Raw genomic sequence first — 121,896 nt, 5'->3', positions numbered from 1 at the left:
CTTTGTCATAATAGGCATATCTGTCTCTTGCTAGAAAAGCATCATTAGTTCCTCCTTGCCTTGTATGGAAGTAATGGAAGAATGTACAAATAATAATGATGAAGATTATTAACTTGTCCCACTTTTTATTATGAAAGTCAGAAAATCTATGGCTGCATCTAAAGAGTATATTGCTAATCAATTAATCTGTTGATTATTTCTTTGAATAATCACATTAAATATATATATATTTTAATAAAATCAATTAATTGTAATCCATAAAAAAAGTGTTGTTCAACATATTACTTATTGTTGTCCTTCAAAGATGTCCAGTTGGAAAGCTATAGTGACTGAACCTGTGTACAGTAAGCAGTGAATGCATTATGCAAAAAATAGAACAAACATAAAAATTCTAAACCAAAAAACAGCTGATGGGTTACATTTAAAATCACTAAATTAAAAATACTACATGTTAACTCGTACAAGGAACAGACACATTCACTCATCTGAAGGTAACTGTGTTACATGCATACTCCATTCTGCTCTCATAAAAAGATGAATACTTCTTCCATGTAGAATTTTAAGCATACATTTATTTTTTAACAAGCAATGTTTTAGACAAATGTGTGTTTTATCCAGAATTATTGTGCTTCATCTGTGTGGCACACATGCACTGGTTGACATTATACCCTGAGGAAAATTTGTCTCAAATTCATTAAAGGGCATCCTAACTGTTAAAGCCTATGGAATGGCAAGCTACTTTAAACTACAATATATACTTTTGTTTGAAATTCTTTATATAAAGCTTTTTTGTGTGTGTTTAGGACAAGTTGGATCGAGCACTCTGTGTCCTCTGCTGCGTTTTTTCCAAAGAAATGCGTTATTCCCTTCTGCTAAGTGACGTGACTGATAAATGTTTCTGCATATAATGCATGATCAGTCGATTAAGATGTGAATTTGTGTTGATTATTTCTATTATCGATTATCAATGATTTTATCAATTAGTTGTTGCAGCCCTGTTATATAAACTTTCAGAGTATATACTTATATTTCATATATAGTATACTTACATATATATATATATATATATATATATATATATATATATATATATATATATATATATATATATATATATACACGGAAAGTGTGATAAGAAGGCTAGCCAGGGGTCTTTGGACCATTCTGAGACCCTTTTTGTAGCCCCGGGGGACTACAGAGACTCTTGCAGCTAAGGCCATTAGCAATTAGCATGGATATCTTATGAGGGAAAAGGTTCAGAAATGACCCTCAGAGTCAGAGGGGCTCGAGTGCTTTTTCTTGTTTCTCCTCCTGTGTGGCCGAGAGGGAGTAAGGCGATCCCAAACACACACACTGACACGAGCACACACTCCCCAGGCCCCTTCACATATGCTCTTTGGCATGAAGAACTGTGCTGGGAGTCCCTGTTTCATTAGTGTAATTAACTGTGAAAGAGAGACTGGGGAGAAAAAGAGAGGGCGAGAGAAGGTGGGACTTTGAGATAGATGCTATGACTTTACACGGTTTGTAGTATGATACTATTTTCTTTTGAGAAAAAAATGACAAAAGGATACCATTATAAAATATTGCACAAAAACAATAACAACCGTTTAAAATGAAATTTTAAAACTAAAAGATTAAATGTAAAATCACTATTGTTCCAAAGTTTGGTAAGAGTTTGTAAAAAATATATATTTTCTTTTGCTCACCATGGCCTTATTTATTTGATCAAAAGTAAAAAATATATATTTTTTAATATATGTTAAAATGTAATTTTTTTCTGTAATGGTAAAGCCTCTCCTCCAGGCTTCAGTGTCAAATGATCCTTTAGAAATCATTCCAATATGCTGATTTGTTTTTTTAAAAGAAACATTTCTTATTACTATCAATGTTGAAAACAGTTGTGCTGCTTAATATTTATATGGAAACATTGATGCATTTTTTACAGTATACTTTCAAAAATAGAAAGTTGTAAAAAAATACAAGATGAGCAACCACTAACCTTTCAGACCTTAGGCTGATGATACACTTTCTGAGCAATGTTGCCATCAACGGGCAATCAGGTGAGACACAGGGCCCACAACCGATCTAAAGTATCAAAGTATTTGTTAATTCTCAAGTTGCCCCGTGCATCATCGTCTTAGCACCTAAATAGCAACACTCTGGCATCCTAAAATCGTGGTGAAAACAAGCATTTCCTTCTTTCTTTTTATTGTAAATGTTCCTTCTGTTTTATTGTAACCTCTCTTCTCTAACAGCCAATGGTGAAAATTACATTGTATTGCATCCTCTCAGCAATCCCACCCCCGCCCAACACACACACTCTCCCTCGGCCTCTCACAGCTCTCATTCAGTCAACAGACTGTAAAGAATAAATAATAAAAAAGTATTGATTATTTTGATGACTTCACAATTCAATTAGGTATTAATTTTGCCCTCCACTGGACCTATCAGGCAGCTCAAAGGGGAAAGAAGGGATGGGAGGAGGGAAGGATGGATGTTATGCCTTAAATGAATGCAGCGTTAGAAGCTCCCTCGTTCAGCACTGTTCCGAGATAGAGGGGTGCACTGATACATCGGTGAGTCACTTGTGCTTAAGTGCACTGAGAAAAACTCCAGGAAAGTGATCACAAGAGACATTGTTGCAAAGCATATGAGTATTGACCAAGCGGGCTGCACCGCGAATGGCAGCTTAAACTATTCCTATTGATTAACATTTTCATAGATTATCATGTGTCATATCAAACTTTCATACACTCCATCTGATAAGCACATTAACAGAGGCCCCACTGGCTGCCATTCATCGACCACCCCAAGGAGGAAGAGAAGTGGGGCAGAATTAAGTGGGTCAGAAATCCTGTGACGGGGCTTGATCCAATTGGATCACGTAGCCCCCATTTCAGACTCATGTGCAGAAATTACTCTCTAAATAAGAGAGCATAAAAAGAGAAAAGGAGCTTTTTTGCCCTCCATATGTCTACACATTTGTTTGCGTGTCTCGCCATCAGAAGGGGTGGGGGAGGTACTTCTGAAGCACACAAGAGAGAGAGAGAGAGTAGAGGTGACATCTCGAGCAAGTCTCCAGAGGCAATCCCAGGCTCGCACCAGCAGTGCTCACTTGATGTATCTGCATTACCCACACTGGTTTTGGGGCTTTGTGACAAGCATGCACTGACTGATCTCACCAGCACTCTGGCATGCTCTAACTGCTCGTGGATTTTAGCAAAGTTACATTTTTGGAGCATAAAAATTCTGATATTTTTCTCTTTAATCTGGAATAACCCTACTGGTAAGTTTCTTGTTGTATAACTTTTGCTTGTTTCTATGATGAACTGAAAATTCAATGATGAACTGCCTTTTAGCATTATTGACACACTATTTTCCTATTTAATGCTGTTCAGTTGCTTTGTCACAATCTGTATTGTTAAAAGCGCTATATAAATAAAGTTGACGACTTAATTACTTAGTTAACTTTATTGTACTTAAATCATACAGAAAGTGTTAGTAATATTTTTTTGAAAAACTCTATATTAAATACTTAAAAAAACGCTTTAACTAAAACGATCATGCTGATCATTCTTCTGATTCTGTCCTTTATTGTTTAATTTAAAGCAATTTATTTGAAGCATTAATTCTTATAGAAAGAAGCATATGCACTTCATTGAGAATGTAATGGCCCACTTAATTCAACTTTAATTAGCATATTCTCTCAATATTAACACTGAATGTCCTCATCTAATCAGATATGATGACCCAAAGAGCAGTTTCATGATTGTTTTAGTTCAAGTATTAATGCATATACATATATATGCATTATTACATATAAATGTGTCACATTTGTCAAGCAAAAATAATTGTTTTGTTTAAATTAACAAAAGTTTTTGCATTTAACAGTAATTGTAAATGTGACACATTTATATGTAACTTAAGTGTTCTATTTTAGTGCTGATGGCTCTTGGTGATACTCATAAAAATGAGTCATTTGACAAGTGGAGCATTTTTAACCAAACTCTTTTCAAATTTCTGCCATCCACGAGGGCTCTTCAGCACTACAACCAGCAACAACAGCCATCAGAAAATAGAGACACAGAGAGAGAGAGAGAGCAAACGCTAACATAGAGAGTGTTAGAAGAGTTGGTGAGTTTCAGAAAGCAGAGAGAGAGATAGAAAGCGAGCAAATGAGCATACATGTGTGTGCATGAGACACACAAAGAGTGAACCTGTGCGCACCAAAGCTAACATCACTTATTTTGCCTCCCCCACCACCCCATTGTCCACCCGACCTGGTCCTTCCTCCGCTCGCCTCCAGGATCCGATGATCACAGGGCAGCTGAGCAAACCGCTGCTCCCCCTGCGTGCCGATATGGACGCCTGCGAGCTGCGGGATGACGACAGAGCGGCCAGCCCAGACAGCGAGCTCAACGAGGAGCCCTTGCTGCTGTCAGCTGACACAGACTCGGAGGAGAAGATGTATGGTGAGTCCAGCCTTCATTGTCCTCATTATTGTACATGACACCCGGGGTCATGAACTGGGGAACCTAACACCGGAGAGCATGAGTTTGTTTGTTTGTTTTTGCAAAATGCTGTGGTAAAAAAAAAGTGCTGGATCAGAGCAGGAAAATATGTGGTTCACGTGTAGGTGGATCTGGGGTAGTGAAGTTGGAGATTGAAGGTATTTGTGCCTCTTCTCTTACTTTAAATGCCGAGTGACCTCAAAATATGTCCCTATGAATGCAGTATTTACATACATATAAAGTTTAACAGTCTGAAAAGTCAAATCCATTAAATTTAAATTGTGGAAAGCTTGTGGAGGAAGTGTCCTTTTCCTGTGATACTGGTGGGGTGCAGCCATGCGGTATGTGGGGACCAGTTTTTTTTTTTTTTTTTGGTGTTCATAAAGCAGAAAAATGTGACAGAATCTGGGGAAAATAGGCAACAAGAGACATATAATGTACACACACACACACACACACACACTCGCACACACACTCATCTGTCATACAGGTTGACATTTCTTCACATTTGAGATCTCCTTGGCTTAGGCTGAAGATAAAATGAGAGAAAGTGAAGAGACCTGAGGGAGAGGAATGTGATTGTTGTGGCTCCACGGCCTCACAAGGAGTTAAAATCTAAGCAGACTGAATTGTACATTCTTGATGAAGAGCAACATATACCCTGAATCTCTTTAAAAGACTCTTGATGTCGTAGTTATGATAATAAAACAACACAGTCAATATTATTATCATTATCATTATTAGCATTATTTATTTGTATTATTTTTTATTTATCATTCAGATTTCTTCTTCTTCTTCTTAAATACTTTTTTCAAATTACGTTATGTTTAAGTTGTTCTATGCATTTATGAATGTGTGTGTGTGTGTGTGTGTAATTTTATATTGATGTTGATTATTATAATATTATACTAATGTTGAATATTATGATTATAATATATTCTAATTATATCATTAATATTCCAGAATGCTAGATGAAGTTTAATTGAAAAAAAAAACTGAGCATACTTTATCGAATTTTGGCATATTTGATAAGTGCTGGCACAAAATATATTTAAAAATCTTAAAATGCTGGATTTAATTAACATCCTAAAATAGTGTTCTTGCATGTTGTGTTAAAATTTGAGGTTCCTTGCAGTCAGAATGATTGCTCTGACCTTGTTTATCAGGAATAAAGCCTAGAAATCCTTAAACTGCTCAGCAGTGATAGCATGTGAAAAGACAAGTTTCAGACCATTTGGATTCAGCATGCATTGATGGACTATTTGCTGTGGTTGTCAAATTTGCAACATTAATGATATACTTTAAGATTTGTGAAACTTTGCCGCTGGCTTCTTTCAGACAGAATTTAATTTTTCAATTTGAATAGAAGTCAGAAACACATAAACCATGTGTCAGAAACAGCCTGCAATTTTCTCAGCTCAGATTCCTGCTAATGAGTTTATAGACTCCAAACTTAAATTTATTTTTCACCTGCATTTTATTTCCTATAGTAACACACACTGCATAAGATTTTTATAACTTTTTGTTTTTTCTAGCATGTCCTTTTCTGCTCTATAATCTTCTACCTTCTAAAAGAAACCCCATTTTATGTTGTTCTTTTATTTTATGTGCATAATACTGAATTCAGAACAGTTTATTCTTATTGAAGAATCGTCTTTTTATGACAGAACATAGAAACACACATTGTGTGCCAACATGCACACAACACACCAAAATTACATTAGTAAAAGACAGCCATCATGTTCTCAGAGATGCAGTACAATATTTTAAATAAATGTTAAATAGTGCATCATGTGCATGCATAAAAAGGAGTGATAAGAATAACTTATTTATTGAAAATCAAGCCTAATAAAGTGACCTTCTCTCTTAAATGCTTTAGAAGTGTTTGCACTCAGCTTTGAATGTTTTCTGCTGTTATATGCAATTCATCACATTCATATTTCTGAAGCTTATTATATTTCACTAGATACGGAAAGAAGTCAGACAGTCAGGCTTGATTCTGTGCTTCAGGTTTGATATTCAGTAGCTGTGACTGCATCTTCCTCTTGTCTGTGTTCATAGTTTCACTGATCCCCGTAGGGAGCTTTTCTATCGCTCTCTATGTTAGAACTAACAGCATTACATTAATGCTAAAAGATTTCGATCCCCTGCCATCTACCTAATCATAATAAACTTATAATGCTATCAGAGGGCTTTTTTATAACTACATTAAAATCCAAACAATTCATTTTTTTATAAATGCATGAAATATACATGCTTTTATTCACTGCATTATAGAATATTACCATTGTGTATGATAATACAGAATTATACAATTTTCCAATTCATTACATTATTGTATTAAACACAAGTCTAAATGATTAACATATATTTTTTAAAGGTCATAATGATGAATTATGAAGCATTATTGCTGATTCATATTGTTTTTTCATTCTATAATAACCTTGCTTTGGATTAATTGACTCAGGTACTCCATCCTCACTACAGTCCGGTTTGAGATATCACTGAAGCTATGTTACATTAGACATTAAAAGAACAGAATAAAGAGTATTGCTTGGTGTTTTGAGATGAATTATACATCAAACATCAGCTACCCTCCTTATGTACAGCAAACACACATAACAAGAGTGCATGTGTGTGTTTATGAGGAGCGCATAGTTTAGAACTCTGTTGACTGAATTTTTGGAGAGAATGGATTTGGGAGCGAGACTGCGGTGTTGGCTGTCACCACGGTGATGGTGTGTCACGTCTTTTTGCTGATTTGATTTTGGGAGTTGGGTTGGGGGGGGGGGGGGGGGGTGTTGGCAAGCGGGCCATTTGTGTCTGATCCCCGTCCGAATCAGTCTGTCAGGCTCTGATCAGTCTTGTGGTTCCCGCTGTCAGTCTGATGAATTTTTTAGAATATCCCAAGGCAAGAAAAGCCCAGTTACTGTTTCATAATGCCAATGTTACAATTTTCTTTAATAAGCATCAAACCTGCTTTTGTTTGCTTGTTGCTTTTTCTCTTTATGCTTATCTTTACAGCTCATTGTCTATCTGTCAATCTGTTCTTTTTGTAAAATCGCACTTTTATGCACGCTTATACAAAGACAAAATGCACGCACACACATTTTGGATGTAGGCACATTCTTTTTCAGAATTCCCTTTTTTATCGAATCAATACATTTCAAATTTTTTAGCATGTGGGCAGACTATATTTAACATTATTAAAAAACAAGATTGGTCTTTCTTTTTAAGCCCACCAAATGGAGCATCCCTGCTCTTTTCTTGCCATGTGAGAGCTACAGCAGCTATGGGCCGTGGGCAGCGCCAGGGGGCTGCTCCGAGCAAACGGGGCATGGCTGAATCTGTCCTTGGGCACAGGTGCCCATCAGAGAAATGTCTGAAAGGTCATTGATCTTTGGTTACAGAAAGAATTGAGAATGAAATATGTGAAAAAACAGGAATAAGAAGTGCATATTATGATATTTTGTATTTTTCTTTTTATTTGAACTTTGTTGTAGGCTACTTATTAAATGTTTCTTGTTAAACTTCGCCATCAAATATATATGTATGTGTCTGTGTGTGTGAGTGCATATTTGTTAAAGATGTAGCTTTAGAAAATATTTTATTATAAATAATGAAAGCAGACACAACTGAAATAATTAAAATCATATAAATACATTAAAATATGAAATTATTTAAAATTAATTAGAATAAAATAATTATTTGTCAAATATTTAACTCTATTTGACATCAAATGCTATTATTTATATATATATAATAACCAATATTTGAAATAATTACAATCATTAAAAATACATTAAAATAAATCAGTTAATTAGAATCAATCTGAACCATATTGTGTGTTTTAAGTTAAAAATGCACCAAACTTGATGCATTTACAGTACTTGGTCCATTTAGTTTAAACTTAGTGCATTTATATTATCTGCATCATATATATATCTTGTTGGGCCGTGAAGCCAAAAGATGTCCCATGAAACTAGGGGTAGCGGGATTCGTATGCTTTGCTACTTGACACCGCTCGCACTCATATATATATGTTAGGGTGGCAAGTTAACATGTAATTATCGCATTAATGCATTAATTGATTAACACTGATAATTATTTTATTGCCCGCTAACGCAGTTTTTTTATATTATGAAAGTCCGTTGCTCACTGGCTGTGAATACACTTACAGACTAATCTTGGGTCACAGGAGGGGATGTTCCCAATCAAATTATTCTGTCCACAGTTATTTTTTACAGAAAAGAATGCAACAAGCTTGTAATAACGTCTTCATAAATGGGAAATAGGAAGTTTCTGGTAGCACGGGAAGAAGCGCTCTCGCTCAGCACAGTGGAGTGCATTGTTTTGTTAACTTTGTGGTTTATTATTCTGAGTCGTATGGGATGCAGTAACAAATGGTCCTTTCACAATATATTGCTTTACAGATCTATCGCTTTTGCCATTTAGAAATATTCACGCAATCATGCTGCATGTATCAGAAGATCTGTGCTCTGGCATGGTTAGTGCTCTGATCTATATATAAGTGAACTACGGGCTTGCACACCTCTTCCAACCAAGCCAGGGACTGCTAAACGGAGCGATCACACTAGGCAAACCAACCAGGCTATGGGGTTTAAGATTGTCTAGTGTGAGCACACCCTAATTATTCTCCCGCATTCCGCACACACGAGTCTCTACCCGCCCTTCAAGAGTTTTCCTGCGCCGCACTCTGCTGTGATGGGTCCCGCGATCGTGCTGGTCTCTAATAGGAAGATGCCTGTTATAATGTTACATGTAAAAAGTGCACAAGTCAGTTAGAATTTATTGAAGCATCGAAAATACATTTTGGTCCAAAAATAACAAAAATTACGACTTTATTCCCAATAACAAATATAACATGTCAGCAGCGTCATACGTCAGCAGCGTCACAATGCTGAATAAAGTCGTAATTTAAATTATATTTTTGATGCTTCAATAAATTCTAACTGACCCTCTGATGTCACATGGACTACTTTGATGATGTTTTTATTACCTTTCTGAACATGGACAGTATACCATACACACAGTTTCAATTAAGGGACAGAAAGCTCTCGGACTAAATCTAAAATATCTTAGACTATGTTCCGATGATGAACGAAGGTCTCACGGGTTTGGAACGGCATGAGGGTGAGTTATTAAAGACATAATTTTAATATTTGGGTAAACTAACCCTTTAAGCTAACTGAGACTTGTTTTAGCATTTGTATATCATTGCTCTTTTGTTGATTTTGTTTGGTTCCATTGTCCTTATTTGTAAGTCCCTTTGGAGAAAAAAATGTGTCTGCTAAATGACTAAATGTAAATGTAAATGTATATTCTAAATGCTTACAATCTCAATTTAAAGTTTTATATTGAACATTCAAGAGGCAGTGTTTATACTGAAGTGATTTCTTTTTTACGACTAGGCATTGTTTGATTAAATCATATTCTGCTGCCCTCAAAGGAGGTTCTGTTCGTTTAAATGTCACAGAAGTGCAATACATATTTCTACCGACTCGATTGATTCTCGACAAATTGATCCACGGCATTGAGTAAGCTTTTGCATTCCCTGTTTGAAAAGATCTGACCAAGAGGATGGGGACATTAAAAGACTTCTTTTCATCTCTTTCTTAGGCTGATTTTCAACACCTACTGAGTGTAGGTGATGATAACAAGAACGTCTCCTAAATGTTTTTCATCAAAGAATCACTTGTGCATGTATGGACAAATGTTTAGTCTAATTTCCACAAAAACGCAAAAGGCCGGCCTTGACATTTGCTTTCAAAAGTTGAAGGGGATGTGGAGGGGGGCGTAGGTGGGGTGAGTATGAAGGGCCGCAGAGAGAGAAAATGAAAAATATGATGGACCTCTCTTTGTACGCGGATAGAACATTCTGTGGGTTCTTTCAGTCTTTAGGGAAAGATGTTAACTCTTTGTCGAAGCTCCCAAAGAAAACATGACCAGAGTTTGTTGCGAGGACAATGGAGAGAGGGAAATATATAGATCGAACATTTTTTTTTATGTGGTAGAGTAGATTTAAACTGAATGCCACTGAATTTCCTTGGAAGTAAGCTTTATTGTTTACTTTTAAAAGGTGCTGATGAAAGAAAAGTGCTTTAGAAATATCTTTGAATTCTAATATATATATTTATGCATATCTTGTTTTACATTGAAACATACTCACACAAACAATGTACTTAAAAAAAAAAAAAAAATATATATATATATATATATATATATATAAGACCCAACTGCTTTTATTCAAAAAAGGACTTAAAAAACATTGACCAATTCATCAGCTGTGCTCTGGTTGGGTTTATGATAAAAGAGGCTGATTAATTCTCAGCCGCCTGTTTATACTGTCTGCTTTAAACCTTTTTTTGTGTCATTCGGAACAAGATTATGACAAAATTTAAGGCCGTCAACTTCAGAATAACATATTTCTCCTTCATCTTCCTCTCACTCTCAACTCCCAGTGTTTTTCAACCTCCCCCACCTTTTAAAAAGCTAATTTCTCCAGGTTTCACTCCAGCTATCACATGCAAATATCCCCGACAACCCCGTCCCTATTTATTGTCAGGTATATTAGCTGCAAAAGCAGTGGTTAGGAGGCCAAACTGCTGTTTTTTTCACTCTTACTCACAGAATAGGTGATGTGTTGTGTGTGTATGTACAGTGGCTGTCTACTCTTTTCTTAGAGACCCGCCTCCTCTCCAGCATCCCAAGACAAGATAATAAGGCACTCGGAGGCACAATCCGGCATTATATTCAGCCACCAAAGCCTCGTCTCTTGTCAGTTTGCATTTTATTCGGGCCCAGGATGTGACGCTTCTATCATCAGCCTGTCAGGAGGAGAGGACCAGAGAGAGACAGGGCCACTCATTTCATACACTTAACGTCCACGCCAAATGGCCAGCACTTATACCGATTCCGCCGAAATGGAGGACACGTTCCAGCCCAGGCATCACCTTCAGCTGAGAGAACGGGGAAAAAAGTCGTGAAATGATAAAAGAAATGTGTATTGATTTGTGTAATTGACGGAGAGTTTGAGAGGAAAATGTATCTGTTGTAGACAAGAGAAGAGGGAGAAGGTTTATGACTCAATGCACTGTTCTTTAAGAGGAGAACGTACCATTCAAGTGGAACACGCACATTTTTGAGTCAGAAAATTTTATTTTGAGCTAAGAAGATGTGTTTTGACAATCAACTGTCATTCTAAGTAATGCAGAGCATCTAAAAGTCTTGTCACCTTCATTTTTATAGTGCTTTATACGGTTCGGTTTTTAGTGTAAATTCGGTGTTTAGTGTAATAGTTTAATTGTTCCGCTCCATTCAGTTCAGTTCAATAACTGTGTAAAGTAAATCTATTATGAAACAAGTGAAATTTTAGGTATAAGCAGCTCTACAGAAGGCATGTTTCACCTCAAGTCAGTTCAACATTGATTCAATTCAGTTCAGGAACAGTGTAGATGCTGCAGAATTAATCAATCAAATTTGATTCAGCTATAAAGCAGATCTAAAGAAGACAATAGTTTTTTAATGGCTAGCCACAAGCAAAACACATTAGTTGCTTGTTCTGGTCCTTTTCGACCTCGTTTGTGCACATATATGTGCACGCACACGCACATTAGCCTGTTATACTCCCTCAAAGGCCCTCCAAATAAGAAAAACACACACACTTTATATTTGTGAAATCAGCTTAGCTGAAAATAGGGAGGAGGGGGTTTGGTGCTAATGCAAAAGGGCCTTGATGTGCCTCACTCAGGTTAAGTAATAAAGTGACACAGACACAGTCTTTTAAATGAGGCTGGCCCTCTTTAAATAGAGCGCACTAGCCCCGAGTGCCTCTCCTCAGGAGTTATATCTCATTATAGGGCAGGCTCAGGCCTTTAGTTGGGTGCTTTGAGCTGGGATCTGCCCCCATCTCCCTAATGCATGCCTACCAAGCATGTGTAATCCACTCGCTAATGCGTCTGTACCGCCAGCGGCTGCAGATAAGATGCTATTCAAGCAGTGAATGGGGGTTGCAGGGGTTGGGCAGGAGCAGTCCAGGGTCCACTTTTGTTTTAGAAATATGCTGCGGGTAGGGTCAGAGAGGACAGAAGAAATTAATTGGCACTTCCATCTTAAGTTTGGAATGGATGGAGGAAGACATTTTCAGCTCAATAGTACAGAGGGCTGTTTTTGAAGATATTTTGGGTTGTTCCGCAAGAATTCACTGATTGAAGTGAATGTTTCTTGTGTCGTGCTCAAAGTTAATTTCCAAACTCCCTTGCAGTGTCTTATGTTAACAGTTTGTGAGCCTAGTTAAGTGAATTTTTTGGGCGTTGTTCATATTTCACATATGTGACCCTGGACCACAAAACCAGATTTAAGTTGCTGTTTAAGTTATGATTTAAGTAGCAATAGCTAAAAATACATTGTATGGGTCAAAATTTTTATTTTTATTTTATGGCAAATATCATTAGAATATTAAGTAAAAATCATGTTCCATGAAGATATTTTGTAAATTTCCTACTGTAAATAAATATAAATATATTTTTGATTAGTAATATGCATTGTTAAGAACTTTATTTGGACAGCTCTAAAGGTGAATTTCCTCAATATTTAGATTTTTTATTTTTTGCACCCTCAGATTCCAGAATTGTCAGTAATTGTGCCTCCTTTGGTCAACCAGCTTCATCAGCAGTAATAAGGATTTATTTTACCCGATTTTTTTTGTCCAGTTAAAACTAATAGTATAATTTTTTTTTTTTTTTTTTTTTACATGCCCTGTCAATATTTTCAATACTTGATCAGAAAGACAAGGTTGTTGCTGGTTATGCTGTTCCACTGGCACCAAAACCAGTTTTGAATCTTACTCAGACCACCATGTAGCTTTCCATTCAAATATTTGGGGTCTGTAAGTCATTTATGTTCATCAAGGCTGTATCTATTAAAAAAGGCTGTAAAATGTTTATATTATTATTTAAAATGAACAGTGTTATTTAAATTATTTAAAATTTAAAATTCTAAAAATGTAATTTATTCATGTGATGCAAAGCTGAACTTTCAGCGTCATTACTCCAGTCTTCAATGTCACATGAACCTTCAGAAATCGTTTTAATATGTTGATTTTGAGCTCAAAAATTATTTCTTGTTATTATCATTGTTGAAAACACCTATGCTACTTAATATTTTTGTGGAAACTGTAATCATTTTTTTTTGATGAAAAGAGAGTTTTAAAGAACAGTATTTATTTGAAATATTAACCATTTGTAGCATACATGACTTCACTGTCACTTTTGATCAATTTAATTTGCTTTTAATTAGCATCCTCTCTGAATACATGCATGAATTTCTTAAAAAAAAAAAGAACAAATATCTTACTGACCCTAATTTTAACAGTAGTGCTCGCATATTTCCCATCATTTATTGACAAAAAACAGGAAGAAGTTATTCAAAGAAAATAACACTTCTTTTATTATTCTGAATGTAAAAAGAATGCAGTATTTACAAACAGTTACCTGCTCTCCACTGAGGTATGGATGAATGTTGTATCACAAACATTCCCAAAACAAATTCTCCACCACTCTGCATGTTGCTTCCATAGCATGGGATAATTGAAGGCGTCAACTAATCATACGGGTAGAGAGGGTGGTCATCACTGGATGAAAAATGACAATCTTGTGTTTGTCTGGTGAGATACAAGGCACAGTGCATAGCTGGTAACTAGAGTCTGGATGTCCTTCACAGACCCTTTATTATTTATGATGGAGTCTCTTTGAGCACTGAACAGTACTAATACATAACCCCCTGTTCTTCTGCCTTATACCGTCCCTTTGAAACCAAAGATTGAGGAGATGAGAGCCAGGAATGACTGTGCGCGTATATCAGGGGGTAGAAGAAAGTGAGTGTTTGCGTCCGGCAATCCACAGAAGTTATAATGTATTTTTTTTTTTATGTATTTTTTCCTGTTATATTTAAAGATGTGGAACAGAAACAGTTCTAGAGCTTCAAAGCTCCAGACTTTCCCTGCAACCTTCATTTTGTGCTTAGACAGGTTGCAGGATGACCTTGCGTGTATGGGGGAGTTGGAGAGATTCGCCACGCTCGCGCTCCGATTGCTTGTGTTTATGATGATGTCTCTTGATGCTGCCGAGTGACCTGGGAGAGAATGAGATGAGAGACCCATGTGTAGATGCCGAAATAAACATGAGGGGAGGAAGTGTGAGACTGTAAAAGGCAATTGAAGTTTACGATATTGGGTTTTTTCATAATCTTGCTAAACATAAAAACATTTTTTAGGTGTTCCATTGTGATAAAGAAATACACTGCCTTACTCTCTTGTGTATTTAAAGGATTAGTTCACCAAAATTAAATAAAAATAATACGAATATAATTTATTTGAAATATACATGTTTTAATCTAAATTTGTATGATATGTCAAGATGCTTTAAGTCTGTTGTATTTGTATGTAGACACTTGCGCAGTGAGGGATGTCTGCATTACGGAGAGGGATGGATGGCCTTAGGGTCAGTGGGCGATGTGCTGGCCATGACATGTGGGCATCTGGCGTGTTGCTAACACCATCCACAGAGCTCTTGCTGTCACCCCACAGGCTCCTCTAAACCCTGCTTGTATTTCTACACATTATAAACACTGACAGAAATGACATGTTTACATAAGTTACATGGACAACTAATATTTGAACTGTCCTAAGTAGTATGAGGATACAGACATTTTGAGGTTGCAAGCAAATTACATATTTGTAAAAGGAACAGTGTGGAAGAATATATTCAGACTGTAATGCAAATAATAATCTTTTTATTGCATTTTTTATATTTTAGATATTTATATTTTAGAAAACGAAATATGAACAAAATATGCAATTTTGTTCTTGTTGTGGTCTTTTTTCTACTGCTTTGCTAGTTCGCAAGCTGTGACTTTTGCACTTTAAAGAAAAGCGAACATGCTGTAAGAATACAGTCTACATTTGAGAGTGCAAGATGAGCTTTTACTTCCAAGTACAAAGACTTTTACAGCTTTACAGCGTGAAGGATTCTACTCTGACAAGTTAAACATAATGCGAAAAATGTCCCTCATTTTCTTGTCCTGACTGTGAGCAGATAGCTGTTAATATCCTTATTCACAAAAAGTCAGAAAGCGCAGGTTAAATTGCCACATGAGAGCCAAATAGAACACGTATAGAAAAAGAGAACGGGATGCACTCATATCGACGCCTCAAAAAAACTGCAAAATAAGGAGAGACCTTTCGCCAAAGACGGACAATGTTGGAGGTCAGTAGGCTGAATCCTATTTGCCACAAATATGCTTAAGGTAATTTAGGAAGAGCTCGGCTTCAGTGAAAAGCATGGCGACCCTGGCATTTTTCTGTCTTCGCTCTAAAAGGGTTTGATTTTCTTCAGGCAGAGTTGGCCTCAGATCCTGGCCTTGCAGATGGGCCTAAAAGGATGAGGAGTTATGTGGATGGATCTTTGTCTCTTTCAACCCTGCGGTAATCGAGTTGACATTGCCTGAGGATGAGAGGGAGGAAAGGCTTCTTCAACAGATGTGGTCGTTTGGGTGTTAATGTTCAGATCACGCAAAATCAACACCATGTCCTTCTTTTTTTCAGGTCTTTCTTTTGCCTTTTTTATCCTTCCTTTCTCAAAGATGGGTTCTGTGAGTTTCTCTCACTCTTTTAATAGCATAAATGCCCTTTCCACTGCCCCCTGCTTTAATTCTTTTTTTCTCCCTTTTCTCTCCTTTTGTCTTCACTTCGGTTTCTCCCCCTTCTAGAGTTCTCAGCTACATTGATCCATCCCAGTGTTTTTTATTTTTTAGCTTTTATTTTATATTTTATATAAATAATGTCTCTCTGCTGCTGGGAATCAGAAGCTTGCTCTTATTGAGTTTTTGGTAAAAGACCACCTTCCTGTTTCATTAAGAGTTCAACATCTTTTCAGAGTCTTTATGTCCACAGGGAGGTTTAGAATAAGAAGCAGTGTACTTTGACATGTCATACAGATTCATGGGGCTTTAGATGAACCCATTTACTGTTAGTTATTTACACTGGTTAAAGTTGTATCTTGTAGAAATATATTTGGATTGCCCTGCATGTCAATCAGGAGGGTATGAAAAATGCGCTCTCTCTCTCTCACACACACACACACATTTTTTTTTTAGGGATACTTGGTAACAGTTCTGGTCAATACAGATAAGCTGATAATTATTGTCACAAAGTAGCTGATAACCGTTAATGGTTTATAATGGAATTCTACATAATATTTTCCAAATAAATTAAATACAAAATAAAATGCTTAAGTTATTTAAAATGCTACAAGGCAAGCGAATTTACTTACTGCAACATTAGAATGTACACAGTATAAAAAAAAAGTATTTAATAATTAAGTAACAATATTTTTTTGCATTCCTAATTTTTGTAAACTATACATGGATTACACTCACTCAATAAGGTCAAATCATGCAGGCTGCTCCTGTTTGAAATAATTATTTCTTACATAATAGTTAATTACATTTTGTGTGTGTGTGTGTGTGTGTGTGTGTGCAGTATTCAGCGTTTTCCACGCAGTATGCAGTAAGCAATCGACTGGTATTCCATTCCAGACATCACTGTCTGTTTCCCTGGTTTCAGCCGCCACATTAACAAAATCAGTAACCCCACAATTTGAACACAATTGGTTGATTATTGACAGGATTTAGGACTGTGTTAAATGTGACCTGTCAGTCATGTGGTGAGGGTTTTAAACTTTAAACTCTCTGTAGCGCCAATACAATCTATTGTCTTCCATGGGCTTTAACTTTGATTGATCCTGTTGTCAACAATACATCAGCGGTACTTAAAAATTAAAGTGTGTTATGTGCCCGAAGCAAAATTATGAATCAAATAATACACTCTGTGCCAGAACAGTTAAATGTTTTTCAAAGAGGTCACTGCATCAGGCTTAATGATTTTTATTCACAGTGGCTTCAATTTTAGTCATAATTTAGATCAGAATGGGAAAGATCAATACACCACTAAACATGTCTTTCAGTTGGATTGGTTAGATCAACAGATGATGCAGATAATATCATTCACTCAACACATTTATGGCCTGTTTCAGTTCACTGTGCCTTTTATATGGCACAAAAGCAAATGGCACACTTACCGAGTGCTTTGTAATTCAAATTGGATTAACTGCATGATAGTGAATGAGATGATAAATAGATGAAAGCTCACAAAGCGGACACACACGTGCTGGGTTGTTCAAGATCAGGTTTGGGGGTCTGTCGATTCTGAATAGCCTGAAATAGCATCTCTCACCATCACTCAAGTTATGACATAATGTATTTCCTTTTGAAAGTATTAAAACTGCTCTTTTATGGAAGGAACAATGTATTATAAATGTCTGCGGGGGCGAATGCCAACCTCTAAATGAGCCCTCGACATTTAGACAAGCAATTCTGCACTTTAAAGAGATGACAACAATTACACTGGTCTGGGTAATTTTGCAGACGCTTTCCTTGGCGGAGGGGGGACACTCGGCATTGAAATTAGAGCATGGTAGACCCACTGCAATGGGCTGATCAATCATACATATTTACCGCTCAAGTAATCAAAGGAACAGAAGTTGTTTAATTGATTCATTTGTTTGTATGGTATATTTATAATAAGTCATATTTACGCTATTGTTTAAAAGTTTGGGGTCAGTCAGTTTTTTTTAATTGAATAGATGTTTTTTTATTATTATTATTCAGCAAGGATGCATTAATCAAAAGTGACAGTAAAGGCCTTTTTATTATGCTATTAAAAAGATTTATATGTCGAAAACATGGTATTCTTTTAAACTTTCTATTCATCAAAGAATATTTATATTCATCTCTGTTTCCACAAAAATGTTAAACAGCACAGCTGTTTTCCACATTGATAATAATAATAAGAAGTTATTTCTGAGCAACAAATCAGCATATTAGAATGATTTCTGAAGAATTATGTGACACCAAATACTGGACTTTGAACTATTAAAGAATCCAAAACAAAACAAAACAAAAAAATACTTATTGATAGCAATAAGTAATGTTTCTTGAGCAGTAAATTAGCATATTAGAATAATTTCTGAAGGGTCATGTGACTCTGAAGACTGGAGTAATTACTGTAAAAATTTAGCTTTGCCATCACAGGAATAAATTACGTTTCAAAATGTATTACAATAGAAAACCGTTATTTTAAATTGTAATAATATTAAGCAATATTACTGCTTTTGCTGTTTTTGTTATCAAATAAATGCTGATAAATTCAAACAAATGTTGCTGTTTATTTGAATGTAATTCATTAACTGGCTCCTCATGTTTTAGGTATGGATGTCCAGTTACATTAACATTACTTTTATGTGTATTCATTTAGCAGACACTTTTATCCAAATGCCTACCAAGGTTGATTTACAGACTGTGTTAAATAACTAAGAGTTAAGACACTCCTAATCACCCTTCTTTTATAAAATATACAGGATGCACATAACATCTCATAAGACCTTTCAGAGGTCTCTGTCTGAGCCCTGTGTTGAAGAGGTTTTTATAAGAAATAAAAAAAGCAGTTGAACTCTGACCTCTTGGTGTCTTAGCCACTTCATCAGAGCTGGCACATACAGACTCAGTAGGTGAGGTTCTCTCTCTCTTGCTATCAGTCTGGGTCTCTGTTGTGTTTAACCTACCGTAGATAGGGCCACACTGAGGAGATTACAAATGAGACACTGTCTGACCAGCGCAGAGAAACATGGCCTGTTAGCGCCCGCCGCATGCTGTGCGGGAGGATAGACGAATGTTTCAAAATATTCTCAATTATCAACACCTTTATAAATTAGTGAGAGAGGCTGAGTATCCATGATGGACCTCAGCAGTTTGATAAGTGGTTTCTTTGGGATGCCGTGTACTGTAAGTCTGTCAGCCTTGAGAAGCGAGTTTATCGAAACACCCTCAGGCTTTAAACCCAAGCAATAACTAGTACTAGCAGTTCGGCTGCTAGTACATGGCATTTAGTTTGGTTAAGGAGAACAATCTATACCAGGAAAAATTATCCTTGGCTAGAGTGTGCATCAGTACTTTAGTCATACAATATCTTCAGCGCTCGAAGGGTAATCCACTTAAAGCACTGGCTGTTTTAATAAACAGGTCATAAGAACAATGGGATTGGGTAATGGGAGTGAATCGCTGTTGATAATCCCCCGTCCACCACTCCTCCTTCTGCTTTTTAATTTTGTTGCATGGAGGGGAAAAAAACAAAGTGAAACCCCCTTGAGATGAGGGGCCTGTACATTAATTCATTATTGATCCCCCTTTTCACAACCCATTCAACTAAAATGTTTTAACTTTACTATTATTTGCAAAGGGAACAAGCATTCCCTACTCAACCAATGAAAGACACCGAAAGACACGCTTTGCTGCTTTACTTATAGATGTGATATTTTATTCACAACTCGCCAAGTTAAACCAGCATTATTTATATATGATATTGTCATGTGCTCTGTCAATGTGATGCTCCTCATCAATTATACAGCGTAGCAACTCCTTTGATTAGACGTGGGATCGGCTTTGTTTTTCATTTTTGATATTGAGCTCGTGAACATATGATAATGGGGTCTGACATGGGAGATTTTCCTCTGATGTTTGTAATTTGCCAAACTTTGAGACAAGCGCGTCGTCGCAGCATCATTAGTGCTGTCGCTCATCTCGAACATCAAAAGGAGACAAAAGAGCCCTGTGATAATATGTGATCATCCCACAATTACAAAAAAACTGGTGATAATACAAAACATCTTGTTTTTGTCACATTTTTGCTTTATTAATCTCTGATTTGACGCTCATAATGCTGAACAGACAATGCAATACATCCAAAACTAAGTATGATTATTGTGTGTGCATTAAAATAAGAATCCCTTTCCTGTCCCTTTAATTTGTTTGTTTTGTTTGGACTGTCTTTTTGGTTTTGACCTTGCTGTATTCGACTACGATTTGGATTATCCTTATTAAAATACCAGCTATTGGATCTCTCGCTCTCCCTGTGTCTTTCTGGGTACACGAATCGTCACAGAAGGACTCCATCCTTGACAGAGATCCAGCGGTATGTCTATTCCAATGTCCTCTCCAGCCACCAAGCGGGAGAGGAATGGCTTTGAGGGTACTCGCCTGGTCGTGTTCCGTGGGACCAGGGGAGGTCGCTCAGGAGTGAGTGGGCGAGAGGAGGTCCGACATCACTCTCCCATATGGCCCACCGGAGACCCTGAGTTCGGTTGGGAACCGCCGTCTCACTAGTGTGGACGGAGAGGGGAAAGGAGGCGCAAGTCTGCCGAGCCAGCGTCACTGCACAAGATGGCCACCAGTCCAGTGCCGCTGCACAAGATGGCCACCACCACAGCGCCGCTGCGCAGAATGGCCGCCGACCCAGCACCATTGCACAGAATGGCCGCCAACCCAGCACCACGAGACAAGATGGAAGCCAACCCAACACCACAGCACAAGATGGCCGCCAGCTCAGCGCCACGAGGCAAGATGGCCGTCAGCCAAGCGCCACGAGGCAAGATGGACGCCAGCACAGTGCCACAGCACAAAGTGGTCACCAGCCCAGCGCCATGGTGCAAGATGGCTGCCAGCTCAGCGCCAACGCCCAAGATGGCCGCTGAGACGTTTTTGGATTATTTCTCCATGCTGTCAAAGATCCTAGAGATTCCCAAGACTGTTCACGTCACGTCTGCTGAGCCAGCACCACAGTACAAGATGGCCACCAATCCAGCGCCACTGCACAAGATGGCCACCAGCCCGGAGCCACTGCAGAGGATGGCAGCTACAGTGGGCTTTCCTGAGTTGAGTCATGTGCCCGTTGACCCTCCAGAGTTGAGTCAGGTTCCGGTTGGCCGTCCAGAGTTGAGTCAGGTTCCGGTTGACCCTCCAGAGTTGAGTCAGGTTCCGGTTGACCCTCCAGAGTTGAGTCAGGTTCCAGTGGACCATCCTGAGTTGAGTCAGGTTCCAGTGGACCATCCTGAGTCGAGTCACGTTCCAGTTGATCCTCCAGAATCAAGTCAGATTCCTGTTGACCTTCCAGAGTCGAATCAGGTGCCCGTTGACTTTCCAGAGTCGAGTCAGGTGTTCATGGACCCTCCAGAGTCGAGTCAGGTGCTCATGGACCATCCAGAGTCGAGTCAGGTTCCGGTTGACCGTCCAGAGTTGAGTCAGGTTCCGGTTGACCCTCCAGAGTTGAGTCAGGTTCTGGTTGACCCTCCAGAGTTGAGTCAGGTTCCAGTGGACCATCCTGAGTCGAGTCAGGTTCCTGTTGACCATCCTGAGTCGAGTCACGTTCCAGTTGATCCTCCAGAATCAAGTCAGATTCCTGTTGACCTTCCAGAGTCGAATCAGGTGCCCGTTGACTTTCCAGAGTCGAGTCAGGTGCTCATGGACCCTCCAGAGTCGAGTCAGGTGCTCATGGACCCTCCAGAGTCGAGTCAGGTGATCATGGACCCTCCAGAGTCGAGTCAGGTGCTCATGGACCCTCCAGAGTCGAGTCAGGTGCTCATGGACCCTGCAGAGTCAGGGTTAGTCACCGCTGACCTTCCAGAGTCAGGGTTAATCACCGTCGACCTTCCAGAGTCAGGGTTGGTCACCGTTGACCTTCCAGAGTCGGGGCTAGTTCCTGTTAACCTTCCAGAGTCGAGTCAGATGCCCGTTGAATTTCCAGAGTTCAGTCAGGTTTCGGTTGACCCTCCAGAGTCAAGTCAGGTGCTCGTGGACCCTCCAGAGTCGAGTCAGGTGCTCATGGACCCTTTCAGAGTCAGGGTTAGTCACCGCTGACCTTCCAGAGTCAGGGTTAGTCACCGTCGACTTTCCAGAGTCAGTCACTGTTGACCTTCCAGAGTCGAGTCAGGTGCTCGTGGACCCTCCTGAGTCGAGTCAGGTGCTCAGGAACTCTCCAGAGTCAGGGTTAGTCACCGTTGACCTGCCAGAGTCAGGGTTAGTCACCTTTGACCTTCCAGAAACAGGGCTAGTCACCGTGGACCCTCCAGAGTTAAGCCAATTCCCTGGTGATCTTCAAGGACAGAGTCAAGTCACTGGTGATCTTCAAGGACAGAGTCAAGTCACTGGTGACCTTTAAGGATAAAGTCAAGTCACTGGTGACCTTCAAGGACAGAGTCAAGTCACTGGTGACCTTCAAGGACAGAGTCAAGTCACTGGTGACCTTCAAGGACAGAGTCAAGTCACTGGTGATCTTCAAGGACAGAGTCAAGTCACTGGTGATCTTCAAGGACAGAGTCAAGTCACTGGTGATCTTCAAGGACAGAGTCAAGTCACCGGGGTTCTTCATGGGAGAATTCAAGTCACCAATAGTCTTCATGAGCAGAGTCAAGTCAGCACCGATCTTCTGGAATCCAGTATAAACACCATGGGATTACCAGAGTTTCGTCACTTCTCTGTGGAAATACCCGAGCCTCTCCACGGCTCTGATGAACTACCAGAGTCTCTCCTCGCCTCTGCGGAACTTCCAGAGACTCATCAAGTCTCAGTCGAACTCTCTGAGCATCCGACTGTTCCTGTTGTGGCCACGGAGGCTACCCCTAACATGTTCTTGTTCTATGTTTCAGACTTGCCCAACCAGACTCGTCCTCCTGCTGGTCCGGCCTCACAGTTGTGGTGGTCTTCTGCTCCGCCCTGGGGACTTTCTGCCTCTTCCACAAGGATGGGGTGGTCTTCTGCTCCGCCCTGGGGGGCTTCGGTCTCAACCACAAGGATGTGGTGGTCTTCTGTTCCGCCCTGGGAGGCATCCGTCCCGACCACACGGACGTGGTGGTCTTCTGCTCCGCCCTGGGGGGAGTCCGTCCCGACCGCATGGTGGTGGTGGTCTTCGGCTCCGCCCTGGGGGGTTTTGGCCTCGACCACAAGGAAGTGGTGGTCTTCCGCTCCGCCCTAGGGGGTTTCCGCCCTGACTACACGGTTGTGGTGGTGTTCTGTTCCGCCCTGGGGGGCATTCGTCCCGACCACACGGAGGTGGTGGACTTCTGCTCCGCCCTGGGGGGCTTCCGCTCTGACCACATGGTTGTGGTGGTCTTCTGCTCCGCCCTGGGGGGCTTCCGCCCTGACTACATGGTTGTGGTGGTCTTCTGCTCCGCCCTGGTGGGCGCCACGTGATGTCCTTCATGGACTTATGTTTTTGTGTTTTTTTTTTTTTTCTGTCTGTCTTCCTCCTATGGACCTGGCCCTCCATCCCTCCCCCTTATCCTCCGCCGGTCCACCTTCCTCCTGGGTTTCTAGTCTGTGTCTGTCGTTCCGTTTCCCTCTAAGGACCTGGCCCTCCGTCCCTCCCCCAGATCCTCCGCCGGTCCATCACCCTCCTGGACTCCTTGTTTTGTGTTGCACTTCTCTTGTCTCTGTTTCCCCATTTTACCTGGTTGTCTTGTCTCTGTTTTACCATTTTATCTGGCCCTCCGTCCCTCCCCCTAGTCCTCCGCCGCTCCACCTCCCTCCTGGTCTCTTTGTCTGTTTGGTTTTCCCTTGGGTTCGGGTGGAGCATCTGGCAGCTGCTCCGTGGAGGAGGGGGTAATGTCACACTGTCTAGTCTCTGTTTCCCTGGGTGTCCACTAGTGGGCTCACTTCCCCTTAGGCACTTCACAGTAGGCACTAGAATTCCTCTAGTCTGGTCCTGTCTTCACAGTAATTGCACTCCGGTTAATTGCACCAGGTGCAGTCACTTGATTGTCATTAGCCTCCTTATAAATACCTGTCTTTCCCTGTTGTTTGTATGGAGTCCTTACCCTTCGTGTGTCCAACTTTCTCGTCCCCCGAGATTCTGCCTGTCTGCTCGTCCTCCGAGTCATCTTGCATTCCGAGTTTCCCTTTCCTGTCCCTTTCATTTGTTTGTTTTGTTTGGACTGTCTTTTTGGTTTTGACCTTGCTGTATTTGACTACGATTTGGATTTTCCTTATTAAAATACCATTTATTGGATCTCTCGCTCTCCCTGTGTCTTTCTGGGTACATGTATTGTCACACAGTGTATGTATAAATTAGCGTGAATGCATAGAATGAAATCAAATTTGTACAATAGAGACATTATTAAACAAGTGCATGCAATTTCTTTTAATTAAAAATCCATTTAGTTAAATACATTTAATTTTAAAATAACTTAATTATTAATATATCTATTATAATATAATTAAATTGACTTAATTTTATTTGTATTTAAATGATTATTGATTTAAGAAGCTTAACATTAAAGCAATAATTCTCAATCTCACTCATAATCCAACAAAAGAACACGCTGTTTTAGAACTACTATTACAAGTCTTAGAACTACAAGTCTAAACTACATCATTTCATATTTGAGATAAAACACATTTATTACTGACTTTACTTCTCTGGAACAATTTTCCTCTCGAGCAAGATTTATGTTTGTGTAGGCTTTCGGAGGGAACCAGAACGAACTAATCATAAGCTTGTGGTGTTTAAAAGCACCACCGCTAACCAAACAATGGTGGGTTTAGGCGTTCCTCAGGTGAGCGGTCACCAGCAGATGTTCTTCATAAGTGTGCTGGGGAGCTTGATTACAGACTTTTATTAGGTTTGATCGGTGTATGTGCGGAAGATTAGGGCCAGGGAGACAGGTCTTTACCCTCCAGTGATCTCTGGAATAATGAGGATATGTTACCATGGTGATTCTCAGAGAAGCCTCTGTCATTCTGAGGAACCATTTAAAGTCAGTTGCTTTGTTTTTTCTTTGGCCAATAGACATGCCTTTCAAAGCAGCATTAACCAGCTGAGACCTTGCCTGATCTTTTTCTGAATGGTTAAATAGATGTTAATGGAATGAGCTATATGAGTTAATTATAGACGATGAAAAATTTGAATGATACTATATTCAAGTCAGTGTGATGACACGATATACATAGTAGTACTGTATATATACAAGTATATATACATACATATTGTCATGGGTCTGCCACTTCGTAGAAGCGAGGAAAGAGGAGAATGTGGAATAAACTTAAAACAAGCAGTCTTTAATAATCAAAACAAAGGTGTACACAGGGCAGTCAGGAACTCCAACGTAGAACATGACGACATTCAATACCAGAAAAAGAAACTTAGAAATGGACTGACATTAAAGGTCCTATGACATGAAAATTTCACTTTCTGAGGTTTTTTAACATTAATATGACTTCCCCTAGCATGTATGTGGTCCCCAAGTTTCAAAAAATTTTAATCTATGTAAATCGAGATTTTGCTATCTTTCTCTGCCTTTGAGAAAATGGAAGCTCAAACGGGCTGATCTGGAATCTCCTCTTTGTGACGTTGTAAAGAGAAATGTTACCTCCCCTTTCTCTGCTTTGCCCACCCAAATATTTACATATAATTCAGTCACAATGTCAGCACAGGCATTACAAACAGACTTTTATGATATGGATTCGACAGCACCGCCACAAACAGTGAGTAACAGTGTTCATTAATGCCTGATCTGTGATCAGTGATTTCTGATGTGTAGCTAATTATTCAACTTTACACAGACTTTCTTTCTAAATCGTTTAATACTGTTTATGCATCAGTGAATCAAGCCAGTGACTAAACGATCAACTTCACGTTGTTTCTCTTAGTAGCATGAAACAAATCTGTTATTTAAATTGTGATTTAACTACAGAGAGCGATCAAAGAACGCTCCCTTTTTTTCGGAGCTGTCACACATCGCGAGTATATCTGCACACTTGCCCAAACTGCCGTTACAATGATTGACGCTGTTATGCTGCACAACAAAGCTCTTACTGTATTCATGTGTTTGCTGTTAGTTGTGGTAAAAGCATTTTGTGAGAGAAAACGTGTTGCGATAAACAGACTCTGTCTATTCAATGCTCATCACTGCATCCTTTCATGTGATGGGAAAAGATCGAAAAAATAATTATATAATCAACAAATCCACGATTCGTTAATCTCGACAGCTGTAGTATATATATATATATATATTTATATTTGAGAGGGGTCCACATGTAATAGAGCATCACAGTCTCGACCACAGCCCGAGAGAGCTCTGGTGCCGGAAGTAAATTTCCCATTCATTTCTCCCATTGACTTTCGGAAAAATCCGTATCTAAAGAGTTTTAGAGCATGTGTGAGGATAACCAGCTACGGCTGAACTCATAAGCATATAACATATCATTTCGAGTGAAAAAAAATTAAGAGAAAATCCAAAAAAAGTCAAAGGTACAAGACTGTGTACATATTTTCATTTCGAGCGCAGAAACTACTCATCCCATAAACCACCGCGCCTCATTGAATTCGATTGAAGCCACAAACGCGAACGAGCCTTTTCTTGAGCGACTTCCAAATCTGATGATGGCCGCTCGCGCGAACTTTTTCCTCCAGTGAATTTTATTTTATATAGTGAATGTAGTGAATTTACAATCGTGTAAATAAATAGTGTTTTATATAGGTATTGTGTATTGATTTTTATATTTATCATCGTGTATTTTATATATTGTGTGCGTGTGTGGAAGTTGTTAACAATAACGTCAGCAACACGGTGCAGTGCTTTGTACCTGACTGCAATCACCGCTCAGTCGTCAACACATGTCGTTGCCATTACACAAATGTTCAGTAAATGCACAAAAAGCTATGCCTAGGCTAAATATTGTTTTGACAGTGGCATTATAAAATGCTTGATATGACTCATACCATATGAAGGCTACAGTAGCCTAGCTAAGTTACCAACCTCCCTGCAAAACTCTCATGGCAGCCAAGGAGATCATGATTGCACTGATAAGTCTACCGTGCAAAAACGCAACACTGGTTTCGCGGGGTTTAACCAGACGGTTACACGAGCTCCAACAATCAGATGCATCACTGTGGGATTGTGGGACTGTTCAGGATTGTGGGTAATGAAGTACTTAGCCAAGACATCGCGAATAAAAGGCATTTATATCAAAACAAGGTTAGTGCCCCATGATCCTTTTGCATTTATATGAGCATATACTATCGCTTAGTACAGCCGTAGCTGGTTTTAAGTCTACCATGTATGGTTACGTTTTTATGGCTTATACCCCAAATGTCAATGCAGAAATTGCATTGAATTTTTACTTTTGGCACCAGCTGTGGGCGGGACTGTGATGCTCTATACGCATTTCAAATGCAAAGATGTCAGCCAATCACAACAGTTGTCGTTTACTCGGAGTCTCACAGCAGACACGCCCCTTCAAACAGAGCATTCAAGCCAGAGGGCTAATATCAGGATATAAAAAATGCTTTTTATTTCTAAATTTTAAATGTAAAAATCATACTAACAATATAAGTACACCTAAGGAAACATTAAAAAGCATTTAAAGAAAAGGAAATAATCCATGTCATGGGACCTTTAAATACACAGGACTGGGACTGGACAGCTGGGACTAAAGAACATAATCAGGACAGGAACAGGAAGGGAAACAAATAAGGGCATAGTAGCACATGGGGAGCAAAACGCATAGAACATGTGACATTAATCCCCCCTCCCGAAAGTCGCGTCCCGCACCATAGCAATTCCACCAGGAAAAACAATTTGCCTGCTTCCTTTACAAGGTCAAGGTTGTTGATTTGCTCTTACTATTTAAACTCAGAAAGGATCTGTGATTTTCTCCAACAAGTTGGAGACACTCTTTTTACATTTTCTAGATTTCCTTTTCACACATGGCTTTTCTAGTTCAGTGTGTGCGCAAGTCAGGTGTTTAGTATTTGTGCTGAAGCACAGTATCTCATGTCAGCCCTGTGTGCATGTTTGTATGTGTGTTTAAATGTGTACATGTAGACAGATCAGCAGAGAACTCTGGCATTTAAATTGATGTGTGGTTTGAGTCACTGAATTAAGGATACGCTGTGATGTGTGTTTAACAGAGAATACATGGTGTGCAGACTCTTTTATTGGAAAACGTTCTACTACAGCAGTTACAGAGCACCCTACTGAGGGCTCACTGTCGTCACAGCATGATACTGTCTCTGAGTGTTTGTGTATGTAGTTAAGGAATGGGGAAATGGAGGAATTTGTTGAAAATTATTTTGTTATTCTTCAAGAATGGACAAATAATCTATCTTTTGCTCTTTATCTGTCTCTCTCAGGTGGTCGAGTTGGCTCAGTTCAGTCTGATGCCAGCAACAGTCCCACAGAACATGCTCATATGGGCCTATCTCACCCCACCTTCCCTGTAGGACCACAGGTGAGAACACACACATTTTCTCCTAACACAGTTTCATTAATATCAACATAAAATGTCATTCACAACACATTTCACATCTGAATGTGACATAGGTTTGATTTGATCCATTAGCAACTTACAAGATCATGCAAAGTGGCCGTTACATACTAGAATGGAGCCAGACTGAATGCGAGTTTGCAAAATTTGCTAACATTATTTTCAACAGCATAGTGGAAAGTCATGGCTTAATGGTTAGGGAGTTTGACTCCTAACCCTAAGGTTGTGGGTTCAATTCTCGGGCTAGCAATACCATGACTTGCCTTGAGCAAGGTACCGAACCCCCAACTGCTCCCCAGGCGCCGCAGCATAAATGGCTGCCCACTGCTCCGGGTGTGTGTTCACTGCTATGTGTGCGCACTTTGGATCGGTTAAATGCAGAGCATGAATTCTGAGTATGGGTCACCATACTTGGCTGTGACCTGCCCGACTAACTAAAACTAGCATTGCTACTAACTTAATATTTTTAGTAGTGTAGCAGTAGCTCAGAAATAATGTAGCTAGCGTACGTAGTTACAGTCTACTTTTCACAAAATCGGAAATCAGAAAGAACTTTTCTGGCAAGTTTGTTTACACACACTATGAATTTATGTAGGTGCAAACATAGTGCAGACGTACATATAAATTTTATTTAACACTTTTAATAAATTCGATAATTAATAAATTAGATATATAATAGATACAAAATAAACAATAACATTTAAATATAATACTATTTTGTATTAAAAATATAGGTAAGAAAATATACCTGTAGACAGACAAAATTGTACAAATAGCACAAATAGTGTAACACAACCTGACATTAAAGGGTCGACAGATATATGTCACCAAAGCCAGTATATTGGCTAATATTTGTAATTTTTTCGGCTGATAAGTGTCAAAAGTTGGACTTTAATTTAGACAGCACCAAAACCTTTTATTTTGACAGTGCTGAGAATGCATTGCAGTGCCTAAGCACATACACAAATGAACTCCTATTCTCTGTCTTCATCAGTTTGCTCTCTGTGATTAATACATTTTAGACAAAACAGTTAAACAAAGACACTATAAGCGCTGTATGAAAAAGTAGCATTTACCATTAAGAACAGCTTAACTTTTAGTTTATTTCTTGCACATATCATCTCGGTTAAGTATGGTAACCCTCGTTCCTTGAAGGAGGGAATGGAGACGCCATACCATACATAACCGAGACATTCCCTTTCAGTCGGTCACTCTCGACGCCACATCGGTGACCGACGAATATGGGATCCCTATCAAAGCGCCATGGGTGCTGCCCCTTCCAGTGCCCTGTGTGAGCCGCCTGCGCCCCTATTAGGTGTAGGCCGGGGCTCAGAACAAGTAGCTCCACTCACCGTTGTCAAAGCACTACCTCACTGGGTGAGATTGGATAACACTGGGAAAACGTACCCGGTCTGCTTGGAACTGGGACGCTGCGGAAGCCCCATCCTTCCCGAAGCAGGTCTCGGAGGCAAATACACATATAGCATCCATTTAGGAGTATACAGAGAAATTTGAGGTGATTAAAAACCCTCTTGGGAAGGCAGAAGTCTGCCGGGGAAACACGGGCTCTAAGGCTATACCATGGACTATACACATAAGAGTACTGCTAAGGTCTCAATATGGAACCCACCCTTCCATGGTTCTCACAGATACATCTTGAAGGCTTGGCGCCGGACGTTCCGCCGCGTCCAGCTGCTTAGGGTGATGGAGGATCTCAACAGGGTCTACAGTACGTACACTTTGGGGCAGTTTAAGCAAGCCGACACTAACCGGGGTCTCTCAGTGCCATTACCCATTTGAGGTGAGAACACAGGAGGATACCGGCTCTACACGCAGGCTATAGAACCTAGCGAATGTGTTAGGGGTCGCCCAGCCCGCAGCTCTACAAATATATGTCAGCGAGGCGCCACGAGCCAGCGCCCAGGACGATGCAACACTTCTAGTTGAGTGAGCTCGCAACCTGAATGGGCAGGGCACATCCTGAGCCTGATAAGCCAGGGTTATGGCATCCACAATCCAGTGGGCCATCCTTTGCTTAGAGAAGGCACTCCCCTTCTGCCGGCCTCCGTAATAGACAAAGAGCTGGTCTGAGGTCCTTAAGCTTTGTGTCCGGTCTACGTAGCACCTTAATGCTCGGACGGGACAAAGCAAAGCCAGGGCTGGGTCTGCCTCCTCCAGGGGCAGCGCTTGCAGGTTCACCACTTGGTCTTTGAAGGGTGTAGTGGGAACCTTGGGCACATAGCCAGGCCGGGGCCTCAGGATTACCTGGGAGTCAGCCGGCCCAAACTCTAGGCACGAATCGTCGACCGAAAATGAATGAAAGAAACTTTAGCTCAACTAAATGCAAAGGCTCGAATGGGCCCTGCTGTAGTGATTTAAGCACTACTGTAGAGACAGGTCCAAAGAGGGTATACAGGGGGGCTGGGAAGGATTTAACCTCCTGGCCCCTCTAAGGAACCTGACGATGAGGTCATGCTTACCCAAAGACTTCCCATTCACGGGGTCATGGTACGCAGCAATAGCAGCAACCTGGACTTTGAGGGTGGAGGGAGAGGGTCCCGTCCAGGGACCAGTTATGGAGTTTCCAAAGGTCTGGACGCGGGGGCCAAATGGTGCCCCATCTCTGAGTCAGTAGATCCTTCTTCAGAGGAATTGGCCAAGGAGGGGCTGTCGCAAGGAGCACTTATTTGGGGAACGAGGTCCGCATGGTCCAATACGGCGCTACTAGCAAGACTTGATCCTCGTCCTCCCGGACTTAGCACAGTGTCTGTGCGAGAAGGCTCACTGGGGGAAACGCATACTTGCGTAGGTCCCGCAGCCAGCTGTGTGCCAGTGCATCCATGCCGAGAGTTCCCTCGGTCAGGAATTAGAACAACTGGCAGTGAGAGGTCTCTGGAGAAGCAAACAGGTCTACCTGAGCGGCTCCGAACCGCCTCCAAATCAGCTGGACCGTCATGGGATGGAGTCGCCATTCTCTCAGGAGCATTGCTCGAGACAGCTCGTCGGCTGTACGATTGAGCAGGCCTAGAATGTGTATGGCACGAAGTGACCTCAGAACCTTCTGACTCCAAAGGAGGAGGTGGCGGGCAAGTTGCCACATGCGACTAGAGCGCAGAACACCTTGTCGGTTGATGTACGCAACGGTCACAGTGTTGTCCATTCGGACCAGCACATGCTTGTCTCGTAAGAGACCTTTGAGACGGTTCAAGGCAAGGTGCGCTGCTATCAACTCTAGGCAATTGATGTGCCACTGCAGCTGCGGGCCCGTCCAAAGCCCTGAGGCTGCATGCCCGTTGTACGTGGCCCCCCAGCTGGTGGTGGATGCATCCGTGTAAACCACTGCATGCCTGGAGATCTGCTCTAGGGGCACCCCTGCCAAGAGAAATGCAAGATCTGACCACGGAGGGAGGGTTTGGCGACAGGCTGGTGTAACTTGGACCCGGTGAGTGCCGCACTTCCACTTCCAAAGCCAGTGCTGGAGCAGTCTCATATGAAATAGGCCGAGCGGTGTAAGTAAGAGACTGTGCTAGTATCAGCCAATCGTCTAAGTAGTTGAGAATGCGAACACCCTGCTCTCTGAGAGGAACGAGAGCTGTCTCCGTGACTTTCGTGAAGACACGGGGAGACCGGGACAGCCCGAAGGGCAGGACCTTGTACTGATATGCCAGTCCTTCGAACGCAAACCGCAGAAAAGTGCTCTGGTGCTCTGCTCGCAAGGTCAGTGGTAGTGCAGCGTGAAGTGTGCAATCCACTCGACACATGAACGACTGCCGCTGAAGCGCCGTCCCGCCAACACACAAAGCTTCAGAGAGCATGCTAAACTCGTAGTCCACAGCAGACACAGTTGAGCAGAGCGATACTAACGCTCGGCTCCGAAGCGAAAAGCTAGTATGCATTGCACCTGCTGCCCTCTTATACTCACGCAGTGATCAGCGGCAGCTGGATGCAATAATTGCATGCCAATGTGCACTGGCTCGTTTAGTTTATACTCGAAGTAGATTGGTCTATCGAAGCGATATCCCATATTCGTCGGTCACCGACGTGGCGTCGAGAGTGACCGACTGAAAGGGAACTATGGCTTCTAAAATCTTGAAATATATGGTGTCAAAGAACACTTTTATACTGTGTTCTTGTCTTAAATGTACTTGAAAAATCTCAATCCCATTAATGAAATCTGTGTGGGAAAATCTCAGATTTTTCTTTTTCTGCAGAATAAAGAATAAAGAAAGTTATACATGTTTGGAATGACATGATGGTGATAAGGGGTGAACTTCCTTTTAAAAAAAGTAATAAAAGATAGATTTTTTTGACTTTCAGATGACTTCAAGGAGCCTAACATCCAACTTGACACCCAACTAATGCCCCAGTAAAGCAAATACTTTTAGAAAATCAGCTGTGTTCTTTTTTTAGGATGAATAGAACAAACAAGCTCAAGAGATGGAGAATGATCATTGTCTTTTGCCACATCCAGCTCAACATGCCACAGCGATGTCCAAGCTCTTGTCTTCTCGTTCCCCTGAGCTCTGACTTAATAGATGAACCCTGTCAGGACAGTCCCAAAGAAACAAACACTTTTCAGCCACACTGCTCTCTTCCTGTGCCATCGCAAATTCCCTTGTCTATGGATCGATATGTTTTGATGGATTCTCACTCTAGAGACGGATATTGTGTGCACTGCCATTATGGAACTGGATCAGTAAGATTGCAGTTAGCCCTACATGGGTCCGACTCTTTCCTGTGCCTCTGGCTTCATTCGCACAAACTGCTATAAGACCGTATACGAGTAATCTTTCAGTGTTTCATCTACTGGGCCGCTCCCTCTGTTCTTCTTATTAGAAAGAGGAATGGATTGGGTGGTGGGTTAGGAAAAGGAAAGGGTAATTGAATCCCAAAAGCCAGATCAAGAAGGTGCAGCGTGTTGCTTATAGGCCAAAGGTTCTTTGGGACATGTACAGGACAGTATGTTCAGTATTGATTGTATTAATATTTTTAGCGATTTGTCTCTTTTAAAATGGCCATTTTACTATTTTAAAAACGTGGAATTTAATAATGAAGAATAATTACATTTCACAGATTTATTCCAAGGTTTTCCATGGTATTGTTTGCAGTATCTTGAAGTACCATTTAAATTATGGAATGATAATATAGTAATCATTCTGTATGATCATGGTAAAATTTTTGTATTGGCACATTGTGGCATATTTGTGATAAATACACTAACAGTTTGGACAACTGTTTTTAACTGTTTTTAATATATATATCAAAAACGGTTATATATATCAAAAACAGTTGTCCAAACGGTTAGTGTATTTATCAAAAATATGCCATAATATCTTTGAAAACTGTATTTGGTGTATGTAAATGGACATTTAGGGGCAGCGAGGTGGTAGCATGATTTAAACATCCCAAGTGTATTTTGAGTAAGGAGTTCAGCCATTTTAAAGTGTGTTTTGATCCTGGGGGATCCCATTTCACAGACACGCTGGGGTTCAGATCAGTTTGTCAGCTGCCTTGTCGCTTAGAAAGAGGGCTGATGGGAAAATGGTGTGAGCTATTAATGAACCTAACACAAAAAAGAAAGAAAGATGAAGCGGTTTTCATGCTGAGTCAAGGAGTATATGTCCCTCCCATGATTCCTGACACAGACATTCTGCTGGACACAGCACAGTAGTTTGTACTCCTTGGCAGAAGCCCATGAAAATTAGAACAATTGAAGTTGTATTTTATCACAGTTAGATTCTTTGTATACAGGAGTTTTTGTGGATGCATTGTGGAAGTCAATTCTCATTATGTTCTCACAGGTGTCTGAGAAGTGGCAACAGGTGTAATTCACATCACATCACATTAACTATGAACATGTTCCACTACTGTTTGATGACTAGAAACTCTCAGAAAAATAAATAAATAAAATAATGACATAAAAGTTGTGGGACATGTTTTGTACTTTACTCAAAAATTTGCGAAAAAGCACTTTCTACCAAAGAGCCTATGAATTAACATAGAGATAACTTCATATTAAATGACAATCGTTTAATACTCTTTAATTTCATTAATACTTAATGAACTTACATCATTCTAAATAGACTTGTCTGTAGTTTATAAAGTTTCTCTCAAGTTTTCAGTAATTCATCTTCATACTGCTGGAAGCTGTTCCTAGAGTCCTATAATAAACAACATGTAAAATGCAGGTCTTAGATATTCTCCTTAATTTAACCCTTCATTTATAGATTGAAACTGTCTGTGCCATAAATATAATATCCTGTTATATTTGCCTAACCCCCTGGGGTCGATACATCAGTTTGTCAAAGTTATGACAAAGCCTGAGCTCAGTATACACACTAATGTTCAAAGATTTCAAGCATCTTGTGGACACAGAGGCAAAGCAGGCAGTGGCATTCACTTTGAGATCGAGATGAGATGCTGGCAGACAATCTTTGATTTTGTGCCTCAAATAAACGCCATCACACACACACACACACACACACACACACACACACACACACACACACACACACACACACACACACACACACACACACACACACACACACACACCACACACACACACACACACACACACTTAAAACAGCAAGATTAAGCATATGTCACAAAGCTTTGTCAGAAGAGTCTTTGTTGTCATCCTTTGAGTGGTTAATTGATTTTTTTCCCATTTTTTGCATTCTTTTTATGTCAGTGTTGGGAATAAAAATGACAAATGACATCTCTCAGTATGTTCCATAAGGTTTTCATGTTTTATTAATTGTTTTTTACAAGTTCCTTTTGTCTGTTTGTTTTCCATTTAGATGGAAGAAGAATATTTAATGTTCTTTATGCTGATTATCATTTGATTCAAAATGTTTGTTGTAAATGAAATGTTAAAGCAATGAGTATTTTTAAAAAATACTAAAGCATTTTGTCTTATCATACAGAAATCAAATGCACCAGTGAAATACTTTCAGTTCATATGTTTCTAGAACATCCCATCCTGAAAAAAACAGAACAAAACTAATTCTGAATAATTCCACTTAATATCTTTTATTGTCGTTCTGTGCTTTTTTCTTTGTATTCATAAATTACAAACAGTGCTGCATGCCAGAAATTACAAAACTGCTTCAATCAGCAATATATTCTATGGAAGTATATGTTTCTATAATATTCTACTTAAAGTAGCATATAATTCAACTACTTAAAGTAGCCCCAAATTCAAATTCTGTTGTTGTTTGCTCAGTGTCATGTTGGTCAAAACCCATATAACTTCCATTCAGCTGTTAAGCTTGCTCTTATCTATACAACTTAAGAGTCAGGGACAAAACAATAAACAAAAAATAAATAAAATAAAAATAAAAATGTAAACTTCCTGTTTGTTCTCTCCTTCAGTCTCTGCTGGTTGCTCAGCAGCTGGCGTCAGCGGTTAGTGGAGTGATGTCCGGAGGAGCTCCTGGTCTGAACCAGCCCATTTTGATCCCCTTTAATGCTGGTGGGCATCTGGGTGGGCAGCAGGGCCTGGTTCTCTCTCTGCCCACTGCTGCCAACATACAGGGCCTGGTGGCAGCCGCTGCTGCTGGGGGCATCATGACGCTCCCTCTACAGAATCTGCAAGGTATGAATCCATATTGTTACAGTGAAAAAAAATTGGTGTAGAAACAATTTTAACACACAAAAAAAACTGAAATAGAATTTTCTTGTAAAAAGTTCTTTAGAAATCTTTGTACTATTTACAACTAAGAAAAACAAACACTTTTTACAGTGTAGTGTATCAGTATCAATTTCTCTTTTTTCTCAGAATTTTAGAGAATGTAAACTCTAATAATTTTTTTATTTGTATTATTAATATATGTTAATATGGTATTGTCTAAGTAATTGAGTTTTACTGTTATTCTTACTTTAATTCTGACATCTGTAAATATGCGTACATATAATGTATGAGGACTGTAGAGAGCATGAAAACAAAGCCAAAACCTGGACATTTTAGGCAATTTAGAAATCCCAGCCAGCACATGTCCCGGAAAGAGGTTGGTCACCCTATTATAATTTGAGAATTATATAAATAATGTTAATATGGCCTTGTCTAGGTTGTGGTCTTTTTACTTGAACTCCGCTTTCTGGCAAAGTTTAAATCTCGGGTCATACACATTATCATCATTGTTGTTGTTTTTTTATATTTAAATCTATAAACTAAAAGAAATAGTAGTTATAAATTGTGTTCAAAGCACCATCATATCTTTTAAAGACAAAAAAAAACGATAAATTGTAAAAGCATTCTTTATTATACAACATTCAGTCTTCAACAGTTTGTTGTGTTTTTGGGACTTGTGAAAGTGGTGCCATCTCATAGTAGCATCACCCCATCTAAACAGCATGAGTTTTAAGACGTACCTACAGAAAGTGCTCGAAAAAGGACAGGAGGATCAGAGCGATATAGACGGGGAAAGTAGTTCACATTCATTACAGGTCAGCGTTTTGCAACGAAGCGCAAAAGCACTTTAAGGCTTTTTCTTCTTTCAGTAGGAGTATTCACTAGCATGCTTGTGTCTTCTCCTCTTTACCTCTGTCTCTCCCCCTCCTCTTTGCTTCCGTCCACGAGTCCATACTTCTCCTCTTTTAAACTTTAATGCACGAATGTTCTCTTTTGATCATAGTTGTAAATGGTTTTCATTTTAATGTTTAAAACATTGTCTCTTTTATACCATTAGATTGAGGGGTGGAAGGGGGAAACCGTCGGTCATAAATCTTAGATGAGGTGCCTTCTCTAATGCCTAACTAAAAAAATAGGTTATAAATTTGAGTGCATATAAAATAGCACGTTTTCCTTTTTCAGCGGAGGAGGAGGAGGAGGCCAAAGATTAAAATAATGCATGGTAGGAAACAGGTTGTCTCGAAGAGATGGATGGACGGATGGCTAGTGGGATGAAGTCTCTAATGGACACAAACATGCATAAATAACAACACGCATCAAAGCAAGTCTAGGCTTTTAATAAACACTCACATGGGCTAAATAAATATAAAAAATTCCAAGAATTCCCTCAGTCACGTTATATATATATTCATAAAAAAATATTGTATATATAAATTGTTTAATATTTATAATGTTGCACAGAATGAGGACAAACCAAATAGTAGGACATTATGACATTGACCATTTTTGTTAACATAAAAAAAAAATAATAAAAAAAAAAATTGTGAGAAAAAAGTTGAACTGCTTTGAATTAAATTGTTATTCAGTTTATATAATTTATAGTAAAGACTAAAACTGGGCTGACACTTTTCAGGCCACTATCCTGAGATTTTAATGGAATAATTCCCCAAGAAATGATTCATGTTGTTCCAAACTTCTATGACTTTCTTCCATGAAACATTTTGAAAAAAAAACAAAAAAACATTTTTTTTTTACCTCCTTACTGTTAAAGTCAGTAGGGTCCAATGTTGTTTGGATCTAAACATTCTTCATATTATCTTCTATGTTCCACAGAAGAAAAAAAGTCATACAGGTTTGGAACAGTGAGTTAATTTTTGGGTGAACTGTCCCTTTAAATACTTCTTGCACTCAAATTGTGAACATTGACATAAAAAAATACCCAGTGATAAACTAGTGTGACTTTTTCTGATTAGGCCTCTCAGTTTTAGATTCAGAACCTGAGGGATTCTTTAAGGGTGTAGTGTCACGGGTGCCAAATGACATTAAATGATTTGACTGTGTCTGGTCTCCCTACAGCCAGTCACACAGTCCCACAATCCCCCAATCCTATCCCATCATCCTCTCGATTGATGGAGAGCTGCTGGCACAGTACTTCTGCCAGACAGTCTTAGTTGAGCAGTGAGCTCAGCCCTGCAGTCCTGATTAATCACAACCTGGAGAGATCTCCACCTCAAGCACCAAAAAACACACATAGATCAGTGCTTGTGTTCTAATTAACTAGATCAAAGACTAAGCTCTGTTTAAAGAAAGTGAAGGAGATGGGCCACTTTCATAATAAATTAATAGAAAAGTCACACTAATGAAGAACAAACAAGACCTACTAGATTGTGTCAGGGCGAGAATTCAATTCAAATATGTGAAAATATAAAATGAAATGATAATACGATAAAAATAAATGTACTAAAAATTCATTTATGAGTTAATTCCACCATTTGAACCATTATTAGAGCAAGATATCAATAATTTGTCCAATATTGACATAAGAGTCCCAATGACATCATGAATAAAGTTATATATTGGTAAAATAAGGTTTTTAATAACTAATGTTAACAAAGATTAATGAATACTGTAGCAAATATATTGATTATATATATTTAGCTCGAAACGTATTCTTGTGTGAAGTCCATTATTAAATTGTTTTGCATTTTTAGAGCTTATGGTGTACCGACTTTTGCTTGTTTTTATTATTTTCTTTTTGAGCACCCAATTTTGAGCATTTTTTGCTGTTGATGTGCGTGCCTTGTTTCCGTCTTTATTAGTTGTCTCTGATAGTTCACCAAAAATGAAAATTCATTCATTATTTACTCAACCTAACGTAGTTCCAAACTTGTAGGATTTATGTGCAACTTATTTTTTTAAACTATATAATGGAAGTCATCTTTTTTTGTGTGTGTTCTGCAGAAGAAAACATGTCATACAGATTTAGAGTGACATAAGTCTAAAGTAAGTAAATGATGACATAATTTTTATATTTGGTTGAAATAACCCTTTAATGTGAAAACGAAAATTAGGAGATGTCTGTGCCTCGCTGTGACCGTCCACGTGAGTGTGCAGAGAAGAAGGCTCAGTGGTGCACATGCAAACCCGCCACTGTGTCTCTGCACTGATGAATGGTCGTCACTGCGATGGGGCAGCTTCATGAAGTTTGGCACGGACGTCTAAATAAAAGCCTACGCTTGCGTTACTCTGTGCTCATTTTAAACCCTGGCGCCACTGTAGCTTGTTATTTTGTCAGGAAGATTAATGTCTGGACATGTCAAGTAAAGAAAGTGAATTCCCTCTTGAACACTATGTGTACGATTCCAACTGTAACTTGAATAGAATAAGAATCAGCCTCATATAGACTGTAAACATGGTGTTAGGAATGGAATTGATATATATATATATATATATATATATATATATATATATATATATATATATATATATTGTATGCTTAGAAAAAAGTTTGGATTGGAAATTATAATGTGAATATATATAAAGGAGGGTGGTGTTTCAAGAAAACGTAGCAAAATGAAAGTGTATTTGCTTGACACTGTGACATTTCTTTATGCCACAAATAACATCTTTTGATTTCATTTGACTTGATATGAGACTTAATGATATGATTTCGCTGCTTTGAAAATTACAAATCCCTCTGTTGTGCATTCCTACCAAATTCTGTCTCATAACAAACCAAATGACAGAATGTGCTTCTCCTTATATCAAAGCATCTTTCAATAAGCTGCAGAACGAAAATAACATCTACGTGGTTGCTCATCAGCTCAGAAAGCCTCAAAACAAGCCTTTCGCAAAAAACATAAGGGTAACCCTCAGATCTGTCTTTTCATGACCTATGAAAAGGCTTTTTGGAAACATCCTTGTAATACACCATATTTTGCCTAAAGAGATGTAAAGCAAATGAAAGATCAGTGCTACATTGTCAGCCTACATTGAGTTAATGCAGAACAAATGTATACTTGGCCTCTTTCATATTCATATTGTAAGCTGCCTGATCCGAGCACATCAGAACGTGCAGCGTAGCGTGTACCGGGGTAAGAAACAGTGCGCGAGAGTGTGTGTTCCCTTTGCAGGAAACATAAAACGGTACTCAGGGATGAGGAGTAATTGCCTGAGTCTCTCCGCGCTCGTAGGCTAATGAGGAACCATGTTGGCTCTAATCACAACACTGCTCCTCTGTCTCAATGAAAGAGCAGTTGTAGTCTCACAGGAATCCCTCTCCTGTCAGACCGGGGCATCGCTTTAGACTGAGTACTGACACAGACGGGGAACTTGACGCTGCTAACTCACTATAGTTTAGCTAAAAGTAGCCAAGTCAAAGAGAAACTCGAAGCCTGAAGGGTGATAAAGTTGCACACAGGAAAAAGACAAAAGAAAGCTTATAATTTGTTAGCGATATGTTTCTGACTAAAGTAACAAGAACTGTTACTCTTGTCGTATTAAAAAAGACAGGGGAAAGTTAATTTGAGAGACTTTCATTTAGATGAAAGCTTCTATGGCTACAAAAAGTTCAAAAAGAAGAATACCCCTAGAGTCTGCGAGAGCAGGGGTGCAAGAAGACTCACAGACTGACCTCCCGGTAATGACCCTTGGAATGGACCTGACATCGAATAAAGGAAGTGGCCAGACTCTTGAGAAATTAGCAGTTGGACATGTTCTTCAGACTTGCGTGTGTGGATGGGCGAAAGTAACATCAACCCATGGTCTTAAGGTACATCAAGGACGGAAGAAATGCCTGAAAACCACCAATACAGGGCCCCGCATTGACCGGATTCTGTCAAGAAGAAGGTTAAGTCAGTCGGATGAGAATCAGCGGCAGGAAGAAACCCATAGTCCGCAGAGAATCAGCACCCCTGGGAAAGAGGAGGAAACTTCAGGCAGAACCACCAGTCCAAGACAACAACCAGCCCACCGCAAAAAAGAAAACATGCAAGGACGTAAGCCGTTGGTGAAATGGCCGAAGTCTAACAGCAAGGAGTGGGAAACCATTAACACAGAATTAAGCCTTATCCTAAGTAATATCAAAGGATCAGCCGAGAAGAAGCTGGAGAAGATGGGCGACCTTATCTACAGCTACGGCGAGGAGAAATGTGGAGTGAAGGAGAAAGTCCGAAAGAAAGACATGCTTCCCGCCCCTAAATCCCGTCGGCTGCAAGAAATCCAACAACTTGTGAAAGAGAGGCGACGGCTAAGAAAGTTGTGGAAAAAGGCAACAGTAGAAGAAAGGGAAGGTATCAACTGCCTTCAAAAGGATCTAAAGCACAGGCTGTCAAAACTCCGCCGAGCTGAAAGCCTACGTATGTGCCGGAACAAGAAAGAGAAAGCCAGAACCGATTTCTATAAAGACCCTTTTAAATTTGTGAAAGGCATATTCACAAAGGAGAATAGTGGATCCCTGAAAACATCAAAAGACCAGGTTGAAGAGCATCTGAGAACCATCTATACTGATGATAAAAAAGATGAACCGATCAGTGTCCCCATTGACATCCCTCCAATATCACCACCACAACATCAGTTTGATATCAGCCCTCCCAAGCTGAATGAGGTGAAACAAGCAGTAAAAAAGGCAAGATCGGCATCTGCACCAGGCCCTAACGGTGTACCGTATAGTGTCTACAAGAACGCTCCAGATGTCTTGAAAATCCTGTGGAAAAGCATGAAAGTGGCGTGGGACAAGCAAATCATCCCGAAAGCCTGGCGAAGAGCTGGAGGGGTGTTCATCCCAAAAGAAAAGAACTCAACCACCATCGAACAGTTCCGCCAGATAAACCTTCTGAACATTGAAGGCAAAATATTTTTCAGTGTGTTGGCACAACGACTGACACAGTACTTAAAACAGAACCACTTCATTGACACATCAATCCAAAAGGCTGGCATTCCAGGCTTTTCTGGATGCCTTGAACACAACAGCGTCATATGGCAGCAAATCCAGACTGCAAAGAAAGAAGGGAAAGATCTCCACGTCTTGTTCCTTGATCTGGCTAATGCCTATGGTTCAGTCCCTCATTCATTTTTGTGGGCTGCCTTTGATTTCTTCCAGGTGCCGACCACAATCACAAATCTAGTAAAACACTACTTCCAGGATTTACAGTTTTGCCTTACAACATCAGGCTTCACCACAAGTTGGCAACCGCTGGAGGTAGGCATCATGGCGGGTTGCACCATCTCCCCATTGGCCTTCACTATGGCAATGGAGATCATTATTAGAGCCTCGAAATGGGTCGTGGGAGGAGAACGACTACAATGTAACCAGAGGTTACCACCAATTCGAGCCTATATGGACGATCTAACAACACTCACAACAACTGTCCCCTGCACCAAGAGATTGCTGGAGAAACTTCATATAAATATAACATGGGCAAGGATGAAGTTAAAACCCAGTAAGTGCAGAAGTATCTCCATCGTGAAAGGCCAAATCACAGACCAAAGATTTTATGTCGGCGGAACACCTGTCCCAACTGTCTCAGAAATGCCTGTAAAGAGCTTGGGGAGATGGTATGATGCAAAGCTCAAACACACCAAGCAGTTTGAACAACTAAAAAAATGATACCAGCATGTACATGGAGCGCATCAACAAGACCTTGTTGCCAGGAAAACTCAAGTTATGGTGCTTTCAGTTTGGCATACTCCCAAGACTCTTGTGGCCATTAACGGTGTATGAGATCCCCATCACCAAGGTTGAAAAGTTAGAGCGGCTGATAAGCACACAGCTGAAACAGTGGCTCGGAATTCCACGTTGTTTAAGTTCCGTCGGACTTTATGGACATGGCAAGTTGGAGTTACCAATCACAGGGCTCGTGGAAGAGTTCAAATGCACCAAAGCAAGGCTCGTCATGACCCTAACTGAATCTGAGGATGCAATCATTCGAACAGCGCCCCCCCGGGTAGTAGCGGGAAGGAAGTGGATTCCATCAGAAGCTGTTCAGAGTGCAAAGTCTGCGCTTCACTTCAGAGATGTGGTTGGACAAGTTCAGCATGGGAGGGCAGGGTTCGGACTCATCCCAAAAACTCCTCTGTGGCATAAAGCAACATCAGTGCAGAAGAGACAGCTAGTGGTAGAAGAAGTCAGGAGACAGGAGGAGGGAGAGCGACATGCCAAAGCCGTCTCAATGGCCAAGCAAGGGAGATGGACCAACTGGGAGTGTCTGGAGAAAAGAAAGATCAGCTGGCGTGACATCTGGCAGATGGAGGGAGCACGGCTGAGTTTTGTCATCAGATCTACATACGACCTACTACCCTCCCCCCAAAATCTGAAAGAGTGGTATGGAGAAGATCCCACCTGTTCCCTGTGTCAAGTACCTGCATCCCTAAGGCACATTCTATCAGGGTGCACTACAAGTCTCACCCAAGGGCGCTATACTTGGCGGCATAACCAAGTACTCAGAGAGCTGGCATCAATACTGGATCAGAAGCAAACCACCACAAACAATCTCCCACAAACATCGGCAGGACAGGTCAATTTCACAAATTTTGTACCAGCTGGCCAGCATCAAGAGTATAGAACAACACCTAAGGATGCAAGCATCCTGCAGTCAGCGCGGGATTGGAAATTGGAAGTGGACCTTGATAAGAAGCTTGTGTTTCCCCCAGAAATAGCGGCTACAACACTCCGGCCAGACATGGTCCTGTGGTCTCCAACAACAAAGCTGGCATATGTTGTGGAATTAACAGTACCATGGGAAGAGGGGGTTGAAGAGGCCTATGAGAGGAAAAAGAACAAATATTCCGACCTGGCAGCTGAAGCATCCCAGAATGGCTGGAAGACCAGCATCTTCCCAGTAGAGGTGGGCTGCAGGGGATTTGTTGCCACTTCTGCCACCAGTTTGCTGAGAAAATTAGGGGTGAAGGGTCGCTCTCTCCAACAGGCCATCAAGTCCATGTCAAGTGCTGCCGAAAAAAGCAGTAACTGGCTCTGGATTAAACGTAAGGACCCCAACTGGGCAGCAAGGTAGAGACAGATGGTATGCGGTCAGGCTTAGGCTTAGGGAGAAGGGCGCCCCTGCCAGCAGAGCCCACCAGGAATATGGAGGGTATGGCATGGAGGGGGGTGTACCTGGGACGCTGGGTACACCGTTGAGCCTTCTGGAGACGTTGTGGGCCTCAATCAACGAAACGTCGATGAAGCAGGGTGCCCACCTGATGACCCCAATGACATACCTTACCCTCCTTTTCGCCACTCCACACCGATTGCTACTATCAAGAGTTTCCTACTAAAGGGATTGAAACATCTAGTTCTATTAGCTATACCAATACTTACTAAAGAAAAGTTATCTTTACAGCAATAGATACCTCTCTAGAGAATGTGGGTTTACAAACTCTGACAAGATGATAAAAAACTGCTTTAACTAGAGGATTGAAATTAAATTAAATTAAAAATCTTCTTAAAAAAAGTACAAAACATATATCTGTTAACACCTCAGTTTTTATTTTATTATATGACCCCTGAAGACACTTTAAAGGCACTTGAAGCTCCATTTACAGTAAGTGGTAATTGAGTGAACTGTCCGTGGTGCTGAACTGCACTTGTTTATTCACTATGTAGATAGACATAACAACAGTGATATTCCATTACAAGGTAAAGGTAGATAATAATAATAATAATAATAATAATAATAATAATAATAATAATAATAATAATAATAATAATCAAATAATCAAATTAATTAATTAAAATCAAATTAAGAAAAAAGTTTGAGACTGGTCCAATTTGTAAAATTTTTGTCTTATGTTTAAGGCGAGACACCGCAGGTGAATAGGGTAGAAAAATAACTAATAGTTATCACCTTACTTACCCAGTTGATTGATTACATTGATTATTGCAACAAAAAAAAAAGTTTTCTAAAATGTTATGTTTGAATATGCAAATGAGTCATTATTTAGTCAAGTCAAGTCACCTTTATTTATATAGCGCTTTAAACAAAATACATTGCGTCAAAGCAAATGAACAACATTCATTAGGAAAACAGTGTGTCAATAATGCAAAATGACAGTTAAAGGCAGTTCATCACTGAATTCAGTGATGTCATCTCTGTTCAGTTTAAATAGTGTCTGTGCATTTATTTGCAATCAAGTCAACGATATCGCTGTAGATGAAGTGACCCCAACTAAGCAAGCCAGAGGCGACAGCGGCAGGGAACCGAAACTCCATCGGTGACAGAATGGAGAAAAAAACCTTGAGAGAAACCAGGCTCAGTTGGGGAGCCAGTTCTCCTCTGACCAGACGAAACCAGTAGTTCAATTCCAGGCTGCAGCAAAGTCAGATTGTGCAGAAGAATCATCTATTTCCTGTGGTCTTGTCCTGGTGCTCCTCTGAGACAAGGTCTTTACAGGGCATCTGTATCTGGGGCTCTAGTTGTCCTGGTCTCCGCTGTCTTTCGGGGCAGTAGAGGTCCTTTCTAGGTGCTGATCCACCATCTGGTCTGGATACGTACTGGATCCGGGTGACTGCAGTGACCCCCTGATCTGGATACAGACTGGATCTGGTGGCTATGGTGACCTCGGAATAAGAGAGAAACAGACAAATATTAGCGTAGATGCCATTCTTCTAATGATGTAGCAAGTACATAGGGTGTTATGGGAAGTGTTCCCGGTTTAATGAAATATGCACTTATTTGCATAAACGTCTAGTGCAGAAACCTGAACACTGGATGAAGTCAGTTTCCAAAGGTTTTTTTTTAATTTTTTTATTTTTTTTTTTTTAGTCAAATGTTTTTACAGAGGGAATTCTCTGTATCTTTTTTTGTCACTCCATAATTCAGAAAATACTTTGAACAGCCAGAAAACAATATATTTTCCCAATTTTGGGGGAATAAAATGTTGTATATAATCAAGAAAAATATACATGAACAAATCCCTCTGTAAAAACCTTCAGAATATAGACAGGATAAATATGTAAAGTTTGGTGTGTGTAAATGCTGCTGAAGTGGAGATGTATGGCTCAGTGTTGGAGAAAAAGTTTCTCATTTTGAGAAAACGTCCTTTAGAAATATGCATTGTAATTGAAATCTTTTGACACAAACGGATATAGTGTTATAAAAGAAACACTTAACAGTGTATTTTGGATGTTTTCCTTCCACTAGTTTGAAAAAGCACTTTATGAAAATCCAAAAAACCCCAAAACAGTGTTTTTGCCTGCAGTGTCTCACCTTAATTGGTCATGCTCACCAAGGCTTTATTTGATCAAAAAATTACAGCAAAAACTGTAATGTTTTGAAATATTATTACGATCTAAAATAATATTTATTGTTTAAATATATTTGAAACTGTAATTTATTTCTGTGATGTCCAAGCTGAATTTCAGCAGCTATTGCTCCAGTCTTCAATACCATATGATCCTTCAGAAATCATTCTGCTGCTTAAGAAACATTTATTTATTCACTTTTTTTTTCAGGATAAAAATTAATAGAAAGTTTTTCATAAAATTGTTCAGGATTAATGGAAAGTTCAAGAGCATTTATTTGAAACCAAGTCTTTTGTAACATTATAAAAGTCTTTACTGTCACTTTTAATCAATTCAATACATCCTTCTTTAATTAAAGTATTAATTTCTTAGAGAGAGAGAGAGAGAGAGAGAGAGAGAGAGAGAGAAACATGTTGACTCCAAACTTACATTAGTGTAGCTATTTACACAGAGACAGATCCATCCATAACTTAGCAAGTTCATATATCTACAACAGTAATTCAACCACTAAAAGGACTATTTAAATAATTATATCTCAAACTAAATTTTTGTATGCTGAAATTGTTAACAAAAATGTAAGCTATACATTTTTGCTTTTAAACACTTTTGAATGTTGTGTCCTATTATAACTGTATTGCTGCAGACATGTTCTTCAGGTTGTAAAACTGGCAAAAATCAAGTCAAAATGATTGTCTGTGGTAATCAACAGCATGCCACTGATGCTCTCCATGGAGCTTAAACCTTTATTATAAAAACTGACATTATCTCTCTATCTCTTAGTTTAACTTAAAATACACTATTACCAGCATGACTTCCACATTGTCCTTTAATGTTTTTAATGTTTTAAGTTTGAGGCAGTTGTAAGATGATTCATAGGGAGAGAGTCATATTAAATAAAAAAGAGTGATACAATTGCTGGCACCATCATTTCAAAGCTAATGTGACTAGCTATGCACTAGCAGCACCTGCACACAGACTTGCTGTGGTAATTTGATTGATTTGTTGTGACAGCAGCCAAATAATTGAGAGTGAGAGGTGGTGTGAGTGTGAGTGTGTGTGTGTATGTTTTAGGGGGGTTACACCACATGTTCTCCAGGAAGAGACAAAGATTCTCATCTGCCGTTCACTTTGGATATTGTTCAGTTTTCTTTTCCTTCCCACTGAGTGTGATGCTGGGTGACTGAATGTGACAGTGGCTTAGCCACAAAAATAACACAAATCACAATCTACACATACGCAGTGAGGTTGGCCCACACATATCCAGGTGCTCAAACAGAAAGCACCTCACGTCACAAACATTAGACATCATTACACAAAGTGCAAATACATTTTACCAACATCACACTCAAATGAAGCATATGCACACAAGAAAAGTTAGCGTGCTATATACTGTATGTACAAATTGTTTAGTATTTATTTTTTTTTTTTTATTCTGCTTTTTTTTCCATTTATTTTTTTCTGGATTCATTTTTTTTTTCTTAAAATTTTTCTCGACTCCTTTTTAATAGTTAAATTCTATTTATCAAAAAGCATGTCTAATTAATTAAAATCATGAAACTTTTCATTTTCACATCAATTTATTAAAAGTTTAACAAAAAATAACATGTTTAGGGCCCAATGAAATGTTTTTTTTTCCTCACCATATTTTTTATTGTTACCAAATTCTGTTTTTTAGCATGTCTAATTATTTGAACTTACTTTATTATTGTTTTTTTTTCTTAAAGTAGCCTTATGTTTTTTTCCCTCAGAAAATCTGTGTTGTGTATTAAAATTTTTCTGGTCATCAAATGAAGGCTTAAAACATTTATTTAATTTATCTTTTAATTATTGAAAATTATATATTTAAATCATATATCATATTTAAATCGACTTTTGCGGCGATTTTTACTTAAATGTAACATCCTACTTTTGATTAATTCATTGAAAATTTGACAAATTCCATGACATTCCGCGTTAAAATGTGAAATGTGATTTCTGTTTTTATGACTGGATTCCATGATTCAATTAATATAATCATTTTAATTATTCTTAGTTATTAAAATAATTAATTATTACATTTATTAACTCTAAGCCTACTAAACACAATGAGACCTAACTGCATGAGTTGTGCACATGAAATGTTAAAAGAGCACGGAGTGTCCTTCGGGTGTCAAGTAAAATCGAGCTGTTAATGTTTGACATATTGGTGGCGTTTGTCATCTTGAAATGGCTTCACCAGCTGCCTGTCCTGCCACATGCTGATCTGTCCTGCATGACTGGTGGCATTGTCACTCTGTTTAAACTGTGAAAAGAGGAAAAATCCCCGTCCTCTGAGAAAAAAAGAGAGGAAGAGCAATGGAGGGGGGTGTGAAGAAAGATTGGAAAAGACATTAATAATGGTAATCGGATAAGGCTCTGTCCGTTTAAATCGAGGAGGCCACATTGCTGTGGCCCTCCTGTGGTAAAACCAAAAGAGACACACAACAAGACCCGGGATGCAGAGCAGTCCACATATACAGTATGCCTCTGTGATTCTGCTGGGATTTAGCCTCCCTCCACTCATCCATTTTCGATACATATTTTATGGTAATTGCATCAGTCTACAAATAATTGGAAAGCGCCAGTAATGTTTTTTAAAAGAGTGAACTGGCACTTTTCTCTCCCGATGAAGAACTGGTGCACGGAGGCCTGAAATAACTTAAGCCTCTCAAACTGGCATTAAATTAAACCTATCGTTTAGAGCGCGTTCACCGCGCCTCCTCCTAAACCCTGGCAGAGAAAACGGCTAAGACTACAGCTCTCTGGAAGTAGAACATCTGAAGCAAAGCCACGTGTTTGTGATGGTGGAGTCCAGCCCTGTGCCCATGTTCACTCAGATATGTAATGAAAGAGTAGGAGGCTGTTGGGGTAAGGGATATACATACATCCTGCAAACTGCTCAGGACACAGACATGGGATTAAAAAAGAAAAGCTATAAAATAATGATGGAAGGAGATGGAGGAGGAAGGAGAAACATAAGAAGTTTGGGAAATATTGGAATGAGAAATTCTATGAAAAAAGTGTGTTTCATAATCCAAAGAAGTCGGCAAAACTAGATTTATACATTTGGATATAGATGTTTTTCTGTGTGAAAGTCTACTATGGATGCCTGGATGGTTGACAGTGTGTTGATAATGAGTGGTGTTTAGAATGCTACTATGCATCTTCTGGGTGTTTTTTGATTTATGAAATTTACATTAAAAAATAAATTTGAATGCTAATTAAAATTAAAATTACAGTTGTCCCTCAGTTGTTCCCACCATAACATTTTTAATAAAAATAGCCTACTGGTTTTTCCAAGAAGACTAGTGTCGGTTAAGAGCTTGAAATGAAATATAAGACGTGATAAATCAAGACAAATATTGTTATTTAACAGAATATTGTGTGTCAATTTCAATCAATCTATAATTTAGTCAAAAGAAAACACAGAAAACTTTTAAATGCATCATTTGAGATTTGGTGTGGTGAGAATTTTCATTACTTACAGAAATCAAAAATGTTAAAGTTTGTCCTACGATGTAAGTATGTACACTGTTAGAATTATTATTATTTTTGTATTAAAATAAACTAACTGAATTTAAAAGCTAAAAAGTGAAATAAAAATGCAAACTGCAATTATATTTCATATCTATATATTTTCCCCTCAACATCTATTTTTTTATTGAAGAACATGCAGTTCTTGAAATTTCTGGAAGCACACATTTAATTGTGTTAGTTAATTTAATATATGTGCCAGTTTGTGATAATAAAGTTTGAAAACAAGCTATGTCATAATTACAGCAGAAATTTCAAGAAGAAATTTTAGACTGTACCAGTGTGGGTACTTGGAAAAGTAACAGCACATCTCTCCTCACAATTTATGCGCTGAAGTCTAATACATAGGGTACACTAGGGTTTGGTTAACCAGATAGGATGGGTTCTGAAGCCCTTGTTTAACTACTTAAAGCACAGCCATTTAGCACAGAGGTACTATTTTCTTGTAATTTTCGGCACCTTGTCTCCTATCTTATTAAAATCCTTACATAGACTTCTGAGACAGATTTCATAGGCCTTCTTTTGTCAAGCTCTGGAAATAGAAATTGATTAGTGATTTACATGGCCATTGAGAGAAGCATGAACTGATGATATATTTTAAATGAAATATTAGAGTCAGAGCAAGCAGAAGGCGAAAGACAGATGGTAATCTGTAGGGACTGTTATTCCTGTCTGGAAGAACCGGGTAGCGTTTTTATATTTATCTGGGTTCTGCACGACTCGTAATACTAATGGTAATTTCACGGGAGTGAAACGGAATGAAAATGGGGTTATCACACTCCACTGACAATGTGCGATTGTGCTCTGTCACAGGACTTCATAAACCATATTTCATTCTTTTGTATGTTTGTGTGTGTGAAGTGCATGTGTGTGTAATGCGACTTATGGCTGGAACTCCCCTACAATTTACTGTAAGAACTCAAGGTTTTAGCTGAAACAATTAGACTCAGAGCGAGAACAAAACGTGTTTGCATGACCATATAGAGCTTGTTGTGACCTATATATCTTCTTGTGAGAAAATGGTATTTTATGAAAAATATGGTAATGAGGCTTCTTAATGGACGAAAACAATGAATGTTTGGGCCTTTTGAGTGGCAAACATCGCTTTTATTTAATTTCAACTGAAAAATCAACCTGGATTTCACCCTCTGCGGAAAGCACAAGTTTTCAAGAAAGTCTTTTTTGCTCTGGCTATATATGGCTTAAAAGAAGAAACCTTTTGTCGATAAAGTACAGTGAAAACTTCCAAATGAAAACCAGTGTATTGAATGACCAAAACGATGAAAAGCAACCTTGCAGCTTATCATTGCTGACTTACAACGGAATCAATAATAAACCTACACAAATCTGGCTTCGTCATTATGATTGTGCCATTCAATATCTAAACAATCAGCTTATCAATACACATCACAGAGCATTTTAATACAAGTGCTATAACTTTCTTTTCCTCTTTTGCTTAAGCTTCTGTAGGTACATTAACAATTCAATCCATATAAACCTCGCAAACATATTTTAATAAGGATCACCATTCAAGCCGATAGTGAGTGACACATGATAAGTGTTTCATTTGTGATGTCATATCAGATGAAAAGCCTATGAGAGGGTCCAGAATTTGACCCCTCGGTCGGGTGAAGGTCTATAGCTCAGATAACGCTGCTTGCCCTCCTCTCTCGGAAACACAAGATGCTGTGGTGATTTTTGACATGACAGATGGTGCTGAAACCAAGCCTTTTTGGAAGCGACAGACAGGCTAAAAGCTATCTGCGGTTTCTAATTGCCATCTCAAGGCATAATTACCTTAATTAATAGATGTGCTTTCTGGGGAAGGGCTTCAGATTCAAGGGTCTTCTGTAAGTGTTAAGGGGCCCTAAAAGGCCTCAGAGGAAGGCAGGGTGGAGTGTAATGGTCCCTGAGGGCTCCTTGCTGTAAACACAGCAGGCGCATCAGGGTTGGATCATGTAGCTGGTAAGTAGACCACAGACGTGAGAGAAGAGGAGATATCATCACATTAAACTCCTACACCTTTCACAAACAGGGCCGAATGTTGGAGACCGCTAGAAGAGGAGAGGAGGGGCTGAGGGTTAGTTATTTTGCCCTCAAACATGGAACTTTTCACCCTCTTTTTTTTCTTACCAATTTATTTCTGAAGTCTTTTGGTTTCTGTTGTTCATTGTCCTTCTGTCATTGTTGGTTTTCTTTTGTATTCTCTGTATTTTTTCTCTTAAAAAGGTTTTTACAGTATTCAGAATTGTGATATTGTCAATTTTATTTTGTTATCACAGAACAGAATTACCATAGATACAGAATTTTAGAATTTCCATTTAGAATTTCCAGGCCTGAAAAAGTAAATAATACTCAAAAAATTCACATACATTATTAAAATTCTAAATCATGGACATTTCTTTAAACAGCAATTTATATATATATATATATATATTTATTTGGCAAAAAAATGAGTCCAGTTTTATAAAAAAATGTCTATCTATATATATAATAGTTTTTTTTTTTTAAATCACAATTTTTTTTTTTTTAAGGCAGTGATGTAAATGTTGAAGAACTATATTTTCTTTTGAAAATTCTCATTTGAGATATTAAATATTATGATAATGTGCTCTTGTTCTTATATTCTCAGAGGAAATGATGACCTTCACTGATAGAAAGTCCAAAAGAGCAGTGTCCACATAATGTGTGCACAGCCTGTGTGCATTACAGTATTTCATCATGATAAATCTCCCCTCTCTGAGCCCTACGTCAGATATTAGCCATGGCAAGTTCTATTTGCTTTCCTGGCCTGGGCAGTTAATGTTTAAAAAAATTGGAAAAAGAAACAATGTCCATCAGCTAACATGCTTCCACACATCTCAGACCATATTTCTTTCCTCTCCTTCCCTCCTTGTTAGTCTTTCCCTCCACCTTTTTTCTTCAATGATTTCCACCCCCTTCTTCTTCCTCCTTCTCCTCCTCCTACCCATCACGCCCGTTGTCGGAGTCCTGCACAAGCGAGAGACATGCACGTGTACGTCTGGGTCGCATACATTTGCTCTGATGATGTATTGTCCTGCTGAGGTGTTTCATTTACTGTGGCTGGCCTCTGCTGAACCTGTTGCTAGTCACTGAGCACGATAAGCGCATAAGTAGAACGCCACTTCATTCATCATGTATCGCTCAGACCACTCAAATACCTCATAGGCCATGCAGGAGAGAAACTACTAAACCAGCAGAAAGGATCACGGTGCTTTTCTCAAAAAGCTGAAGTCGTATTAAACACCATGTGAGAGTTTTTTTTTTCTACAAAGAACTGTGCAAGAAAGTAGGCTGTTCAGTATATGTCAGGGAAAACCAAAAAATAAAATAAAAAATGCATTGAACAACGTACACAAATTTGTACGTATTTGATATTTTGGGATAATTATTTTTTTTTTTGCCATATTGGGTTTTATTAAAGTGCACAAGCGTTGTCATGTCACTTAGAGCTCTACTTTTAACAGACCCGCTGCCCGCGGGCATGACGATCCTCTCACCTTCATTCAGTAGCACGCAATAGTGTTTACATGCTCCGCGAGACAAGCTAAAGGAATAATTAAAGAGGTAAAATATAGTGGAATAAGGATTTAGGGCAAATCCTATTGTTTAAAGCTGTTTCATTCCACTGAAACACGTCTTTTCTTTTACACACTTTCTTGGAGGCCTGGTTTACACCCCAAATTGTTTTTTTGGTTACATGCTTACACATTCCGTCTTGTGTTTTCAAAGGCCAAAGCAAAGCACAGTGCAGGCAGCGAACAACAAAGACCTTATGATGTACACGCATTGTCTTTAAATCCCTTCATTTTGACGGCGCTGCCTGCGCAGCATTGCGCTTATCAACTTAAGGGATGCAGCTGCGGGCAGAACAACACTGAAAAAAGAGTTTTAATAGCAGGCGGAACAGGCGTGTAATCCTCAAATCTGCCTTTTCTAAAAACATTTCTTCATTTCTAATACGGACAGAATTGCTATCGAAATCAGACTTTAAATGAGGCTGCCGCTGTAATATGATGTGGATGGGCCAATTCTGTACCTTTCCTCAATTTAAAAGTGCCTCCTCATTCCCCCCTCATGCTTTTACTGTCAGTCAAAGAGCACTCTTTCTCCCTGGCGCATCAGGGCCCGGCGGTATTGATTTTTCCACCAACTGAAACCACCTCGTCAGCATAAATTTTGCATTAGACACTAGGGGACAGGACCTCAGGAACTCAGGCAGACAGGTATTGGTGAAAGACGATGATGGTGAGCACAGGTAATATTAGTGTATTAAAGTAGGTAGTGTCTGCAAAAAAAAAACTACTCTTAGCATATTTAAAAAGATATACTTAACTGAATGTAATGTTTTGTAGTGTACACGTAATTGCATGTAATTTCCAATTAATTAAAAATTTATTATAGTTTAAATGTCTAGTAAATGAATTCCTTTAAATCCCAGCAGTGCCCATCGCAGTAATGGACTTTGATCAGACATGCGTGTCAGACGGGGAGCTTTGTGGTCAGCGCTTTAAACATTTAGGGCCTCTCAACTGCAGTCTCAACTCTTTTCCATTTAGCACCATCTGATCCCAATCCAAATTGCTGATAGGGAATCATGTAATAATGTCTGAGCTCCACTGTAAGCACTGGAGATGCAGTCTGTTAAAAATAGGACAGATTTGTATTTTATTGTTATATTTTCTTTGTTATTTGTTTAATTTTTCTTTTCTTCAGGAAACTTTTTAAGTATGTTTGTTTAAAGTATGATTTTTATTTATTTAAAAAACATACAGTAGAAACTAAATATCATACATTTTATGAGAGTATATATATATATATATATATATATATATATATATATATATATATGTCATGTCACCGGGCTGATCTGTCTGTTTTTCCCTATAGTGTGTGTGGTTGTTTACACTTACCATGTGCTTCTGTGTCACCGTGGTGCCCGTCTCAGCCCTCTTGTTTCATTATTATCTTGTTATTGGTCACCATCACCTGCTGTGCATCATGTTAATCACTCCTTCTCTATTTAGTCTCCTCTTGTGTGCTGTCTGTTGTCAGATCGTCGTGTTGTTCTCGTTCATGTCTCAACCTTGTCCACATTTCTTGTTTAGCCTGCACAGAGATCGTGCGCGTTTTGTTTTTCATCCTTTAGTTTTGTTTTTTCCCTCTTCCTCCTGCTTTCAGGCTGCGCTACTCTTCAGCCTTCCATGCTGACGATCACCGATCGCTGTCACTCCTCTTCTTCGCCGCGCTGCCGTGCGCCACCAGTTCCCTGCCTCCCTGACAGTTTATCTGGGCATCAGTGGATTTCCAAGTGGAATTCGTCCAGGAGGCTCTTTTGGATCTGCTCCAGACTGCCCTGTTCCTGGATAGTTTTTGTTTGTTTATTTTTATTTTTTCTGTCCTTTGAAATTAAAGACCATCTAATAAACTGACCTTTTTGAGCACCTGCAACTGAGTCCCAGTCTCGCCTTAATAGAACGATCTGACCACCATGGACTCAGCAGGTGCAGATCCCCTAAGATCAGCCGTCACCCAGCAGAGCATTCTCTTGGGCCAGCATGCCTCTCAGCTAAAATCCACGACCCAGGAGGTTGAGTTCCTTAATGCCCAGTTGTCAGAGCTGACTGCCCAGCTCCAGGAACTTCGAAGACAGACATCTGCCAAATCGGAGGACCCCACTAGCCTTTCCTCTACCCGTCATGACCCTGAGCCTCATGCCAACAACCCACCTCCCTATGATGGGAACCCTAACTCCTGCAGAGCCTTCCTGTCTCAGTGCTCCCTAGTCTTTGCCCTCCAGCCCCGCCGGTATGCCCAGGAAGAGACTAAGGTGGCTTATGTCTTAACCCTCCTCACAGGCAGGGCCCGTGAATGGGGAACTTCAGTGTGGGAGGCCCGGGCTTCCTTTTGTGCTTCTTTTGAGGACTTTCGACAGGAGATGGTCAAGTTATTTAGTCATTCTGCTCGGGGTGATGAGGCAGCAACCTCAGCTGGCACGGCTACGGCAAGGAGGCCGTTCAGTGATAGAGTTTGCCTTGAATTCAAGACCTTAGCAGCGGCCTGTGACTGGAATGAGGGGTCTTGCAGAGTTGTGTTCCGTGCTGGACTAGATGAGGAGATCCAAGACAAGATCGCCACCCAGGAGCTTCCACGCAGTTTTGATGATCTGGTCGACCTGGCCCTCCATGTAGAGAGCCGCCTTCTCCTTCGTCACCAACAATTGACTGCTCGCACTTCTTGGAGGGTGGGAGAAATGACCAGCGACTCCACCCCGGTCCTGCCTCTGCCATCTCCTGCTGACCCTGAACCTATGCAGGTGGGACGTCTGCATCTCACTCCTCAGCAGAAGCAAGAGAGACTCACCCGGGGCTTATGTTTCTACTGTGGGAGGGCCGGACAGTTCATCGGAAAATGCCCGCTAAAAGCCAGGGCCCATCAGTAGCCAGGGGGATTCCGGTGGGCACATCTCCTCTTAATTTCCCCCACTCTTCCCGCACACTTCTTCCTGTGGGTGTCCAGTTTGGAGGTTCCAGTCACTCCTGTTCGGCCCTGGTGGATTCTGGGGCTGGTGGTAGTTTCATGGACACGGCACTGGCCAAGCAGTGGGGAATTCCTGCCATTCCCCTCTATCTCTGTTCGGTCTCTTGATGATTCCCCTATTAACACCATCACTCACCTCACCCCTCCTGTAAGTCTTATCGTTTCGGGCAATCGCCATGAGATAACCGAGCTGTACCTTCTTGAATCCCTGAGTGCCCCCGTGGTTCTGGGACACCCGTGGTTGGTGCAGCATGGCCCTCATGTGGATTGGGACAGAAACTCAGTTTTGTCTTGGAAGCAGTCTTGTCTTGAGTCTTGTTTGGGTTCTGCCTCTTTTCCTGGTGCTGTGTTTCCTGTTGTGCAGGTTGATGATGCTGATCTGTCCGGGGTGCCGGAGGAGTACTGCAATCTGCGGCAGGTCTTCAGCAAGTCCCGGGCTGTGTCCCTGCCTCCTCACCGGCCTTATGATTGTGCCATCAACCTCCTCCCAGGCACTTCTCCGCCCAGGGGTCGGTTATATTCCCTGTCTGGTCCAGAAAGAGAGGCTATGGACAAATATATTCGTGAGTCCCTTGATGCCGGTCTCATCCATCCCTCCTCGTCTCCTGCTGGCGCAGGATTTTTCTTTGTTAAGAAGAAGGATGGCTCCTTGCGCCCTTGTATTGATTATAGAGGTTTGAATGACAGTACCATTAAGAATAGGTACCACCTGCCCGTAATGTCATCTGCCTTTGAACTTTTGCAGGGAGCAAGGGTCTTCAGTAAGTTGGACCCCCGTAATGCTTATCACCTGGTTCGGATTCGAGAGGGGGATGAGTGGAAGACAGCATTCATCACTCCTTCGGGACACAATGAGAACCGGGTGCTACCCTTTGGCCTGACAAATGCCCCAGCTGTCTTCCAGGCCCTGGTTAATGACGTGTTGCGAGACATGGTTAACAAGTTTGTCTTTGTGTACCTTGATGACATTCTTATTTTTTCTCCTTCACTTCAGGTACACACCCAACATGTGCGCCAGGTGCTACAATGGCTGCTGGAGAACCAGCTATATGTTAAAGCTGAGAAGTGCGTTTTCCACTCCAAGTCAGTTCCCTTCCTGGGCTATATCATTTCGGCGGAGGGAATCAAAGCAGATCCCGCTAAGGTAAGGGCCGTAGCCGAGTGGCCACATCCAGACTCACGCAAGGCACTGCAGCGGTTTTTGGGATTTGCCAACTTCTACAGGCGCTTCGTCAGAAACTTTAGTCAGGTTGCTGCACCCTTGACAGCTCTTACCTCCACTAAGGTACCGTTTAGGTGGAATTTGAAGGCTCAGGAGGCCTTTAATGACCTAAAGTCCCGATTCAATTCTGCTCCTGTTCTTTCGTTTCCAGACTCTGAAAGTCAGTTTATTGTGGAGGTGGATGCTTCTGAGATTGGAGTAGGTGCGGTCCTTTCTCAGAGGTCCCCCAGAGATGGGAAGGTACATCCCTGTGCCTACTACTCTCACTGCCTGAGGCCAGCAGAACGGAATTATGACGTAGGGAACCGGGAGCTGTTGGCGGTCAGACTGGCCTTGGGTGAGTGGCGTCACTGGTTGGAGGGGTCAGCGCAGCCCTTCTTGGTTTGGACGGACCATAAGAATTTGGAATACGTCCATTTAGCAAAGAGGGTGAGGCAGGCCCGATGGGCACTCTTCTTTGTCCGGTTCAACTTCTCTCTCTCGTATCGCCCAGGCTCCAAAAATTTAAAACCGGATGCCCTCTCCCGTCTTTACAGGGATACTAAGAGAACCGGTGCATCAACTGAAACCATTATCCCTAGAGAAATTGTGGTGGGGTCCTTCTCCTGGGATGTGGAGAGGAGAGTGCTGGAAGCCATACGAGAGAGAGAGATGCCAAGGGGTTGCCCAGAGGGTAGACTTTTCATGCCGGCTGTGCTGCGCCCTGAAGTCCTCCGGTGGGGGCATTCATCCAAGTTAGTCTGTCATACTGGGGTTCGGAAATCTCTGGCTGCCATCCGCCAGCGATTTTGGTGGCCATCCATGGCCCAGGACGTCAGGCAGTTTGTGTTTGCCTGCCCAATTTGCACCCAGAACAAGAGATCTAATCAGCCTCCTGTTGGTCTGCTACACCCCTTACCCATCCCCTCCCGCCCCTGGTCACACATAGCCCTTGACTTTGTCACTGGTCTTCCACCATCGAGGGGTAACACCTTAGTATTGACGGTGGTTGATTACTTCTCTAAGGCAGCCCATTTCATCCCCCTTCCCAAACTGCCTTCAGCTAAGGAGACAGCTCAAGTGGTGGTTGACCACATCTTCAGGATTCATGGCCTTCCGGTGGACGTGGTTTCTGATAGGGGGCCACGGTTTGTGTCCTGATTCTGGAAGGAGTTCTGTCAACAGATCGGGGCCTCTACGAGTCTGTCGTCAGGTTTTCACCCTCAGACCAATGGGCACTCCGAGCGGGCAAACCAGGTTCTGGAACAAGCTCTCCGCTGCCTGACGTCCCATAATCCGAGTTCTTGGAGCCAACAGTTATCCTGGATTGAATATGCCCATAACTCCTTGCCAGTGGCGGCCACAGGTATGTCTCCATTCCAGTGCTCCATTGGTTTTCAACCTCCTATGTTCCCCTCACAGAAGCCCGATGCTGCTGTTGCATCTGCCTTAGCCTTCGTCCGCAGGTGTCGCCGCACCAGACGAACCAAAGCAGCAGCTGACCGTCACCGTATTCCTGCTCCCCGCTACGTATGTGGTCAGAGAGTATGGCTGTCAACCAAGGACCTTCCTCTCCGGGTGGCTTCTCGCAAGTTAGCCCCTAGGTTCATGGGGCCATATCAGATCACCAAGGTATTGAGTCCGGTGGCGGTAAAGCTCAAGTTACCTCCCATACTTGGTCGGGTACACCCAGTCTTTCATGTTTCTCAGGTCAAGCCTGTGTTTCATTCTCGCCTTAACTCATCTGCTACTAACACTCCCCCTCCCCGTCTAGTGGATGGTTCCCCAGCCTTCACTGTCAGGAGGTTGCTGGATGTCAGACGTCAAGGTCGGGGGTTTCAGTATCTGGTGGACTGGGAGGGATATGGTCTGGATGAGAGGAGTTGGGTCCCGGCTCGGGATACTCTGTATCGGTCGCTGATCGAGGACTTCAACCGGCAGCGTGGTGGTTCCTTCCCTGGAGCGCCAGGGGGCGCTCCTGGGGAGGGGGGTAATGTCACGTCCCCGGGCTGATCTGTCTGTCTTTCCCTATAGTGTGTGTGGTTGTTTACACTTACCATGTGCTTCTGTGTCACCATGGTGCCCGTCTCCGCCCTCTTGTTTCATTATTATCTTGTTATTGGTCACCATCACCTGCTCTGCATCATGTTAATCACTCCTTCTCTATTTAGTCTCCTCTTGTGTGCTGTCTGTTGTCAGATCGTCGTGTAGTTCTCGTTCATGTCTCAACCTTGTCCACATCTCTCGTTTAGCCTGCACAGAGATTATGCCCGTTTTTGTTTTTCATCCTTTAGTTTTGTTTTTTCCCTCTTCCTCCTGCTTTCAGGCAGCGCTACTCTCCAACCTTCCGTGCTCATGATCACCGATCGCTGTCACTCCTCTTCTTCGCCGCGCCGCAGCACGCCACCAGTTCCCCGCCTCCCTGTCAGTTTATCTGGGCATTGCATCAGTGGATTTCCAAGTGGAATTCGTCCAGGAGGCTCTTTTGGATCTGCTCCAGACTGCCCTGTTCCTGCATAGTTTTTGTTTGTTTATTTTTATTTTTTCTGTCCTTTGAAATTAAAGACCATCTAATAAACTGACCTTTTTGAGCACCTGCAACTGAGTCCGAGTCTCGCCTTAACATATATATATATATATATATATATATATATATATATATATATAATTTCATTTTATTTCAAATTTTTCATAATTTAAACCTTTTTTTCGAAAACATAAAAAAACCTTATTGAATATGTATATTCATAAAGCCCAATTATACAAAATCTCTAATAATTGTTTTGCATGTTAGTTTCAAACATGTAGTTCAAAATAGCTCAACATTTTTGGTATTATATATTATTTCTAAAGTGGCCTGCATCATTACAATTTTGTAAAGTGTACTATTTTTAGTATCAGTCACTTTGTCAGGTCTTAATATGTCACTTAAGACAAAAATATGCATGCACATAACAGATTTTGCATTTTAATGGTCAGTTAATCTGCCTGTTACACTCTATGATCAATATTTCCTAAAATCTAACTAATTTTACACACAGATCAGTCTCAGACACACGTTGTTGTGTTCTTCAGGTGGACATCCCCAGAGGAAGGGGTGTTATATGGGGCAGACAGACAGCATAAGGTACTGATGAGACAGTTGGATACTCTGCTCTGCCCCGCCTCTTTGATACTAGAAACAAAAATAGTGCAATCACCCTGTAGGTTCTTGATGACCTCTGCGCTGACCTCTGACAATCAGATGTTCCATGCTTCACACACCCCCAAACACACACACACACACACACACACACACTTACTCACATCAAACACAGGACAGGTGATTTTTACACTGTTTGGTGCACACACGTTCACAGGGTCACTGAGGTGAGGGGAATGAGCTTCTGTTAAGCAGAGGCATCTCTGTGATCTGTACTGGAGAATTCTGTTTGCTGCTACTTTGCTTGAGTTCAGGTTGGTCTCAGGAAGAAGGAAGAAAGAAAAGAGGTACTAAATTTGAGTGGCTTCAGGTGCAGGGAGGCAAAACAGAGCATCCATTCTTCAGGCGGGTCACAGAACCTGTCAGGACGGGCCTCGGCTTCATTTGTGTGCCCACTGAGAAGGCTGTCAGGTATTATTTCATAACTATGAACTTCTGAAGGTCGGACAGGCTTTATATGTCTCCTATTTAATTTTGCTTATGGAGTAAAAATGAATGAAATAGTCTGGTAATCTACAAATCTCTCTATAAAAGAGAAAAAGAAAACCACACTGTTTTTAGTAAACATGTAGTTGCTTTGTCCAAAGGAAGTGCATTTATTATTTATTTTTATTATATTGACATATGAGCCATGCTAGCAGAGTGCTGGAGTATGTTGTGATTTAGTAGTTACTTTATGAAAAAAAAATATTATTAATAATATTTAAAATAAAATAATAATTTAGTTAATATTAATATTATAATATAATATAATTTATATAGATATTGTACTAAATAAAAAAGGATGTGGAAGAACACACTGAAGCATTTTTTTCTTTCTGCAGTAATATAATTTTTTATTTAAAAGTTTCACACGCACACAAAGAAAATACATGGAACAAAATATAATGTACATTACTTTGGGATCAGTAAGATTTTGTAATGCTTTTGAAATAGACTCTTACACTCACCAAGTCTGCATTCAGTAAAAACAGTAATGTACAGTTTTATATATATATATATATATAAATTTATTTTATTTTTTTTTAACTGGGATGGTGCCACCCTGGGAGTTGGTTTCCTAGGCAAACTGCGTACTCTGCATATAGAGAGCGGCGGTACTGATCAGAGGTGACATATATGCCATTTTCATTCATTTATTTTAGGTCTAAACATGCTGTCTTAACATGTCCTGTTGTCCATATGACAACTGCCTTGCATCTTGAATTTTTTTTCATTCTATATGAATGCTTGAAATAAATCTGCTTTATCCACAATGGGAAGCTGGTGTGGTACATTTTCAGTGTAGCTGAATAGAACAATGCTATTGTTGCTATTTTTTTTTACATGTGTTTCCACTATGCAAGAAAGAAAGAAAGTTTTTTTTTTCTTTTTCTTTTTCTGTAAAGTCAAGATAGCAGTTGAAAGTGCACTGGACGTGACATGAGAATGTACAAAAGATCCAGGCCAGAAACCAAATTCACACCGTCATGCGTTATGTTACCATTATTCAGGTGGTTATAGAGGATGACTTTTATCTTACCATGCTAAAGCATCGTCTTCTGTCCATGTCCTTGTGTTCTCTTCACATAAACACTCCAATGACTTAAACACAGCATTCCTGCTCTGTATTTGTGCATTTAATGTGTTTCAATGTATTCAGAACTTTGCAGCTTTGTCATTGCTCTCGCACCTGATTCTTTAACTCAAGGTATGCATCGTAGAAGCGCACACAAACTCCTCTTTCCAACGCAATGAGACTGGGTCGCTTTAAAGGAGAATGGAAGGTTAGAAATGTTTCGTAACGAGATGAAAGAGTTTATAAAGCACTCGCTCTCAACCAGTTTTACCTGCAGTGCTGCCCATACTGTATAATAGGCCCACATGGGGCTTCTCTACATTCCTTTTCCCCTCTCTCTCTCTCTCTTTTCCCCCTTCTCTCTCTCTATTTGTTTTCCTTTTCTTTATATTCTTTTGTTGTTCTGCCTCTTTTTCCCGTCTCACATCTGCTGTGGGAGGAGACCCTCCCATCACCTTTGATCTTCCCCTTGGTTTCGATAATATTTTTGACAGGATTCAGGCTTTCTCTTTTCTTCGTCCTTTTTTTCTGTCCTCCTATTCTTTTTCACTTATTCTCTACTTGTAGCAGCTCGCTTGGCTACCTCTATAGTCATTGCGATTGAGCACCACATATATACACCCTGTCAAGGCCTGCGAGACATCTTGCCCCAACATTTCAAGTGTGAATTGGACTCTTGGAATTTTCCCGGCGCAGATAATATATATAATTCATGCTGGGGTGTGAGAGTGGTGTCAATGTGTCAGGAAGTTGAAGAAATGTAAAAGTGGGCTGTTTACTGGTCGAGAGACACACTCTTTTTTCTTTTCTTTTTTTTTCTTTTCCTTGGAGTAGGGGAGAGAGAGCTTGTGGTTCATCAAAACCTCGCCTGCCTGTCTGGTTGTGATGCACGGGGAGCCACACTAATCAAAGACTTGTCAGCACCAATGTATCTTCGTAGTTATCTTCTAGAAAAAATAATGTCCTGGTTTCAATTATTCATCTGCATCAATTAATGATGGTCACTTCTTGTCAAGTACACTGTGCACAAACACATGTTTGACGATACATTATGATTCTCGCTTTGTAGCTGAGCATCGATCCATTGTTCAAATATTTTGTGATTTATTTTTGGAATGCATACTTGGCACCAATGTCAAAAACCTGATGTCAGTAAACGTCTAAGGTTACGTATGTAACCATGGTTCCCTTTCAGTCGGTCACGTTCTATGTTACATCAGAAAGAGACTGACGAATGGGGATCTCGCCCGAGAGCCTAATCACCTTTGAGTGGTAACAAAATGAGCCAATGATACAAAGAGTACCTTGGTCGGCGGAATTTGCATTCGCACATTCGCGAGCAACTCTCACTCAAGCTTTCGCTTCAGAGCCGAGCACATTGCTTCATTTTGCTACATTTTAAAGATGTAATTTCGCCAGTGTGTTTCTGGGTGCGGTTGATATATCACTCCTCGTGACGGCCACGATCGCTGTGTCACTTGTCTGGTCTTTCAGCATGCTGAGACTGCGTATGTGGATGACTCATGTTCTCATTGCGGGGACGTGACCATCTCTGCATTAATATCGAGACTCGATTACCTTAAAAGGTATAGAGTCCCCTCTGCCACACCCCGTTGTAGCTTCTCTTCTCGTAAGAGGGCTACTTCGGCTGGTGGCCAGGGTGATCTGATGGTTACCGTGTGGGCTTCCTCGGCGAGCCAGCCTCCTCGGGGCACACCCCCCTCACAAACGCCGAAGCTGGTTGAGTTTCCGGATGAGTTTGCTGGACCCTTTTGCTGAAACCTTTCTGGTGTTTCCTCCGCCTTCACTGCCCTTGATGGCGGAGCAGCCAAGGGGTATGCTGGGATTCCCCCAGTGGAGCTTTCTGTTGCGATGCAACTGTTTCCTCAGAGCACATCCGCATGGCGTGGTGGTCCCAAGCTTCCCTCCAAGGCCTGTAAGTTCTCATCCCTTGTGGCCAAGGCTTACAGAGCTGTGGGTCAGGCCACTCTTCAAGTCTACCAGGCCAAGCTGCTCAAAAAGCTGCACAGGGGCAGTGCTGACCCAGGGGTTTTGCAGGAGGCATGCACCGCTACCGACCTCGCTCTCCGGGCGACAAAGGTTACTGCGCACTCCTTAGTTCAGGTGATGTCCACTTTGGTGGTCCAGGAGTTCCACCTATGGCTGAACCTGGCAGACATGAGGGAGTGTGATCGGACTCAGCTCCTCAACTCCCCAGTCTCCCAGGCGGGCCCTTTTCGGCGACGCGGTAGAGAATTTGTTCCCTGACTCCTCTCAGGGAACGAGGTGTCCTTATCCTCAACTACATCGATGACTTGCTGATTCTAGCTCACTCTCGAGCGCGGTTGTGCGAGCACAGGGATCTGGTGCTCAGATACCTCACCCATCTGGGTCTTCGGGTCAACTGGGAAAAGAGCAAACTCTCCCCTGTGCAAAGGGTCTCTTTTCTCGGTATGGAAATAGACTCATCGCCATGCTCGCGCAGCTTCTGAACGAGCACGCGCAGTCACTGCTGAATTGCCTGAGACATTTCGAGGTCCAGAGAGCGGTTCTAAAGAAACTGTTTCAGAGGCTCCTGGGGCATATGGCATCCGCAGCTGAAGTCATACTGCTCGGGTTGCTTCAGCACTAGGGTTGGGTACCGAAACCCGGTACCAATATGGCACCGGTACCTATGGAACCGGTATGTACTGAACCGAATCAGCACGCAGACTTCGGTGTCTCATTTTGGTGCCTCTTAAATGCCTGAGCAATCGATTGAAATATTTGTCTTGATTCTCTGAAATGTACACACAAAGCATAGGCTTTTTAAGCGGGGCTTCATAAACTGTACACAAATTCGCAATTGCCTCAGAGGCAGTCCTCTTAAATGTCATATAAAAACGGCGGCAGATCTGTCTTCTCTCCATCTTTAAGCATGCTCTTCAATCCACAGACCGCGCAGAGCAGTGCGAGCGGAATCAAACACAAACAGAGGACACGAGGTGTGTGTTTATCGATAGATTGTTAGAATATCTGTATCTGTGCAGTTCTTTGTCATAAATACAGTTTACAAAAGGTCACGAGGGAGCAATCGGTTTCTCATCTACTGTAAAGTTTTTGCTCCGTTCACCGCTGCTCACACCACAGCTGTTTCCTCCAGCGACAATCGAGCCCTTAACACATATGAACGTATACTTTAATTATACACATTTAAATATACTTCATCTAATTATATGTACTTTATGCATACACTATTGTGCAAAAGTTAGTCTTTTAGTTAGTCTTTTAGTTAGTCTGTTTTCAGACTGTATGTGCATTCAACAATCTCACTAGAATATAATAAAATTAATGGCAAAATGAATGTTTGGAAATGTAAACTGATATTTCCTACTGACATACTAAAACAAAAGATATAAATAACTGGCCTAAACCCCTTTTTTGGGGGTGAAAATACTAATGTGCCTAAGACTGTCATTTGTAAAGTAGCCTACATTGTTGCTACTTTATAAAGAATGACATACAGTCATTGACAGAACTGATTAAAGACAGACAGCACTCATTTTAACTAAATATCAGAATGATTAACTGAGTCTGACAACCGAGTCCCGAGATGGGCATGGCAACAGGGCACGCTCTGAGTGACCGTTACTCTGGCCTGCCTCTGAACCTTCACCCCGTGGTTGGACCTCTCGTTTCCATGGGCTGGCGTTCCCCTAGAACCTGTGTCCAGACATGTTGTGGTGTCAAAAGATGCCTCTGCCACGGGCTGGGGTGCCTTGTGCAACGGACATGCTGTGTCAGGTTCCTGGACGGGACCGGGTCAGTTGCTAGCAGGATGGCTTGCTTTGCACTGCTTCAGGGCCCTGCTGAAGGACAAGCACGTTCTGGTCCGTACGGACAACACTGTGACCGTAGTGTACATCAAACGTCAGGGGGGTCTACGGTCCCATCCACATGTCGCAACTCGCTTGCCATCTCTTCTTGTGGAGTCAGAAGCATCTGAGGTTGCTTCGTGCCATTCACATCCCAGGCGGGGTGACGTCAGAGACCAGGAAGCTTAAAAGCACAAGCGGCGAAGCCGGCATTTAGCCTCAAAGGATGAAGCAAGCGCCAGCTAGAGATGCTGGAAGTGTGGAACTGTGACACAGCGTCTCCTTTCCTCGAGGAACCATGGTTACACACGTAACCTTAAACGTTCCTCTTCAGGAACTCGAGCTGCGTCGGAGAATGCTTTGGGGAATGAGAATGCCCACGCCACCAGACTTTTAAGTCTCTGCCTAGTGTGGAAGAGCACACCTAAAGCAAGAGAAGAAGACAGGAGCCTGACAGTAATCTGTGACAACCCGTCCAATGGCCAAACTTCAGAAGGAGTGAGTCTTGACCCCCAAGAGAGGAGAGATCAGAGGACTCGAGGCTTAGGATGGCATCCTGATCACTGTTAAGCATAAGCTTCTTCTGGCCGGAGGCCTCAGCTTCAGCGCACCATGGAGGAAGCATGTAACCAGAGGGTGTCCGCCCACTGACTGGCCACCGAGAGGGGCACAGTAGACCACCATGGCCACCACGTAGACCTTCAGGGTGGAGTGGGTCAACGCTGCGGAGAGAAGGTCCTGCAGAAACTCCAGCACTGTACCAACAGGGCAGTTAGCTGGGTCGAGCTGGCGGTCTCCGCACCAAGAAGTAAAAAGCTTCCACTTCAAGGCATACAGTTTCCTCATTGAGGGAGCTTTGTATTGGACCTAGGTTGAGAGACTGGAAGCTAAGCATTGTGCCTCCTCAGAGATCACACCTACAGCCTCCAAACTCCATGCAGAGGTGCACCCTCCACCTGCGAGAGGAGATCTCTTCTGACGGGAACCTCCCATGGAGTGCCATAAAAAAGAGAAATCAGGCCCAAGAACCATACTCGACCCGGCCAGAACGGGGATACAACAGTAGCCGGACTCTCTCCAAAACTCTTGGAAGCAGAACAGTCGGGGGGGAAACGTACAGATGAAGCCTCGGCCACATCTGTACCATGGCGTCCAGCCCCAGTGGAGCTGGATGAGTCAGAGGGAGCCAGAGGGGAGAGTGCAATGTCTCTCAAGTCGCAACAGATCTACCCAAGTCTGGCCAACATCTCCAACTCTGCTTCATCACCTCGGTGTGAAGCCGCCATTCCACGGGCCTCGGCCCCTGCCTCGACAGGATGTCTGCTCCCACATTAAGATGCCCAGGAATGTGCACTGCTCTCAGGGAGAGGAGTTCGCCCTGGGACCACACAAGGATCTGGTACGCTAGTTTGTATAAACGGCATCAGCACAGAGCTTGTTGGTGGTTAAAGGGTTAGTTCAGCCAAATATTAAAATAATGTCATTAATAACTTACCCTTATGTTGTTCCAAACCCGTAAGACCTCCGTTTATCATTGGAACACAGTTTAAGATATTTTAGATTTAGTCCGAGAGCTCTCAGTCCCTCCATTGAAGCTGTGTGAACTGTATACTGTCCATGTCCAGAAAGAAAAGAAAAACATAATCAAAGTAGTCCATGTGACATCAGAGGGTCAGTTAGAATTCTTTGAAGCATCGAAAATACATTTTGGTCCAAAAATAGTAAAAACTACGACTTTATTCAGCATTGTCTTCTCTTCCGTGTCTGTTGTGAGAGAGAGTTCAAAACAAAGCAGTTTGTGATATAAACCTCCCAGGAGGTCGCGAGCCTCTTATCACTGCTACGTTTCTAGACGGTAACTGAGAGAAGCGCTCGCCGGAGACCGCTACATCCCTGGAACACCGGCAGGGTTGGCAGATTGATCTCCTGAGGGCACTGAGGAGAGACAGGCACAGTGTAGTGCTGTGTACAGCGCTCTTCTCCAAAGGGGCCTCTGGTGTGCCTAGAGCCACTAGCCACTATTTTTTATTAGTATTTTTGTATATTTTTCCCATGTAAAAATATGCTGTATAAACAATACTGGTCAAAAAATGTTTATTTATTTTTTTTTATTTATTTATTTTTTAATAAATCAATACTTTTATTCAGCAATGACTCCTTATATTGTTCAAAAATGACTCTAAAGACATTTATCAACAATGCTATTTGTTAAATGTTCTGTTCATCAAAGAATCCTGAAAAAAGCATACTTCATCAAGAAGCATATAGTTTCCAACTAATAATTACAACAGAAAAGCAACTAATAATTATAAAAAATTGCAAAATGTTAAAAATTTAAATATATTAAAATAAAAAAATTGCTATTTTAAATTATAAATGCAGCCTTAGTGAACATAAGACTTTCAAAAACATAAAGAACAGTAATATACTTTTTAAAAACAAGATCATTTGAAATTCATGAAAAATTGTAAGATTTTTAGATATTACATCCTGAATTGTTTTTCTAATGCAATGTCAGATATTTTTATTGTTATTGTTTTAATACAACCCCCCCCCCAGAAAATTCAAAAATCATTTAAAAGTATTTAAAAAAAAGTTTTTCCTCAAGGCAAAGGTGCTTGAGGACTCAGTACAAACCCTTGAGGAACACTCTTCACATGAAGTGAAGTGTTAAAGGTCCCATGACATGGATTATTTCCTTTTCTTTAAATGCTTTTAATGTTTCCTTAGGTGTACTTATATTGTTAGTATGATTTTTACATTTAAAATTTAGAAATAAAAAGCATTTTTTATATCCTGATATTAGCCCTCTGGCTTGAATGCTCTGTTTGAAGGGGCGTGTCTGCTGTGAGACTCCGAGTAAACGACAACTGTTGTGATTGGCTGACATCTTTGCATTCGAAATGCGTATTAAATTTGGAACCCCTCTCAAATAAATATATAAATATATATACTACAGCTGTCGAGATTAACGAATCGTGGATTTGTTGATTATATAATTATTTTTTCGATCTTTTCCCATCACATGAAAGGCTGCAGTGATGAGTATTGAATAGACAGAGTCTGTTTATCACGTGAATGCAGTCATCTCGTCATTATTGCAACACGTTTTGTCTCACAAAATGCTTTCACCACAACTACGTAACAGCAAACACATGAATAAAGTAAGAGCTTTGTTGTGCAGCATAGCATTCATTGTAACGGCAGTTTGGGCAAGTGTGCAGATATACTCGCGATGTGTGACAGCTCGGAAAAAAAGGGAGCGTTCTTTGATCGCTCTCTGTAGTTAAATCACAATTTAAATAACAGATTTGTTTCATGCTACTAAGAGAAACAACGTCAATTTGATCGTTTAGTCACTGGCTTGATTCACTGATGCATAAACAGTATTAAACGATTTTTAATCAATAGAAAGAAAGTCTGTGTGAACTTGAATGATTAACTACACATCAGAAATCACTGATCACAGATCAGGCATTAATGAACACTGTTACTCACTGTTTGTGGAGGTGCTGTCGAATACATATCATAAAAGTCTGTTTGTAACGCCTTTGCTGACATTGTGACTGAATTATATGTAAATATTTGGGCGGGCAAAGCAGAGAAAGGGGAGGTAACATTTCTCTTTACAACGTCACAATGAGGAGATTCCAGATCAGCCTTTTTGAGCTTCCATTTTCTCAAAGGCAGAGAAAGATAGTAAAATTTACACCGATTAAAATGTTTTGAAACTTGGGGACCACATACATGCTAGGGGAAGTCATATTAATGTTAAAAAACCTCAGAAAGTGAAATTTTCATGTCATAGGACCTTTAAAATAGCTTCTCTGTTGGCTTTTGAGCTGCACTTTCCGGTTTTATTCCAATGATCCATGATTAGATTTTACTTCCAAGAGTCATGCGAGACCCTCTTATAAATCCGAAGAGAGGCACTGGAGACGACAGCATCATTACCTTGCCCTTCACTGAGTGTGAGAGTAAGAGAAAGAGAGTGATAAGTGTGCATGTACTGTATGTGTATGTATGTGTGTGTGTATGTTTTAAGGGGAAGTCGTGGCCTAATGGTTAGAGAGTCGGATTGCAATCGAAAGGTTGTGAGTTCGAGTCTCGGGCCGGCAGGTATTGTAGGTGGTGGGAGTGCATGTACAGTGCTCTCTCCACCCTCAATACCACGACTTAGGTGCCCTTGAGCAAGGCATCGAACCCCCAACTGCTCCCCGGGCGCCGCAGCATAAATGGCTGCCCACTGCTCTGGTTGTGTGTTCACAGTGTGTGTGTGTGTTCACTGCTCTGTGTGTGTGCACTTTGGATAGGTTAAATGGAGAGCACAAAATCTGAGTATGGCTGAATGTCACGTCACTTTCAATGTCACTTTCATGTTTGCGTGGGGGGGATTGCTTAAGTTTAAAAATCTGAAGTTTAATAATGCATTTTTTAGCTGCTTTTGTGTTAACACAGATCTAAAATAAAGAAATAGTTACATATTATTACTAATTTCATCTTTCTAATTAAAGGGTTAGTTCACCCAGATAGCAAATTTATGTAATTAGTAACTTACCCTGATGTTGTTTCAAACCCGTAAAACCTTGTTTATCTTTGGAACACAGTTTAAGATATTTTAGATTTAGTCCGAGAGCTCTCAGTCCCTCCATTGAAGCTGTGTGAACGGTATACTGTCAATGTCCAGAAAGGTAAGAAAAACATCATCAAAGTAGTCCATGTGACATCAGAGGGTCAGTTAGAATTTTTTGAAGCATCGAAAATACATTTTGGTCAAAAATAGCAAAAACGACGACTTTATTCAGCATTGTCTTCTCTTCCGTGTCTGTTGTGAGAGAGAGTTCAAAACAAAGCAGCTGGATATCCGGTTCGCAAACGAATCATTCAGTTCACCAAATCGAACTGAATCGTTTTAAACGGTTTGCATCTCTAATACGCATTAATCAGCAAATGACTTAAGCTGTTAACTTTTTTTTAATGTGGCTGACACTCCCTCTGAGTTCAAACAAACCAATATCCCGGAGTAATGCATGCACTCAAACAGTACACTGACTGAACTGCTGTGAAGAGAGAACTGAAGATGAACACCGAGCCGAGCCAGATAGCGAACAATAGACTGACTCGTTTACGAGTGAAGAACCGGTTGTATCGGTTTTCGGATCACCAGTAGTTCTTTCGGACAGTTCGATTCAATAAACCGGTTGAAGAAAACGGTTCACCGGTTCTTTTGTTCTTGACTCGTGAATGAGTCAATGTTTTGTTCGTTATCTGGCTCGGCTCGGTGTTCATCTTCAGTTCTCTCTTCACAGCAGTTCAGTCAGTGTACTGTTTGAGTACATGAATTACTCCGGGATAATGGTTTGTTTGAACTCAGAGGGAGTGTCAGCCACATTAAAAAAGTTAACAGCTTAAGTCATTTGTGGATTAATGCGTATTAGAGATGCGAACCGTTTAAAACTATTCAGTTTGATTTGGTGAACTGAATGATTCGTTCGCGAACCGGATATCCAGACTGCTTTGTTTTGAACTCTCTCTCACAACAGACACGGAAGAGAAGACAATGCTGAATAAAGTCGTCGTTTTTGCTATTTTTGGACCAAAATGTATTTTCGATGCTTCAAAAAATTCTAACTGACCCTCTGATGTCACATGGACTACTTTGATGATGTTTTTCTTACCTTTCTGGACATGGACAGTATACCGTACACACAGCTTCAATTGAGGGACTGAGAGCTCTCTGACTAAATCTAAAATATCTTAAACTTTGTTCCAAACATAAACTGAGGTCTTACGGGTTTGAAACAACATCAGGGTAAGTTATTAATTACATAAATTTAATATCTGGGTGAACTAACCCTTTAATGAGTTGTCATGTTACATTCTCACAAACATAGTTTCTTTTTTTTTTAAGAGGAGAGGCCCATTTAAGAATTATTATAATTACATTTACATTTTTATTTAAATTATGTCTAAGAGTCCTCAAGATGAGATGGAGGACGCTTTGACTACAAAATAGTGGAACATCTTTTTCACAGGACAGTTCCTCCCTCAGATGCTTCTTGAAGTCTTTTGCTTGGGCTTTTCAATAATTACAATGTACCATACTTTGTAATTGGAGCAATCAGTGATGATTCTGCAATTAATGGCTATGGAAAGCAATAAGTGGTACAAACACCATCACATTGTCCAGGCCAAGGGACAATGATTACTTTTATTTGTAATCATAATCCTTGTGATTAAATATGATGCTTGTGTCTTGTTGAAGGTGATTTGATTGTTTTGTTATTTGTTTGTTTATTTTTATTTTATTCTTTGCAAAGATAAAGATAGAAATCAACATCTTTCTTCCTTTTTTTCTCATCACAGCTACCTCATCCTTAAACTCTCAGCTCCAGCATCTTCAACAACTCCAACAGCTACAGCATCACCAGCAACAGCATCATCATCATCAACAACAGCAGCAACAACAACATCAACAGCAGCAGCGTGAACGAGAGCAGCGTGAAAGAGACCAACAACAAAGAGAACGAGAACGTGAACGAGAGCGGCAACAACAGCTCTGCGGTCCAACACATCTCCAACCACCCAGCCATCATCAGCTCACTCCTCCGATTCAATCACAAGTCTCTGGACCTTCTCCAGGCTCCACCTGTAGCTCCTCCAATCATAGCTTAGCTCATCCTCCCCAGTCTCCACCCCCTCACAGGCAAAACCAATCACCAGCTCACAGCTTGCCATCACCTGTCACGCCTCCTCTGCCACTACAGGTAAGATTAAATTAAAATTAAACCTGATTTATTTTATTTTAATAGTTTCTTTCATTTAATACAATTAAATGGGAGAATTTCACCTAACACTTCACATTTAAAATAATAACTGACTTTTCTTTCTGAATTCATATTATGACAGTCCAGATCTTGGTGTTTTTGATATGGAAAAAAAAAAGAGAGAGAGAAAAAAAGCCTTAACGTGATATCGAAATAAATTCCTCATATTTCCAGACAGCCGTAGCCTGCAACCTTCTTTGTATTGCTCCTCACCCAGTTCAGCTCTTGTTTACACACTAAAAGTGAAGTTATTTAAAGCTATAATATACGTCAAATCGTGATGGGGAGCAGCTCCGGAGTGCTGCTTGGCATGGGGGCAGTCGAGACTGATCGACTCAATGTAATGACCCCTAAATATGATGTTGCCTCACTTAAAGAACTCATTCTTCTACATTATTCACAACATGTCTGGAAGAATGGAGCTCTAGGGTGAGATGAGGTCTAGGTGAATGTTAGAGAATGGGGCAGTAATTCAATTGAATGATTGAATCTGTCTGGGGAAATCTTGGATATTACAAATATTGTTTCTGGAGCAGGTGCCCGTTTGCCAAGCCTTTCCCTGAAAAAGAATGAAAATTTAAAGTTTATTGTTAAGAGTTTATCCAAGCCATCTTACTAGCGACAGCAATAGACTATTATTGGAAATGAAGAGCTGTGGAACATTGAATTACGAGTTATGATGCTTTTGGTGTAATTTCATTTGAAACAATTTTATAATAATCACTTATTGACATGTTGTGAAAATGTATAGTACTGTATATGCAGCCAATTGAATCAGATTAGTTTTCAGCATTATTTAGCAAATAATGTTTTGCATCAGAAAGTCCAAAGAACCATATTCCAGTGTTGACTGGATAAGAAGAGTTTGTTGATACTTTATTTTGTTATCTGTTATTGTCATGCAGGCTTATAAAATTTAAACAAATCCCACAGATGGCACACGAGTTGTTGTTGCCAGTTTAGTTAGCCAATGTCTTTTAAAGGGGCCATGTCATATAAAATTTGCTTTGATCTGACATTTTCATTAATAAAAAAAGCCTTTTCAACCTATGAAAATGGAAAACTTCCTCAAAATGAGCATTTATTGAAACTAATCTACAAAAAATAACTGCAGCTTTGTGTAAAACTCAAACATGATAAATAAAATTACTAAAAATATAATATATGATCTGACCCCTTTACATTTTCACATAGCTTGTTTTAAATGACAAACATCTTGTCATACTGTATCTTCCTCTCTTAGTCTGTCTGTCTATCCGTCTGTTCCACCTCTTCTTCTTCTCATATGGCTGTCTGAGTCAGTCACTAAAACATGCCCTCCTCCCTACATGTCCCAATGTTTTCATTTTGGTTTGAGAGAGGCCAGGGTCGTCTCTCTGTCCTTCCCCGCATTCATCAGCATCACAGCCCTTATTGCTCTGTGCTGTACCACAACCCCACTTCCCCTTCCCACCTTTCCCCTTTTTAAGGCTGCCATCAGTTTTGTAAATTATTTCCCCTTCTGTCCCTCTGCCCAGCCTGTATACTCACCAGCTGGATCCTATGGGGCCCTACACCTAATGGTATCCAGAGCCCAGAACTAGTGCTTTCTGTGGGATTCCTTAAGAAAGGCCAGCCTGATATTTCTTAATTTGCAGTTGAAGCACACCTGGTTCGATCTGTCAAGTTATTATCAAGCCCTTCTGATACATGATTCAGAATAAAGTAATTAGGAGGGTGTGACAATCGGGCCTCCTAAAGCTTAGCTTTAATGCTTGAAGTTGGTAGCCTCATTGGTTGTATGCAAGTTTAGATGTTTGTGAATTGTCCTAAATGGAAATGTGTATCTGATGATATGTGCACAGATTGTAATATATGTTTGTGGTTGTTGGTTGTGTACAGTAGGATTAGATGACTTTTAATAATTTTCAAAGTCAGAGAAAATGTCTGTGATTCTATTGATACAATGTTAGAAACATCTTTAAAATGTTGCAAAACTGCTTATCAAGGCAAAAACTGCATTTGGACCCAAGACAGAGACTTGCGGAACACCCTTCGCCTAGGGTTTGCTAGTAGAGCTTCTCTATAGGTTTTTAAATATGTTAGTGGGTACTTGTACTAACCAGGGTTTTGCTTGAGGACTGCTTGAGGAGTGAGGACGCCGGCAAAGTCTTGAGGAACACTCTTCACCTGGGGTGTGTTAAAAGAGCTTCTCTGTTGGTTTGTGTCCATGATTAGATTTTACTGCTAAGAAACATGTGAGACCCTTTTATTAATGCAAAGAGAGATTGGCATTGGAGATGACAGCATCATTACCTTGCCCTTTAATACTATGTGTTGTGTGTGAGAGTGAGAGAAAGAGAGTGATAAGTTTGTATCTGTTTGTGTGTGTGTGTGTGTGTGTGTGTGTGTCGGGGGGTTGAAGTTGTACACTTAACCATCGTGATTGTGTGTGTGGGGCAGGGTTTGCAGCCTGCCTGTCCTGTGGGTCTGCAGTTGTAATTGGGCTTATGTCTATGTCTGCTTGAGAAAGTTACAGCATACTTCACCAGAGTGCTGTTACTAGCCTTTAGGGGCAAGCACAGTTAGACACTAAGAACACCTAGAGAATTCTGAGAATGTGTATTTCCAGGATCTGTCATAATTATCCCTTCTAGTCACACATGTCCCACCCCACCCTCTCGTTTTCTCTTGCCTCCCATTCCTCTCTTTGTGTGTAATCATTTTAGTAAGGGAGGGCAGACAGGTCTCCTATTATCTGCAGACACCTAAAGGCCCAGATAGAGGCCTTCTGTTGCTGAACTGTCAACATGACAGCGCGTTAGCATCCCACTCTGATAATACCACAGTCAGTGTGTCCAGTGTATGAAGCTAAGTGCTCACCGCCAGCAATTTCTCTGACCCTGACTTCCTTTAGACGGTTCAGTTTATGATTTTCCATTTCCATTTTCCAGTGAACATTTTTCTGTAGACATTAATGTTTTTACACTGATTTGAGTGGATATGCATGCTTGTTTATTTATTTTAGTTTAACCATGAAAAAGTAAAATTTAAATCACATCATATGATCCCTTTAAGTGAATTATAAATACAATTAAATAGCAGTATTTAATTGTATTTGTAATTCACTTAAAGGGGTCATATGATGTGATGAAATTTTTCCTTTCTCTTTGGAATGTTACAAGCTCTTAGTGCATAAAGAAGATCTGTAAAGTTGCAAAGACTATAGTCTCAAATCCAAAGACATACTCGTACTAATAAAAGTTAAGAGTCAACCACACCCTCGTAAAATGGCTCATTCTAACATGCCCCGACGTCTACGTCATGATGTGGACACCAGGACACACACATTTTCGTCACACGCTTGAGGCATTCAGCCAATCACAATGCACTGGATGGCTGGCCAATCAGAGAAAACCTCGCTTTGTAAAAATCAATGCATTTCAGAAAGGGCGGAGCACAGAGGAGCAACATTAATGAAAATTATTTAGAAAATAATGTTTTCTGAACCTTAAACTGCAAAAACACATTGCATTACTCCAAAAACACAAAATAATATTATTTTAAGCAACGCCATATGACTCATTTAAAAACAGTGTTGAATGATGACCCTTTTATAATTTAGTTTTTCTTTTTCCTGTTGAAAAAGTCAACTGACTTTTGTTTTATGGACAAAACTTTTTTTTTTTTTTTTTGGAAAACTGATTATTTTACCTAATTGCAAACTGTAACAAAAAAATACAAAATAAAATCTAAAAAAAAAAAGAAAAAAAGGAAGAAGAAGGCAGAGAAGGCAGAGATGGGCTCCAAGATTATTAAATTTGCCTAAGTGTGTTAATTGGCTGATTAGCGGGGTGGCTGGATTTGCAGGTTCTGATTGATTGAAGTGACTGGGTTTCTCCACGCTGATGGGACTCGGGGATTTGAGGAGGAGGGGGAAGTTCAGTGGGCAAGCCGGTTACACCGGAATTGATCTTAATTAGATCTGAGAGACCTGCCACAGCAGAATAGTCACAGCGATTAAAATGAAAAACAGGAGAAATTACTGATCAAATTAATCATAATGTCAAGCCTACAGCTGTAGGTCTGCTGTAATTTGCCACTCCACTGGCTTACATCAGCCCTGAGCCATACACACACATGCACACTGATCTGTGGCACACAGAGAGAGAGAGAGAGAGAGGAGCAGAGCAGACCATCCACACACACACACACACACACACACACACACTGATATAGGCACATATACTGTACAGTATTTACATTTGTGTTGTGATTCAGAATCACATTTGATCATAATTATTATCATTATATATATATATATATATATATATATATATATATATGAAGAGTTTGGCTCCCAAACACAATAAATCCATTTTGATCAATTTGATTAATCTTGGTTTTCTTTACCAAGAAAGTGGCAAGATGAAAACCATTATTTTCTTTTTTCAGACTTTGACATAGCATCTTTAGTTCATAATAACATAAAAAATTAAAATCTAGGTTTTGATTTTCAAAGATTTATTATAAAATTTTATTGAATCAATATGAAAGTTATTTTTCATATTGAAGCTGATGAAAATACACAACATAGTAAGTTGATCCACATATGACAGCCTCTGAACTTGGACAATATACTAATCTTATATACAGGCACTGGACTACAAAATACATTACATTCATCAGACATCGCTCCCAAAATGAATTCAACAGGTAATCTTGTTACTGCTATAAAATTAATTACAGCAATATTATAAAATTTCATCATGAACAAGAACATGAACAACATCACATTAGACCACAGAAATTCCAAAATGACATTTCCCTTACATTCAACTTCCAAAGGTGCATTCATCTGTGCCATTTTACATTCATTTAGTTGACTAGTGCTATATGCTGTACAAAAACATAAATGTCATTCATAAAAACACTAACAAGCTACATAATATCACATTCATAACTGAATGTGATTCATATCACATTCATAGCTTGTCAGTGATCTACAGCTCTGTGTATTAAATGCACCTGAATAATTTCCATCTGAAAGCATCTGATGGAGATTTACTGGTACTATTATTCAAAGAACCGGCTTTACTGATGGGATGCACTTGACAATCACATGCGATTTATTGTGCAGCCCTTGTTTGTTGATCAAAAAGTACAAAGTAGATTAAGAAATTAGGATGCCGAGTATATTTAGAGTACCACCATTACTATCTAGAGTGCGTGGAATGGTGTGCTGTGATTGGTTGTTACTGTTTAGTGCATGGAATGGTGTGCTGTGATTGGTTGAGTGGATATATTGCATTCTACGTTTGTCACACTTTGGAAAAAAAGGGAGAAAACATGACCTAATAACTCTGCGAATATTGCATTTTGCATAAAATTAAAAATTTACTTTTCAGTACCGACCAGATACAATACTGATATTGGTGGAAACTAAAAAAAATATATAAAAAAGGCATTTATCACGTTTTAGAACCAAAGTCTTAATATATACTGTACAGTATATATTCAAAGGGCCATTGTTTGATGTCTGATTGATTGTCTGATGATGAAAATATTTTTCATTGCTGGCCATTTTCTATTACAATATATATTTATATATTTTCTTATTTTAATATAAAATAAATACTTTTTAAAAATACATTTAAAGGCATAGTTCACACAAAAATAAGTATCTAAATAGCTGCCATTGTCTTTCTCCCTTATCTTAAACACAGTGGCTGTAAGACCCAGAGTCTTACAACAGTAATTACAGGCTACTGTCCGGTATTCAGCCAATGCCAATTTACTGCCTCTGCGTATGTACGACTCACCCCTGTCTCCTCTATCGCTCCCCATTCCTAACTTTCATCACTCTCCCCTTTCTCACCTAACCCCTTTTCTATCTCTCTCACTCGTTTATACTTTTTCTCAACCTCTGCACCCCTTACTTGTCCATCTTTTACCCCCACTTTCTCTCCCACTCACCCGTCTCTCTAAGACACACCCCTCCTGATGTACTGATGTATGCCATGGGAGGCCAGGACCCACGAGTGCTGCAATTACACTTGCCTCTTCTCCTCTGTCCTTTCTGTTTCTTTGCTCCTCTCTTCTCCTTTCCTCTCATCTACCTCCCTCTATCTTTGTCCATTCTCCACCATTCCCCAGCAATCAGCCATCATTATAGCTTGCTCCTGAAAATACAGCCTTGCCAAGGTCAGGCACCCTTCCAACCCACATATGCTCATGGACAGACATGTATACACACACATTTTTTTCTTTTGTAATGCCCCCCCAAAAACATGCAGTTTTTTTCTCTTGTCATCCTTCTCCCCCTCACTCACTCAATCAATCAATCAATCAATCAATCAATCAATCACTCGTGGGCCTAGTGGTTAGAGAGTTTGGCTCCTAACCCTAGGGTAGTGGGTTTGAATCTCGGGCCGGCAATACCACGACTTAGGTGCCCTTGAGCAAGGCACTGAACCCCCAACTGCTCCCCGGGTGCCGCAGCATAAATGGCTGCCCTCTGCTCCAGGTGTGTGTTCACAGTGTGTGTGTGTTCACTGCTGTGTGTGTGCACTTTGGATGGGTTAAATGCAGAGCACAAATTCTGAGTATGGGTCACCAAACTTGGCTGAATGTCACGTCAGTTTCACTTTCTTTCATTAATGCAGCTCAATAGACACCCCTTCTTAAGAAGGCAGAAAATTGCCTTACATAACGAAACTCCCACTGTATGAAAATACAAATGTGCACTGGTGACTGAAGCAGAAAATGAGACTATTACCCATCAACAGCAGCACAGCGTATTGTATGAATAATTATAAAGCATGTGATTCAGCCAGTTAGGAAAATCTGGGTGCTGAAAGCAAAGCAACTTTTCATTTACCCAAAATTAGTAATTATTAAAAGAAAAAAAGGTTGCACTGGTCCACATAGTAAGAAATAAAAGTTTCCAACTGTACGTAGACATTTCGAGACAAGTTAGTGTTCCTGTGGCTCAGTGGTAAAGCTTCAGCACCACATACGAAACGCACACTGACTCCATATGCACTGCAGATGGAGTATGTGTGAAACAGGCATGAGTTTTGCCGAGGTTTCCATTGGGAAGCTTCTTAAAAAAAAAAAAAATTCCCTGAAGCAAACCTAGCGGCTTCAGCTGCATCCATGTTAGCACATCACATTTTATGTTGTAATTTCACAGTAGGCATACACACAAATTCGAAGACTTGTTCTCGCCCCCTACAGTGGAATTCGGTTAGGCATACGCCCGCGCTAAAATATCAAGGTGAAAGTCATCATAGCTCGCCTAGAATAGACCCAGCTCTCAACCCAACTTTGAGAATAGATTAACGGCGATATTTTTTTTATCGCCCGATAAGAGTCTCCCGTTAATGTAGCACGTTAACGCCGATAACGGCCCACCACTAATATATATATATATATATATATATATATATATATATATATATATATATATATATATATAGCCTGAATGCACTGTTATAGTCGCTTTAGATAAAAACGTCTGCCAAGTGCATAAATGTAAGTTGTCAGATATTATAAATGAATATTTTCTGCATGTTTGGAGTAAGCAATTTTTTTTGAAAATCCTCTATGATTATAATAATAATACAACCCGAATTCCGGAAAAGTTGGGACGTTTTTTAAATTTTAATAAAATGAAAACTAAAAGACTTTCAAATCACATGAGACAATATTTTATTCACAATAGAACATAGATAACATAGCAAATGTTTAAACTGAGAAAGTTTATAATTTTATGCACAAAATGAGCTCATTTCAATTTTGATTTCTGCTAAAGGCCTCGAAATAGTTGGGACGGGGCATGTTTACCATGGTGTAGCATCTCCTTTTCTTTTCAAAACAGTTTGAAGACGTCTGGGCATTGAGGCTATGAGTTGCTGGAGTTTTGCTGTTGGAATTTGGTCCCATTCTTGCCTTATACAGATTTCCAGCTGCTGAAGAGTTCGTGGTCGTCTTTGACGTATTTTTCGTTTAATGATGCGCCAAATGTTCTCTATAGGTGAAAGATCTGGACTGCAGGCAGGCCAGGTTAGCACCCGGACTCTTCTACGACGAAGCCATGCTGTTGTTATAGCTGCAGTATGTGGTTTTGCATTGTCCTGCTGAAATAAACAAGGCCTTCCCTGAAATAGACGTTGTTTGGAGGGAAGCATATGTTGCTCTAAAACCTTTATATACCTTTCAGCATTCACAGAGCCTTCCAAAACATGCAAGCTGCCCATACCGTATGCACTTATGCACCCCCATACCATCAGAGATGCTGGCTTTTGAACTGAACGCTGATAACATGCTGGAAGGTCTCCCTCCTCTTTAGCCCGGAGGACACGGCGTCCGTGATTTCCAACAAGAATGTCAAATTTGGACTCGTCTGAACATAAAACACTATTCCACTTTGAAATAGTCCATTTTAAATGAGCCTTGGCCCACAGTACACGACGGCGCTTCTGGACCATGTTCACATATGGCTTCCTTTTTGCATGATAGAGCTTTAGTTGGCATCTGCTGATGGCACGGCGGATTGTGTTTACCGACAGTGGTTTCTGAAAGTATTCCTGGGCCCATTTAGTAATGTCATTGACACAATCATGCCGATGAGTGATGCAGTGTCGTCTGAGAGCCCGAAGACCACGGGCATCCAATAAAGGTCTCCGGCCTTGTCCCTTACTCACAGAGATTTCTCCAGTTTCTCTGAATCTTTTGATGATGTTATGCACTGTAGATGATGAGATTTGCAAAGCCTTTGCAATTTGACGTTGAGGAACATTGTTTTTAAAGTTTTCCACAATTTTTTTACGCAGTCTTTCACAGATTGGAAAACCTCTGCCCATCTTTACTTCTGAGAGACTCTGCTTCTCTAAGACAAAGCTTTTATAGCTAATCATGTTACAGACCTGATATCAATTAACTTAATTAATCACTAGATGTTCTTCCAGCTGAATCTTTTCAAAACTGCTTGCTTTTTTAGCCATTTGTTGCCCCCGTGCCAACTTTTTTGAGACCTGTAGCAGGCATTAAATTTTAAATGAGCTAATTAAGTGGATAAAAGTGTAAAATTTCTCAGTTTAAACATTTGCTACGTTATCTATGTTCTATTGTGAATAAAATATTGGCTCATGTGATTTGAAATTCCTTTAGTTTTCATTTTATTAAAATTTCAAAAACGTCCCAACTTTTCCGGAATTCGGGTTGTAAAAAACTTTAAACGATAATAAGAATGTGACTGTAAAAAACAGAAAAGACGTTGATTCATTTTACCATAACAAACTGTAAGATTATTACTGTCATTGTTTATTTCTCAATCAGTCCACACATATTAGTTGAACCACTTAATTTGTGTATAATATTGTTTATTAAATTGTCAAATTTCCGTGTTTATTTTACAATTTAAAAGCATAATCTTGACAAACTGTTTTTGAGATGTTAATATTTCCCATTCAGGTTGACAGGAGACGTATTGCTATTGCTTAGATAAATAAATAGGTGCTTGGGAATGTAACCAAGATGGCCTCTGAATTAACTGACTGCCCTTAAGGGGACTTTGCTATTTCTTCATCTCTCTTTCTCTCTCTCTTACTATATATCTAGGGTGATCCTCAAGGTTCTGTCTTGGGCCCCATTCTGATCTCATCATTCTGTTCTATAACTCCTCTTCTACCTTGCTACAGTATCTATGCCTTCATCATCCTCCCTTTCACAAATATATATATATCCTATTATAAATGTGTTTTCCATAACCACATTATTATCCTGTTTTAATCACATTTATCAATTTATATATATATATATATATATATATATATATATATATATTGATAAATGTGATTAAATCAGGATAATAATGTGGAAGTTAATGTAATATAGTATATTGTCTGTATTCTCCTTCGTCATCTAGTAAACTCTTCATTTTGATCACCATCCTCCTCAAGCTCTTTAGTCTTTCGTTTAGCACACACCTATTTGTGTGTGCTTAACATCTCATCTGAGGGTGAGCTGTATTCGGTCTTGGGAAATGATATGGAGCAACTATTGGATCTAATGGGCTGGTCTATGGAGGTAATACCTGAATCCCCTGTTTGTCCGCTGGTTCCGTCCAGCCCTGATCCCCCTGTATACCCTCTCAGTCTCCCACTCCTACCTCCTCCAGTCAGTTCCTCTGCTCCATTTCTGCTGGTTCCGCCCAGCTATGAATTTTCTGTTTTTCCGCTGGTTCTGCCCAGCCCTGAATTTTCTTTTTCACCGCTGGTTTCGCCCAGCCCTGAATTTTGTTTCTCCGCTGGTTCCGCCCAGCCCTGAATTTTCTGTTTCTCCGCTGGTTCCGCCCAGCCCTGAATTTTCTGTTTCTCCACTGGTTCCGCCCAGCTCTGAATTTTCTGTGTCTCCGCTGGTTCCGCCCAGCTCTGAATTTTCTGTGTCTCCGCTGGTTCTGCCCAGCTTTGAATTTTCTGTCTCCGCTGGTTCCGCCCAGCTTTTAATTTTCTGTGTCTCCGCTGGTTCCGCACAGCCCTGAATTTCCTGTGTCTCCACTGGTTCCGCCCAGCCCTGAACTTTCTGTTTCTCCGCTGGTTCCGCCCAGCTCTGAATTTTCTGTTTCTCAGCTGGTTCCGCCCAGCTATGAACTTTCTGTTTCTCCGCTGGTTCCGCCCAGCTCTGAATTTTCTGTGCCTCTGCTGGTTCCGCCCAGCCTTGAGTTTCCTGTATTCCCCCCTAGCCTCCCTCTCCCACCTCTTCCTGGACCTGCCAGTTCCGCTGCTCCACTTCCGCTGGTTCCGTCCAGCCCTGATCCTCCTGTGTTTCCTCCCATCCTTCCTCTCTCTCCTCCTCCTAGACCTGCCAGTTCCTCGACGTCATCTCTGCTGGTGCCAGTCTGTCCCGCAGCTCACCCTCAGTCCGCGCCATCTGGGCGCGATGGTTCACCGCTGGACTGCCAGTCTCCAGCTCCGCCTTGGTGTGTTAAGGCCCTGTCTCCACCTCCAGCCTCCGAGCCCTGGACTCCTCCTCGGTCCTTCGACCCAGCGGCTCCGCCTTGGCTCTTAGCTCCCTCGTCTCCACCGTGGCCTGGCATCCCACCTGCTCCACCGGGCTCCCTCGTCCCTCCGGCTCCACCTTGGTCAGTAGTCGACCATCCGCCGCCTCGGGACTCCATTCCTCTGGTTTCACCTCATCACTCCATCCCTCCGGCTCTGTAAGGCTCCTCCTTCCCTCTGGTTCCACCTCCATCCTCAGTCACTCCGGCTCCACAGCGGTCTTCCAGGACCCCGCCTCCGCCTTGGTCTCCTGAGCCTTCTGCTCCACCTAGGCCCTCCGGATCCTCGACGTCCCCCTGGCTCTGCGGCTGCGCTGCTCCATCTTGGGCTCCTCACCCACCGGTGCAGTCTCCTCCTGTTGGCCCCCTGGTGTCGTTGGCCCCTTCTCCACCATGGCTCCTCCCGCCGTCGACTCCACCGTGGATCTCCGTCCTGGCTGGTCTCTGGAGGACCATCTGGCTCCTCCTGCTCCAGGCTCCTCCCTCCATCCACTCCGCCCTGGGTCTTACCTCCATGCTCCCTCTTCACCTGCTCCTTGCCTGCTCCTCGCCCGCCTCCAGAACCCCCACCCTCCCTCCGCTGGTATTCCTCTTGCGGTGCGAGGACGCACCGTTCCGGGAGGGGGCGAACTGTTACGTTTATGAACTTTCTTTTCCGTTATTTGGTCATCTTCCTTTTCTTGTTTTGTTAATTGATTGATCCCCACCTGTCTCCAGTTCCCTCATCACCTGTCTGCTTAAATACCCTGTCTGTTTAGTTCCTCCTCGTCCGTGATTGTATTGTAACCTAACCTGAATGTGCATCTGAATGTAACTTAACCTAGTGTAAATGTCTATGTCAATGCTGTTATTTGTTATATTGTGAAGTTAATGTAATATAGTATATTGTCTGTATTCTCCTTCGTCGTCTAGTAAACTCCTCATTTTGATCACCATCCTCCTCAAGCTCTTTAGTCTTTCGTTTAGCACACACCTATTTGTAACAACCCATTTATAATATGATTCAACACCTTTTAAGTTTGTTCTTACCCCTGGACACTGCAGAAAAAACCACAGGGAAGAATCTGATAAATGTTGTGTCCAAATGTTGTCGGTTCATCACTCCACTTAGAGTAGATGAGTGTGTGTTTTAAAGTTTGGTTGAGTGTATTTGCATGTGTGTGTGAGCGTATAAATTGATACCTGGGTCAGGTTTGTGTGTGTATTATCGATCGGACCTCTGACCACATCATAGCCACAGAGCCCTGCTCAGTCACCATTAATCTTCGTGCTCCGAGTTCTCAAATGGCAGCTGGCAGCCCCAGCTCCAAACTAAACCATTTTTCTTCATTAGCTTGGCTCACGCTGAGAAGCCATGTGGAGGAGTAATCATTTACCATTATTCTAGTTATGAAACTCACACACAACTGACACTGGGCTTTATTGAATAGAGGCCATCAAAAGATCACCAGCCATTGATTAAACCAATATTAAAGTCATTCAAATGCTGGATCTGTATGTCAAACAACAGCAAGTGAAAAGAGATGGCATTCTGTTTAAATGCCGGAGAGGATAATTTGACATGATGAATTAAAATAGTTGAAGTTTCCTCAAATAGAGACATGCTGTTCTGTATTTTATTTATTTTTTTCACTTGGATTAAGACATACAATATTTCCCTTACAGTCATTTAAAGGCAAACAGCCATTCATCATTTTGAATTTGATGTTTTCATTATTTTTATCATTTTTTTTATCACAAGAAATTACAGGGGAGATTAAAAAACCTGGTCTCGGGTGGGCATCAGAAATGTTATATCAACTTTTCATGAAACTGATGGTCTTTTGCACAATTTATTTTTCAACAGTTGCAGGTCCAAGTCTTACTCTTCGTGTATTTTTTTCTTATGAATATGCTAGTGAATAGTCAGCAGTTTTGCTTTGGAACTTTAGTTTTGCAGCAAACATTTTCAATAATCAATCAAATGGAAATATTTGGGGTAATTTTTCAATAGGAAAAATAGTAAAAGATGGAATTTGTAAATACATAGATACAATAGATTATACATTTATTTAAACTGTACTGGAAGTTAACCAGGACTGCCTCTTTGCAGAGAAAATAAGTCAAGGATGATTGATGGCTTAAAATTCCAGTGTGGATTTTAAGGAGCATAGTTATGGACGCAGGATTTTATATAATGACAGCAAAAGCAGTTAATTATGCTTGGTGTTAATGGGTCACATGATTGACGGTCAGCACTGGGCAGTCTATCACATCTTTATAGGTACGTTTGTCATTAATTTCCTTCCTTGTTCCTCTGTCATTTGCATTCCGGCCCATTAAAAGTGACACCTTTTGCCCCCTCTTTTCCCAACAGTTGTGCTTTTTATCTGATTAAGTACAGTATTTTAAATAGCCCTTGTGTGCGTGTGTGAAAATGAGGCACTTTATGCTCCCACAGAGTTTTCAGAGCAATGCATCATGGGAAGGCTGACCCAAGACTTCCAGCTTAGCTTCTGCAACTTTACAGCATTGTACATCTCTTTATTCCTGTTTTTCTTTCTCTAGCTTTTTACTCTCTCACCTATTCTTCCCTCAAGTTGGTATATTTCAGTTTTTCTCTGTGCTGTTTATTTATTTGTCAATGTGAAGGGTGAAATGGGGATCTGTAAGTAGCATTGGTAGAGTGAGGAGAGTCCAGAGGAGACAGCAGGTGTTGTGCTCCTGGGGTCCAACAAGGGAGCTGAGGTGTTTGGGACAGTCTAATGGTGTTTTTATGTATTCAGGCAGAGGGGAGGCTCCAGGCTGGGAAACGTGGGAGAAAGAGAGAGGTTTTTTGAAAGGAGGTAGCATAAGGTATGGAAGTGACGCTGGGGAGACTGTGAGCATGCTCAGATGTGTCACTTCTAATTATGTCCACTCTCTATAATGGGAAAACAGAGAGACAGAGAAAGCAAGGGAAATAGAAAAAAGGGTGAAACAGAGGTGTGATCATCTTAGGAATTGCTATGCTGGAAATAAAATTTTCTTATGGCTTGTCTGATGTTTAATAGCAGTCCTTGTCAGATCTGTCCAAAAACTAAATCTATTGTCTTCTGTCCCATTTAACTGCATGTTACAATCTCATCCAACCGACACCCCCCCCCCCCCCCCAAGTTAATCACTATTATTGTTAATAATTACATTAATAAAATTGTCTAAGCATCCTTTACATGGAGTTGTGTGTGTGTGTGTGTGTAGAATGATATGATTTCAGATAATAAACTTTTTTTTTCTGCAAAAACTATTAAGTTCAGGCTTTTTATTTGTTTAATAGCAGTCATTGACTGAAGCCCTTGTCTGTTGCCTTATTTAAAGCTACAAAATAAACCTGCATACCAATTTACCATTTTATTTTGTTGTTGTTTTGTATGGTGATACGATTTTCAGATAATATAGCCTGAATTACTGTATTTTTTTATTACCATATTAGCTATTTTAAATGTTTTATTTCATTTTAAAGACATAAATCTAACAACATTTACTGGGTTTTATTTAAGAAAATTCAGTGTTTTTTTTTTTTTATTAACAAGAAAAATTTACAGATTATCCAAATTACAATACAAATATTGTCCTATAAAGCAGATCATATGTATTCTCTTACTATGACACTGATTTCCTACATTTGGGCAACATAGGGTCTTTTAAAACTTTTTTTTTTTTAAGTATATCTTTAGAGGTGTTTTAGATTTTTTATTTTTATTTTACCTGTAGTATTAGCAGGACCCTGTCCCTTAAGGCCTGCCTTTTCCTATTGTATTAGTAGAGAAAGTGAAGTCTAAATTTGCAGTCTGACCGGAACAGGCAGAAAATTAACTCTAGCTTTTGGAGTGCTCACTTTGATGTCCAGTAGTCCCTTGCCATGGTAACGGCAAGCTGTTTTTTTCCCTTGTTCAGGAGATTACATGGGTTGTTGCTCCATCTGACCCCGCTGGTCAAACGGTCATTGCAAGCCTCGCAGAACTTTATAGAGTTTAAAATTTACTCACCCACTTTGCCAAGAGCTGCAAAACATGTGTAAGAAGGATCTCTATCTTTCTTTCTTTCTTTCTTTCTTTCTTTCTTTCTTTCTTTCTTTCTTTCTTTTTTTAGTAGTTTAAAAAAAGTTATTTTTAACTTTCTATTTCTTTCTAATGGCTGCTGAAATTTCAACTTTGCCATCACAGGTATAGATTTTTAAAAAAGAGCAAAAGTTAATTTAAACTGTTGTAACATGCAGCATTATCAGACAAGAACATTAGAAAACATTAGAAATGTATTAGATCAAGTCCTCTCTATCAAACCCCTTCAACTTTAACCTAAGAGGAGAAAAAGAGACAGGGAAAGAATAGATGTTTTTGTCACATTTACCCAGAGGTTTACCTGCTGTTTTTCTGAAAAAGGATACAAGCTGTTTAGATCCACACACAAAGATACAATCAACACAAATAGTGGAGCGGTAACATGGTTTCCTGCCTCCCCGCATGGTTCCAAGTGGAGGCAGCCTGCCGGAAAATCACCTGTTTAGATGACAAACACTGCAATCCCCTACAATCCACACATTCTCCATGTTACCTTCCTGCTGCCCCCCAAGTTACAGAGTCTTAATCTGCCCTGCTGTGCTGCTGAGTGTTTTATAATAGGCTTAAATATGATCGATCGCTCCTAAAATTACAAGAATGAAACTGTAAACAATAACTGATGGTAAGACAGTAAGGCCTTTTCAATATATATATATACCAAACATATAAAAAACGATTGTCTAGGCTCTGTGGCATACAGTGTTTAAATAAAGCTGTATTTTACTTAGACTTAAACGTCCACTTAATTTGTAGTTTAAATAAAAAACTATAAAGATCATTGGTTCAATTAATTTTTAAGGGTTGCATGTTAAAGAAAATGAAAATAATATTCATTCTGATTTATACTGGTATAAATAATGGCCTATAACTGATCAAAGACCAATGTAATTTTTTTTACTGTATATAATCAAAAGTAGTTGCATTTTTTCTATAGCTATTTATGTTTCAAAGCAGCTTTTACATTAATAAACAGGAATTCATAATTTGGGAAACAACTTCAATTTTAGCTAGAAAGCAGCTCTACAGAAGACATTAGCACCGGTTCATCAATTATTAAATAGGTTCATTTCAAATATAAGCAGTTTTACCGAAGGCACTAGTGTCATTATTCTACACAATTCAGTTCAATACAGTAATAGCGTCCACGGTAGTTTCATCATCCAGCTCAATTTAGTTCAAATTCTCATCTAGTAGTATCAATCCAGTGAAATCAGTAATATTAATTGTCTTTTAAACCCCATCTGAGCAAGACCAAGGCAATAGTGACAAGGAACCACAACTCCTTAACTCAACGTTTAAATATCAACTTGAAACTAAAAGCATTGATTTTAAAAGCTAAAAGTGCATCAATTCACAACATTGTAAAGTACAGCATGCACAGTAAAACACATACATATATTAGAAGATTATAAATCAAAATGTTAAAATTGAAGAAATAAGCTTGCACAATTAAAAATATCTAATATCAGTCAATGCCGATCAATTAAAGAACAAACAGACTAAAATTTGATGCTTGAAACCACATTTCATCTGACTCTCTTCTGAAGTTAATCTAGGAAATGAACTAAAACAGATTCAGATGTCAGTGGATCACTAAAGATGTGTATCAGCTCATATAATTCACTGGCCTTCTTATCATTCCAGGAGAATGCATTTCATCTACTCCGTCAGAGAGGGAGTGAAGGGGAGAGAAAGAGAGAGTGTTTGCCCTCAGATAGGGTGAGAGGATTATCTGTGAATTCAATCCCTGCTTGATATTGCCATCCTTGTCCATCTCTCTCTCGCATGTGCTTTCTCTCTGCATCTCACCCCCACTCAGAAATACATGTTTTTATTATCTGAAGATGTTAGTCCAAGATAAGATGCTCCCTACCCAGACACCTTCCCTGCAATCACAAAGCTATTCTTCTTTTCTGTTTAACAGAATAAGCATTCACGGTGTCACTGGGTTACTCGGCAGGAAATCGCAAGTGATTTGAAATTTGACTAATGCGCGACAAAAAAAAGGATGAGTGGATTAGACAAAGTATTTAGAAACAATTTGCAGTTGTTTTACAGTAGCATCTCCATGCTGCCTCTGCATACAGAAGAATAATTTGCAAATATCTTGACAAATTCTAAAGATGAAAGGCTGAAATGTCTCTGAGAGCTTTTACCGCTCACATTAGCCACATGGTGAGGCATTGACAAGCTAAAATCATTGCCCTTAACATTTTGGGTCTCTGATATTATCAACTGGCACTTGACTTTTGCAGAAGGACAAAGAAACGCCGGCCACAAAGAGAAGATTTCTGTGATTAGTGATAAAAAAAGGGTGACTTTCAGTCCAGGGGACATAGAATCAATCTCAGCCAATTTTAGGCCACCAACATGAAATATGATTTCATAAGACAAATGCGGTGTCATTCTTAATGTGCTTAACCTTTACTGTCAATGAAAAAGTATTGATCGCTCCGTGGTATTTTCTCATCATTTGATTTCAGAGAGCCGGGTAATATATGATGGTGTGATAAGATGAAAGATGAATGGCAGCTGAATGCTCTCACTTTAACAAAGCTGAATGGCCACCGCTGAGTGAAGGGGGGTGCGGACAGAGGAGACAGGAAACAGGAGGAGAATATAGGCTGAAATTTGTTAGACACTGTTACTTCCTTAGTTCCTCCTGCTACTTCTTTAGTTCACTCAAAAATTAAGATTCTATGAGCATTTACTCATCATCATGTCATTCCAATCCTTTCTTTAACATAGAATAAAAAGGAAATAGTTGAAAGTCTGTTCTGGCAATGCTTCATATGTTTCATAAGTGTGTAAAATGATTGGATCATTGAGTCATTGAGTCAAACTGGAGAACCGGATCAGTGAAGAGACTCACAAGAACGAATCGTTTTTGAATCACTACTTTCCTCATGAGCTATTATGAACATACTAAGGAGAGCTTGTAGTGTAGCACATGAGGCTTTTGACATTTTATGGCTTTTTTTAATATGCTTTTGCAGTACCATTCAAACATTTATGTTCATTTTTTATTTTTATTTTTTATTAATATTTATATTCAACAAGGATGCATTAATTGATCAAAAGTGAGAGTGAATACATTTATAATGTTACAAAAGGGTTCTGTTTCAAATTCTGTTATTCTTTGGCAAACTTTCTAATTGTTTCGTTTCTATTTTAAGAAACGTTTCTTGTGCATCAAATCAGCATATTACAATCATGTGACACTAGAGTAATGGCTGCTGAAAATTTAGCTTTGCCATAACAGAAATAGATTTCATAGATTTATAAATATTTAAATTATATTAAAATAGAAATAGTTGTCTTAAATTGTGATAATATTTATTAATAATACAGTTTTCATGGTAAAAGTAACCAATGTATAATTCAGAATTTCTCTGTTCATGTTATACAGAAGAAAGTAAGTCATTCAAGTTTGAAATGCTGCGAGGGCGAATAAATGATGAGAGAACTTTAATTAAAGGAATATTAAACTATCCCTTCAAAGCACATTGGGATCAAAAATATATCATCACCGTACACCTGTGAAGTCTTGTACTGACAGTATCTTTTGGGATTATACGCTTTGTGATTTATAGCAAGAGCCAACTCCGAACTTGTCAAAAAAGAATGGCAATTTGATTTCAGAAATAACCTGCTGTCTATATCACTGTTGACTGCCATTAGAATATGCTGTCTTTTTTTTACTTTTTTTCTGTCTGCTGTCACCGCACCTGTTCTCCTCTGTCTGCTCGGAGCACTGTTTCCATTACTGCCTCATTGTGATGAGTAATTGGGGAGTCTGTGTGCAGTCCTGCGTGAGCTCTTGATCTACTTAAAGAACCTAATAAGCCTGTATTCTGCAGCCCTGCAACCAAATAAGTACTGCATCCACCCAGTGTATTAGGAGGTTAGCTTGATTTATTCACCTGCGTGTTTGTTTGTGTGCTTTTGACAATGGCAAATAACTACAATGTGGAGAAATCAACCATAGGGGTTAAATTGAGAGTAAAACAAAGCAAAAAAATATCTCTATCTATCTGTCTGTCTGTCTGTCTGTCTGTCTTTCTATCTGTTCATCCGTCCGTCTGTCCAGTTATTAAGAGCAGATAACATTAAATTTTCACACTCATTTTTACTAAAGTAATTTATTTTAAGTGATTTAAAAATTAGAAAAAAAAGGGATCAGATTTTTATAAAAAAAAACTATAGCTGCAAAAAAAAATGGTTGAAATGAAACGTTTTATTTGCAATAGTTAATTTTATTAAGTTAATTTATTTTCTTTTTCTGTCTTTCTTTTTTTTTTTAATGTAAAATATAAAAGTTCCTTTTAAAATCCAAAGTAATCCATGGTTATCCATATGGTTCATCCACAGAACATTATTCTATAAGTATAATCTGTTTTATTAGATATAAATGTACCTGTTTAATTTAAAGCGGTCACCTCATTTAAAATATTTATGAATAATGCTTGCAGAATTAAATAATTTTTGCTGTAATCAATGTGTCAAATCATTCATTTTTTATTTTGTATTCACTTCCTCAGCTCAACCCTCTGGCCAGTCAGGCAGCAGTTGCCGCAGCAGCAGCGATGGGTTCAATTACCGGGTCACAGGTGTTTGGTAATGCTCTCTCCAGCCTGCAGGGGGTCACTGGACAACTGGTCACCAATGCACAAGGACAGGTACATATATCCACACACACAGCACATTTAAGCGTATGGAATGCACATGTAAGCATGTCTGATTCACATTAATCACAAGACTGTAAGTCGAAGGACAAATAGACATTCTTCTGAAATGGTCTGAACATCATTTGCTTTATTAGTTTAATGTAACCCAGATACCCAAATCCAGTCTTCTGTACTGACCTTTGTGCTCCGTCTTTAGCCCGTTAGAGCGAGTCCGAGAGGGGCATTGTTTTTAGATTGGACAGCAGTGTGGGAGTGCAGGGGATAAAATGCTGACCTTGTCATATTTATGGGGCCGGCTGCAGAATTGTTCCATCAGTATCCAGAGGCTTGAACAATGAGGCTTGTCAGACCAGGGCCCTGTCTAATGAATCATCTTATCACAGGTGTGCACCGTTCCCATATTAAAGGAAAGATTGTATAGCCAATGTGCCCTTTCACACTACAGACGGCATTGTTTACCTTAACCCTTGTCTCATTCCCCTCGTCACATTGACACTTTCTCTTCTGTAATACGACGGAAAGCATCGTTTGAGAAATCACATGCTGGGTTCCTCTTTATGTAGCCCCTGCTTATAGTATATTGAAGGTTTTACAGATGCTTTTAACAGTTCTAAGTTTAAATGTAATCAAAAATGTCTAATGACATTTTATATGTAAAAGGAACCATATAATCCTGCACCATAAGGACAGTAGAATAAATCGGTTTATCAACTTTTAAAAGGGAAGGGAAATGGTTTCCGTATCTTTTGTTGCTAATGTCAAAGGCAATGAGTCAAAAACACCTAATCTATAATCTAGTAGAATCTGGCCCTATAAGGCAGATGCATCTGTATGTATATATATATATATATATATATATATATATATATATATATATATATATATATATATATATATATATATATATATATTACACACACAAACACACACACAAATATGTAATAAACTACAGTACTGTTCAGTTTGTGCTCAGATTAAAAAACAAGAAATGAATACCTTTAATCAGCAAGGATGCATTGAATTAAATTTTTCAGGATTCTTCAATGAATAAAAAAGTTAACTCTTTCCCCGTCATTGACGAGTTTTTACGGCTTTCCGTGTGTTCACTGTTATACACTCAGGGGCGCTATTACACATCTTCTGAACGAGCACAAAGCCTCCGGGACAAAAACACAGGTGAACAGGATGGAGAAACTAGAGATCATCAGCAATAGACAGCATTTAAATGAAAACTGCATAATGTTATGGAGTAAAATGATGATCCAGGAAGTGGTATATGGTTGTGCAAGCTTTGGAGGCGTTGATGGAAGTGATTTACTGGATTTATGCATTGATAATCATACTGAATATTATCCAGATGTAGTTTTTGATAAAAAAAAATAAATAAATAATAATAATAATAATAATAATAATAATAATAATTCTCACCTTTTTAGTCAAAATGATAAATTTTTAAGTGTTGATATAAAAAAAGAATGTTTTAAGCTAGAATATGTTGTTGTTGTTGTAAAGTAGAGGCTTTTATCGTTATTTTGGTGTATTGCATATTCAAACAGAAAAATATACTGGAGGGAATCAAATTTTAGTGAAAATCATAAAAATCACATATATAAAAAGAACATAATTAAACATAAACATAAACAAGTGCATAACACCAACCAAATGTATACGCAAAGAAAGAAGGCAGAACTTTTATTTTTGCTGTAGTATTGTTGCCACCGCCGCCATGTCGTGGAGACACTGTTTGTTTTGTTGCGAAATCGAAACTACTTTGTTTGGTCTTCCAAAAGAGTTGTTTTATTTACAACACTGTTCCAAAGTAGTACAACCCAAATATTTGAGTGTTTGCAGCGCATTTTATGGAGGAAAGTTGCCTGAACCTGGTAAGGGGCATAACATTTCCGTCACACGCTTGAGGTATTCGGCCAATCACAACGCACAAGATAGCTGGCCAATCAGAGCACACCATGCTTCTCAGAATGACAAGCTTTGTAAAAATAGGGGTCTAAAAATCTAAATCTAAATTGACGCAAATATCTTAATGATATAAAAGATTTGTAACTATTTTACGATTTTTTAACTAGATATGTATCAATTTTACATTTTATACGTTGTAATACATCCAAATTGGACTTTTTAGCATCAATCAAAACATCCAAAAATTGACATATCATGCTTGTAAATGTTACATGCTAATACCTACGTATAAACAATGAGACCAGGCTCTAAATTGTCACTCATATGAGAACATGCACATGTACGGTAGATGTTACCTTACGAACTGGTATGGCCTTGTCTATACTGAAGGTGCCTGCAGGGCTGGCTGGGGTATCAGCATGGCAATGCCGTTGATGGGATGCGCTGTGTGTTTGTAGTGTCGTGGTGGCTGACACTGGCTGACATAATCTGAGACGCTCAAAGCCCAGGGATAGATGCTCTGCTCTTGACCTTATTACTGATGCACATTATTCAGTTTGAGCCTGCTAAAAACACCCATGCATTTTTGAGCCTCGTCACCCACCCTTCTTTTGATTTTAACATTAAAATGATACTAATACAGGCCCCAAACGTGGCCAGGGGAGCAGCAGATGCTGCCACCGAACAAAAAAAAAAAAAACATTAAAGTAAAGGGATGTGGCAATGTGTTACTTCAGACTGAAGCACTATTTGTTTGGTTAGGCAGTATTTTAGCTCTTAGGCATTAATGTTGGCCAGATATTAGATTACTAAAATAACACAAATGTGGCTGTGTTTCTTAAAGCTCAGCCTAAAAGTAGCAGAGTTTTCCTTCAGCTGCCAAAGAGCTGAATATTGTCTCATTTAGGATGAGAGATTGTTACGGTGTCTAAGAAAAGCATGAACATTGTTTTTGTGGAGGATTGAGTGTTAAAAGATTTTTGAAGAAGGAAATAAATAGTGAATGTTACTGCAGTATAGGCCTGCTGTGATTATTAATCGTCTGATCGCATCTGATCATTATTTGATCTAACAGCAATAAATGTGCTGTTTAAATTTCTGTCACGATTTTCCATTCAAATAAGGGAAATGTGAGCATGTAAACAAATACAAATCAAGGATTAACATGCGTAATGGTTAGAGATTCGCACATGGTAATTGACATAGTCACAGGATGAGGAGATGAGTCACTTAATTTATTTCTGTGGAAAGAAAGAAAAAGAATACTGTAAAGTACACAAAGACAATCAAATGTCTTCCTATATGTGAAATGAAGGCTTGTTTTATAAGACTACATATTATATTATATTATATTATATTATATTATATTATATTATATTATATTATATTATATTATATTATATTATATTATATTATATTATATTATATTATATTATATTATATTATATTATATTATAATTTCACCAAGATTAAAGTTAAACAAAAAGATATTTAAGGTTACAAGTAAATTATAAAAATAATGTATTGGCCTTACATTGTAAATGACATGAGCAAAACAGACAATTAAAAGCATTTATATATTCATATAAAGTAAAATATTTATTTGTCAATTTATCACCAGCACAGAATTTATGATTGTGATAGGCCTACATCTGAGAATTAACACATATTCAAGTAAACATGTTTATTACTTCGATATGACTTAGTCTGATATGTTTAACTGTACAATTTATCATTTGACAAATAAATATGTTTAAAAAATGTCTTGTTATGAAAAAAAAAAGTTAACATTTCTCACTGCAAAACTGAAAAATGTAAGGACTTAAACATAATATGGGGGACTGTGAAAACATTTACTTTTTAGCCTATTTTATTTTCACATATGTGATGGTAACTGAAGAAAGCAAGCAGTATTTGCAATATTTGCTAAATGGTCCACTGCCATCCACTCTCAAATCTAGTCATTCGTCTTTTAGATGGAAAAGAAACACTTGTTTTGCTTAGGATCAAATGAGTAGGAAGATCAAAGTTTTTCACCACAATGACCTTAGCAGTTTCTTCTAGGCCTGAATGATAGCAGGGGCAAAATTCCCAGCTCTTTTAACACTGTTTGGCTTTAAACATCCCCCTCCTCTGAATGTTCACCTTGGTTTCATCCATCTCCTCCAATACAGATTTACCTGGACCAAGACTCCATTGGGAAATAGTGAAAGAAAGAGAGAGAGAGAAAGATAAATAAATAAATAAAAATAAACAAATAATGTTAATTTAAAATGTGTAAATGTTTTACAATTACAATACTATTTCATTAATTGTTTAATTTAATACTAATTACATAAACAGCTTGTACTTAAAGTGTAATGTTCTGTTATTTAAACATTACAATTGTTTTATAAGAGGATTAATTATATAAACATGCAATATGAAAAACGTGGACACATAATATAATGTGTTATTGTTTTAGCATAAACTTTCTTGCCAGTAAAGTCCACAATTCATGTTACTAGTATTTTATTATTATTATTATTATTATTATTATTTAACAAAATATTGCTAAGCAATTGATTACTTCAGAATCAGAAAATAGCATCAGAAAATGCAATGTTTGATTGTTTCTGATCTGTGTTTCTTTCACAGTGAAGGGTGTTAGAAGTTTGGAATTCTCTGTCAATATGTGTCCCCATCCTATTCCCTTCCAAACAGCGGGCATTAGGGCAGAAAATGGGCAGGGATATTGCCTGGTGGCCATAGCTAACGCTGAAGATTGGCCTGGCTGCAGGAAGAGATGACATTCCCAGGGAACCACTGCCAGTATAATCCTAATGAGTTCTGCTCAAAGAGGAGAAACAGAGAGAGAGAGAGAAAGAGAGACAGAGAGAGTGAGAGAAAAGAGGAGATGAATGGGGAGATAAACGCTCACCACAGTGTTAAACACAAATAAAGTGAAGAACAAAAGAACAAAAGCAAGTCGTATATAGTATATAGAACAAGAAAAAATGTTATTGACAGATATATGACACAATGTATGGACCCTTCAACCTACAAATGTAAAGGGTTAGTGCACCCAAAAATGAAAATTCTATCATCCCATGTGAAATTCCAAATCTGTATGACTGACCTTCGTCTGTGAAAAAAACAAACAAACAAAAAAAAAAACATTGTGAAAAATGACTGACCATTATATAAAACAGCACTGACAATCATTACATGGAGAAATTGACATTCATTACATGGAGAAAAATGAAAATGATCAAAATTACTTTCAAATTATATTACACAAAAGACAAAAAAGCATACAGGTTTGGAATGACATGAGGGGGATCATTGAATTTTCATTTTTGGGTGAACTATCCCTTAAAGTTTAGTCTCTTCCCTGAAATCAATGTTAATACTGATTTAGCTTTCATATAAAGCAGATTTGAAATTTTGAAATGTTCAGTGTTAATTGGAAAGCTGATATAGCTAGCCTTGACATTTCCTCATTAAAATGATCTGTAGAGATCAAGGAGCCAATAAATGTAAATATTCAATGGGACACACGTAAAGTTAGCAAGCAAAAAACAATAAACACTAATTTGCATAATTCAGTTTTGTCATGCATGCTGGAACCTACAGTAATAGTACACAAAGTACAGGCCTACAAAATAATTGATTAAACTAGTGAAAGTAATCAAACAGAATCTCTGAAGAATCATGAAATCATACAGAAATGGCAGAAATGATTGACAGTTTTTTTTTTACAGTGCAGAATGCTGTTTTGATTGAGGTTAATGCAGTTGCGAGTGTAAAAACATAGTCTTGTATGCCACAGTAAGCTGAGAGTGCTGTGAACGGCGAGCAGCCTGTAGCTGTCAGCTCATGTGCTGTATTATTGCTCATGTTAGAGCAGCCACTTAGTCCAATGAGAGTGAATAATTGAGCGGAACAAGCCCTGAGACAAGACAGCATGCAAATGCCATGTCGGGGGACACGAGCGCCACACCGCAGAATAAAATATGCTAAGTGGCAGGAGAGAGGGCTGCGGAGGATTGAAAAGGAGCGATAAAGAGCGACGGAGGGAGGGAGGGAGGGAGAGAGATAAATTATCTGTCGCTTAATGTGAAGCAACGCAACCAAATGAGCCGTGGTGAGGGTGAATTACACATAGTCTGCCCTCCTTTTTTCCACCGCTCCATCGTCATTATGTCAAAGAGAGGAGGGAACAGGCGGAGGAGAGGAACAGTCAGAGATTATACAGATGTAGAGCTTGTTAGCGCAGCTGGGGGTCTGCTGGCAGGCGAGGGTAAATTATACGCAATATATCAATGGTGCTTTTTCAGTCTAGGTGGTATATCAGTGCACACTTACACACACACACATACACACACTAGAGGAAAAGTGCTTTTTAACACTTTCCATTCCTCATGGTTTTATTTTTTGTTGGTATTGCACTTTTGTTTCTTGACAAAGTATGTGCTAGACTCGAACTTGCAACTCTAGCATGAGCACCACCGCTCAATGTGTCTGCAGATTGGTACAGCCCATGTGCATACCACTAGGTCAAGGGTCTTTAACCTTTCTCTGGCCTTTTCTTAGTGGCATAACATTTTAAACTTCTGTGTTTTAAGGAATATAGTATCATATTAATGCATTTACATAATTTTGTTCATTGCCGTGCATATTATATTATATTTAAATTTGACCTAATTTTTATGTGGGAGAGACAAAGAAACTAGCATTTACCATCTCAAGATAAGACTAACTTGAACTTAATATTGTTTGTTTTGTTTTGTTTTATTTAATTAAGCAATTATTGACAGACCTCCATGCAGTACCATAGACTACCACTATGAAGAGGCTAGGTTAAGGATCCAACTTTATGATTAACATAAAACAACATTAAAGGGGTCATATGATGCTTTTTTCAAGATCATTATTTTGTGTATTTGGTGAAACAGAATATGTTGACATTCTTTAATGTTCAAAAAACAAATTTTTATTTTTTCAAATACTTTACATGATAGTACTCTCAAACGCGTAGTTTTCTACAAAGTCCCTCCTTCTGACAAGCCCAGTTTGCTCTGATTGGCCGACTGACCCAGAGCATTGTGATTGGCCGAACACCACAAGCACTTGTGGAAATGTAACACCCCTTTCAATAATCGTGAGCTTCATCTTTCAAAATAAATGTAATGACAGTTAATAATGTTCTTAGTTTTACCATCAGTTCAAGCCCGAACAGAATGAGCCATTTTAAGGGAGTGTGGCAGAGTCTTAACTTTGGTATAGAATATCTCTTTTGATTTGAGACTTTAGTCTTTGCAACTTTATAGATCTTCTTTATGCACCAAGAGCTTGTAACAATTCCAAAAAGTAAGAAAATCTCATTTGCATCACATGACCCCTTTAAAAACCTTTTGCACTACTATAATGTGACATTTTCAAATTAAACAATATATTCAGTGAAGATTATTATATTTTTTTTATATATAAAAAAATTTTGAATTCCTTGAATTGTGAAAATTGAGTGTTAAATGGTTAGCATAAATTTAGTCATATAGCATTATATATATATATATATATATATATATATATATATATATATATATATATATATATACTTTTATTCAGCAAGGATGCATTTAATCTCTCAAAAGTGACTTTCACATTGTTACAAAATATTTCAATAAATTTAAATTAAATGTTTTTCATTTGAAATTTTTATTCATCAGTCAATCATAGTTTTCTTTAAAAAAAAAAACAAAAATATTACAAAGATTTCTGTTGGATCATGTGACACTGAATTTTCAGCTTTGCCATCACAAGAACAAATGACATTTTAAATAGAAAATTATTTTAAAATTTTAATAATTCACAATATTACTGTTTTACTGTATTTTTATCAAATAAATGTAGCCTTGGTGAGCATAAGAGACTTATTCCAAAAACATTACAAAATCTTTCTGACCCCAAACTTTTGGAAGGTAGTATAACTAGTGTCAATTTTGGTGTCATAGTGACTAATATATGTATTATGAAAAAAACCTGAACATTTTTAATTCCTACTATTGAGTGACTCAAGTATTTTGATCTCCTGTACTAATGCATTGCATGGTGCTTGTGAATGTAGTTGTGGTGCTCTGGATGTAAGAGGGCTTAAGTCTTGCAATTCCATTGACATAAACTCTTGTTGTGTGTTGGGAGGAGGCATCGGGTCCTTTTCTCCAGCGCAGTTGTTCTACATGACTCATTGAAGCCATGCCCTTGAGAGGTAAAACACTGCAGCTACAAAGGGTAACAGCCTTTGATCTGTGACAACTGGAGAAAGGGGGTATGAGGACCAGAAAAAGGGACTGTGGGAGGAGGGCATCCCTTACTGGGACCAGAATTATAATATAGTGTGTGTGTGTGTGTGTGTTCTATTGGGGAATGAGTGGTTAAGAGGCTATGTTATTAACTCTGCCCTTCTCTGCATTTTACACTTACACATACACAGATTTTTTCCTCTGGTCTTCTGATAGATAATACAGTCAGTGGTGTGCACCAGCACACATAAAGGTACTCAGAGCCTGACCTTTAGAGAGGAGCAGGGAGCACATTTTTTGTGGGGGGCTTTCATGTGCCCATACTTGTGTCTTTGTGTAGACTCTGTCTAGCTGAATAACATTGTACCATACAGAGCCAATAATAAAAAATATTTTTGTTCAAACATTAATCCATATGCATGAGGAGATATACATGTGTAAAAAATGTTGTGTATATAAATTTTACATTTATATATATATATGTGTGTGTGTGTGTGTGTGTGTGTGTGTGTGTATGTATATATATAGATATATATATATAGATAGATAGATAGATAGATAGATAGATAGATAGATAGATAGATAGATAGATAGATTTTTTTAAGAAAAGATGCTGTACTGAAACGATGCATTAAATTGATTAAAAGTGATAGTGTTGACATTTATAATGTTACCAAATAATTCTGATTTCAAAAGATTTTATGATTTCTGTTCAAAGAATAAATAAAAATAAATCACAGTTTTCACAATATCAATCAATGTAAATATTAAGCAAATTAATATATATATAATATATTGAATTGAGCTGAATGAAAATTCAGCTTTGTCATCTCCGGAATAAACTACATCTTAAAATACATGAAAAAAGTTAATTTAAATTATAATAATATTTCACAGTACTACTGTTCTACTGTATTTTTGATCACCTAAATGCAGCCTTGGTGAGCATAAGAGACTATCAAAAACATAAAAATAAATCTTACTAGCAGAGCAGATTATACACTCACCTAAAGGATTATTAGGAACACCTGTTCAATTTCTCATTAATGCAATGATCTAATCAACCAATCACATGGCAGTTGCCATGCGGGCTACCTGAGCATTGTTTCTGACCATGTCCATCCCTTTATGATGGACCCCACCATGTACCCATCCTCTGATGGCTACTTCCAGCAGGATAATGCACCATGTCACAAAGCTCGAATCATTTCAAACTGGTTTCTTGAACATGACAATGAGTTCACTTTACTCAAATGGCCTCCACAGTCACCAGATCTCAACCCAATAGAGCATCTTTGGGATGTGGTGGAACGGGAGCTTCGTTCCCTGTATGTGCATCCCACAAATCTCCATCAACTACAAGATGCTATCCTATCAATTTGGGCCAACATTTCTAAAGAATGCTTTCAGCACCTTGTTGAATCAATGCCACATAGAATTAAGGCAGTTCTGAAGGCGAAAGGGGTCAAACATAGTATTATTATGGTGTTCCTAATAATCCTGAGTGTATATTGTTGATTATTTTGAGAATAATTCAGCCTGAATTTTATTTCTCTTTCCCTTCCATCATAATAGATCATCGGTACGATCCCTCTGATGCCAAACTCTGTAGGACCTTCCAGCAAATCAGGGGGTGGCACTCCCTCACTGCAGGTCCAGCCAATCACACCGCATCTGCTGACCAATGCACAGGGTCAGATTATAGCCACTGTGATTGGCAACCAGATCCTGCCAGTGATCAACACCCAGGGAATCACACTGTCACCCATTAAACCTGGACAGCAGGTATGCTATAAAATAATGACTGTATGGTGTGTTGATGTAAAATACATCTTATATAAAGCTTATTAAAACAATTACCTGAAAACATATTATTGAATATACATTTAGCAATTTAAGAAACATTTAAAGCGCTAAATATAACAGGTGTGTTGACATTCATTTTGTGAAAAATGCATGATATGTCTGTGACGAGTGGGGCGGGGCCGAGGGATGTGGGAGCGAGGCCGGTGGAGTGATTGGAGAAGCCCAGGCCTGGTCCTCTCTCCTCCTTCACTGTCGTCGCTCCAGTTTTATATCCTTCCATCTCCTCCGTGGGCCTCGAGACCGGTGGGTCGAACAGGTGTAGTTCATCTCCAATCACTCCACCGGCCTCGCTCCCACGTCCATCGGCCCCGCCCCACTCTTCACAATGTCCTAATAATCCCATAGTAACCTATAACATGCAACATAATGAAGTCAAAAATGTACAAGTCAGATACTGTATGTCAAGAGAACCCAATCATACAGCCCTTAAATAGGAAGATTGCATTTAAAGACCTTGCACCTATAATAATAATTCATAACAATAATCAAACTTTAATACAAATCATCCTCAAATAACAAAGATAATACTCTTATATCAAATAATATTTAAAAAGGTAGGAAGAAAACACATTTAAAGAGCCTAACAACAGTGCAAAACACAGCAGACTATACAGGCATGCATATTATTCCACATCCCACCCTATAATCTTCAGCGGTCGGCTATAAAAGCATCTATAGGTCAACCTCATTTCTGTTGGAGCAACTCTGTGTCATATTTACTGGAACCTTTGATCACGTACGTAAATGCAATAATGCATTTGAAATAATGTTTATGGATTTGTCTGCGTTTCAGTTGACTCCCAAACATTTTCATGCAGCGATAATTTATGGCTGTCAAACACGCTTGCAGCAGAGAGATCCACTGAAGCCCGGTAATTCTCACAGACCTGTCGACAATTCTGACAATGTGTGCAGCACTACTGACATCTCTCAGCATCCAAAGAAAAACACACTCACGCACAAACACACAGAGGAGAATTAATAGTGCAAGAGAACAGCAGAGAGGAGCCAACCCACTTTTAGACAGATGAGACGCTTGCTTTCTTGAAGAGTGGAGATGCACCATCTACAAGAGGCGCTCAATGGTGCATAAAACATGAAAATGTATGGTGCTGCAGTCATGCCACATTGCCCATAATAATGACTCATATTGTAGACACATAATTTAGATTTTCCTTTTTGTCTTAAGGTTTTGGTGCTGAATAGCCAAACACTGTTGTTTCTTTTGTGCACTTTAAAGTATCTGTCAGCTGTGTTCAATGAGAAATTGCATGGGGAGTAAATGCAACCTTTAAAATCTCCACCCGTCCACATTTTTCATCTCTAATAAACAGGCTATGAATTTTTAATAAAAGACAGTTTCTCCTTGTAAATAACCATATGACTCCAAATATCTTGTCACTTCATATGGAAACAACCTCTTTATTTTATCATGATCAGATCAGCTTTCATGATCAGATTTCATCTTCAAAATTATGATGCTTTCTGAATAGTATGCTCATAAATGCTGAGCAACAAAAATATACAAATAAAGAAATTTTTCTACAGGTAAAGAAAGAAAATTGAATAATCACAAGATGGAAACAATATGTGTGGTAACAAGGTTTTAGTGTGAGAATGTCACTTAAATTACATCCAATAATACAGCTTCTTTGTGATGACAACTTTCAGTTTTTAAACAAAAACAAAGAAAAAAAAATAGTTTGCAGCTCAAATAATAGTGGAGTTTTAATAGAATGATTAATGTGAGTGCTTGTGTATAAGTTTCATATTTATGTTTTTAAATCCTCAAAAAATTGACCCTATTCACTTCAACTGTAAGTGGCTTATCATAACCTCAATCACTCAGTCACATAACAGATGAGTCAAAATGAATGAAAATCAACATTTTGGTAATCAACATTTTACCACAAACAATGTTGATTGGGTTTTAACTTGTATTTGAACCTTGAATATTACTTTATTACCTTCAACATCTACCATGGTACTTCAGGTATCATGAAATACCATGTATATACTGCTCATATATCAAATTACCATAGTACAATATTTTTGTCAGAGTTTAATCCATTTATATTTGTTGTTGTTCACCTTATGTGTTGTTTGTGTAACAGCTCATGTGTGTGTTTTCACAGCTGTCGCAGGCCGGTCAGACTTCACAGGCTCCTCCTGTGTCTCAGCCAAGTCTACTCCGTATGCCCCACAGCCAGAGCCCCCTCCGCCAGGCCTCATCCTCCTCCTCAACATCATCATCCTCATCCTCGGCTCTTAGCGTTGGGCAGCTAGTCAGCAGTGAGTGTGCACCACAGCTCTACATGTCAGCTGATCTACTTTTATCACACACAAATGCTTTACACAAAGAAAACTGTTTTTTAGATGAATGTTAACAAAAATATGCTGCCTTTTTATTCTGTTTTTATCAAATTTTAGCCATCTAACCGACCAAACCATGGACCTAATTAAAGGAAGGTTGTGTTTAGAACGGCTTTGGCATCCAGAAGCACCACATATAAATCACTCCCTCCAGCCTGTCAGAGTCAAGGCGGCCCTTTTAAAAACTGTTTTACTTAGATAAATTCTCATTTGTCATAGCCAATTGGCCTAAAACCATCTGCAATAGAGTTTTAAATTCAATAAACAAGATGTTGCCATTGATCAACTTGCTGTGGATATAACCGATGGACTGTTGGTTTTTTTTATTGTTTGTGTTTTTTTTTTTTTTTTCAAAACATACACAATACATTAAGCATTCTGTACTCATCTCATCAGTTTTCCGCTGTGGCTTAGCTCTCCATGCCAGATCGTGTTTGTCGTGATGTCCTTGGCTAACGCTAATTCCCCAGAACATGTTTTGAATAGAGGGGAAAAAAAGTCTGAGCTACCATGTTCAGCTCAAATGGAAAAAATGGCATATTTTCAAGGACTGTGCACGTTTGTATTTTATTTAGTGAGGTGGAAATCATAATAACAATATCAAATCACACTGTTGGGCTTTAAGTCATGAAAAGATTGGGTCATTGTTGTCCTTTTGGTGTCAAATTATTAAATCCGGGAGTATAATTAAAAAGGAATTCATTTTAACAGTTCAGCGATGACCACAATAATGTGCCCTTATGGTTTGTCACAAATTATTATCATGTGGTCAAAATACAAAACTGCTGAATTTAACTTTTCAATGTTTCATAGGAGCAAGTTCAGCTTTCAACATCTGATTTGCATATGGGGAGTGACAGGGTGCTGGTTCAATAGATATCGACTTTAAATGTGTCTGATGGATTCTTTTAATTATTCAATTTTTTAATTAAATTGAATAATTATTTAATTAAATATTCATAATGAGGCCCATGAATTATTTAGTTGCAAAACTTTTCTTATGTAAGCAAGATGTAAGACCACCTGGCAGTGATGTATAATACCCAATCACGTTTTATTAAACTAAAATTCAGTCTTGAAACTACACACCCTGAAGGGCATTTCTAAACCTGCTAAATTAATCAAATTGAAATTGAACCTCCACATACGTGTATTTTATAGCAAAATGAGCAATAATATGGCATAAAATGAATATGCATTGCTTTCAGAAAGGCATTTAAGAATGCATTTCACAGAAACATTTGTTTGAGAAGTATAATTCCTATCTTGGCTAATAAGAACTGATTTCAATGTAGTGTTGATATTGTCACTTACATTTTATGCTATTTTAAAGTAATTCTTGTCAGTATTATAATATCCTTTAATTGAGTTATGCATTTAGTCTTTGAAGATATTCCTGTTTTATTGGATCGTTCAAGAAAATAACAAGATGCAGATAAGCCAAATTAAAAACAAATGCAATATATTGAAATAAAAATGATTTCATAGAAATCATGCTTTTTTGCTTGAAATATATAGTAGGTCCTCAATGTAAATATTATTTTGTGTATATATATATATATATATATATATATACATACACACACACACAAACAGGCAAAAGCAGAGTAACATTGCATTGTTTGAAGGTTAAAGGGATTCTTCACCCCAAACTGAAAATTGTGTCATTAATCACTTACCCCCGTGTTGTTCCTAACCTATAAAAGCTTTGTTCTTCTTCAGAACACAATTTAAGATATTTTGGATGAAAACTGGGAGGCTTGTGACTGTCCAATAGACTGCCAAGTAAGTTGCAGTGTCAAAGTCCAGAAAAGTATGAAAGACGCCGTCTTAATAATAGTCCATCTGCCATCAGTGGTTCAACCATAACATTATGAAGTGACGAGAATACTTTTTTGTACACAAACAAAATAAAAAATAATGGCTTTATTCAACAAGTTCTCTCTTTACCATGGTGTGGTAAAAAGCCTCCGGTTTGTCATCCGAAATATCATAAATTGTGTTCCGAAGACGAACGAAGCTCTTACAGGTTAGGGACAACATTGGGGTAAGTGATTAATGACAAAATTTTCATTTTGGGTTGGTGTATCCCTTTAAGAATTTGTGAATGGAGAGTTGCAGCTTCGATCTTTTCTCTTCTGTTTGGTAGACCCTCAGACTGCCCCCAGTGAGGTGGACGGTGTGAACCTGGAGGATATTCGAGAATTTGCCAAAGCATTTAAAATTCGCCGGCTGTCTCTGGGTCTGACTCAAACTCAGGTGGGACAAGCTCTCAGTGCAACTGAAGGCCCTGCCTACAGCCAGTCTGCCATCTGCAGGTATGGAGGTCTAACAGCTAATATTACTGACAATTAGAAAAAAAATGCATTTATTATATTATATTAGTTTATATTATAAGAAAAATAAGATCTATAAAGAAAAAAATATACAAAATAATAGATAGTAGTCTACTTTGTGCAATAAGTGTCACCCAGGTTTACATCCAAGTAGTACCATGTTTATATTTAACAACACTTAGATGTTAAACAGAGTTGTTAAACATTCATAACTGATGTGCAATTATGTCAGACACATCTATGTAATTCTTGTCTATGCTTGTCTCCACTCATCTTTGCACTGTCTATATGAGAAGATCCATTTTCTAATGTAAAACACATCAGCTGTGGTATTACAAGAAGCACTTAAACCACTTAATAATTTCTAAAGTCCATTGCCATGTATTCACATGACATTTAGCTGAAAATAACTTGACAGGGCTTGACATTTAATAAAATGTGGTTTTCCACAGTGCAACAGTGACACGGATTTGCTCATAAAGTAGGACACTTTGTAGCATTAGTAAATCAAATATTTAACATCATTATAGTTCAAATTCTGTTTTGCATTGTGAGGATTTCAGTAGTTACTTCATATATCAGGTGGAAATTTTTGACCAAAAATAGGACAAATGTGATGTGAGATTACATTTACAGAGCATGCCATCTTATCACTTAAACATTTTGTGGTTTTATGTGTTTCTTCTCGGGCATGATGAATGCAGTCAATAAGTTGTTAATAAACTGATTATGTGTAAATATTACATTTTTGGTACTTAGTTAACAAATGAATATATGTTTTACTACCATTATTTGGCTATGCAGTGTTATATACAGTATAACATTCATAATAGTTCTTACAACATAAACATGGGATTTGTGCCTGTAGTACAGTACAAAGTAATACAGTACAAAGCACGCCCTATTCAAAGAAAGTGCAAAATATGTGTAATATATACTGCAATATGAACAATACTCTAAATCATAAAAACACATACATTAACTACCACTTGATATAAAATTAATCAAACCTTGTTTGAATGAACCTTGCCACACAGCATCACTGTGACACATTAAGATTTACAGTTCAGAGTTTTCTGTTTCCTTTTGATTTTAATTGTAAAAAGCTTATGGTTTGTCTGATGAGACACTTGTGTTTATCTAACATGCCGCCATCACAAGCTTTTTAAAATTTCATCATATCAGCAACAAACAACCGATAACACCTGAAATTGCTCAGTGCAGGGAGAGTGAGGGAATTCCTAATGAAGCTTCAGACTAGTGCAGAAAGTCTTAAAAGTCCTGCATTAAATATTTATTTACATACATTATTTAGATATTTATAGCATACATTAAAATCCATTAGTCTCCAAAATAAACAGGTGATGTGATGTTTTTTCTCTATATGCATCCTTTCATCTCATCAGAAAGCAAGGGGGATTTTTTTCCTTATTTGTTCATTTGTATAACATTGGACATGACAGTGTGCAGTGTGTTTCTGGCTTTAAAAGCCGACTTCACATGCTTTGTTTTAGTTAACATCAGCAGAGACAAGAGGGGAAAGAGGTGAACGCATTTTTGCTTGTGAGTGTGTGAGCTCTTGGGGCTCTTATAGTCTTTGCTCAGTCAAACTCTGCATGACAGATGTCTCTATCTTGTCCGATCTCATAGTTCATAGTGGAAAAAAAGCTTTATTGGTTCATCTGAACAATCACAAAGGTGCATCGTCAAACTGATCCAAGACAGGGGTCATTATTAAAGCCAGAAGAATCCATATGAATGATGTGAAGCATTTGACATCACTGCAATGAAATCTTAAAAATACATTTGTTTAAATCTGTTAAATGCACCATACTCAGTGCATCAAATTAAATTTTTACATGGTGTGGTTCACAGCCATTCCTGGCACAAGCCCTCTTTTTGCGTACACTGTTGCACACGGATGCTCATAAGATGTCATATCATCACATAATTGCAAGATGGGAATCGCTTTTCCACTTTTAAGCCATGTGGATTTATAACATTAATCCACAGCAAAACACTGGATTCACATCAATGATTCATGTCTCAGGCTGCAAAGCTGCCATCTATAATTTGCATGACAAATTGGGCAGGAGAGCTGCTTAACATGACTGTATATATATTTAATCACACCTACTTTTCCCACTGCAGTTTGCTCACTTCATTTCTGTCTCAAGGCTTCCGTCTTGAGACAAAAGACAAAAAAAAAAAAAACGCTTCTCGCCAGACATCTTTTAAATGGGGAGGGCAGAGAATGCTTAATCTATCACTATCAGCTTAATCTATTCTAAGCAAGAATGCTTAATCTATCAGTAATCAGTAGTTATCAGAAAAGACATACAAAATATTTCTATTCCATATAAACAAAATAAGCACAATAGAGAGAGAACAGGTGAGTAGAAATAACACAAAATAAATGAGCAGTAGCACGATGATTAAGATAGCAGTCCTTATATGTATACAGGAGGTTAAGGGGATGGAGAAGCATACACCTCAGCGACTGGATCAGTGGGTCTGGATATCAGGTAAAAATCTTCAGGAACAGATGAGTACAAACAGTAAACTTCAAGGGAAGACACGGAGACCAGGAAAGAGTCTTTCCTTGTTTAAGGCAAGGGCTCTGGGTGAATCATGTACTGTGAGGGGAGCTTGAGTTCATATGTGACTGGGATAACCTGTCTTACTACCTGGAATGGACCGATGTATTAGCGACTTAGTTTAGGGCAGGGGAGGCATAGACACATTTTGTTTTGGCTGGTGTGTTCTTTTTCTGAGTATCTGCAAAGATCTTATCTCTACACACTTCCTAAAGATGTTGATGAGCCTTGTCCCTTACCCTCTTATTTTCTGAGGGCTCGTCTGACCAGGGGAATAATGGTGGCTGAAAGACGAGCATGCACTCGAACAGGGTGAGACCCATTGATGGTTGTCGCTTCAAAGGAATCAGTTTGCATGCTTTTGATAATCCATCAACGATAACCAGGATGCAGTTGTTTCCATCAGAAACAGGTTGGTTGGTGATGAAATCCACCCCTAGGTGTGACCATGGGCATCAAGAGATGGGCAGAGGAAGAAGTTTTCCAGATGGTAGATGGCGTGGAACTTTGGAGATTGCACACTGATGACTTCCTTGGATGAAATTCTTGATGTAATTATCCATGCCAGACTACCAGTAATAATGTCGTAGGAGTGAGAGTGTTTGTTCAGTCCCTGGGTGGCCAGTACCCACAGATGAATGAGCCAACTCGATAAGAGGAATACAGTGATTTCTGGGAATGTAGGTGCAATCTGGAGGGCACCCTGGCAGAGCAGGTTCACTGCTGGAGGTCTCAAAGAAGTGTTCATTGATACTCCACTGGATGGGGTTGACAAAAAGAGTGGAGGGAAGCAATGGTTCAGGGTCTTTGTTGATGTTAGTGGGGGCATGAAGGCGGGATATTGCATCAGCCTCTGCGTTTCTGAAGACAGGTCAATAGGAGATACTGAATTGGAAACGGGTAAAAAGCAACGCCCATCTGGCTTGTCTGGGGTTTATTCTCTTTGCTTATCATAACCCTCTGGGGTCTGAGGGTGTTTTGGGGCCCTGGAGAAGTTTTGGCATGCCCTGCAATTTTATTTTTTTTTTCCAGTATCTTAAAAAAAAATATTAATGGATAAAGTTTGATAACAGTGTATTCAGTGGGCTACAATAATATGTGAGCAGCATATTTGTGTTTTTGAAAAAACAATGTTTATGCGTTGTTAGTGAATACTCGACTGAATGATATTATCCACTTGATTTAGTTGTGCAACGCATCGTGTTGTGTTCTTTTTCTAAGGTAAATTCTGGGTTATTCCTCTCAGCGAGAAACATTTTTTAAAGAGATTTTTTTTGGATGTGTTTTCATGTCTTTTAGGCAAGTATTCGCTGAGATTCAGGTTGTTTTATTTACATGTCTGTAAAGAGACATGACAGAGACTGAGACGGCACCAAGCGCATCCTGTTTATTTTTTTTTTAATTTTACACAAGCACTTTTTTTGTTGTTATTGTGACTATACACAAATAAAAGTAGTGAGGACAACGAAAGGGTGATGAGCTCCCTCTAACCAGTACCTCCACTCTTCCAGGGCTTGCTTAATGGCCAAAAGCTCATAATTCCCAATGTTATAATTTTGTTCCACCAGATATAATTCCTTGGAAAAGACGGCACACGGAAGGAGCTATGTTTACTTGTCCTGTTGCTGTGACAAGACTGCACACACTCCAGTAGTAGAAGCATCTGCTTCAACCATGAATGGATTCATGGGGTCAAGGCGATTTAGGAGTGGTGAAGTGGTGAATGCAGCATTCAGGGCTTGCATGTGTAACACGGCAAAAGTTATCAGTATAACACTGTGTTATATTACTCTGAATAAAAATAGAGCTAGGTTCGACTCTTGGGAGGATAAAAAAAAAGAAATTTGGGCCAATGATATGAAGCAGCTAACAACCAGCACATTTATTTCACAAATAACAAAATAAAACCAGTTGTAGAAGAAACAAATTAGTATCTCCTGTATTGTACCAACACAACACTGTAAAATGGGAAAAATAAAAGTCCTCCTAGTTCCTTTGCAAATTGATGTGTGTAGTGTAAAATTAATGTATGTATGAACATCAGCAATATGCCCTTCACAGAAATCACAGGGTTTGGCTTGCCATAGCTCACATAAGCTCACAGTTGTTCATATCACAGGATGGATTCAGGCAACAACAAAAAAACAGTCTACACAGAACAACACAATTCAGAGTTAACATCTCTTAAAATTCACATTAACTTGTCACAAACTCCATACGAGTAAATAAATTGTCAGAAGCATCACTCACATGCTTCACTTATGTTTTAGCTTTTTAGAAATTTAACATCAATACAAGTGAGCACACTAATGACTTAAATAAATCTCTGTTTAACACACAGGTTGATTATCTGCTCTCAAAATACTCACTTTCATGTATAAATCTCTTTTTTTCCTCCACTACATATTTATACATGAACATCATGAAATAAAATAAAGAATAAAATCTACTCGTTTTCCCTGATCTCCATTTGCAAAAATTGTGTCCAAAATGAAATACAAAAAAAAAACATTCAATAAACATTTTAACTCTGACTGTTTTTTTTTCTTGTACATTATAACATATAAATATTTCTTTCAATCATGAATCAGTTCACAACAACTAACACAGAAACTTACCATAGTTTGTAGAGATATCTTCTCAATCCACATCAATATGAACTCCCTTTTGAAACCCATGAACATACTGCAACAATGCATGTGAAAAATATAAACATTTAAACATTTGTGAGTATATTTGTACAGTTATAATATTTCAAATGCAGCGCTTGATCACCTTGTGCGTACCAGCTGCAAAGACTCTTCTTCTCCAGATCTCTACCTCTCAGTTAACGAAAACATACAGTGACGGTACTGCATTGAGTAAGTATAGAACAGTGTAAAACTCTAGGGGGTTACACATGGCTTCTTCAGCTTCGGGGGTCCAGAACACAGACTTAGGCCTGCCTTTCAACAGTGAGGTGATGGGTGATGTCAGAATTCTGTTGATTGATTCGGATGAATCGGTGGTAAAAGTCCACAAATCGAAAGAATCCCTGAAATTCTTTCACCATGGTAGGAGTGGGCCAGGAGGTAACCACAAATACTTTCCCCTTGTCCATTTTGAACCAGTTCATGCTTACTATTTAACCGAGGAAGAGGATGGTTCTCCAATGAAAGCTGCATTTCTCCGTTTTGAGGAAGAGATCATACTCGCGTAGCCTCGGGAGGACCTCCAAAACATGCCGGCTATGTTCAGCCAGGCTCCAGGACTCATAGTGCACAAATAGAGTAATGAAGGCAGTCTTCCACTTGCCCCCTCATGTATCTGGATGAGGTTTTAAGCACTTTTGAGGTCCAAACTGGTGAAGATGGAGGCTACGAGAAATTGCTCCAAAGCATCTGGGATGGGGGGAGTGAATAATGGAATTTAATGGTTATCTTGTTGAGTGCCCAATAGTCAATGCAAGACGCAAGCCTCTGTCCTTTTCTTGCCAAGAAGATCAAACTAGTTGCAGCAGGAGAAGTGGAGGGACGGATACAGCCTTGCTTGAAAGTCTCTTCTATGTACTTATTTTCGGGTATGGATAGTGGATAGACATGTCAATGAGGTAATGGCACACCAGGTTCCATGCCGATGGCACAGTCCCATGGTCAGTAAGGTGGTAGGTGTGAGGCTCATTTTGGGCAAAAGACAGTGGCTTCATTCAATAAAAGACAGCTTGGTATTATCTACAAGCTTGGAGTGTCAGATTTCTCTGGCTGGAGATGTTGTAGGGAGGACTGCCAAGTTGGATCATCCTCTAAGTAGCTTTGCATGTGGCAAGCAACACGAATAGAATGTTGTGTAAACTTCTCAAGTCCTATGGTGTCATTTTAAGCGGCCAATTGAAAACAAAGCACTGTATTTAAGTAATGAGAAGAGCTTGTTAGTTCCATCCTACATTGCAGAAGAAAACCAAAGCAGTCCTGCTCCAGACCAAAGTAGGGCGTTGGCTTGACCATGGGACTGGCTACGTACACGTGAAGGAGCAGGTGCAGTGGAAGTTCTGGTAGTGATAGGCACTGTTATTTATCACAGTTATTTCACAGCTAAGAGTTTCAGTCGGTTCCTGGAAGGGGTCGGGACGATCTGGATCCATATTTTGGTGTTGGTCTGGCCTTTTGACAGGAAATATATACTGAACAGGGGTTAGATGAATTCAGACAAAACTTTATTGGAGCAGAGGGCAGGATCGGGAGAGAACTGGTGAGTAGAATGAGAGTAAAGGCAGCGGCAAGAAGATGAAAGTAGCAGTCCTTATATGTTTACAGGAATCAAAGGGGATGGAGAAGCACACATCCCATCAACTGGACCACTGGGTCAGTAAAGCAGGTAAATATCTTTGGGAACAGATTAGGAGAACCAGGAATCTTCACAGGATAGACCAGGTAAGCAAGACTTTCATTGTATAAGGCCAGACTGAGGCTGAGGTGTGTGCTTAAGTAGTGTGCTGATGAGGGAGTAATCGCTGGCAGGTACAGGAGGTTAGTACTCAGGTGACAGGGAATGCTGGGAAATGGAAGTGAGAGAGCTTGGCAGATCTGTGACATTACCCAACTCTCCATGGTCTGCTCCTGCATGTACTGTGTTTTTGATTTTTGAATAAATGCAGCCTTGATGAGCATGAGAGAATTTAAAAATGTTTAGACCAATGTCACATTTATTATTAATCAGTTATTGACCATTAATAATTATCCCTGCTCTTCCCTAATTTTCTTGCAAATAAATGAATAAATAAAATGTAATATTGTTAGTGCTACAACCCAACACAGTTTTATATGGCTATGATAAGGATCTTATATTTTTTTCATTCTGTTTCCACCTGCTTTAGTATTATTATATGCCTTGCTGTTTCTCTCCCACCAGAAGCTGAAATGTTAAACTTATTTCATGTATCATTGCAGCGAAAACGGTCTAAAATTAAGAAACTGAATATAAGATGACTTTATAAATAAGTCGGCATATACCTGAACTTCGGTATTGTTTCCTCCTCGGTTATATTTAACAGGGTGCTGTCACTCATCTCCACACTGAAAAAATGTCTGTGCGTTTGAGGACCTGGGAGAGCGAGGGCCTTTGCCCCCTGCTTCAGGCGTCTTTTCAAATGCCAGTTAAGATTCCATCAAAGGCCTCCTCACAGGAGCCTGTCCAGAAGTTCAGGACCAAGAGAGATTTGTTGTTTCAGAGAGCAGTAGTTCACCTCTCTCCCCTCTCTCAGCTGGGCTTTTCTCCATTTGCCTGACAGATGTCCATGTGTTAGATAGGAGCACAGGTCAGGAAACTCACTGAAACATCTCTTCATTAAAGTCTGTATGAGACACACTTTGGAAATCTCCCCGTTCAGTGGAATCATTGGAGACAAAAGTTTTTTGACTGATCTTCTGTAACTACACACTCTGGCTGATTATACAGGCTTTAGGTCAGATCATTGCTACTCGAAGGGTTTTTCTTTTCAGATTTTACATTGAACATCAGGTGGAAAGGGACCACAATTTGGGGAGGTGTTTCAATTATATATAAAATACTTGTACCTAGGCTGAATTATATATATATGAATATGTGCGTGTGTGTGTGTGTGTGTGTGTGTGTGCGTGCGTGCGTGCGTGCGTGCGTGTGTGTGTATGTAACATAAAATTATATAATTGTAAATTATAAAATTGAGTAAAAAATATTTATATTATATTCATACAATAATTCAAAAATGTAGATGTAATTATTAATTATAAGTAAAAGTAATACTAGAAAATATTTTATGTATATGTATGTATGTATGTATGTATTCGCCTCCATTTTTTACATTTAGATTTGGAGCAATTTATTTTGTTCTTTGCTTTTAGCCATTTTGGGGTTTGACCCACCTGTTTATCAAACTACTGCTTTAGACAAGATCTTATATACAGTATATAATCACAAATCAAAACAATTGCCATAATTCAGTGAAAACCCCAAATAAAAAGCCATATAATGTACTAAACTGTTACCAGGAATATATTTCCTGCAGCTCAGATGGCTACTATGTGAAATTTAGCTGTATTTCTTGCATGCTTAGTTTGAAGAGGTGTAAAATTACTTACCATGACAAATTTTCCATTATTGTTTTTGAATAGAAAGTAAAGTTTGTACAGCATTAGCAAAGCAAGATCTAAATATTGGTCTGACTTTCCTCCTTGAAGAGCCCCAAAACTTGCAGACATATTCAAAATTGAAGGTGAAAATGTATTACCATTAAACATAAAATGAGCATCAGGGTTGCTTGAGGAAAACGGAAAAGTTGGAGAAGTGTATTAAAATATACTTTCGTTTGAGTGAATAATTTAAACCATTTTTGAATTAATAATGCTTTAAATGTTTTATTGCATGCTTGTGTTATTTATCTGACTATATATTAAAATCTCTCGCAGAAGTGAAAATTCTTAATCGTATGTGACGCCATCTATGGATTTGATTGTACAGAAGCGCTAGACAAGACAAATGCAAGGCCAATAAATTAATTCATTCTTTATGATATCAGTCAGGTGCTTGTTTGCTTTTTGGACCTGTCTGTGGAAGAATCATCTTGGTTCAGTGCATCACTGGTACAGAGAGTCAATAAAAGCAACACATGAAGGAACATGATTTACTGGAGTGGACCAACTAGGTCTTTGAGCTTAGATTGAGCCGTTTCCCAGCACACAACAGCTGAAGACATGGGGTAGAGGCCATGAAGCTCTCTGTCCCATTGGTGGCCTGGACCAAGAGACCCCTTCTCCTGGGCAACTAGGTTAGATAGGAAACCCCTCACCCAGTCTGGGCACTTGAGTAAGCTTGTTCTCTTTCAATTCTCCCCCAGACACACCATCCTGAGAAGCCAATTTTTCCTACCACAGGAAGCCCAAGAGAACACTATAGCTAGCAGTCTGACAGGCAAACTGAACCCTGGCCTTTTATATCCTGCCAGGTTCGAGAAGTTGGACATCACTCCAAAAAGTGCTCAGAAGATTAAGCCCGTGCTGGAGCGCTGGATGGCCGAGGCGGAAGCCCGCCATCGCTCTGGTATGCAGAACCTGACCGAGTTTATAGGCAGCGAGTCCTCCAAAAAGCGCAAACGCCGGACCTCTTTCACACCGCAGGCCCTGGAAATCCTCAACAGCCACTTCGAGAAGAATACTCACCCTTCCGGTCAGGAGATGACAGAAATCGCAGAGAAACTGAACTATGATCGTGAGGTGGTTCGTGTCTGGTTCTGCAATAAGAGGCAAGCTTTAAAAAACACTATAAAGAGGCTGAAACAGCCCGAGCTTGGGTCAGTTGCACCAATGGACCCTCTGGTTGATAATTTGGAGGAACACCCTTAGCATGACACAAACAGCATGAGGCGAACGCGCACCGATGGCGAAACTTCTGATGTTGTGGACTTAAAGACCTGGACAATTACTATCCAATACGCCATCGAATGGATGAACTGTCAACAAAGACAAAAATAAATATTGTCAGTGTAATCATCACAAAAGCAAAAACCAAACAAGTTCAGAAAAAAGAGAGTTGTATGAGAATTATAGTACTGATTCATAAGAAGTTTGTGGGTTATTTAGAACAAGGATTATATTAAACTAAAAGATTGTGAAGAAACTACTTACCAAAGTTTGTTGCATCTGATACATGAGATTTTTTAATTGTAAATGTTTTAAATTTGTACATTTTTACTGGGGGGAAAAAAGGTAAAACAAAAAAGAAAAAAGATTTGTGTGATGGGGTAGATGGGTGTGAAATTTGATCTTTGTCTTATTTTATCACTTGGGTTTTTATGTAAATATTTCTGGTAAATTGTCACCAAATTGAAATCACGAATTCCAAAAAAAAAAAAAAAATCTTTGAGAAGTTTATTTCAAAATTGTCATGTTTCTGCTGTCTGTAAGGCCATCATCAACTGTGTCATCTCAGTCTGTTCATAAATATTAAGGCATGAAAGAGTGCATTTGAGAGGAATATTTTGCAAAGAGATTCTCAGTGAACATGCCACAGATATCCACATACATTGCAGCTGTGATTAAAGCTATTTTATGGTGTTGCCAAAGCCTCCTAGCCAAAGAACAAGGACATTGTGTCGTACCTTGACCTGAACCATTTTATTCCTTTCATGTGATCGGAAGGTGTTTTTTTAATTTTTTATAAAGGTTCACACACTTAACTATATATACTTACATACACATACATACATACAAAGATTTCAAGTAAATTAGATACACTTTAAACATTTCACTTGAGTTATGCAAGTTACCATTTGTCTGTGTGTCTTTTTTCATTTTTGGTGCTTTTTTAATAAAAAATGTATCAAATGGAAATTACTGGAAAATGCAAATTTTGGACATATTTGATTGAAGCAAAGCATTTGACTGAATAAAAAACTTATACTTATATACTTCGGCCCATTTTACAGTTAGATTTACAGTAATCAGTACAATAATTGTTTTCTAGTCTCTTTTTTTTTCTTTTCCTTTTTTGTATAATTCTTATACAAGCATTCCAAATGAAATTAAAAGTAGTCTAGAAAGCAAGATGATGGATTTAATGCTGATATTAAAATAGCCTACAGTTCAATGATAATGCTAATTTTAAAAGTATTTTGCTGTGGTCAACTGTGGACATGAATATTTACTTTATACTAAAAGACAGACAACTAAGACAGTAAAAAGTATTTTTCTGCAAAATTAATGTTTTGGAATTAGCTTATAGCAGTGACCATCCTGTTGATAATCCTTCCTATGAAACAATCCCATGATTTTACCGCTTTGCAACATGAAATTGATATTTAACTCAGTCTGTATCTGTCTTATCAGCAATGAACGGAAACGGCAAGAATAAAGAACATATTTTGGGGGATTTATTCTGTGATAATGTAGTTCATCACAGTAGACATTTGCTATGATTATAGCTACAGAAAAATTGTCTGGCTTCTGACAGCTATGTTACCAATGTCTTGATTCACATTCAAAGAGCTGTCTAATTACTTTAACTCATATTGTTTAAGATGACATTCCCTCATTCATTTTCATGAATTCAGAAGCATGGTATTTGTGTATGATTCTAAGTTCTGCCTTTGCTCATCTTTTCAATGCTGGACCAAAGCTCAATAGTTATATGCACATTGTACAGAAAAATGGCTAAATGTTGCTGACAATCTTGAAATATGTAACTGATTAAAGAAAATTGATTTAATGGAGTATATCATTAAAATTACCTCAACAATGTCCTGCTAAGTAGTGAACATAACATGGTACATTTGTGCAAAGGTTCATGACAAAACATAAAGGACTTGTGTATATGTTTGTAAGTAGTTTTTATGAACATCATAGATTGATTCTCACATGCTTTTCTTTACGATGTGCTTTCCATGGTCATGTGTATAGAACAGACATTGTTACATGACTTTATTCTATTTTACTGTTTAGTTTCTGCATTGATTGTTTGTTTATCTCCTTTCGCTATGTAAGACACATTTTTGAGTTTCATTGCCAGGAATTGCCTCTAATATAAACGGGGTTCAACTCAATTGTTTTTGAAAGATGATGGAAAACCTTTCCAGATTTATTGAAGAACACACACTGGTAAACATACACACATGAACACACACACAGTCGAGTTTGAAATGTTATTACTCTCAAGACCTTGAAACCAAAGCTGTTTAACCTGCTAAGGATGCTTTACATTTTATAGACTGAAAACTGTATGTATTATATAGAGCAATATCTGTTCGGTCAGTTAAGCTGCACTTTGTGTATTTCTTAACAGCTTCAAGTCTGTCACATTAATTTGTACCATAATAATTAATAATAAACAATTGTTTTGACATGAAACACAATGGCTGCCTTTTTTTTTTACATAGAACAGGGGAAGAAACAAGCATAACTTAATTCACATTTAAAAAATAAAATCCAGATACCAGACTTAATGAATACTAGTGAATACTACTAATTAGTATGCTGTGTTCACAACTTGTTGTAACTACTATAAAAACTAGATAACAACATGTGACATTGTATTTGGATCTGTTAAAAATTATGTTTTTATTTGGCAATAGTGTTAATGCCAGCAATTAATCTGTAATTTGAGTAATCAATAGAAAAAACTACAATGCATCAAGTTACAGTTATGCAAATGCCTTATTAACAAGCTTATAATTTATTTATCAGGACATTAGCTACATTTAACTGTACTGATTGTGTGTTTTCAAATAAGATTTCTCATCAATATTGAAATATATATATATTTTACATTGCTGGTTAGCTTTACATTAGCTGGTAAAACATCTTTCTGTTGAATCACCAAATAATAAAGTGTGACATTCTGTAGTTTTGTCTCATATTTACTGTTCCAATACTTATGGAGGGCACTGTATATTGCATCAGTTTTTTGTGTTGTTCATGTGTAATTATGAATGTCAAATAATTTATATATATATATATATATATATATTTTTTTTTTTTTTTTTTTTTATTAATAAAAACATGGTAATAACGTGATTTTAAAAAATTTCACATTCACTCACTAAGTTTTAAAAAAAAACTGATTCTTTGTGTCCAAATTAATCTAGAATGCAAAAAGTGTATAGGCATTTTGAGTGCATGAAGGTTAACAGGAATAATTGATTCGGGTCAGCTGAATTATTTAAAGGGATACTCCACCCCCAAAACAAAAATTTTGTCATTAATCACTTACCCCCATGTCGTTCCAAACCTGTAAAATCTTCGTTCATCTTTGGAACACAATTTAAGATATTTTGGATTAAAACTGGGACTTGTGACTGTCCCATAGGCTACCAAGTTACACTGTCAAGCAGGGGCGTCACTAGGCCCTTTTTAGGGGGGCTTCAAAATATTTGATTAATACATTTTTGCGTCAAGTTTCAGCTCCTCCCCTTATCTGAGTCTGTTTGGAATTAGCGCATTTTTCAATCTGCAGGGTCGCCGAGCATAGCGAACATCAGAGAGCACAAGGTGTGTGTCGTGTGTGCGTGCATTTATTGATAGATTGCTAATGCTATGATATTACATCTGCATCGGTGCAGTTCTTTGTCATAAAAGCATTGCAGTTTACATAATGTAATGTTACTGGAGCATTGGGAGCACACGGGACAGCTCGGTTTCTCATCCAATACCAATACGTTTCGCTGCGTTCACCTTCAGCCCTTGTGTGATAGTTGTTTTTTATTCCTACAAAAATGAAGTGATTAACACCCATGAAAACATACTTTAGATTCAGAAAACGATCATGATTTATTTTCATTTACTTTTTAAAATTACAGACATGTTATTATGTATTTTGACATTACATTATGCAGC

General features: G+C 39.2%; 1 protein-coding gene across 1 annotated transcript; it reads left to right on the top strand.

Annotated features, from left to right (window-relative positions):
* Positions 1-4,179: 4,179 nt before the first annotated feature.
* Positions 4,180-118,679, top strand: LOC132124333 (POU domain, class 6, transcription factor 2-like). The gene is made up of 9 exons (XM_059535329.1): positions 4,180-4,475; positions 28,612-28,709; positions 36,123-36,345; positions 72,916-73,316; positions 93,038-93,175; positions 102,961-103,170; positions 105,387-105,543; positions 107,774-107,942; positions 117,408-118,679. The coding sequence occupies exons 1-9, from the start codon at positions 4,199-4,201 to the stop codon at positions 117,910-117,912; spliced, it is 2,178 nt and encodes a 725-aa protein (XP_059391312.1). The 5' UTR covers positions 4,180-4,198; the 3' UTR covers positions 117,913-118,679.
* Positions 118,680-121,896: the final 3,217 nt, after the last annotated feature.

The sequence above is a fragment of the Carassius carassius genome, chromosome 42 (assembly GCF_963082965.1).
Source record: "Carassius carassius chromosome 42, fCarCar2.1, whole genome shotgun sequence".
Classification (NCBI taxonomy): Eukaryota; Metazoa; Chordata; class Actinopteri; order Cypriniformes; family Cyprinidae; genus Carassius; species Carassius carassius.
Note: the sequence above shows the minus strand (reverse complement) of the source record. Positions and strands in the feature narration are given on the sequence as shown.

What these genes read in the sequence shown, in the direction of transcription:
- LOC132124333 (XM_059535329.1), top strand. Translation starts at nt 4,199, where the DNA reads ATGAGACACACAAAGAGTGAACCTGTGCGCACCAAAGCTAACATCACT. An exon ending in CCTTCCCTGTAGGACCACAG is followed by an intron (nt 28,710 to 36,122) that starts GTGAGAACACAC and finishes TCTCTCCTTCAG; the next exon opens with TCTCTGCTGGTTGCTCAGCA. An exon ending in TCACCAATGCACAAGGACAG is followed by an intron (nt 93,176 to 102,960) that starts GTACATATATCC and finishes CCATCATAATAG; the next exon opens with ATCATCGGTACGATCCCTCT.